Source organism: Siphateles boraxobius, unplaced genomic scaffold, assembly GCF_051911475.1.
Source record: "Siphateles boraxobius isolate OS27281-9 unplaced genomic scaffold, OSU_SipBor_1 46, whole genome shotgun sequence".
NCBI classification, from domain to species: Eukaryota; Metazoa; Chordata; class Actinopteri; order Cypriniformes; family Leuciscidae; genus Siphateles; species Siphateles boraxobius.
This window is the reverse complement of record NW_027509097.1, coordinates 11,057,869-11,179,764: the sequence shown is the minus strand read 5'-3', so window position 1 is coordinate 11,179,764 and position 121,896 is coordinate 11,057,869. Positions and strand designations below refer to the sequence as shown.

The window sequence follows — 121,896 nt, the reverse complement described above, 5'->3', positions numbered from 1 at the left end:
ACTCACATGTATATTTTGGTAATTAATAAAAGTTCAATGATTCACACAATTCACACAAAAGTTCAAATGATTCACACAATACCATATACTTACTGGACGTGGTGATAAAATGGTATCATAGCTGCGAGCAGGGGATGTGTGTACAAATGTGTGTTCTGGGGATATGGGGTGGGATGTTATGGCGCCTGCATGCTAGAGAAAGCACTAGGGGAGAGTTTGACGGATAGCAATGAGCAAGATGTGTTTTGAAGGTGTGGAAAGAGTTGGGTCATTCTGAAAATCAAGAGGGAGTAAAACAAATTGAATTTCTGAAAGGAGGTTTCTAATACCTGGAGAAATCTATCTGTCAGCATTCGCAGTGAAATCAATGGCAGTCGCTTGAATGGCACAGGACGCCACAGAAGTTTGGATGAAACAATAGAAAGCCTTCCTGTAGCTCAAACAGTAGAGCATGGCACTAACAATGGGTTTGTTTCCCAGGCAGGAAATGCTTGCTATAAAAATCACTTTGCATAAAATGTGTAAATTACCAATACACTCTAATGTAAAGATGCTTTTCCACCATAGGGCCAAACAGTTCTCTTTGCTTAAAATCCCCCTAGCCAATCGTTGTTATCCCTTTAAACTCACATGTAATCACCAAAATGACATATTTAGAGCTTTTTCCTTTAAAATAAAATAACTTCATGCCTTAAAAAATAGCTTGAATGTAACTCTACGCCCTTGTCTCATTTAGTATAAGAGGTTCTATGAATATGCAAATTAGCCCCGCCTCCCCACACTCACATCAGCTCAGAGGTGATCACACGTTGACGTGATTGGTTATAAGGTGACATCAGAAACACCAGCAATTTCAAACCACGTTTTTGAGACTGTCATTGGTTCACTTCAGTTTTAAGGAGAAAATGGTTTCACTTTATTTTGATGGTCCCTTTACACATTCTATTGACTATTAGTAATGCTGCACCTACATGTCTACTAACTCTCATAAGAGTGTTAGTAGAGTATTAGTAGACTAGTGAGGGTTAGAATATGTCGAAATACTTGCAAAGTTACTTATAGTCAGTAGAATGTCTGCTGGAGGAGCATCACAATAAAGAGTTAGCAGATATTAAGCAGACAGTCTACTAATGATCTAATGAGATTTAGTTGACAAGTATTTGCAAAGTTACTTATGGCGCTTTTCCACTACACAGTACCAGCTCGCCTCGGCTCGGCTCGACTCGACTCGACTCGACTCGCCTTTGTTTGGTTTTCCACTGTGTAAAAGTTGTACCTGTATCTGCTTTCGGGTACTTTTTTTCGTACCACCTCCGGCGAGGTTCTAAGCGAGCTGAGGCGGTACTATTTGTGGCGATACTTTCTGCAATGGAAAACGGAACGAAAAGCGAGCCGAGTCGAGGCGAGCCAAGGCGAGTCGAGTCGAGTCGAGCTGGTACTGGTAATGGAAAAGCGCCATTAGAGCCAAAAGAAAAAGAAGCTTAAGTGAACTCGTTTACTGAATTAACAGTTTTACTAGTAAAGAAACATTCAGTTCACAAGGCCTCAAAAGTTAAATAAATTATTATAAATTATTGAAGAATGAATGAAATCAATCAATCAATCAATCAATCAATCAGAGCAAGAAAAAACTAAACTTGATGTATATGAAAGAGTTCAGAAAAAGGAATAAATCCTCAGGATTATATCCCCAAAGACATTTTTGTTTGTGTCCTTCTGAAGTAGCTCTCTCTGTGATTAAACGGGAAGTACTTGAGGCCTTTCCAGAGAAAGAGAATCACACAAGAAGAGAAACAGAATCAAAAATGGCAATGTAGTGACTTGACCCACAAGAAGTGTCTCAGCTGAAATATCACACCTGACTAACACAATTTTGTAACACACCTTCTAACAGTTTGTACATGACTGAATAGAAAAAAAAAATCTATTTTATTAGCAATAGCGAGGCTTTTATGTTAGGACATGACAAAAAGAAATACATACTTTGGACAGAATCATGTATGAACTGAAGAGACATTTTGGGCTTTATGGGGTACCGGAAACAACAGTAATTATGTTTGTAGAATCGTAATTTCTTTTTAGATCATATAGTGACAAATACAATTTATTTTTAGGCAGGGTCAGTGTCATTAAGTATGATCTAAATTATTTGTTACGAAACTCACATTTGCCAGAGCTAAGCACAAAGTTTAGATTTGTTTAAATTAAACTTCATTACACAAGATGTCACAACCAAAACTTATTATGATTTATTTAGTTCACAATACTTTTTCTTTCTGCAGTAGTAGTTTAAACAATTTAAAATGCTTCCAGAAGTGATGTAACTATACAAATGTAATAGAAAGTGGGGATGAATTGAGCTTAACTGGCTTTTGATATGATATTCACAAAAAGCATGAGCCAATGTGTTATCCTCTTCTACACTTGACACCCCATGCACCCACCAAGGTAATTCACTCTTAAGACTGGCTGGGGAATTAGAACGCAGAAATAGAGCTTATGGAGACTAAAAGCAGGGCAATACAGATATCAATTTGAAAGATGGACAAACAAGATGAGTTAGGCTATGTGGGAGAGGGAGATATAGCAACATTAAAGAAGCAGATATCCACCAGTAAAAAGCATGAATGGAAAAGGAGCAGAAAGAGAGGAACACAGAGGAATTTCATCTATTTTATAAAACAAACTGTGATGTTCTGATTCTGGTAGAGGAGAAATCAGCGACTGTAAAAATATAGACGATCATAGTATTCGGCAACCTCCAGGATCCACTGTTCTGATTCAACCCCTTCGGCTAAACCCGAACCTATTCAACGCCGGGCTGGAGGCTGTCAGCATGATGGCTGCCGGCCAAACATGCTAACTGTGCAGCAAGAGATTGCAGAGCCTCCACTGTGCCAAACTGTGTTGAAATTAACCCAGTAATCAGAAACATTATGTTCTTGTGGGGAGAGCCCAGGCGACTGGCAGATGGCTAAGAGCATTACAGAGATACCTGCCAAACGTTAGACCGCTCTCTCCTCCTGGTGTGGAAGCCATTGTGATAAGGAGAGAAGGGCACCCCTGTGCATCTGCAGCATATGGTGGGGTAAATATTGACTGATATTATAATTATATACAGCATAATCTAATAATTAATCATGCACATGCTCAAATATTCAATACTCAAGCAGACACATACTGGAGGAGAGCCATTTGTACATTACACAAGCAGGGAGACTAACAGATGCCACAAGACCTGTAGCTGTCTATATTGACATGATGCTTTAATCTGCAATACCGATTGCTTTCGATCTGAAGATGCTGCGATGGACATGAGACAAGCAAATGTAAAGTCATCTGGGATTGGTGTTCCTAAATAGCTTTTCTGTACTTTTAAAGACACAATCTTGACAAACGATTTCATTTAAGCAACAGGTTAGTGATTCAAGAGTCTTAGATTTATACAAGAGCAACCAGTTTCATATGCAGTTTTAAAAGTAATATGTTACTTTCTAAAAAAGTAACTAATTGTTTTACTTTGTTACTTTTTATGGAAAGTAATGCATTAGAGTACTTTGGGCTTACTTTTTCTCACCTGGGATGGGCTTGTTTGCGTGTTTTTTTGTTTTTGTTTTGGCAATGTAAAGGCCCTTACACACCAAAAGTGAAACAAATAAGCCTCAGACTGAAGGAAAAGCATTCACGCCTGTACAGTAGAGTGCGCAGCTCAAACAAACCTTTCAGGTGTGCTGCCATTCTAGGAGGTAGGAGAAGAAAGTTCAAAGGTAAAAAGCAAAGACACTGGATAATAACACTTTTTAAATACATAAGGAATTTGTATTATTTAACATTTAATTATTGCAGGTTTGCGTGATACTGAGTTTGCATTTCACTGTTTGTCTTCAATTTGAGGAATACTGAATCTGGGTTTGTGAAAGTGAGATGAGTAAATTCCTCGTTTAGTCTAGAACTACAACAACCATCATGTTCACACAGCTCACACAATGCCTCTGCACCACCTCACTCACGATTTCTCTCAACATTAACGTTTTTTTTTAATTTTTTATAGTGTGACCATTAGCATAGCGAGTTGTTCTTAGAACATATTTTTCTTAGCAGGGCATATAGGGCCATAGCACAGTGATAAAAGTGGATCTGACTGGATTATGAACACTACACTCTTATTGTTGAGTAGCCTACTACAAAACCATTAAACTTTAAGTTTGGTCAACATTTGGCACCTAAACAAGTCGAGCTTGATAAGTCATGATAAGCAGAGCGTCTGCTCCATTAATTACGTTTCTCTCTCTACCTGTGAATATGTCTTTCTCCATGTTCGATGAATAAGAACGTCAACGTTTCAGTATGAACATAAACAGCCTGCGGACACACACAGAAAAACGCATTCATACATACATTGATGTGATCCATTTAAGACTTTTAGAGATCAATAGCTTACAAAAGTCAAGTGAGATACGCTTTAGTTCCCTCAATTTCTCAGACAGACAGAGAGAGAGAGAGAGAGAGAGAGAGAGAGAGAGAGAGAGAGAGACTGACTCAAGTCCTCTGATCATAGGCTATTCCAGCTGAGGGAAAGTCAGTCACTCTAAATAAACATATTTTTTTGTTCAATCATTTAAGACACATTCCTTGGCCTTACTGTTAATTGTAAAATAACAACATAATTGCATTTGGGTTCCATTATTCACACTTTTTGAAACCTCTCTTTCCTACTAATATAGCACATAGAGCTACGAGAGAAAGCCACTGCCAGCCTTAGAAAATTATAATCATTTGTACTACATCTCCCCCTGCTGGTCTTATGAGTTACACACACGTAAATGCATGTAATATTATGCCGCTGAAATCAACAGGTGAACTGAGCCATTAACAGGATATATTGGGTGATACATATTTTTCCATACGAGTGAAATTCAAATTTCAACATTTATCCATCACACCTTATGACTAATGTAGAAAAGATAAATATGCGAATTTGAAGTGTGAAATGCATTTTCTTTTCTCATTTTTTATTCTACTCTCCCAATCAGCTACTTTTTAGTTTATATTAGGAAACACACAAAATCCAAGGAAAATAAACACATTATAAAAGAGTTGCACCGTTATTTAGTAAGTCTGTAGTAGTTTTGCTAGATGTTGATTATATTTTTATTATTATTAATACAACAAAACAGTTATAGCCTACAAGCACAAGTCACACACAAACACACACACACACACACACACACACACACACACACACACACACACACACACACACACACACACACAATTCAAGTGCTTGTCAGCAACTAAATTATTCTTATGTGGTGTAATATATAGCCTAGGCTATATAGTAATAAAATAATTATTAACTATTTTTTGGCTAATAACAAAGTTTGAGGATAAAATTAATTTAACAAAAATCGAAAAGTCAACCCAAAACACTGCAATAAACACATTGATGACAAAAAGAACATTTGGGAGTCACTCATACAAGTCACCAGAGTGGACTTACAGCTATTAAAGCTATTTCATTTTCTTTCTAATGCATGGGTTTTGATGGCATCGATGCACATAAACCACTGGTAGCTACAAACCTTTGTTTGTGAAGCTCGACTACCATATGAATTGAAAACGCTCGCTCTGCTCCGTGCTGGTGTAGGCTACTTTACTCTTTACATTAAAAAATAATCTGATCACGTAATGCACGTACTTGTTTACCCCCAACACTGCTCATTTCAGATGAAATTTGAAAACACCCTGATCGAGTTTTTCCACAGTCTGAAAACATTAACAGATAATCATATATATATATGCAGGCTAGATAGGTTTTCTCAAATAGGAGAGCTATCAGCTGACATTAGGGAAAGCCTACTCTGTTAGACTGGAGGGAGCATGAGCGATTTCAACACTTTGGTATTAGAGATCTTTGATAGAATCACTCACGTCATGTTCTGATATCATAGACACGTGACATTCAACTTGTACGAAGTTATTCTCTGTCTGCTGATCGAACCTCTTTTTTTACAGTTTATGGATCGAACGGGAACCAACTTAGTTGCGTTTTAAAGCCTATATTTTTGTAGGCTAGCCTATATATTTTATAGTTTCAACATGATTTTATAGCATTTTATGTATTGATTTGTTAAATAAACACAGTCTCACTGTACTATGTATTATGTTTAATTTATCCAGTTAAAAACATAAACGCATACTGTCCACTTAATCTGAAAATCCCTTTGTAAATTGTGTAAATAAAAAAATATATATTTTTCATGCCCTAAGATCCTGACTGCGGTTATCATAATTCATGCATGAAATGGTTCCGGGTACGGTAAATACATTTAAAAATGAAACGAAACGAGTGCGAAAACGTCGGAGGAAATGACGTTGAAAGGTCCTCTCCTCAAGTGTGCACGGTACGATTCATAATTTCCCTCCGACAGACAACTAGCGTTCCCTGGACTACCACAACTATCCTTACCAGTTTCCATAGGTTAAAGTAACGGCTCTCAATATTTGGGCAGATAAAAAAAAATGCATACTGACTCTTAATATAGCTCGATAGACTCAGACCCCCTCATCACTCTGAATGTAAACATGTCCCGACAGTACGCATGCGCACCGAGTCAAACGCACTCGTAATGTTGGGACATTGTGCAGATTCAAGCCTGAAAATGGGGGACAAACGGCAATAAAAGTAAAGTAGAAAGCTTATTTAAGACGCGTTTCTTCTGATCGTTGAGGATTTACCCTGGGCAAACCCGTAACTATGTAAGAAATGCGGCATAGAGTGGATTCAGACTGAACTGTGCAGCGAAAACGACATAACCTCGTTTGCTAACAGCGGCTAGCTAGCAGTGAGGATCAAAATGGAGGCGCGCTTTTTTATTATTAGCTCAAGTTAAAATGGTTCATATCTCTTGAACAATATGCATCATAGCGTTTAGTAAGAAGATTTACGTGTATCTTTAGTATTGGTATAATAGACCTGTGTCTGTCTTTATTCAAGTCCAACCGGTATTGAGCTGCAGTGATATGTTGTTTATGACCAAGCAACTGATTTTAGCCTCTAAACAACTAATAACATACGAGATATTATGTGGATGGTTTTTGGTGTTTTTTTTTAGTCTTTGCTTACCCACTGGTTTTATTGTAACTTTAAAAAGAAGCATATGTAACATATATAGACAGGAATGAAATGCTTCTTCACATTTCCACTGCATTCACTGGGATCTTTAAATAATAATGTGCTATTTACATATTCTTCACTTTGCTATAAAATTGATTCTAATTGAATATTTTATGTTTTTTCAGGTACAGGTCTGCAGACAAGAGAATTGTTGATATCAACTCTATAGTAGCCATGGTTCAGAGGGTTGAGGTTTCTCTTCGCCATGAATATGCGACCTGATTGCTTTTCTAAAGTGGGATTGTACTCAAACAACTGTGACTTCAGCCCATCTCAAACAAGACACCCAGTTAGTGTCTGTAAAGAGCTCAGTGGTCCTCTTGGTGACACTTTAGACAGCACCAGACAACATCTGTTCTTGGACAAGACTTTGGGTGGGAAACCTGAACGGACTTCATTGCCTTTAAAGCTTGGCAGAGAGTTGGCTGTGGCTTCAGAGGCTGGCTCTGTGGGCACAGAAACACTGTCATTTCAAGCTAAACAAATGGGGGGTGAAGGCACCCCTGTAAAAAGTAAAACTCCTCTTGGACAGACCAACACCATTGATAACAAGCCAGAGTTTGTATCCATGAATTCACATAGTAATTCTAGAGATCCTGTGGGTGAGAAAAACGCCAAAGGGTTAGAGACCATGGGGGCGTCACATGAACACTCGGAGGGTAAAAAGACAAATTTGAGGAAGATCACGGGTCATCCTCACGCACAAGCCACCTGCCTTAAACAACTGCTTCTGCTTCAGCTGGACTTAATAGAGCAACAACAGCAACAGCTGCAGTCTAAGGACAAGGAAATAGATGAGCTCAAATCAGACAGAGACACGGTATATACACTGTCATTAGGGTCTGCAATATTTTATTATTCAGCAAGGATGCATTAAATTGATCAAAATACATTTATAATGTTACAACAGATTTCTATTTCAAATAAATTCTGTTCTTTTGAGCTGTCTATTCTATTCATAAAAGAATACTAGATAAACCTGTTTCACAGGTTCCACAATAATATTAAGCATAACAACTGTTTTCAACATTAATAATAACTACTTGAGCACCTACTTGTTACTTGAGCACCTAATCTTGTGGTATTGTGATACCGAAGACTGGAGTAAAATTTCAGCTTTGCCATCACAGGAATAAATTACTATATTAAAATAGAAAACCGTGATTTTAAATTGTAATGATATTTCACAATATTACTGTATTTTTTTATCAAATAAATGCAACCTTGGTGAGCATAAGAGACTTTTAAAAAAAAATGTACAAGACCTTAAAATTTTAAATAGAAGTGTGAGATTCATGGTTTGTGGGATAGTGATTTTTATTTGTTTCCTAATGTATTTGTCCTGCCTTGAAATAGTTGCTTGCCCGTATTGAGCGGATGGAGCGCCGTTTGCAGTTGTTAAGTAAGGAACCACGTGACAAGAAGCTCTTCCAGCCATTAGAGCGATGGGTCCCTGACACGGATGACTTTTGGGAATCAGATATGGGGGACAACCCTCAAACTCAGACATCTAAGTCAGGTGGAAAAGTGCAAAAGAGGTAAGAATGGGAAATTCCCCTATTAGTAGAACTGCACGATTTTGGATAAATTGAGAATCACGATTTTTTTTTGTTTCAAATAGAGTTCACAATGCTGAACAGACATGAGACAAATAAACAAAATCACCTGTAATTTACTATAGGTTCTGACAAAATGTTAATTGCTGCAGTCTATTTAAAATGTTTAATTAATTTGAATGAATTCTTATAAAAAATCAGTTTGAATGATCAATCAATGTACTCGCTCAATAATACTTGTTTCATTACTGGATGAATCAGTGTATTTGAATGAATTTTTTGAATGTGTGATTCAATTACGTACATTATTAAGTCACTTGTCGTCCCCTACTGCCATAACGATGTAATTGATACAATCTTTATTTGAAGCGTCAAACTACTTTCAAAAGGATTTTCTCTATTTTGATCGTTTCCTTAGACATCAGTATTTATATCCAAGCTATAAACTTTTATCCTAGTACTTCTGTGATAATATGAATATTTGTAACAGAAATAACGATACCGTGTGGTTGAAAAGACTGTTTGTGAAGCTGTTTCATTTAGGAATGAGATCGAATGAGTGTTTGAATCGAAATTGCGATCTTTTAACGATTAATCGTGCAGCTCTACCTGTTAGTCACTCTTTCCTTTATTTTTCACTTGTTCTTTCTTCTTCTGGCTTCTGCTTGGCTGATATAACCTGTAAATACTCTGTTTAGAAAGATGAACATGTTGGAAACAAAGATGCAGAGGTCAAGGGGTAAGGCCTCAAGAATGACCCCCCAAAAATCAGATACAGGAGAGACGTCGCCATGTCAGCATGACCTACGAAGCAAAGAGACTCCGGAGAAGACAAACGTGAAATCATCCGGACAGATGGACCTGAATCCAGAGGGAGACGACAGCAGGGAAACCGAAGAGCTTCCGTACATGACAACGACCGAGATGTACCTATGCTGTTGGCAGCAACCTCCAGCCTCTCCGTTACAGGAAGAGTGTCCAAAGATAGAAGAGGATGTTGCAAGTAAGTGCCTGGTTCAAATGCAAAATGGCCGTTTATAAACGTTGGTTTTCAAATTCTAATACAAGAAATATTTCCTTAGTCCCATCATGGAGGGAAAACATCATGGAACCCATCCAGGAGGAGGATGCTGTTGACATCCCCGAAGTAAGAGTCATCATTTGCATCATATTATACGAAGTCATAAGAACCTTAAGTATGAGGTCCATTGTCATGTATCCATCATTTGTTTCTGTAGAGTCTTGATGACAGTGTTTTTCTGAAACGGCACGCAAAGTTAGAACTGGATGAGAAGAGACGAAAACGGTGAGATTTATTTCTAGACGAGTGTTTTCCTAATCTGTGTTTGTGGCATCAACACATTTTTAACCCTTTTATTTTGTTTGTTTCATGTGGATGATAAAGTTCTACACTACCATTCAAACGTTAAGGGTTTCTAAGATTTTATAGTTCCTTTGAAAGAAATCTCTTATGCTGACTGTGACTCGGTTTATTTGATCAAAAATAAAATAAAAACTGTAGTGTTGAGAAATATTGTTGATTTAAACTAACTGGTTTCTATTTAAAAATATGTTGAAATGTAATTTGTTTCTGTGATGGCAGAGCTGAATTTTCAGTGTCACATGATCCTTCAGAAATCATTCTAAAATGCTGATTTGGTAATCAAGAAAAATGTATTTTTATTATCAGTGTTGAAAACAGATGTGCTGTTATTAGTATTCTTTATTAAATAGAAAGTTCAAAAGAACAGCATGTATTTGAAATCAAAGTATTTTGTAACAATGTAAAAGTCTTTACTGTACTTTGGATCAATTTGATGCATCCTTGCTGAAAGGAATTACTGACCCCAAATTTTTGAATGGTAGTTTGTCTTCAACACTGCATAAACTAAACAAGCACATATTGTTGGTTACAGACTGCTTAAAACAACACTTAACCATTTTAAGCTCTTAAAATTCTTGCTGTTTTTTTCCGTTAGATGGGACATTCAGAGAATACGTGAACAGCGTATGCTTCAAAGACTGCAGCAGCGCATGGAGAAGAAAAAAACAAATGTTCAGGAGAGCGAGCCAGAAGTGTCCTCGTTTCATCCTGATTTGGAGAATGGTATGAGCCTAAGAAAATGTAATTTGATAAAATATCAATTTTATAGTGTATTTTGAACAAACCAGCTGTTATCATATAATATACTATAATTTCACCAATTTTCCCTTGTACAGTGGAGGCCATCTTGGTCACACCCTTTCTGCCGGTAGTGGCGTTTGGTCGGCCTTTGCCCAATATACCTGCACAGTAAGAGCCTTTTTTCTGTTGGAAATATCTTCTGTGTAACGTGTTACTGCTTTTAACTACTGATTAGGCATAGTGAACATGTCGATCCACTTTTGTTGTCTGCTAGGAATTTTGAGTTGCCCTGGCTTGATGAAAGAAGTCGATGTCGCATTGAAAATCAGAAGAAACAAACTCCCCACAGGACCTGTCGGAAATAAGCCGCACTGATTCTGGGCACGTGTTCGAGTTGAATGCCACACAGAGGAATGCTACTTCATGTCCAGTGGCAAAAAAGGGGTTAAAGGAGGCAAAGCACTGTTTGGGCGAGAAGGAAATGGCAGCATTACAGCTGAGTTTTCATTTTATTGTGCCGTGATGATAAAGCAACAACTGCCCGGTTAACAGCTATTTTAGTTCCCTCACAATCAGTGTGTGGCCTTGATTTAATTCTTTACTCTCAGTCCTGTTCTGTGTACTATCACTGAGGCTAGTGATATTGATTATTGCAGGCTCCACTGCAAATACTGTTTTAATGTGCACTAAACTGTGGTTATGGAGTATTGCTGCACATTTGCATGTAGTTGTGTTCCGAAAGACTTTAAAGAGCTTGTTTTGTTTTTGAAAATGTAATTGTGCATGAATGTCTTGATAAATCCTCTGCCTCAATGTACATATTTTTGCATAGCATTTGCATAGCGTAGTCGTTTAGAGAGAAAAAATATTGGCAGGATTAGAGTGAGGATGCTAAATTGTTTAGATGAATGACCCTTCGTAAAGGAGTAGCAAGAATTTGTTTGTACGGCATTTTAGGGTTCTCTGAAGCTGTTCAGCATCCCATGCAGGTTTAAGGACAATGCCCTTAACGTTATTTTTGGATCGATTAGTTGGTCTGTTGATGGTTGTTTTTTGATCAACATTCTTATTGAAAATACATTTATTTTACACCACCATTTTCATTAAACCTCATCCATGTCCAAAAGTTTTGCTTGTCTTTATGAATTTTGCATTAATTCTGTCTCGTGGGATTCATTTCAGGGCCTTTGTAATGCATTTCCTAGAGATCCGTTCTAACTGAAAATTTATAATTTTCCTGAAAATATTTTTTTGTGTGTGTGTAAATGTGTTGATTTTGTGAACACCATACACGTCAAGGTTTTTTTTTCTCATTTTTTTTTTTGAATGTGTACAACTGGACCGATGTAAATAGCCTTGCTGACACATATTGGCTGTAAATAAGGAAAATGTTGCTGTTATTTTTTTATTTAATGTCAGAAATGTTGTATGTCCAGCATAGATATATTGATAGCATTATTTACAAAACAAGAATTTTTGTTTTTCAAAAAAATAAAAAGTAAATAAAACTCACTCTTGTGATTTCATAACTGATGCAGTTATTGATGTCTTGTGTCCATATTTGGTTTTACTGTAGTATTTCTTCCCAAATCACAAAGATGTGATATGCCGCAAGGGCAAGATAATGAAAATAGATCACATTTGTTCAAAGATGTATGATTTAAGTATTTTAACAATTTTGTTCATGTATTATATAAACACTTTAATACAATTTAATCTTGTGTTTTATGCAAAATTCAGTTTGGGATAAATTAATTCATTTTAATTTCACCATAAAATGAAGTCATTTGTTACTTTTTTTAAATCCACAGAACCTAGAGACGACTTTGTGAGAATTACCCATGCGTGCAACATTTTGATGGGCGGCCATTGTAATGCAAGTGTTACACCAAATACCACAAAACTCAAATGTGAAAAATGTTTATTGACCAAAAAAAAAAAAATTCCAAAATAAGATTTTTTTTTCTCTCCAAAATATACCACCTCTTTTGATTCACCATGAGATAAATACATTGATAACATTCTAATATTTCTTTAGATTATTCTGACACAAAAGAAGCTTTGGAAGATGAAAAGTTATTGTGAGACGTTGCCTTGCACAAACTTCAGAGTTCATGAAGGTTTATAGTTCACTGAACAGGCCTGGGACTAGAGGTCAATCGCTTTGAGAAACAAATATACCGTATATATACCACCACATTTATTATATCAAAGTATTTACCACTAAAAGGTCACAATAAAAATATTATTAGAAGATAATGATAGTATAATAGCACGGGTATTTCAAAGAGAATTCTCTGATTATACCCTTGGAGTGACTCCATTTTGCCAACACACATTATATATATATATATATATATATATATATATATATATATATATATATATATATATATAAAAGATTAGTATCACCATCTGTTTATTAGAATTAAGAGATGATGTGTGATAAGCCAAATTTTATAGCAATGAAGTAGTGTTAAGGCTTCCTCAAAAGGAAAAGTTGGAATCGCAGGGTAAGCAGATTCTTTGTTGATTTTATCACCTTTAAATGGATTTGTATTAACAGAAGGAGCAGTCTGATGCATTGCATCTTCATTTGGGTTACGTGTTTGGTAACATTTATATAGCACGTCATAAAAAGAGGACAGAAAAACAAAAGGGACGCATTAAAGCGTCAAATGTCGGAATAAAAGACAGCATTCACATCCTCTCTCTTTGCATCAGTCTACATTTCAGTGAAGCGAGCTTTGCACAAACATATCTGAATGTAAACCTTCACTGAAAGTCTTTCTCAGTCTCTCCTGAGGTTGTTCAGCCTCTCCTCTAAGTCAGCGTCAGCATCTGCCAGCGTAGGCTGCGGCTCAGCTTTCTTCCCAGCTGCAACCGAAAGGCTCCCTCCAGTAGAAGGCAGGCCTGTTTGAATGAAATAAAGTTAATATGAGAACGACTTTGGGTTAATATGAGAACGATAGAAAATTCTTTCTATCGTGTCTTTTTGGCTTACTTGAAAGTTCGTCAGACAGATTCAGACCCAGCTCATCCAGAACTTGAGAAACCACAGCATCACTGCATTTGAAGCAAAAAGAGTTCATGTCAGGAGAGCGTGAAGTCTGGTATAGAGACATCTCTGTTATGGAGCTACACTAGTACTGATTTTTTTTAATGTTTTTGAAAGAAAAATCTCCTTTGCTCACCAATGCTGCATTTATTTAATCAGTGTAAAATAGCTGTTTTCTACGCACATATATATTATACATATTTATTCATATGATGACAAAGCTGAATTTTCAGCATCATTACTCCAGTCTTTTTAGTGTTACATGATCCTTCAGAATTTATCCTAATAAGCTGATGGAATTCTCACCTCTCCTCTTCATCGTCTTCATCTCCCATTGCATCATCGATTGCATCATTCATCATCTCCTCCTTCATGTCCATGATTTCACTTTGGCGCTCAAACTCCATCATGATCTTCTGAATCTGTGGCAACTTCAACTGCATTGAGAGAAAAATAATTCACATCAAATAAATGCACATCAACCAGCTGCCTGTTGACAAGACAAATAAAAACTGAGAATGCTATTGCAGATATACCTGTCTGTTCATAGTGGCCATAGCTTTGGTGACTCCTTTCATGGCCTGCGCCATGCTGTTATTTGATTTGAGGGTTTGGATTTTAAGGCTGACAGCTTGAATATTGGCTCTCATCATTATGAATTTCTTAACGTATCGTCTTGTGCGGACCAAGTCCTTAGCCATAATCTTCACAGCATCCTGTCGGTATCGGTAAAAGAATATTACTTGCACTCAAGCGACACTTCATGTACATATCAGTAACAAAGACATATCAAATTAAAACTCTCCTAACCATCTGTCCTTGTTTGGCCATTTTCTTAATGTCAGCAATTATTTTCTTTTCTTGTTGCTCCAGTCTCTGGCGTTCTCTGTCTAGATCTCGCATGGCTCTATTTAGTGCTCTCTGATTCTGTCTGAGCATCTCCTCCGGAGTCTTTCTTTTTCCAAACAGGAACTCCATCTGACATGACCAAATACAAAAGAGAGAAAAAAAGAGACCAGATTGTTAGGCGTTTGAAGGAAAATTTAACGGATACATTTTAGAGGGATAGATCACCGAACACCGTCATTAATTACTCACTTTCATGTTGTTCCAAACGACACATAAACATCGATCAGCGAAAATGAACAGAAGCTCAACCGAACCTGCTTGAGGCGTGAGTACGGACCTCTTGCGGAAGCTCAAACGTGCTGCATAACACAAGAACGAACCTCATTGGTTCTCGCACATGAAGCGAACATGCTTGAGCTTGTTTACCACTGTACCACAACTAATGTGTGAGTTGATGAATGCTAATGCTTATATGTGAATAAAACCTAACGTTAAATTAAATCTGTTCAGCATATAAGTTTCTTCAGAAAATTTGGACTAAACCACTAGTTTCATATGGATTGGTTTTATGATCTCTTTATGGACTTGACTTTGACGCGTCAAATTGGTAGTTGCGTTGCTGTCAATGGAGAACCAAAAAGCTCTCCGATTTTATCAATAAGATCTTCATTTGTGTTCCGAAGATGAACAAAAGTCTTACAGGTTTGGAACGACATGAGTGTGAGTAATGAAAGAATTTACATTTTTTGGTTGAACTATCCCTTCAAGGGTTTCCACAATCAGATAAATTATTCAAAGAACAATACAGAAAGATAATTATGTCACAGATAGGAATTCATATTTCCATTTGTGATTTAATGACAGTGATTCTCAGGCACGTGATGCTATGTCATCATTCTTCCAGGAATGTCATAGGTGAACAAGTGGTTTCTATAGCTAGTCTCAAATTAAAATCACCCCAACTGTAATTGCTGTCATATTGTTCTCTTCTCAATTTAGGACAGAGAAAAAAATGAACACTCCATAATATTTAGCTTATACATGATACTGTTAATGACAATGAACAACGCCATATAGCACTATAACTTACACCCTGTGACTGACTCGAAAGGACACCGATAAACCAGACTCAAACTTTAAAAAATAACATATTAAAAGTATTATTCTTTTATAATTCACCAGGACTTTTCCCAAATAACATAAATAATAATGAGGTCAAAAGAAAGAAAAGCTGGAGGCCTTTATCGCTATCGTTTTTACCTTGCCTTTTCTTTATGTGGAAAACGTCCACCAGAGACAGAAGTATTCGAACAGGCCAAATATCACGCCGTCGTCTGTTTCTTTTATTCCTTATTCAAAGTTACAGTTCGTCGATCCACCCGATTGTTTTCCCCAGTGTAGCTCCTTCCGCATATGAATGTCAATACTTCCTTTGTAAAGATCTACGTCACAGGAAATGCGTCATACAATACTTTTCAACAAACAACAGGTAGCCTACATTTATGACTGACTAAACTTAAACTTGACTAAAATTACAAATTGTTCTGCAATTTTCTATTGCTATATGACCGTTATATTAGTTTTTTTGTAATTATACATTATTAATCTTGGATTATACTTGTTAAGTTTCATATTCATCTGTGCATATTCAGCAATCAGAAACCTCTTTTTTATCTGGTCCTGAAACAATTAGAAAATTACATAGTTACTATTATTGAGAGCACAAACATAAGTGCTGTGAAAACTGCCTCTTTATTTAATACATTTAAGATTTTGTGAAATAAAAATGCTTTAATTACTTTATTTATTATTTATTACCCTGTATTTATTTTTATTTTTGGTAGTTTTAAGCTATTTAAATATATTTAATTTATTTTAGATATTTTATATGTACAGCCTTGGCATTTTTGTTATGCAATTTCTGTTCAAGTATTCAAATAAAAAAGGGGCATTTATAACTTGTTTATTATAAAAGTGTACTGTTATTGTATTAATCAAATTCAAGATTATACTGATTATGTTCTTCTTACACGGAAATATGTTATTTTATCGTATGAAATCACAGATACATTTCTTGAAAATATTGGTAAAATCTTTAATTTGATAGATACATTTCATATTAATAATTCATATTTAATACATTTTAAAAAGTGATCAGTTGACTTAACTTAAACGAAGTGAGGAAACCCATTGCCTTAAAATTATGAAGTAAATAAACTTCATGTGTAATTAAAAAAATTAAGTTATGTGGAACTGTCAAGTTCACATAACTCAATTTTTTTCAATTACAAATTAAGTGTATTTATTTAATATTTTTAAGGCAATTATTATTAAAGTAAATAAGTGTAAATAAGTGTTACTTAATATTTTTAAGGCAACGAGTTTCCTCACTTTTTTATGTAAAATCAAATAATCACTTTTTAACGTAATAATAATAATTAAAAAAACATTTGTAATGCCACTTGTATGTTTTTAAATTCCCTATAACCTCTTACACTGCACATACCATTTATTTATTTTGGTCTGGATGTATTCTACAATGCAAATTTGATATATTCTGCACTGTTTAGTATGCATATGTTACTTAGGAAACACAAACAAATGCATACACAGTAATACAAAACATCATGTATAGTTGCATTAAAGAAAATCTCAACAAAAATAAAAAAAACTAATTTTAAAGTAAAATATCCAAGAAAAACATAAAATAACACGTTTAAGTTATTGATACATATATCAAATAGGATGGCAAATGGTAAAGTTTAAATGAAATAAATATCTGAATATCAACACTTAAAACACTTGGTTTGGATGATGAGAACAAATGTGTATTACTGCCAGGACCAGGACCTTTTCTGAACGTCTGAACCATAAGCAAATACGATAAGCAAATTTTGTAAATACAAGGCACTTACTATCGTTCATGACCTTCAATGACAGTAGATGGCAGTACTGTCGTCGCATTCAGTGCAGCCTGTCTTCAGTGAACCAATAGAGGAAGAAAACCCGACAGAAGCACACAATGCAGTTTGACTGCTACGGGTTATCCACCCAGGCTTCATGTATGTTTTAGCTTCCCAAATAAACTGAAGAAATCTATTTATTCCATTTTGACGATCGCAACGAAAAGCAAACTTTCATAGGTCCATTTTCACGATACACTTGAGAAAGAAAATAGCTCCTAATGCGGACACCGGCGAAATCTCCAGCTTGACCGCACACAGTGGATCACAGAGCGGGCCGCGGAAGGAGGAGCCCAGCCTGCGCTGACGGGGCTGCGCTCAACATCCCTGACGGAGCAACTCCAGACCGAGGCCTCGGGGCCTGTTGTATATTATTATCGTTTTAAATGGAGGCTCGGACGAAAGCAGAAGCCAGAGGAAAATGGCCCTCTGTACAGCGCGAGTGGTGGGTGTAATTGGAAATATTGTCGTTGTTTTGTTCGTGTCTGTGCCTTTGAGTATCGTTAGTAAAGCAAGACGGAGTCGGTTAGTTTCGAGCAAAAAGATGGGAAAAGGTTTTATAGTTCAGTTGAGATTCAAGCCCAATCGCACAGTGTCCTCTTTTCTCCTCTGCTCGTTAAAGAAAACTGAAGGGATAGTATGTTGTTTCAGCTGCCGGTTTTGTTTTTAAATCCGCAAATAAACAAGTGGCTAAGATCCGTGTTACATTCATCGGTTGCATTAATGTACTGAACTGAGTGATTCGTTTATTTTCCTTTTTAAATGTAAAGTGCAAGGTGGGGTGTCAACGAAGCACAGGCTAACGTTACATGGTTAGCTTGTTTAATTGGAGCCATATTAAATAGCCTTGGGTCCCCTCGACTGATGTTTTTGAAGAGATATAACGAGCTAGATAATTGTAAAACGAGTGATTGATCTTTTAAAATGACATTTGATATGTGGTAAGGTGGTTCACGTAACGCTGGCTGGTGTTTGCTCGCCTGGTTGTTTACACCGGATATATAATAATCGTTGAATAATTGGCAACATCTCAATCGCATAATTCTAATACTGTCATGTGTAGTACAATAAACTAAAATGTTACGAATTCGGTCGTTTAAAAGCGAGTGTTTAATCCACGATCCTAACCTGGTTAACGTTAGCTAACTAGCAAGCTAACATCGAGCGATTTAACTCGTCGCTTCATTAACCGATTTATCTGCTTCAGATTGAGAAAAAAAGACTTTGGCCAAAATATTTTAGTTTATAAGGATCTTTTTGCGCCACGGTTGGCATTTGTACAGATCATCTACCTTTTAATAAAGTTTACTAACGAAAACTCAGCCCTAACTTACAAGGTATCATATTTTTTAGGCAGATATTCTCATGTCATTAACATATTATAGTTATAGTTTGTAATTTTAGTAAAAAAAAATGTTTTTTTAGTCTTTTAGTGAATGTTCTATATAAAGAAAACCAGTTGTTTCCAACATATTTTCTTAGTTTTAAACAGCCATATTGGATCTTTAAAAGCCCGACTGCGCCACTCATGGGTAGTTTCTCCTTTTTTCCTTCCCCAGATGAAAGTGACAATGTCTTGACAGAAAGACAGTAAGTGGATTATCTAGAGGCTTTCATAATCGCTGTGTTATTGGATAAAACAGGCCCGGTGATGCCCAGACATGACTGAACTCAGACTGCAGTGTGCTCGCACCATACAGCTTCCACTGGACTCTATTAAATTATAAGACAGAAACCTTAAACCACAATTACATCTGAGATCCAGAGCACTGGTCCTGGAGGCGTTGGTTTTTATTCAGTAACAGTTGTAAAGTCTCCCAGGCCGGACCAGGGTGTGTTTTTAACAAGTGCCTTTGTACGGACATTGACATGGATGGTCCCAGTCGAAGCGGAGGCTTCAGGCAGAGCCGCCGCTCCCGCTCGCAGCGTGACCGAGAGCGGCGGCGGAGGAGAGCGGATCTCGCGGAGCACAGGGCCTCGTCGCCATCCTCGGCCTCGGACCAAGAACTCTGCAGAGGAGACTCCCTGCTTCGTGCCAACGGAGGAGAATGCAGACCCGGCTTCCCTGGGGCCAGACACCGGCCTCCGCGTCGGAGGAAGCGAGAATCGGTATCTTGCGAGGAGGATATCATCGATGGATTCGCCATAGCCAGCTTCATAAGCCTGGAGGCCTTGGAGGTTTGTGTGCTTATCCATATTTCACTACTCTATAGTAAATGTTGCATTACTGCATGGAGATTAAAAGTTGTGACATTTTTCATAATAAGTTTTGGACATAATATGCTTTAATTATACAGTATACTTAAAATAATAATACCCGATAGTGTAATTTGTGTCAAACAAATAAAAGCACAGTGGGTTGAATTAAAGCAGTCAAAGTACAGAGCTTGAAAATGTGCTGCTCTAACATGTTTTACTGTGTTACTTTGATAGATGGACTGTAACCTAAAGCCTCCAGAGCGATCTGGCTTGTTGATGGGTAGAGGAAGCAAAAGAAAGAGAGGTCTAGATGAAAACGGAGGGCCTCTGTCAGAGCCGGAGGAAGGACCTCCTGCTAGGTACACCAACAGTTGGGAGCAGCGCAGGAAGATCAAATCAAAACTGAAGAGAAATAGAGATGCTAAGGTTAGTACTGCAGTTTCAGCACACCTTAGTTGAGAAAAAAAAATCCAGTATCTGAAAACGCCCATTAAAATATCACTGCAATATTTATGGTGCAGCAAACATTTCTAGAATAGTCCTGTGTAGATGCGCTTCTGACCTGATAAACCAGTTGGGTATAATTAAAAAAAACGTTTTTAATATTTAGCAGTAATGAAATTAGACTCAGGAAATTAGACTCAGTGATTTGTCTAAACAAAATTTGCATCACATGTGCATATGCTTCTCGCTGTCCTAGTAGCTGTTAGAAGACTGCGGTACAGACTCTGTACAGATATCTGGAGAGTAGGGTAACCACTGGCCAGTGTGTGTACATGTGTCTATTTATGCTATTCAAAGGCAGCAAAAATTGGCAATGTGTCGATTTCAGAAATGATGCCAGGGGGAACTGCCACTTCTGTTAATCAAAGTGTACATGGTTATCAGCCATTGCAGTAATCTCATAATGGCCAAATATCGGCTGATTAGTTAGTCTGACCTATGTGTCAGCCTGTAACTAACTACTAGCAGCCGACCCTTTTAATGCAAGATAAAAATAAATATATTTATTTGCTACACTGTATTCTTTTCGCCATGGTTTGACTTTTCCAAATGTCGGTTTCAGATATCTGGGAATCACATGGAGACAGGATACATTGTAAGTTGTTTTTTCCCGTGTGTTGTGTTTTTCTTGCTGCCCATAAATGTGACTGAAATGTTTTCAGAATTTTAAAATACATATATTTTGCACATGCACTACCATTACCACTACCACATAAATTCATCCCCTTATAGTATTTATTATTCATACTATAAGCCGAAGGGCGCTCTCTCGTAGAAAGTCCAAAACAGACTCATACAAGTAATAACGGAGATGATCTTATTATTGGGAGATACAGGGTCCATGGCTCTACCATTGGAGAAAGCTGCCTTGATAAACAATCACATTACAGCCTTGATAACCAATCACATTACAGTACTGAGATCATTGAATTTTGTTCATAGTTGTGCGACAGTCAATGCATTGTTTGCGGATACCAAAAAATAGATCAAACGTGTTGAAGATTAGCCGGTGGGCTGTTGATTCATTTAATGTAGTTTTCCCACAAAAGCTGTTTATTCAACGTTGTGAAGCCTCTCCTCCATTGACATCCATTAAAAAAAAGGGCATCTGATCTCCTTCCCTGCGTACCACAGCGTTTGCAGGCATTACACTTTTTTTTGCTAACCTTGTAGGCATGCCTTCAAGTGGCTTTAAAAAATGCATCCAGATATTGCTGTAGCTGAATAAAAAACAGAAACTTTTAGACTGATGAAACATTAAGACCATAAACGATTGCGACAATACATGGTTTGTATGTTTTTCAAGCCATCTCGGGGTATTTTTAATATAGTAAAGTATATGAATAATGCAGTGCTGATTGACAAAGCCTTTACTACAGTATAGAAACTAAAATATATTTGTATTGTATATAATCCATAATGACTTACTGCACAAGTCTTTGTAGTACATACATGAATCATAAAATTGTCATAAGGAAATTATAGGAAATAAATATTATCGAATACAAATTAGTTGTTATTGTGTATTTGATTGCTTAGCCAACTAAAAGCAAACTTTTGTAGTGTACTGTAGTGTATGTTTTGGTTTGTTTGCATGTCATAAATTATATCATAAACACGGAAATGTATCATTGTACTGCTATCACTTAATTCTTTTTAACCCACAGTGCGATACAGAGAGTGAATCGGGAGATAAGGTAAAAACCTTTCTTTGTTTACCTGATTTTGCGTTTATGGATTGTTGTGTTTTTATTAGTGACATTTCTCTTGCTATTATTTAGGCTTCTGACAATCTGGAGCCAGCATTCATCGTCTGCACAAGAGAAGGTAAATATCTGCTGGGGGGGCAGGTTTTCATACTAGGAGTGGGAGAAAAAAATCGATTCTCTCTTTGACGATTTGAATTGATTCTGAGTTTCGTTTTTAACTGGAAATGCGTGATGATGGGACTGTGTGCGCTCTAGAAACAGCTGTATTCTGCTTGATTTCTATTCCACACACACAAAAACCCTCTAATCTTCCATAAAATAATCTTCTATAAAGTTTGAAAAGGTTGAAGCGAATTACAAGTGCAATCGCGGGCTTCATTGCACAGGATATGTACTTTGCTCGATGTTACGCTTACAATGTGCGGTCTCGCCCGCAAGTGTTTTAGCATTAATCATCTTATTGCATTGAATCGTGAGGTGCCTAGAGATTCCCACCCCTAATATATACTGTATGTTTTAAGGATTCGAATTGAGCAATGGTGTTCATCATGAATTAAAATGCATATGCAATTTAAATGACACATAGATATTTTTTCATGAAGAACAATGCTTTTGTGTATTCTTGCATAAAATTGTTGGATTATTTTGTTGTCATGCATGGAAAGCAGTATTACATGGATTACATTGTAGCTCTCTCTTTTTCCAAAGCAGTTAACTCCAACTCTGCAAGCGCTGCTGTGGGCAACGGTTGCCCTCTCTTGCCATCAAATAGCTCAATACCCCTTCTGTCAGTCACACCCCGGGTCTCTGGCCTGGAGAGAAGTCAGGAGAGGAGCATGGAGCAGCCTTACCCTGAGCCCATCTTTACCTCATCCTCTCTGCCTAGCCTTGCAGCCCATTCCACTGCTTCTGTCTCCAACTCACTTCCTGATCAGCGTAATGGAAATGGTGGTCCCCATCACCGCCATGATCCTAGCCCACCACAGCACAAACACAAGCCTTTCCTCCCTTTCCATGGAAAGTCACAATCGATCTACTCAATGGGAAGCAACAACAGGTCAGTGTAGTGAAACAGCATTTCTGTGTATTTTAACTTGAATGTGTTAAGCCTTCTAAAAATCAACCATGTTGTTGAAGCTAATAGTATAATCTCGGCACACCTACAGTCTGTTCACTTACTTCTAATCCAGTGGTTCTCTAACTTGTCCTAGGGACCCCTCACCACTGCACATTTTGTATGTCTCCCTCTTCAGACACACCTAATTCAAGTCTTGCAGTCTGTACTAATGAGCTGATAAGTTGAATCAGGTGTGTTAGGTGAGGGAGACATGCAAAATGTGCAGTGGCGAGGGGTCCCTAGGACAGGTTTGAGAACCACTGTTCTAATCCATATTGTACACAAAATATTTCAATGTGTTTGCCTGGCTCGACACAGCTTCCGTAAAGGGTACACGGGTGTTTTTTTCCAGTCCACCTGGAAACAAAGTAATGTTTACGAGATAATTATGTTGATACTGCACACTTTTATTATGAAGGCTGGATTAATGGCTGATGAAAATTCAGCTTTGGCATCAGAGCAGTAAATTACATTTTAAAATGTATTAAAGTCATTTTAAATTGTAATAATATTTTACAATATTACTTTTATTGCATGTTTTATCAAATATTTTGATTATTGCAGCCTTTGTGGGCATAAGAGATTTCTTTGAAAAACATAAACTTTTACCAACCCAACATTTGAAAAGTAGTGTAGGCCTACATCTTTTAAATCATTTGTACTTAATGCGTTTGGCATGGATAAGTACTTTTTAAAAATATTTTCAGTACTTCAGTGTCACATGATCCTTCAGGAAAAATAAAATATTAAGCAGCACAATTGTTTTCAGCATTGACAATAGAAATGTTTCTTGAGCAGCAAATCAACATATTTCCTGAAGGATCATGTGACACTGAAGACTGGAGTAATGACTGCTGAAAATTCAGCTTTGCCATCACAGGAATAAATTACATTTTAAAATGAATATATTAAAATAGAAAACCGGCATTTTAAATTATAATAATATTTCACAAATTACTGTTTTATTCTATTTTTGATCAAATAAATGCAGCTGTGGTGAGCGTAAGAGACTTCTTTCAAAAACATAAGAAAATATAACTGGCCCCAAATAAAATAAATAATTGATACTTATGCAGAATGATTGATACTGATAAATACTGATGTTTCAGGCATCAATCTATCACCCATCGAATTTATGGTGATTTTTTATTTATTTACATGCATTAGATGGTCCCTATCATATTGCACAGCTCTTGCAATCTGACTTAAGTTATTTTTCTGACTTAAGTTATTAATATAATAGACATTGTATTCCCTAAATATGTTATGTGACATTGGTTTTCCATCAGGAGCAGTACCTCAGGCAAGCCTCCATCTTCATCAGCCTCTTCTTCATCAATCAGACCCCCGACTCCTGCTACAAGTGTGTCCCTAGTTCGAGGCCCAGGGGGTGTGGGGACAGTAAGACCATCCTCTCGACCAAGTCCTGGTGCCGTCTTCACACCGTCCCCCAGCCTTCCCCCACCTCCTCCACTAATGCAGGTGTCACCCCACCCGTCATCAGGTAAAGTTTACTAACCGATACACTACAGATAGTTATAAAATGCTAACAGCTGTTATTTCACGTGTGTCGGTAAAATCTTCATAGAAACGAAGCGTGTATGTTCTTGTTAAGAACGATGAAGTTCTTTCTTTTCTATTCAATTAACAGATCAGGATTTAACACAATCAAATGTTGCCTCTGTAGCTGGAGGACCGTCTGTTTCAAGTTCGAGCTCTGGGACGGGTAGCAGATCCTCGCAGGCCCAGACGTCTATCCCACCAATGGCCTACCAGTTCCATCAGCACAATCACCAGCACCAGCACACTCATACTCACCAACACTTCTTACATCCCACAGCTGCACCACCACCAATGGTGAGGGGTCAACTATAGCCCATGGATGGCTAATTTCAGAAAGTGGTTGATTATGGCATTTCATACTTTGACATTTCTCTTGTGGTTGTTGTCTTTCAGTATGAGAAGTATCCAGGCAAAATAGACAGTCTCTTTCGACACCCAGTAAGTGTTGTATGTGGGGCAATTTTCAAACTTTCGGTGAATATAGCAGGGTTTAAGGCCTCTAGAAAACACACGTTATTTCTAGTTTGTGATTATTATTAATTTCTTTCCTCTCCTGCAAAGTTTTTTCCTCAGTACCCACCATCTGTGCCCGGAATACAGCCCGTTCTTCCGCCCACAGGACCTTTCAGTTCATTGCATGGAGCATTTCAGCCTAAGGTAAGAGTTGCTTGTCATTTGGTCCGTGTTTTGAATATTGATACCTTAAAGCTCTGTGTATAAATATTTAAAACAGGTGAAGAATGATTGTGTATTACCACAATATCCAGTGATCATGGAAAGCCAATAATGTTCTATCTGCCCACTGCAAAAAAAGTAGCATATTTTGCTTATAATGTACACTACTGTTCAAAAGACAAAATTAATACGTTAATTCAGCAAGGATGCATTACATTGGTCAAAAGTGACATACATTAAAGATATGTCACATTTTTTTAAAAACATTTTATTCATCAAAGAATCCCCAACAAATGTATTATATTAAGAAGTGCTGTTTTAAATATTGGTAAATTATAATGAAAAATGTTTCTTGAGCACCAAATATCAGAATGATTTCTGAAGGACCATGTGACACTGAAGACTGGAGTAATGACTGCTGAAAATTCAGCTTGGCCATCAAAGAAGTAAATTACATTTTAAAATATATTAAAATAGAAAACAGTTGTTTTAAATTGCAAAAATATTTCATAATATTATTTTTTTTACTGTACTTTTAATCAACTAATTGCAATCTTTGTTGAGCATAAGAGACGTCTTTCAAAAACATAGAAAAATCTTACTGACCCCAAACGTTTGAACAGTAATGTGCATGCATGGTTATTTCAGTTTGAGTGTGTTCCTTCACTGTTGCTACATATATTTAGCATGAAAGTTATTACACAAATGAACGGTTGACATCATAAATGGCTTTGTACCATAGTTCAAATATAGTATTTATGTCACACAAGTTCAGTGGTATTTAATGCATTTATAATTATCTTAAAATAAGGTTCATCAGTATTTAAAATATTAAATACAGTATTAAAGTCTCGTGATTTGTAACATAAAGGCATAAACATTCAAAATGTAGTTTTTAAAATACCATTTTCCACTCTTTCTTTAATTGGCCATTTTTAAACTGCATCTTTGAAAGGAATTTATTAATGACCCACCTGTGAAGTAGGGCTACGATATTGGAAAAAAACAATATTTAGTTTTTCTGCAATATATGGCGTGATTCAAACAATTTTGCCAGATGTAATTATCATTAAAAATAATTAATCATTCTAGAATGATTGGGGTGATTTTGTAGGGGAGTGCATCTGCATAAACAGATTGCAATCATAGATAAATACTAAATAGCAGGGCTATTCAATTACAAAATTCAGTTTGGCCAGATTTTCAAACCAAGAAGGTTAGCTGGGCCAGTCATTTCAGCGGCGAAATTTTAAAACCAACACAAACTAATTTATTGAAAAACATGTAAGGTTTATTCATTGTTTCTCTTTTAACTTTGGTCAGTTTGCACAGTTTATGCACAAAAGGTGCATAAAAAAAACAATAAAAGAGTTAACTGAACAGAATTGGAGTTTTGAGATCTATAGTCAAAATAGACATGACCCTCCCTTCGCCAGCAATACATTTTTCTATGACCCTCCAAAATGATTGTGAAAAAAGGCATGACCCTCCCCGTTAATTTATTGATAACTTATGAACTGGTCTGCGCTTGGCAAAGATGTTCCGATATCTCTATGCCTAGTAGACCTACACCAAACGTTCATTAAAAAGGGTCCTGTACAGGGCTGTACAGTGCGACATTTATCTACGAAAAGATTTGTCTGTGCGATGAATAAATGTAGGCTACCACTGCGTGCGATAGAGTTTTGTAAACTCCGTTACTTGTGTTTGTTTTCAGACATGATAACAGTCGTTTTATACTTGTGCTTATGCGATATCACGATTTTTGATCGTGGATGATTTAATGTCTCCACAATCTGCTTTTGAAAAAATATGGTAGTATCGTGCTACAGCGCACATTCTACCAGCTGCAGTTCTGGCGCCTTCTGGTTTATATTCACCCCGTTCGCACAAGCGCAAGGGCCCATTTCGCTTGGCTGTGTGCACGGCAGATTTTGTAACTGCGCGCGCGGCTACGCATCTGAAGATGCACGACTTCGAGCCAAATCTGGCCGAGGATGTACGTCTCATCACAGGCACAATTTGTGCGTCTAGTAGTTGCTTAAATTTACAAAATGAGCCTACAATAGCAGACATAAGCCCTTTTAATTATGGTCCATGTTTTATAAAAAAAATTCTCGAGACTAAATGAAAATGTTCAGTGAAATTAGAAAATATGTAAGTTATTGTTAATTTAGTTGTAAATTATGTTCTCAAATTCATTTATTTTGTTCTAATGTAACAAGTAATAATCTTGAGGTTTACTGCTTTACACAATGTAGTGTGGTTTTGGTGAAGTGTACTAAAATAAACATTCACCTGTGTACTTCTTCTCACCGCTGATTCCTGGATCGGCTAGATGGCAATTACTCAGTCGCCTATGGCAAGCCGTTTTAACTTTTGTTCATTTCCAGGATATGAATTGTTGATATCAACAATTCAATTGTTAATATCAACAATTACTTTTTTGATATCAGCAATTTAATTATTGATATCAACAATTACTTTTTTGAAATCAGCAATTTAATTATTGATATCAACAATAGAATTCTTGATATCAACAATCAAATTCTTGATATCTGTAATTGTATTTTCACTAGTGAAATGTCACCATAGGCTGCCATTCAAAATTAATTGTTGATATCAAGAATTGATTTCTTACTAGTAGAAATATAATTTTTTATATCAATAATTACATTGTTACTAGTAAAAATGAATTCCTGATATCAATAGTTCAATTGTCACTAGTTGAAATGTCTATTCTTGATATCAACAATTTAGTTGCTACTAGTAAAAATGTTAGTTTTTGATATCTGAAAATGTATTTCTGATATCAATATAATTTCAGATATCTAAAATGGCTTTCTTACTATTAACAATTACATTCATGATATCAGAAATTAACATTGTCAATAGTGAAAATGGAATTATTGATATCAAAAATGAACATTGTTACTAGTAGCAATTCAATTGTTGATATCAAGAATAGACATTTCAGCTAGTGACAATTGAATTCTTGATATCAAAAATAAAGGATTTTACTAGTAAGAATTGTATTTCTGATATGTGAAATTGGAATTTCAACTAGTAAGAAATCAATTCTTGATATCCACAATTGATTTTGAATGGCAGCCTATGGAGACTTTTCACTAGTGAAAATTCAGTTGCTGATATAAAGAATTATAATTTTAACTAGTGAAAATTTAATTGTGGATATCAAGAATTAGCATTGTTACTAGTGGAAATGTAATTTCTATCAAAAATTGCCATTGTTACTAGTAGAAATCTAATTCCTGATATTAATAACCATTATTTTAACTAGTGAAAATTGAATTGTTGATATCAAGAATTCATATCCTGAAAATGAATAAAAGTTAAAACGGCTTGCCATAATTCGCCTCCTGTCGTTTCAAAGAATAGTACAACGGCGAGCGTGTCAAGTATAAACGCCTCGTCCGTTTGGGGAGGAGCGCGTGCAGGTAGCGTAGGCTCGCGCTGCGGAGCCAGGCGAAAGTATACACAAAGCTTAAGTCCCGATACTGTAAAACTCGACGTACTGTTCACATCACATGTTAATGCAGCGGTAGAGTTACACTCACAGGACAATGCACTTATTCGCAATCACAAAAGTTAATTATTTGATCGTACTTTAAAGCTTTGGAGGGTAAACATTTCATTGGCGTTCTGTTCTGACATGGTGCCCGCGCGCACTTTCAAACAGCGCCAAACTGGACTTTATCTTTCCCATCTGCTAGTGACGGGGGGGCCGAGACTGAGAGAGCTAAATGGAGCTACATGGAAAAATATGCACCAAACGAGCCACTTTGAAATGTTGCTGTTTTCATGAATATAAAAGTTGGGTGACCCTCCCCCCAGAATAAAAAAAGTTGGATGAGCCTCCCCTCAACAAAGAATAAAAAGACATGACCCTCCCCTATTTTCCTCCGGTGGTCCATTCCATAAATACCGAACGGTCCCTTACAAAAGAAAAAAACACTGACCTAGGCACCTCTTGCTTAGGCCTACCTAGGTTACATATCGGACCTATCTGATCACAAAGAGCATAAAACAAAATAGTGCACAGTAGTAGGCTATTAGCAATAATATTAATTTTCGTTTTGAAACAAAATAAACATCTTGCTTAAATTTGACCCAGGAACATAAAAATGTATAAAAATAAAAAGCAACGAGAGTTGCTTTTTATGGAGTTCATGTGTGAAAAACTTGACTCACATGTGTATGTTGTTGATCCAAACATACTGAGCATGACGATCGCTACTTTCTTAATGTTATGGAACTGATGTACGCTGACATCAGTCAAAAACATTGCAGGCCCGTTAGTGCAAAGCTCCTGTGCCATGGTTACAGATGACTGCATGTCAACAAGTTTGAGTGTGAATTTCCCCTCGTCAATGGAAGGGACCACTTTCTTTGCTCTGGCGGATAAGTCCCCTTTTATTGCAACTGTGAACAAAAACAGCCACCTCTGTGGGCAGAACAAATCCATCCAATCGACCAGCAAAGTTCTTTTTCAACCTCACAATGAAATCTGTCATCACATCCGTGATTTGTGCGGGAGATGCAGCATTCGGCCTGTGCTCAAATCAGTTGCGAAAAGGTCCAGTTTAACTTGGAACTAACAGTTAGAATACAGATCATACAAAGTTTAAAACGTTTAAATATAAATATTAAGTAGTAATTAATTAATGCAAATGAATCTTAGTTGATTATTGGCTATTAGAGCTGGTTTGGTTGCTGAGACGGAGATGTGCAGAGACGGCAATTAACACGCTGTTTGATTTGTGACGGTGCTGTGCTTATTCCATTCATTCGAGTAGCCTATCATATTGTACAAGGCTTAAATCGTTTAAATATACATACAACAATTTACAATATCATATCGTAGAACATATATATGATGTAGTAGCCTATTTAAGTGTATATTACTCTTGCCAAGCTCTGCTTTCTTAGAGATGCACGCATAGATGGATTTGCACTCGTTTAATTTTTACTCACTCATTCACTTCACTCATTATTGCATAGAGATTTTAGAAAAGGTATTTGTCTTCGGGAACACCCCTAAATCTACTCCAGTAAAAGAAATCTGGAGGATGTCCCAACCACATTTTTTTTTGCTTCCGACGCCCATGGCAACGCTCGTTTTAATTTTATCGTCATTTATCACTTCATCTACGACAGCCAGCATACAGTCCTTCATGGTTTCAAAGTCTGTGAATGGCCTTTTCTTTTTTTGCCAGTATCTAGGAAACACGAAAGGATGCTGTGGTAGCTCTCTCTTGGGCTGTGAATGACCGCACCATGGTAGTACTACTCCAGTTGTAGGATACAATCAAACTCTGCACTTTTGCAGCCCTCTCTTGAGATCCCTTGGGAAAATTGGTGTGGAAAGTCTGGTGTTTCTCAACGTGGTGCCTCCGCACATTGTAATCTTTGAATACTGCAAACGCACTCATTACAAATTAAAAACACATCGGTTTGGCGATGGATGTGACGGTAAAATAAACAAGTATTTGTCAGCCCAGCAGGTAGGGTTAAACTGACGGTTTTCATTGGCAATTTTACGTTTCAGTGTTGAGGAAGACATATTGATAGTAATCTAGGCTACTACCGGCACACTGCATTGTTTGTGTGTTGCTAGGCTATGTGGTCTGTACTACTGTATGAATTTACGTAGGAATGTGCGTTTTTGGCAGGACCACAGGCTGGGCCACTCGGAGGTTGCCTCCGGGCCGCCAATTGCTATAGAGCAAAGATACAAATTAAATAGACTGTGCTTTGTTTTTCAGGTGAGCAAAAAAAACAAAAACAGGACTGAACCATGAAAATGTGCTAAATGAAATAAATACATAAATATGAATATATTAAGATGAGAAGTTCTACAGAAAATAATTTAAACAAAAATACTATTACAGGTCAAATGTGTTTCTCTTTAGCTATATAACCTAGAAACCTAAATGTAAATGTCATGGTTAACACTTTGCAAGTCCCAGTTGTTAACAAGGATGTATATTCGCTAGCTTACATGAACTAGTGTTTTTTGGGGGCAGTCATGGCCTAATGGTAACAGAGTTGGACTGGTGACCCAAAGGTTGCTGGATCGATTCCAGTACCGGCAGGAATATGACTGAGGTGTCCTTGAGCACATAACCCCCAATCGCTCCCCGACGCCACTCAAGGCTGCCCGCTGCAAACGTGTATCCACGTTTGCTGTGTGTGTTCACTACTCCCTACTCTGCTCCTAATGTGTGTGCACTTACTTGGATGGGTTAAATGCAGAGGTCAAATTCCAAGTATGGGTTACCCATACTTGGCCATCACGTGTCACTTTCACTTTCACAACATGTATTAATTTTTGAGCTATATAATTGTACCTTCATTCATGTTAGTTCATAGCGCATTAACTATGGTTAACAGATCAAATAAAAATTAACTTAATTTAAAAATGTATTAGTAAATGTTGAAATTAACAAACTAACAATGAACAATACTTGGACATCATTTATTAGCCTTATTTAATGTTACAAATAGAATCGTATTGTAAAGTGTTGCCATTTCATATAAATCCACCATGCTTAAAGATGGCCATCTTTAAATATCTACACAAAGGCCATAGCATTGAAATGACATAAATGAATATTACATCTATAGCCTCGCACTTAATCTGCTTCTATTTTAGAACACTTGATGATTATCTAATCAAAATAACAAACTATGTATTGCAGTGATGATAAAAAAAAACTGAAATCGAATGCGTTTCTGATTTTTTTTTCCTCCTTTTTTTTCTTCTGTCGGCTGCATGAACATATCAATTTGCTTTCTCACGTCAATAGATTTAAATAGCGATTTCACCGGCTAATAAATGCATAAAAGTGACCAGCCGGACAAACATTTGGGTCGGATTAGATTTATTTTTGTCACACTGTTTTAACCGCTAATAATACCGTACTACTAATGTTAGCGTCCTCTCAGCCTTGACGGCAAACAAACATACTGCTGTTCCTTCTCTGCTAATGCAGCATCTAGTCAGCAAATTAATTCCTTTATAATGACATTGCAGAATCTAGTGTTCTGTATTCATACCATTTCGCTGTCTGTCTTTTAAATGCGCTTCTGAAATGTCAGCGCTCTCTGCGTAATGTGCTGTCGGTGAAGCGCGCAGCCTCGCGTGTCAAAACAAACAACACGGGGCATCAGTGATTCTGCCTTTAGAATGACAGCGGACCCTTCTCAGCCGCTTCAGCAATGGCACCAATTCAGCCACTTTTTGCCCTGTTTTTATTGTGACTCCTTGAAGTGGGTTTGAATAGTGTGTTGTTATTGACAGCTTGTTGCCCTTCAGGGAGCTGCTCCAGAGATGACTTCTGGTTTGGGAGTTGTACCGCCCCATCTGCAACCTAAAGCAAGGGTAAAGATGTTGTATCATGTACATTTGTATCATACATCATTATCAAGAAACTTTAGTTTGAATAATGTATGGTGTTTGTGTTTCTGTCCACAGCTAACTGACCCATTTGCACCTCCACCAAAAGTCAGTAATGTAAGTTTTACTCTCTTTTGTTTTTTTACTTGATTTATTTTAGTTGTTGACCTCTAAATGAGTAGCGGGGAATTCCTTTCTAACTGGACATAGACGGTCTCTTTACAGAAACCTGGAAAATGGTGCGCTATGCATGTCCGTGTGGCTTGGATGATTCTAAGGCATCAAGAAAAAGTCAAGGTTTTTGCGTTCATCTGTGTTTTCATTTAAAAAAATGGGTTATCAACTGGTTGAAATATTTAATAGTATTTTATAAAAATGTATATTAATATAGAATCAAATTTTTGACAATGAAACATTTGATTTTATAAATGTTATTTAGACAGTGGTGTGACTCCTGTTGACCTTCTCTTTGTCACCATTTTCCTCAGCTTATGCACGCTGATCCACAAAAGCTTGACTTCCGTAATGACCCATTGCCTCGACTCCCTGGCCCTGGTATTGGTGGACTAGGAGGTCTAGGACCACTTGGTGGTCCCCTTACCCCAAATCATGATCTTACAAGGCCAGGAAGCCTATTTGCAGCAGCTGGTGGGTGATACTCCTTACACTTGCTCCAACCAATTCAGGAATTTTGCAGGTGACATAAGCCTGTGATTATTCTTAAGCTGTAGAAGTGAGTTGTTTCCACCTAAATAATAGTTTTCAGATACAATACACTTCGACAGCACTACTGAAGGATTTTTTGAGCACTACTGTGCTGTCATACAAAGGTTTTAAATTAGACTTAAGAAGTATATAAGGCACAAACTTGGCTAAATGTCAACACTCAATGGTAGTCCATTTATGGGTGTTTAAGCTTTTGTCTGAGTTGACCTATGTCTTCTCAGGTGGAGTCAATCCGTCCTCCACACCATTCATGTCTCCATCAACGTCCCACACTTTCCTCCCAGCAGCACATCTGGGTAAGAGACGGTCTCTGAGAAAGTAGGGGCATCAAAAGCCAATGTTACCCATGCTGCTCTTGTTGCTCTGTTCTTCAGGCTTGCTTCACTCGCTAGCTTTGTAGAGCATCATTTTCTCTTTTAGTAGAGCAATGATGTCTGATTTCATCATCACTAACAGCTACGTTTCTTGTTGCAGAACCATATGTTCGTTCACCTCCCTTCTCCTCTTTGGGAGCCCTGGGTTCTGGTGCCTTTGGAGGCCTAGGCAGCCCCACAATAGGTTTGTCTTGCTGTTTTTTTTTTTTATGAAGATATATTAATCAGTAGGATTGCTCTTAGCCCTGGAGTCAAAAATATTGAAAATCACTTTTTTGTGATTCATTTGATAAAGATTTGTAAAAAAAAAAAATAAGTTTGACTCACAATTGTTACTCAATAAAATATTATAGAGCTTGGCATTACTAGAAAATGGATTTTTATGGATATTAATTTATAAAATGCCCATAAAGTTAAGATTTCACCAGTTTACATGACATTTCCAGGTTGAGAAATTAGTTTTCAAATTAGGCTCCTTGATGTATTCCAAACATCAAGGAAATCCTGGTTCTCTAAAGAAAAAAAACAAACAGTTGTTGCGGGGTGAATCAAAATCTGATGTATCTTTATTTGTAGTGTTTTTAGATTTTGTGTCATTGTAATGCTAGTTTTGTCTCATTTTAAACCATTTTAAATCATCATAAGGCCCGCCTGGAAGTTTGCTGAGGCCCCCTGGTTGAGAACCACTGCTTTAACCTTAATGTGTTTTTATTACATTTCTTAAGCATTTTAATTAAAAGGTTTCTCAAATGTTAATTTAAGTACTGCTTTATCAGTCACATTCTTCTCTCAGCCAAAGACTAATCAAATTTGATACCTTTCCTTTTAGCGGCCAGTGTTTTTGGACACAAGACCGAGCCCTCAGCAAGTGCGGTTGGAGGATTAGGTAACCCCCATGATCCATGGAATCGTCTGCATGTTACCCCTGCCTCTTTCCCCTCTGGATCGTCATGGGCCAAGGGACCAGAGAAAAAAGATGATCGAGGAAAGGAAGTGGAGAAAAGAGAGCTGACTCATATAAAAGATGAAAAGGACAGGTATGACATTACAACAAAATACATTTATGTTCACTATAACTTTAAATGGTTTGTTGACATTAGAGGCTTTTAAGATCAAATGTGAATTATGTATTGTGTCTCTCAATTTGACACATACTTAAATGGTTTAATACTGTTTCACACAGAGACAATCTCATGTATGGACGCCCACCAGTGCGAATGTCACCTGGTGTCCCATCCCTCAGGCACCGCAGCAACACCCCCAGTTCACATTTGAATGGTTTGGGTCCACTGAGCATAGGTGGGGTCCCTTCAGATGGCCAAAGCAGAGAGCGTGAACGAGAAAGAGAGTCAGACAAGAGACAACATTCTGCATCCAGGACACCTGCGTCGGCTTCCTCCACAGCACCTGACAGACCTCGATCTTCAACAGCTTCTATTCTCACAACCTCTCCTTCTAATGTCCGCTTAGCTTCTTCTCCTCTGGATCTATTTCACCGACAGCCACCACACACACTCAGCACTGAATCAAGTCACTCTTCACAAAGAGAGAACAATGGTCCAGCCTCTTCCTCTTCTAGTTCGCTTCCAGTAAAGAAACCTGATCGGACCACAACTCCCGTATCCAAGCCTGTACTTGGTTTAACCTCTGGGCTGCTCCTCCCCCAAGTCAAGGTCAAAGAAGAGCGTAAAGAGGAGCCTGAGCCAGTGCCCATCTCCTTACCGCATCAAGCCATACCTCAACACAACTTTGAACGGCCCAGTAGTCGACAAACACACCATCCATCCACCCCTTCCTCAACTCTCTCATTGACACCTACACCTGGCATGTCTTTTCCTCCTACAACTCCACACCCTCCCCATCATCATCATCATCATCTGTCCCTTTTAGATCGTTCACGGGCCATTGATGCCTATCTTGGTGGTGCTGGAGGCTCAGCCGGACTGGTATTAGGTGCTGCAGCTGAACGTTTTCCACCCCATCCACATGGTCCTCCGCAAGGTCATTCCCAAGCCACTCACAGCTTTCCCTGGGACCCTTGGAGGGATCTGGCTGCCCAACAACAGCAGCAACGCAGGGAAGTATTGACTCTGAGGTCAGATCACCACCTTGCACTTCGCTCTGATCAACACTTGTCTAGACTTCTCCAGCATCAGCAGGTACAGCGATTTTTGGAGGCTGAGAGAGCTGCAGTAGCGGCAGCTGTGGCGAACAGCCCGCACCATCCACAAGTACCTACCTCTACGTCTTCTGCTTCAGCAGGCAGGTCAGAGTTTGGTTTGATGCCCAACCCGTTTGATGAGGAACAACGTGCTCAGATACTGCGGGAAGACTTTGAGAGAGCACGGTACTTTGGGATGCATCCACATCCGCATCTGTCTGGCCCTCACCTTCCTAGCCCGTCTCATGCTGCCCACCTTGAACAGCTTCACGCAGGGCTACTGTCTCACTCTCATCTCCATCCAGCTGGAGCACAAGCATCACATCACCCTGGCCTCTACTCTAGACTTGGACCTCTGCATTCACACTCTCATGTACCTAATGGCATTCTAACCAAGAATCCAGGTCTAGTTGGGGCATTGTCAGTTGGGGCTCCACCACCTCTCATTCCTTCTGTTAACAGATCTTCTACTCCTCCCCGTGGCTCCAGACTTGGCGGGGCTGGAGACTTGGCCCTTTTTACCACTCATAAAGATGGCGAGTCGAGATAGTACTAGGTAAAGCTTGAGGAGCGTCCAGAACTACTTTGCTGAAAAAAAACTGCTCCTCACATGGCAAGGTTCTGTAGGACACTCAAAAAGAGCTAAGCTTCAATGACCATACACAAGTGTTGAAACAACCTGGGGAGGGAACGGAGACACTTCCCAGGGCTGTTTGATACATTTATCCACTGTGGTTATGTTGGTGCAATCTAGGTACTCTCTTGCTGTGGCCTAATTTTTATGTAGGGGTTTCTTTAAAAAGAGGCCTGTGGATGCTCAAAGACAATTCATTGCTACTAATAATATGAAGACAAGTTATGTTGAAAAATTGCAATCCTGTTTGTCTTAGTGAACTCAAGGAAACCCTATTGTAGAGTTATTGTCCTCCGCTTTGCATTTGAAGAAAGAGAAATCAGACCCTGGGTGAAGTAATCAAGTACTTCTCATTGTCTGAATCAGCACTGTTGACAAATGTATGAATTAAAGAAACACTTGGTCCACACTCTGCTTTAAATATTCAAGTCATCCATCAGACAACTTCCATTAACATCAGAATGAACTTAAGATTTATTTTATTCTTTAAAAAAAAGTTATGAACTGTATGTACATCTTGTTGGAAAATATTTTAAAATTTAAAGGGAAAAAAACTGTCTCCCATTCATTAGTCTGACTCGGTACAAGAGCCGGGCCAGAGTATAGTAGAATAGTGATATTGCTTTTGTAATAATTATTGTTAACATTAATTACCTTCCATAATAAATATATTCACTGTTTATGTTATGTCATGTTTCAGGTCTTACCAAATGCACTCACTTGTTGAAATAAGTCAGAGATATGATTATTGTCCAGCAAAGCACTCCAGTGATATATTTTGCTCCAATATACTGGTTATGTTAAACTCAATGTACTGAGGATGTATCAAAGCCAGCCTATACAGTTCAGAGAATTGTATATCTTCATACTTTGGGAGAGGTGTGTGTGTGTGTGAGAGATGTCTATGTTTTCCACAGTTGAAGCCTTTGGAAGTCTCCAACAACCATCATCCAAACACACAGAGTGGCATGGGGCAACTGTTGACTGGACAAAAGGAGTGCACGTCTTGTACTTGCAGCTAAACTATAGGATTAGAAATACTCATAGAAATTCTGGATTAATTATTTGAGCAAAACAATTTTATACATTTTAAATATGTCCTTTACCCTCTTGAAAAGCAAAACAAAACATTTATTAATTATTAAACAAATGGTTGGTTATTTACATGTGTTATTGTATTGATTCATTGCGCAAGTATAAATGATGCATGGTATAATTACTGTCCTTTCTCAAGATTTCAGAGCCAAATTATGACTTAAACTTTGCATAATTATGTTCTTTTAATTAATATATGTGGCCCATGTGCACTAAACGTTAATTGTCACCATAAGTAAAATTCAGGAGATCTGAAAGTGTATCTCGAGTCATAATTGTTAGCATAATGTTTGTTAGTGTCTGGATAAAAACTTTCTTAAAATGAATCTAAAATTAGTGAATAGAATCATATCAATAACGTTTACCTTGTCAAACTGGTGCCAGTCAGGCAGTGAGAGATAATATTGTAAAAACTAGTTTGAAAAAAATATGTGTTATAAAGTTCCGTGTTAACAAGTCATGGGTTTGTTAGAAATAGAAAAACAAAGTGAACTTTTAGTAACGGCTGAGGTATCTGCAGTCTCAGAAGCCTGCAGTGAGTGAAGTGCGCGCTGAAGCACGTCTCGCGAGATGTCTACTCGCTCCGCAACTTGGTCAGCAGCAGTCGCTCGTTCCTCCATTTCGCTGCGTCGAAAGTCTCCTCCCCGCAACCGCTAGATTCAGCGATTCCGGACCCAGTCTCTCTCGGACCGTTCTTTAACTTGATCCTACGAACCTGCCAGTACCTCACTGGGTACCGAGAGACAGTTCGGAATAGTCTCAACACGGATTGAGTACGATTTGAAGCGGATGGCGACTCCTTCAGCGAGAATTTAGTAAAAGAAAAGTGCTCGGAAATTTCAGGTAGGTGGGAACTTAAGATGGCGGTGTTGAGAGGAGGGGGAATGCTGGGGAGGAAGTGATAGAAGAGGGCGGGGGGGGAGGGTAAGGGGGTCACTGGGGGGGATTTTGACATGGCGGGACAAGTTGACTTTCAAGCGGTCGGGTGCTTAAAGTATGGGTTGTGTAAGATTAGAGAAGAGTAAAGTACGGCCTTTATTGAACTGACTCGATTTGGATGAACTGCATATCTGTATCATTGGACTTACCTCCTTATAATCCAATTTAATTGCAAAATACAGAATTGTACCCAAATCCGTTGCAAGTCAGATGGGTTCCGGTTTCCTTTGTACCGCACACTTTTGAGGGGGCAAGCTGGAAACGAAACTGTCGTCTGTCACTGCGAGTGCAACAACAACCAAGTTGTTATTATGTGCGTTTTACTTTATCCTCCAGACTCCAGTACGTTTAAAGTGTCCGTATTTAAAGCAGTTATTCATATAAAATTTCATGTCAACCAATGCACTGCTATGAGTCATGAAGATAAAGTTAATCCAGTATATAGTAAGCATGACAGATTGTAGAATTATTAACTGTAGTGTGGAAACTCCAACTCATTTCTGCGAATCAGTTCTTTCGAGCAAAGAACCGGCTCAGGAACCGACTCTTTGTCATCCAATAGTCCCTTAAAAACTTTCCTAATAAAGCTAAGTTACATGTTGGCACATTTAGCTGTTTATTACCCTTTTCTTATTACCTTTGTAATTGCAAGTTATTTGGAACCTAAATATAATATTGCATACTTCAAATAGTTAGTAATGCTAGTAGTACTGAAATGCACTCACATCTTGTCAAATATTTTACAAATGTTAATCATATGCTAAAATGTTAGTTGCACTTTTTATTTTTAATAAATGTTTCGTATGCGTGTTGATCGAACTGTCAAACAATTAAGGGACCGGATACTTGTTATAAAACTCCAATACGATTACGTAACGTTTTTGTTTTTGTTTTTTTAAACAATCGGGTATGAAACTAACTTTCATTTCGAAAAGATCCGACTCAAAAGAACGACTTGTTCGCGAATCGGGCATCGCTAGTTGACTGGCATTTTTGTGTAGCGTGACCTCGCGCAGTGACGTCGTTCCTGTAATGGGTGTATAATAAATATCCAATAATATGTTTTTTTAGAAGTCTTCAAAAACCATCTATATGGATAATGATGAGATATAGTTTATTCTTGATCATTGCATAACTTATGGAAGCCGATGTATACACGCGCGCTCTTTGCCCGAGCAGTGTTTTCAGCGCGCGCGTGAGAGCTTGAGACGGTGTGTGTATTTATATATGAGTCAGATAATTAGATAATAACAGACACCCTCTCACACACTATTACACAAAACAGTCAAGGGATATATACGTTATCCCTGTCATTTAAACGCATATAATATAAATGAAACGTTATCGTGTCTGTCGGTTCCATTGCAACGTCTATAAGCGATTAGCATTGCTTGCTAGCCTGCTGAAGGCCCATGTGTGTGCGCCCGCCTCATGTATACAGAACTGCCGGCTGCATTCGTTATCTGTATTCTATATTACACGTTAACCGCCATACTACCATCTGAAGTTTACGAACAATCGTGGGAAAATAACGTCCGAACAATCTGTAACTCGTCGCTAAAGGCTAGCTGAACGTGAAGCACCCGCACTATTGTATTGAATGAGACTGTTTGTCCGGCAATATATGTCCGACTATACAACAGTTTTTCTTTTTAACTTTTAAGTGATTAGATGTGTTTTAAAAGCTCTGGGCAGTTAGTGTTCCTGTTCAAAACTACAATATTTTATTTCGTTTAGTATATGCTCGATAGAAGCCGGCAGTTTAAAATAATTAATATTAGCGAAATATACTTATGCATCTCCTATAGTTCTACGAGAGTACTACCAACAAACACCATTTACCCGAGTTTGCTTTAAATTATTTCTCTGCACTTGCATTTTAACTACCGACCACGTAGAATAGATATGGTTTTAAGGAGATTTTATAGTCCTTCTGCTAATTCATCTATAATTTTTATTCTAATAACACGTTTTTATCTCATGTGGCATTATGCACTTGCTGTATCTTAAGGACAATAGATTTTATGTTACATTCATGAAATTCACTCTAAATGTTTATATTTAGACCCTCAAATGCAGTGGTACCCTTGATCTCAGCATCCTGGAAGTGGAAATCACGGAAGAGACTTGTGCTTCATCACATAGAGGTATTTATTCATTTAATTCCTTTTTAGTTAGATGCAGGCCCATTCGGAATGTGCAGCTGTAGTAGAGTTACACACTTTCCACAAAATGAATGTCTGTCACCCATAAAATTCTTTAAATCTTCCACCCCTTGCTTTAGCTCTCTCAGCTTTAATAACACCATGTTTAAATACTGCTTGAAACAATTATCTTGAAACAAAACAGAAAATTTGACAAAAAAATGTCAGCAGATTTCACATAGGTGTTCTATTAGTTTAGATGTTTATTTCAACATTCATGTCATGTATTTTTGAGTTTTGTAAAGGGTAAGTTATGACGCGTCTCACTGTTCTTTCAGGTTCAGTGTGTAGCACTGCTGGTTCTGAAGCAGGGCAGTCTGTGGAAGAGGCGGTGCAGCAGCACACCTGTCCGGCAGTGGCTGTGCTGGGTGGCACCTCCGTGGCTGCGCAGAATGTGGCTGGGCCACCCCAGCATGCCCTGCAGCCAGTCGCAGCTGCCACTCTACCACCGTCATCGGTTAACATCAGCACTGGATCTCAGCAGCAGAAAGGAGACTCAAAGGCTGCATGTAAAGAACAGACCATCGCTCGCATTCAACGAAGCAGCGACATCAAGGAACCCGAGGAGATATTGGCGGTCCAAAGAGGACTGGTGTCAGCTACTGATAAAAACTCACAAAAGCTTGCAGACGCATTGGAGGGTCAGACTCCCTCAGACAAACTTTTTGAGAGCGGGGCTGATAGTATTGGGCAAAAACAGGATTTGCTTTACGGGTGTAACACAAAGAAATCAAGCCTTGCATACAGGGAAGCCGATATGGCGGAAGGATCCAGCACAGGCCACTGCCAAGATTGGAGCCAACACCCTGGAGATGCAGGGGGTGTCTCTGCCCCTATTGAGGCAGAAAAGGGACCCTTGCCTCCAGAGACAATCAAATTGGACTACAAGAACATGTGTGGAAAGCACACACTTGGAGAAAGCCCCTGTGACCCAAGAACAGAAGTTATACCACCAGTCTCGAGTGCAGTTAAGACAACAGACAGAGACATGGAGCAGCTTCAAGCAACTCCCCCTTTTCAGACAAATCAGACTGCCGCCTCATCTGCATTTGACGTCCTACAAGAACAAAATACGACAAATTCAGCGAAGCAGACTAGTAAACTTGACTCTAAGGAGGCTATGGAAGTTGTTACACAAGTTCTGCCCAAAACAAACAAAGACGGTGCCGTTAGTCCAGGTAGACAAAACTTGTCAGCTGAGGGAACAAAACAAGGTATTAGCGGAAATTCTCTTTGCTCAGGATATTCATCATCAAAACAAGGGGGGCAGCACATTACCCCTGAGAGTGGAAATAGCATGCAAAATTACTCCGATAAGGGCAGCTGTTATCCCTCAGAGGACTGCAGTAAAACACAAAGGGCTACACAAAAGACAAGCCCCCCTCATAAAACACCTGGTGTGCCCACACCGCCTGAGATTACAAAGTGTGTGCAAGAGCTAAGCTCTCAGTATGTACATGTAAGTGAAACCCCCAATTTTTTTTTGTTAGGTAAAGAGACTAGTGCAAGGGAGGGACAAGGCAATAAGAAAGTCCCTGTGGATGGAGATCTGTGTTGTAACGTGGCTGCTAAAGAAGTATTTCACAACATTTCTGTTGTTGAACCAAAGCTGTCTGGGCATATGACATGCACTGACAATGTACAGGTCCCCATTGTGAGTGAAAGGTCACAAGTTATGTTTTGCGGCTCTTCTGATGCGATTTTGAAGCAGAATGAAAGTGCCAATCCAATAGAAATATCTATGTCCTCAAATCACCAACAGGATAGGTGCATGCTGCTCGCTCACACAGAAAACTGTGTGACTTTAGAGGGTCAAGAATTAGATCAGCGAAATCTTTCTGACTCTATGGTCCAACAAGTAAAAGAGTCCATTCCAGCAGATCATAAACAAACACAAATTCAGATATGCCTGAATGACAACCCAGATTTCGTGACTTTGGAAGAAAGGCAGGAAGTTAGTGCAGAGGCTCTCAATGCTGTCAAGGTGAAAGATTTGATTGATGCAGGTATTTTAATGCAGCCAGATTTGGAGGATACATGGCTGGTTGTTAGTGAGATAGACGGGCACTCTGAGCATGCAGAGATGGAGGTCAGCGAGGAGTCTCTGGTGCAGTGCCCCGAATCCCAGTCAACTGTTGCTGTATATGAATGCACCGTGCCCTGCTTTACATCAGCTGCCATTCACAGTGAAGTTAAGCTCCTGTTAACTGACAAAGAAGAAGAGGAACCAATGGAAACACTGACTCAAGCCTCACAAGCCCGGAGAAATCTAGGGACTCATTCTGATGCACTCAAACCCACAGAAGATTTAAGGACCATACCTTCTATGCAAAAAGAAGGATTTATAATTGTCAAGCAACATGATGATTCAAGTCCCGCTGATCTTGCGAACACATTAACAGGGTTAACATCGACAGTGTTAGATGTCACTCTTAACTCTGTGCAAGAGCAGCAACAATCTGATGTAGTGGAAAACACGCAAGGTGTGTCATTAATTTCATTGTCTTGTGGCACGTTTGACCCAAAGCTATTGATCTTAAAGAAGGGTGACAACCTTGCCCTTAAGCAACCTTCTTCTCTGTCAGCTAGGATCTCAACCAATCAGAACTCCGTTGTCCAGGCTGGATCCCCCAGTGATGGATTAGATAAAGCTTCAGAGTGCCTTGCTAAAACTGATACAGCTGCATCTCCCACAGTAAAGGAAGATGTCACGTTACTTGCTGGCCACCCTGTCTCAAACACTTTCTCTTTGTCTTCTCAGACTGTTTCCACTTCTAATGTACTTTCACAGAACAGATCTGTAAAAGGAAACGTAAATAAATCAAATAGTTCTGGCAAGATGCTTCAAAATGAATCCTCTGCTAAAACTTTATCAGCTTCAGTACAACTCCATAACTCACAAAGCCACCTTACTCTATCTACTGGAGATGTGTGCGGTACCGTATCCAGTGTTGTCCCGGAGGGGAATCAGTGTAAACCATCATCAGCCGCTACACCATGCCAAGATTCAATGTCTTTGGGAGGTGAACTGGAGTTGGAGCAGCAGCAGTTACCAGACAAACTTTTTTCAACAATGCAAAATGTTCAACACACCATCCTGGAGCCACTTGATGCTTCTGTAGAAGAGAGCAGCGACGGAGAGGTTGACAGCTCTATGGAGGTCCAGAATGAGGATACCAATGCTATGTCCAGTCCAGCAGCGAACAAGGTAAAAGCAACCAAACTATTAACTGTTATGACTTGTACATCAAATACAACAAATTAGACTTGAGATCACTGCTGCATCATTGTTCATGTTTAGTCACAATGAAGGCAATCAGAGGTAGTCAGCAAAAGTGTTTTTATAATTCAGATAGCCCGTGTACACAGTCCATAACAGTTTCGAAGCCATAGTCTGATGCTAGTGCACTTCTTGGCTGTATATTAAGCCATGTGTGTTTTCCAGCATGGGCAGAGCAGGACAGACAGACAAGGCTTGTTATTGAAGGTAAGAGGTGTCAGGCATCCTTCAAATCTGATCGTTGCAAGCTGATGCGATGATCCTTCTTCTTCAAACTAGTGGTTGACCGATATAGGTTTCGGTATGTACTATGTAGGCTAATACAATTTATTCTTAACAAATATGCTGACATTAAAGTGAACATATATTTGACCAAGTATTTAAATTCACAAAAAGGGTGAGAGTAAAGGTGTGTTCAATCGGCCAAGCTGGTATGGTTTCTGACTGATGCCAAAACTCTCAAAATAGCCAGGTAATTGACCTGGAATATATATCGGTCCGTCACTGCTTCAACTCACTTTCTTACATTTATACCTTTTTTTTAAGTACAATCTGGAAAGAAAATAGAGCTGAGTGTATGTAACTGTTTTATCACCTAGAGTAGCATGTATTATTTAGAAATAAGGAGAAATCTTGTAAGATGTTTGCTCACCAAGATGTCCTTGTAGACTTTCCTGTTTTTATGAAGCTCTTTTTATCTCCTCTGGGTCACTCTATCTCTCCTTTGTACTCTACGCTGAATAATATTGTGCTGTCACAGTCAGATACACTGTTTTATTTGTCTGTCCCAAGGTTTGCCAGTGGATTGCAGGCAAGGTTACAGCAGCCTCTACTCCTTCCTCCTCCCCCGTTCCATGTCCATCTCCATCTCCCTCATCCGGTGACTGGATGCGTTCTCACACAGGCAGAGGCTCACCTGTACTCAACTCTCATGGCAAAAACATGCCCTCCACTTCCTCCCAGGGTTCTGGATGCTGTTCTCAGTCAGAGCAAACAACCACCCTGAAATCCACCCCGAAGCACACAGACATGGCAGAACTGGCAAAACACGTGAGAGAAGGACAAATTACATCATTTACTCTCTGAAACAGTGATTTACATTCATAAGTGGACTTTGTTCTTGTTTTTTTAATATATATATTTTTTTAACTTTAAACAGGAAGCAGAAATAGAACATCGAACCCTTGCACTGAAACGAGAAGGTTTCTGGTCCCTAAAACGTCTGTCTCGTATAACCGAACCAGTACGGCCAAAAGTTCATTGGGATTACCTCTGTGAGGAAATGCAGTGGCTCTCTGCAGACTTTGCACAAGAGAGGCGGTGGAAAAGAGGAGTGGCCCGAAAGGTAAATGTTACATTCAGGCTATCCTATTTGAAACATGCTGTTTGTATTTTGAAAATCTCACCAGTCTGAACTCATTTTCAGGTAGTACGGATGGTGATGCGCCACCATGAGGAGCTGAGGCAGAAGGAAGAGAGAGCGAAACGTGAGGAGCAGGCCAAACTGAGGAGAGTTGCTTCTTCTATTGCCAAGGAGGTCCGTGCCTTCTGGAGCAGCGTTGAGAAGGTGACTTTTGTTGTTGTTTTGATTTATTGTACTTAAAACTGTAAATGATTCACACTTGAACTGTTTCCCGCCCATTGCTGTACACAGGTGGTCCAGTATAAACAACAGTCCAGACTGGAGGAGAAGCGGAAGAAGGCCCTAGATCTCCAGCTGGATTTCATTGTGGGTCAGACAGAGCGTTATTCTGACTTGTTAAGTCAGTCCCTGCATGCCGCTCCTGAACACAGTTCAGACACTGTAGCTGTCTCAAAAGAACCACAGCTGAATGCTGTTGATGAGGATGGTGAGGACTGACTTTTGTTTTACTGTGTTGTTGTTGTTGTTCAGATTAAGTATCTTAGAAGTGAATTAACTAGGGATGCCCCCTAATAGGCGACTAAACTTTAGTCGTCACTTTTGGCTTAGTTGACCAAAATTTGTTTAGTGAATGTATGAGGTCAGTTCCACAGAGAGACTGATATGGTTTAAATGCAATATTCATTTTTAACAATATCTAATGTTACATTCAAAACCTAGCAAACAAGGTATTTCTTTATTATATTAAGCTTGTGCCATTTTGGTTTTATATTTTATGTAATGCAATGGTATTGTCTCAAAAAAAACATGGCTCAAGTGTCCAAATTTGTCCAAAATCTGTGGGGCCACTGTACACATAAAGATTGTGCTTTAATAATTTTAGTGCATTGAAAATCTTCTCTTGTGAGTGTTTTTGTGTGCAGTATGGTTTATGTTTTGACCACAATTAAGGAAAATATTATTTACACTTTAAGTTAATTCATAAATTGTCCTTTTTCTGCTGCAGATAGAGACTTTGAGCCACCTTGTGATGAAGAGGATGATGAAGAGACCATAGAGGTAGAGGAGCAGCAAGAGGGAAATGATGCTGAGACACAAAGGCGAGAGATAGAGTTACTGAGGGAGGAGGGAACCCTGCCTCTGGACCAGCTACTCAGTACTTTAACTCTCCCCCAGGTACAGCAATCTCCCAGGATCAACTCCAACACACATTGGTCACATGCACTCTAGTTAAAGGGTTAGTTTACCCAAAAATTAAAATTATCCCATAAATTACTCACCCTCAAGCAATCCTAGGTGTATATGATTTTATTCTTTCAGCCAAACACAATCTGAGTTATATTAAAAATATCCTGGCTCTTTCAAGCTTTATTATGGGAGTGAATGGTTCTTTAAATTTTGAAGCCCAAAAAAGCACATCCATCCATCATAAAAGTAATCCATACGGCTCCAGGGGGTTAATAAAGGCCTTCTGAAGCGAAGCGATGTGTTTTTGTATAAAAAAATAAAATCCATATTTATACCTTTATAACTCTCATAGGATTAGTTTTACGATATATGCATGGAAATTAATTGTTACAGGGTTCATACAAGGTGCTTAAAGTGCTTGAAGAACTTGAATTTGACTTTTTGAAATTGAAGTCCTGGAAAACCCTTGAAAACAGACATATTTTTTAAGAGGTACTTGAAAAGTGCTTGAATTATTACAAATAGGGATGCACCGATACCAAGCCCATGTACTCGTACAAATGCTCCAATACCAACAACCGATAGGCCTACCAGGCAGCGTGTGTACTGTATAGTAACACATAGCTGTGGTGCGTGAGCTAATCAGAGAAAACCGCACAGTGGATTGAGCGTGCAGCGGCACAGGCACGTGAGCTGGTCGAGCACATCCCTTTAAACAGACGTCAGTGGAAGGTTTGTAGTTCAGTCGGATGTCAATGGCAAAGAAAGTAAAACGAGGCATGTAGCTTATTATTAACGTTAACTGACGAGAGCGAGCGCAGTTCTGTTGAATGCTCTTGATTGCTGATCGTACACTCAACACGTATTATTTGGATGAAAACTAAATCGTATATATAAGTAAATTAAAACATGAACTGTTACCTGATTTATGTATAACGAGTGGTTCTCTACATTATTACTGGACGTTTACAGTCAAATAGTTCCATGAACGCAAACATCAGCGCGCGGCCCGCAAACCAGCGTCCCAGCGCGCGAATACTGAATTAAATTGTCTTTCACGTCTTGCGCTTGTACGGACGAATTCACACAAAATTATGTAAAAACGGCCATCTTGGTGAGTATCCTAGTAAACAAAGTCAGTTATATCTCAAGTGAAGTAGCCATGTTCAAATGCGGTCCGTGCGTTCGGTCTTAAAGGGGCAGCAGTTTAACAAACCCACTGCTGTTTTCATGTTAATCAAACAATGGACAAATAAATTACTCACTGCTCTTGACTAAATAGGCTACCCTTTTCAACTTCACAAAAAGATCCATCTATATTTAATTTGTCTAGTAATGAATTTGCAATTTTTTCACATTTGATTACTTTATTCAAAATTTCTGTACCTGTTAGATCTACCCGAAAAACTCTAAAAACACTGTTTATTTCATTTGTAGCCTTTCTTTGTTCTATTGTATTTATTTGTAAGTTGATTATTTTTTCGAACCCTGTTGTTACCTCAGATGTTATATGTAATGTTTATGGTCTTTTCTGAGAGGATAAGTGTGGGTGTGTCTACTGCACACTTCTGACACAGGTAACTGACCTAACACACAAAAATATATTTCTAGGAAGTAGGAAATATTAAACATGAACATGTCTGTTTACCATGCATCATCTTGGAAATAAAGCAGTCAGCATTATTTGTCTGGATAAGTTATGATGCGTGTATTTTATTTCCTGATTGAGTAACATCTGTTTCAGACACTTGAAGACAGCTCAAATTCTATGGCGTTTTACTAGAATTACAGTTTCCATACGAGTAAAGTGTTATGTAGGCTATATATTGTTTAAGTAATTATTAACTTAACCATCGTTTAAATCATTAACTGCTTCGAAATGCATGCTGTTCATTGTTGAAACATGCAGTATCATTTGCAGTCTTTATTACGATTTCAGATTTTGTAGTACACTACATATGCTGAGGTGTCTCATCCGCCCACCGAGCTGATGTTCACTATGTAATGGATATGAACATAACTTTTCAATAAGTAGGGGAAATTCACGAATTTAAACAAATAACCATTTACATGCTTAGGATGTTTGCGTTATCAGATATAAAAACGGTGTCTCGTTAGGGAATGTTTCTCAGTAAAATCATATAATTTCCTATTAATTCAATAAAACGCGTGAGCTTACTAGCGAATACTAATATGGCGGCGTGGTGGATTCTCTTTATATGATGTCATGAGCAATCCAGTTCTCTATATAAATCAGTGAATAATTTTCATTTTTGGGTGAACTAACCCATTAAATACTGTTTAATGGTGTGTTCATACTTGGCATGTTTGGTTAGATTAAAACAAACCCTAGTGAGATTGCTCTGTTAGTGCGGTTAATTTGAATAAGCATGAATGCCATCCGAACCGTTGTGCGCACCAAACAAGAGGAATGAGATCGCTGAAAATATATATTATTTTTTTGGTCCGGACCAAGCAAACCGAACTACAAGTGTGAACACACCCTAAATGCAGTTGTCACCTCCAAAACCTATTAGTGTTTACGTAGCCATTGACTCCTAGTCAGAATTCTCTGATTAATGTGGTCCATCACTGTTCACATCAAATGTTTCAGTATGGCATCATATATATAAATTTTTTTTAGTTCTCACATATTTAAATAGACTTATTTTTCCTTGCAAAGGTTGCTGAATCAGAAGAGGCTTCAGATGCTTCATCTTCTACAGTTGAAGAGGAAGACAAAGAATTCAGTGCCAATGAAGAAGATGGTTAGTAGAGTTTTATTTATATAGACAGACACTTAACATGGGTATCCTATTGATTTGGATAGAAAGATATAGCTTAAATTATTCCATGCTTTGCTTCAGCGAAAGATGAAGAAGACACTATTGCAGCCCAGGAAGTTATTGAAGGAGAGGGAGACCATGCAGAAGAACTGGATGACCTTGCTAAAGAGGGTAAATGAAATACTGAAATATATTTAAGTCTAGCACTATAATTTAAATACACATAACACACTGTTCAAAAGTTTGGGATCTCTACCAATTATTCTTTTTATTTTATTTTTGTCTCTTTTGCTCACCAATGCTGCGTTTATTTGATCAAAAATACAGTAATATTATGAAACAATTTAGAACTGTTTTCTCTTTTGATACATTTCAAAATGTGATTTATTCCAGTGATGGCAAAACAGAATTTTCAGGAGCCATTACTCCAGTCTTCCGTGTCACATGATGATCCTTCAGAAATCATTCTAATGTGCTGATTTGGTTAGCAGTGTTTAAAACAGCTGTGCTACTTAATATTTTTGTGGAAACCGTGGTACATTTATTTTTTTTCAGGATTCTTTGAATAGAAAGCTCAATCACATTTATTTGAAATAGAAAGCTTTTGAAACATCATAAGTTTTTACTGTCATTTTTTTCATCGGTTTCAATAACAGTATTCATTTCTTTTAAAAAATCATACTGAACTCCAAACCTTTGAATAATATTACAAAGTGTTTAATTATTACTTAAGCAGTAATTTCTTGAGGTCATATTGTTAGTTGTGGGTTCTTTTATTTCATAGGGGAGATGAGCATGGAAGAGCTCTTAGAGAAGTACAGAGGAGCGTATGCCTCTGATTTTGAGGAGCCCTCAGCATCACCAGATTCCTCAGAAGAATCAGAGGGAACTGAGGAGGAAGCAGAGGAAGAGACAGAAGGAGAGGACAGTGCTGATGATAGTGGCTCTTCCTCAGGTGAGCTGACATTTATGGTGATAGAACCACTGAATCTTATGAATTGTTGTATGAAGTGTCCAAATAAAGCACATCATCAGATTTTCCCACTGTGATCCACTCAATATTCAGGTTCCCAAGCGGCTGTAGACAGTGATGTAGAAGAGGTGGATGAGGACGTGCAGGAGGGTGAGGATGATGATGATGATGGAGGTGAGGGAATGGCGGTTCTGCTGAGAGAAGGAGACCATAGTCCCACTGTCACGACATCTCCCCGACCTAAGAAAGAAATCAGCCACATTGCTGCTACTGCTGAGAGCCTTCAACCTAAGGGATATACACTGGCAACAACAAAGGTAGCAACACAAACCCTCAGAAACAATGGCTGAAGAACACCGTTTCTGTTTATCATTAACTGCAGTTGTTTGTTTTCTTCTTAATATAAGGTCAAAACACCGATTCCATTTCTGCTTCATGGTACTTTGCGTGAGTACCAGCACATTGGACTGGACTGGTTAGTCACCATGAATGAGAAGAAACTCAATGGCATACTTGCAGATGAAATGGGGCTTGGCAAAACCATCCAAACCATCGCTCTGTTAGCTCATCTAGCTTGTGTAAAGGGTAAAAATAAATACATATTTCCCTATGATGTGTTTTGAAAATATAGTCGATATACATGCAGTTCGACAAACATTTTCTCTTTTTCTCTTAAAGGTAACTGGGGTCCACATTTGATCATTGTGCCCACCAGTGTAATGCTCAACTGGGAGATGGAGTTGAAGCGTTGGTGCCCAGGGTTCAAAATCCTCACCTACTATGGCAGCCAGAAGGAGCGCAAACTCAAGCGACAAGTAATTAATACAATAATGAGCATATTTATTACAATTTAAGATATTTTAAAAACACAAAAAATACCTAAATAGGGGGATGTAACGATAGACAAAACTGACGGTTGGGTTCTTCCCACGGTTTTGACGTCTCGGTTCGGTGGGGTGGGGTTTAGAAAGCTAAAATAGCTTTATTTGTTTTTTTTAAACAGTGGTTTAATGAATAAAGTGTGTCATTGTCTTTAAATGAATTCAATTACAATTAAACGTTTTGCAAGGATTAAAAAAAAAATCTGCTAATGCTGTAAACTATATAGGGAGCCCGCACATTACTATAACATTAAAGGTTAACAAAAGAGCATAGACTTTTAGCCTAAATTCAAATGCTATTTATTTTTTAGATATAATAATGAACACCCAACACATTGTTGGAAAACATGTAAACTGAACATAAGGCAGTTTTTGCATTAACATGTTTTTACTCTAATTCGTTATTGAAATATAACAATTTACACAAGTTTCTGTCATTTTAATATAAGATATTTTAAACATACATTAATCAAGATATCATTAGGTTAAGTAAAATATAATATATAGGCTAATATAGTGCATTTATTTAGTGCAAGAGTCCTTTTGGATGACTTGCCTTCCTGTAAATACAATCCTATGTGACAGACTAAGCTGTTTTATTGACGTCTTTCCGCTGCTGAAACACTGATTGAGCGATTACACAAGTTATGATGCCTTTCAGTAAGTATACTGTATCTTTCAACATACCTTCAGGTGTCCATTCATGTTTATTCAACTGAGGAAGAGATGATCGCGTTTACTCGTGCTGCCACTTGACATGAGGAGCCTAGTACAGTGATCTGTCACGCCACATCAAAGAGCTCCAAAACGCCATTTATTGTTTGAATTTCGTGATCAAATAGACAGAATTTGAAAGATTACACCTTGCTTATTATCGAAAGTAACAAAACACGGAGCTTGCTATTATATGGTGTTAATGGTGGTTAGGCAACAAAACCGAATTAGTTGTTTACACAAAAGACATGAGATCCGATGAGCCAGGGCTGGGCCGGGGTAGCAGGGGGCTGGCCCGTGTTCGGTACGCCATGAGAGTATCGCGATACGTATCGTGGGTTCCGTATCGCGTTTTTTTGGTTCGATTTGAATATCGTTACACCTCTAACTCTAAAGCAATTATTGTGTTCATTTAGCCTTTCAATCCTTGTGATTTTAGAATTGTTTTTTCTCTTTTTATCATTTCTCAGGGCTGGACCAAACCCAATGCTTTCCATGTTTGCATCACCTCGTATAAGCTAGTATTGCAAGATCATCAGGCTTTTAGACGCAAGTCTTGGAGGTACCTCATTCTGGATGAAGCCCAGAACATCAAGAACTTTAAGTCTCAGCGCTGGCAAAGCTTGCTCAACTTTAACAGGTACTTGTATACAGTCGTTTCTATGATGCACTTGATCATTTATCACTACAGGTCCCATTCTAACTTTAATTTCTTTATGTTTTATGTGTAAAGCCCATAATGTAGAGTGTAATGAGTTTATTTACAATTTTTCCTCTCAATTCTCTGTCTTCCATGCAGTCAAAGGCGATTGTTGCTCACAGGTACCCCTCTCCAGAACAGTCTAATGGAGCTTTGGTCTCTTATGCACTTCCTCATGCCTCACGTTTTCCAGTCCCACCGTGAGTTCAAGGAGTGGTTCTCAAACCCACTCACTGGCATGATTGAAGGGAGCCAGGAGTACAACGAGGGCTTGATCAAACGACTTCACAAGGTAGTACCAGTTTATGAAATATGTTGGACATTCTATTTGATCTATTCTATTTTTGGATGTAGCCCAAACACAGGCAAAGTTCATAAGAGAAACATGGGAACTGTGTTTATTTGTAATATTACAGGGAAGCATTTATGCATTTGGCTTTACATAGGCTTTCTTCATCTCCCTCTCTTTCTAGGTGCTACGACCCTTTCTGCTGCGAAGAATAAAAGCAGATGTGGAGAAACAAATGCCCAAAAAATATGAGCATGTTGTGCGCTGTCGACTCTCGAAAAGACAGCGTTTTCTCTATGATGATTTCATGGCCCAGGCCTCGTGAGTAACCGTGGCAAGCAGACATGGGTTGAGGAAGATACTTTGAAGCTCAGTGCCCGGTTGCATAAAGCACCTTAAGTGTAATTTACTTGCGCTTCATGAGCCACACATGCACACGGATGCAAGGTCTCACGCTCTCTACCTCTCTGCCGTGCAGGTTGTTAAAAAGAAGAACAATCCCGGAAAAACCGGGACGGGTGGCAACACTATCGGAAATACGGGACAAACCGCGTCCCGTATTGATTCAAAGCGGGTCGCGGTGTTTATTTCACAAATACAGGACGATTCCGTATTTTAAGGGACGGGTGGCAACCCTAGGGAGAATCCTTCCAATCTTAAAAGCGTAGTCTTGCTTAATCTTACCTGTTTTGTTGGCTTCTTTCTTATAAGCGCTCAGATCTTTTTTTGCGACCACAGAGATGTTTTCGTATTTTTTAAGTACTTCCTGAACCGTCCTCTTCCCATCAAGATTCCTTGCATTTGTTTTTTCCGTTATTTCTTCCCACTGTTTCTATTTCTTTGCAGCAGTTACATTGGGATTTAGTAAGCTTTTCAAAATTGTTTTTCTTTTATCATATTCGTCAAGAAGAACGCATTTCTCCTCCTCTGTCCAATTAGGCTTTCTTTTTTTGTTTTCTTTATCCATTCCGATATCCTAGCCTATTTTATTTGATGAAATTGCTAGTGTTAGTGTTTTGCAGATTTATACAACAGACTTTTATAACGTGAATCCAGGATCGCTGTCGTGAAACACTTAAATGTTTCCTTTACCTAAGATATCCGTTTAAGAGATTATGGGCAGCAGTGGCTCAGTGGTTCATGTAGGTTGTCTACAAACCGGAATGTTGGTGGTTCCATCCCCGGTTCCATCTGACCAAGTGTCGAGGTGTCCATGAGCAAGACACCTAACCCCAGCTGCTCCCGACGAGCTGGATGGCGCCTTGCATGGCTGACACCCCCGTCGGCATATGAATGAATGAGTGAGTGAATGGGTGAATGTGAGGCAAATATGTAAAGCGCTTTAGTGGCCATTGGGTCTGTGAAAGCGCTATATAAAATGCAGTCCATTATATGCAACACCCTTCAGTTATTCTCTTAGGTAAAGGCAAATCGCCCCTTAAATATCATACTTAATGGAAAAACTTAAGGTGCTTTATGCAACCGGGCACAGGCCTTGGATGATAATTAATTGGCTAACTTTTTTCATACTTCAGATGGTATGTTTTTTTTCTTTTACTTATTGTGTCTTTTTTTGTGCCCGTGTACACCCAGGACACGAGAGACTTTAGCCAGTGGTCATTTCATGTCTGTCATCAACATCCTGATGCAGCTGCGGAAAGTGTGTAATCACCCTAACCTGTTTGATCCAAGGCCCATACATTCTCCCTTCATCACAAAGGCCATCATCTATTCTACTGCTTCACTGGTTCAGCGGGCTCTTGAGACCTCACCATTTGAGGTAAATGGTAGAAGATCAGCAATTACTAAACTTTCACTATCCTCTAATTTTGCTTGTTTATCTATAATAGGTGTGTCCAGTCCTGCTTCTGGAGGGCCAATGTCTTGCTGAATTTAGCTCCAACCTGCCCCAACACATTTGCATCGAAGTTTATAGTAATCCTGAAGACAGTGGCTGTATTTGAAATCACACTCTATACCCTAATGTAGTGCACTATTTGAAGGGACAGCCATTTGTAGTGCAGTCCAAAACTATGATTAATCCCACAATGCACCTCAATAACGAGTGTATAACCGACGTACCTTCAATGGCTAGCCGCTACAAAATACCCATGCTCTGTGAGTGTTGCACATTAAAGATGCATTCACACCATATTGTAATTACTGCAATTATGTGATTTCAACTTGAAAAAGCATTCATATCCTCGTAGAGCTCGTAATTACAGTTTGTAAAATGGGAATTGTCTGAGAGCTCCCGCTTGTATCATGTGACTGCAGTACCACCTGACCGCTGCAGATTAATTTAGGCATTGATAGTGCTGCCATAGAAACGCATAATTTACAGTCCGAGCACGTGAACAGCTCCGAATATAACGTCACATGTCATCTTGAGACTTGAGACTACGGTTATTACGACATGGTGTGAACGCAGCATAATTTCCCATGTCTTGCCAGGTGATGCCACCCATTGCATTTTTGGTTCACAGTGTCACTTTCATTTACTCATTCAGTGGACTGTATTAGTAGAATAATTTAGCGAATAGTGAATCAGGGAATATGGGGCTTTTTTGGATACAGCCTTGATTAGTTGGTTCAGGTGTGTTTAATTAGCCTGACGTCGTCATACTCAGATTCTAGTCAGAATGTGAGTCTGATACTGCTCCATTGGGCTCTGATTATGGGGTGTGTTTCAACCGAACCAAGAAAGAAAACGCCTCTGCACTCAATTGGATCGACAAATGCCTTGATCGCGGTTCTCTGTTCCTCTTTTAAAAATGAATGCGCTGTCTACATCTTCTATAGCAGACGCGATGGCTGAAACTACACATCTAAATTATCCAGCGGCAGCCATTCTATGTTGTAAATTAATTCAACCCAAACGCTCTTTGGTGATGTAGATAATTACGTTACTGTTGATCATCTGTCCATCATCATATAAAACCCGCCCTGACAATTTAATTGGTCCGAACAGCTTTAATTCGGGCATACTTGCTTCTCAACGATCAAGTCCAGACCGAGCTTCCCATCCTCAAATGTTGTGGGCGGGGTTAAGTTCGGCTGGCATCCAGGATCGTGTTTAATTGGGATTAGAGCTAAACTCCAAAGGTGTCCTTTTCCACCTTACAGCGATCTGATTCTGACCCCTTGATTATTTTCTTCTGTCTTCAGACAGGGGTGGGCAGTATTCCCAAAAATACATTGTGTTGTGAAAAGCACTACAAAAATAAATGTTTTTTAATTTTTTTTATCTTGACTTTATTTGGGAGTCTTCAAGCTCTGTATTTTCACATTCTTCCATGTTTTTTTTCCCCATCATTCTCATATGTAGATAACAATAATGTAGCCCTGTCCATTGATCACATTAATGTATAGCTAAGGGGGTATGAATGGTAAAATTTTATTGGTTTCTACACATTTCTGTGTTCAGACATTTTTTTAAAGTCATATTTGTTTCTTTTTTCTTTTCCGAACCCTCAGTGAAGGTTAATTAAAAAATTATATTCTTTTCAAAGCGCTGTGACTTGTCCATATTTGACCTGGTTGGCCTGGAGCAGCGCGTGTCTCGATACCAGGCAGATGTTTTCCTGCCTCAGAGGAAAGTGACTCATCAGCTTATTCAGGAAATCATGGAGTCCCCTGACCCTCCTCCCAGACCGAAGCCTGTTCGCATGAAGGTCAACAGGTATGTTGTTTAAAATGGTTAAGCACACAAATCTGATGTATAATATATTCACTTAAATAAATGGTAAAAAAACAAACAAACTTGTTTTGTGATTTTGTTTGTATCTTTTAATAAAGTTTCGGCATGTGCTTGCTTCTCTGCAGGATGCTCCAGCCTCTTCCTAAGTCTGATGGGCGTTCAGCAGTGAACAGCCCTCGGTCAGCGTGTCCTACCACAACCACAGTTCAGTCTCCAAAGCCTCTAATCACAGAGGTTATCCCTTCACAAGCTCCCTCCCAGTTAGCACCTCAAGGTCAGCTCAAGGGTCCAAGCCTCACATCCTGATCAGCAAGTGTCTTTCATGTAATGATGTAATTGGGAAGAGAATAACATTTTACTCTTATTTTAGTTTGTCCTGTTACTCCTGTCACTACATTAAGAGCTCCAGTGGCTTCTAGTAGCGTCCCTTCTGCACCTGCAGTCAGGCCACCAGCCCCCCAGCCAGTGACTGTGCGTCCCTCAGCACCCTCCAGCATCACAACTGTGTCCGCTCCCCCTCAACCACCAAGCAACATTATGACTCAAAGGGTCCTGCTCAGTCCAGATATGCAGGCTCGTTTGCCATGTAAGTTAATTGCATCACACTTGTTTACCTTCATTGTTTATCGCCATGAAACAATAGTTGCACATAGTGAAATAATTTTCATTTATATCCCACGTGTACAGCCGGTGAAGTTGTAAGTATCGCTCAGCTGGCCTCCCTGGCTGGCCGACCTGTGTCGTCTTCTCAAGGCAGTAAACCAGTAACCTTCCAGCTACAGGGCAACAAGCTCACACTCTCTGGGACTCCGCTGCACCAGGTCCCTGTTCCACAGCCACGACCCATCCAAGGTATCCACTGTCTTCCACATAAATAGAAGAAAAAAAATCTGCTTGTGGAAATAATCCACTGCCTGCTTTGGATAGGTTTCGCTTTTCCTGCACACCTTCAGTCTTTCTGTGAGTGTATGGTGTAGCCTAACACTTTCTTCTGTGGTTGTGCCCTTTAGGAAATGTAATGCATCTGGTTTCCAGTAGTGGGCAGCACCACCTTATTAGTCAGCCAGCTCAGGTGGCAGTTCTTCATACAGTTAGTCAGACAGGTAGCAGCTCAGCAAATCCTTACCCAGCCAGCACAACCCCAACCTGCTCTGGACTAGCATTACCTTTCACCGCTACTCAAGGTATTGGTGCTGTCCTTGAGTTCCTTTTTGTTTGGGTACAGCCTGTATCCTGGGTACCAAACTACCTGTTACTCAGCAGAGCATGTGCACGGGTATTCTGGCACTGGTTCTTTTTTTCTAACTGCATGTGACAACTTTTTTGGATGGTTTGTTGGCTACTTAATAGGTCCGGTTGAATTAAGTATTTTAAATCTAAAAAAGATAAATGCAAACCACACTGCAAATATTAATTCAAATGTTGTAGAGGGTACATGAGGTTTGAAATGGTTTGGTTTGTTTTGCTTTTTTTTTTTTTGGTCATTATTTTATGTAGTTAGTGGATGAAATTGTTCTCATTTCGGAATTTTTCTTTATTTCTCATTTTTTGTAATATTCTGTTCCTTTAGGTCTAATGTATGCAGGTTAAATTTATGAAGTTTTAATTGTCCATTCTTCTATAGAGTTAAAAGACTAAAGAATTTAACTACCATTCAGTTTGTGGTCAGAATAGTTTTTTTCTTTTGGGAGAAATTAATATTTTATTCAGCAAGGATGCATTAAATGTATAAAGTGACAGTAAAGACATTTAATAATGTTACAAAGGATTTTTATTTCAAATAAATCTTTTCTGTTTTCTATTCATCTTCTTTCTACTTTCTATTCATCAAAAATCCTGAAAGAAATGCATAAGTGTTTCCAGACATATTAAGAAGCATTTTTAATAATAAGAAATATTTCTTGAGCACCATATTGAGCATATTAGAGGATCATGACACTGAAGTCTGTTGTAATAATTTTTCACAAATAAACTGTTTTACTGCATTTTTTTAAATTAAATAAATGCAGCTTTAAGCATAGGTAATTTTTTTTCAAAAAAACTTAATATAATATATAAAATATAAAATCGTACTTACCCCTAAACTTTTGAGCAGTGGTGTATGTGATAAATGCAAGACGTTGTATTGATAGCTCTGCTACTGTAATCAATAGTCTGGTGCCCAGTCTAACTGAACTTTCTTTCCAGGCGAAATACTTGTGTAGTTAGTAAACTCTTTCGCTCTCTTTTTTTAATTCCAGTCCCAACATCCATGGTAAGTGGACCCGGAATTGTAAAGATTGTTGTACGACAGGCACCAAGTAAAGAAGGAGGGTCAATCCCTACTCTGGCCGTGCCTCCTTCTCCTCGTCCTGCTCCTCCTCAGTCGGTCACCCTTCATCCACATGGCACTCCAAGCCCTGTTCTAAGAGCGTCCGCTGCTTCACAGCCTCCACACCGGCCTCCGGTTTATGCTGCTCCACCCCGAACTGTTGCTTCCTCCCAGACTCCACCCACTCGTCCTGTGCTGAGAGTAGTACAGGGTCCACCCCCACCACCACCACCAGCCCCAGAACCACCAGGTAAGTTGAGCCCATATGTGGTTTTGAGAATTTACTTGACAGAAGTTTAATCAGTATATTAAGGAAAAAAGAATATTAAGTAGAATAATTATGCATTCAATACTCTGTACTTTTCAGTTACGAAGGCAAATTCATCCTCAGTACTGGAGGACCGTAATAATGATGTGATAACTTTGCACATGAGCACTCCTAAGCCTACATCCTCATCTCAGAGTAGTGGGTCAACATCTCAGCGTCCCCGCATTCAGCCGCCGCCACCACCACGTTCCCCCTTTTACGTGGTAAGAAATGGAATGTTAATCTCACATCGATGAATTCTTTAACTCAAAAGGGAGCATAACGCTTTTTTTTCTTTAAATCTCAGTTTAATGACAATCCACATCTGAGTGTGTAATATGTTGCAAATATAGATGCTTCTTAATGCAAGCATCAGTAACTACATCATAATTAGGGGTGTAACGATATTCGAACCGAACCGAAGAACCGTGATACAGAAACCACGATTCGAATCGGGATACTCTCATGGCGTACCGGACACGCCCCGCCCTGGCCCCGCCCAGCCTGGCTCATTGAACCTGGAATGTGTACACAACGAATTCAGTTTTGTAGCCTAACCACCATTAACACCAAATAACAAGCTCCGTGTTTTATTACTTTCGATAATAAGCAAGGTGTAATCTTCAAATTCTGACTATTTGATCACAAAAATCAAACAATAAATGCCGTTTTGGCGCTCTTTGATGTGGCGTGACAGATCACTGTACTAGCTCCTCATTCCAAGTGGGAGCGCGGAGCGCGAGTAAACGCGATCATCTCTTCCTCAGTTACAGAATAAACATGAATGGACACCTCAAGGTATGTTAAAAAATACAGTATACTTACTGAAAGGCATCATAACTCGTGTAATTGCTCAATCAGTGTTTCAGCAGCGTAAAGACGTCAATAAAACTGCATAGCTTGTCACTAGAATTATATTTACCTCAGCAGGCAAGTGATTCAGTGTCCACAACTTGTTGGTTCCTAGAGAAATTAACTCTTGCACTAAATAAATGCACTATATTTTCCTATATATTTATTTTACTTAACCTGTTAATTATATCTTGATTATTTAATGTACGTTTAAAATATCTTTCATGAAAATGACAGCAACTGTCTAAATTATTATATTTCAATAACAAATTAGAGTAAAGTTAATGCAAAAACTGCCTTATGTTCAGTTTACATGTTTTCATACAATGTGTTGGGTGTTGATTATTATATCTAAAAAATAAATTGCATCTGAATTTAGGCTCTGTTGTTAACCTTTAATGTTATAGTAATGTGCAGCTCCCTATATAGTTTACAGCATTAGCAGATTTTTAATCAAAATGCAAAATGTTTAATTGTAATTGAATTCATTTAAAGACAAACACACCATTTTTCATTAAACCACTGTTTACAATTTTTTTTTAGCTTTCTAAATCAAACCAAACCGAGACGTCAAAACCGTGGGAAAACCGAACCGTCAGTTTTGTGTATCGTTACACCCCTAATCATAATGCATTTAGGTACATTTTCTGTGACCTTTTAGTTGTTTGTCTTTTTCTGTAGCTCTTACTTATTTGTTACTTTGGTTCTGACAGTCATGGCTTGCAGACAGGCGAAAGGCTCAGCGAGACGACAGAATCTCTCAAATCATGCGCATCAATGAGCTGCACTGCAGTGCTAAGCCTGTGTATGGCCGTGAGGTGCTGGACTTTCTAACCTTCCTCCCAGGCCATTTTCCATCTCCGCCACGTCCAGTTGTAAACAACTGGAGTTACTCGGGTTATAGCTCCTGCCTTACTGCTCAGTCACACGATATCAGTAGTATTTTGGAAAAGAGCAAAGTCCTGAAGGAAGCCATCAACAACTCAGAGGACAAGCTTGAACTTCTCTCTGAGGTCATAGAGAGGTATAGCTCACAAACATACATAAAGCACTAAACTTTTATTTGATTTAGAAATGAAGTATAAAAACTGCATCTGAAAATAATAGTGTCACACTGCGTTTAAATGTGTGCCCTGATTCCACAGGTTCACTTTTGTCATTCCTCCAGTAGAGGCAAAGCCCATCACCATGCACAGCTGCCACCCACCTCCCTCCCTCAGACACCAGCAATCTCTTTTCTCCTCTGTTTTATCTTCCCGTCTCTCCCCGCTTACACACACGCTCCATCGCATCCAGTGTAACATGAGGACACATTTCCCTGACTTGAGGCTTATTCAGTATGACTGTGGTAAGTACTGGGACCCCAGAGTGTGCATTTTAGTATTTCATTGTACTTAAGTTTACCACGTTTATACGTAATAAACATAAAATGTATGTTGTACCAACAATACAAAAATAAATGGACAAGAAATATTTTGTGGCTGTTTATCTGTGTTTAGGTAAGCTGCAGACACTCCACCTCCTACTTAGAAAGTTGAAGGCAGGGGGGCACAGAGTCCTCATCTTCACTCAGATGACACGTATGTTAGATATACTTGAGCAGTTCCTCAACTACCATGGGCACATCTACCTGCGTTTGGATGGAAGTACACGTGTTGAACAGAGACAGGTGAAGTACTCGAATTGTGATTTTCAAAAGAATGTGTTTTGTCTCTCAGCTGTGACATTATTGGAATATTGTTCTACCTTTCAGGCTCTAATGGAGCGCTTCAATGCAGACCGTCGCATATTCTGCTTCATCCTGTCCACCCGCAGTGGAGGTGTGGGTGTTAACCTGACAGGGGCAGATACAGTGGTGTTCTATGACAGTGATTGGAACCCAACCATGGATGCCCAAGCTCAGGACCGGTGCCACAGAATTGGACAGACAAGAGATGTCCACATCTATAGGTAACGGCAAAACCTTTCCTTTTTTTTTTTTTTTTTTTTTTTTAACATACAGGACCAATTTTTGTTCATTTTTAAATAAATAAGTGATTAACATTGTACAAGCACGTTTGACATTTTAAAATGTAATTTGTTTAGGCTAATCAGTGAACGCACAGTTGAAGAAAATATTCTGAAAAAAGCCAATCAAAAAAGGATGTTGGGAGATATGGCCATTGAAGGGGGAAACTTTACCACTGCCTTTTTTAAGGAGGTATGCTTTAATTTTAATGTAGTTTTCACAGTGAAATCCTAGATTGGAATAAGATTTAGAAGGATTGATTGCCCAACTCTCTTTCCCACAGCAAACTATCAGAGAGTTGTTTGATGTGTCAGAGGGAGAGAAGAAAATGGCTGAACTGAGTGTGCCTCAGACAGATGATGATGAATCCATCAATAAACAACACACCACCATTTTGGAACAGGTAATTTTAAATATATCCATTTTGTGAATTTCATGTATTTGTTTGTTTCTTAGAAATTTATTCCATTTGTTACAAACCATTGTACATTTACAGTATATGTGTTCTTTATACTAGGCCCTGTGTCGTGCTGAGGATGAAGAGGATATTGTGGCTGCATCTCAAGCCAAGGCTGAGCAAGTGGCTGAGCTTGCAGAGTTTAACGAGAACATCCCTCTGGATGATGGTGACAGCCGAGACCAGGAAGAGGAGGAGCTTTCCAAAGCTGAGCAGGAAATCAATGCCCTGGTTGAACAGGTAGTCATGCTATTTATGTTTTTCTTTATAGAATGTGAATTTACCTGTTTTATCTTGTTTTCCACTAAATTTCAATTGTCCCTGTTCTTAACAGCTCACTCCCATAGAACGATATGCCATGAATTTCCTTGAGGCTTCCCTTGAAGATATTTGCAAAGAGGAGCTGAAGCAGGCAGAGGTAACAATTAAAACAATAACCAAGCTTTGATTACTTTCTTGTTGAATAAACTTTTAGCAGTCATACCCACAAGATTGATCTTTACTTTACAGGAGCAAGTTGAGGCTGCAAGGAAAGGGTTGGATCAGGCAAAGGAAGAAGGTTTGAAACTGCATCAGTCATCTGACAGTGATGAAGAGGATTCCATACCTCCCAGTTCCGAGGACCCTACTCCAACCCGTCGCCCTCGCAAGCATAAAGAGAAAGGTGCTCCTTCTACAAGGGTCAGTGGCAGGCTCAGAGGTACACCTGCTGATGACATACCCCTAACCCGGCTGTCTCCAGAAAGAGGCAGGAGGGGGGCATGGATGAACTCTGAGCGCAGTATAAGCCAAACCCCTGGGTCCACACAAAAGTCGCCCCAATACAGAGAAGTGCCTGAGAAGATTCGCAGTGGTCCGCGCGGCCGAGGGACAACAAAAGAATCTGAATCGCACATGTCATCAGAAAACCAGACAGTCCAAACCAACCAGCAGCTCTCAGATTCAACAACCTTGTCCCCTGCTATGCAGGGCTCAGTCCAAAATATTAGAAATGTGCCATCCCCCCACCTGCAGCCCATCTCGCCATCAAGCTCTGTGCCTTCAGCTGCTGTATCTCCTGCAATAGACAGAAACAATTGTGGCCATCAGTCCTCCACTTCTGCTGCATGCAGAGAGGACAGTGAAGAGCAGGGGGGAGAGGCAGTGTCTGAAACTGTACAGTGTAGCAGGAGAGATAGGAGAGCATCTGCATCATCAGACTCCATCTGTTCTCCTGAGCATCATTCTGAACAGGATGGTCAGCTCTCCCTTTCTCCTACTCTTGCATCACCTAACTCTCGTTCACCACGAAAGCGGCAGTCTGCTGAAAGTGAAATTCTCAAGGGACTTCCAGAAGATTCTCCATCAGCCAAAGTCCTTCGAAAGCTTCCAGGTCGTCTAATCACGGTGGTGGAAGAGAAAGAGCCCAAAAGGAGACGAAGGGGAATGAGTGGAAGTGGAGGAGCGCACAACGAGGGTTCATCAGAGGACTCTGAACAGGTAGAACCAGTTCAAGAACCAGCCACTCACTCATCTGATGGAGCAAGTCAAACTCTTAAATACTCTTCTCCTATATCAGTCCCGACATTCTTAGCTTCTTCGTCACCAACACCACCACCACCACGAGAGCAGGAACAGGCCTCCTCTCCATTACAGTATAGTCCAGGGAAAGGGCACCACCCCTGTTCCCCAACACACTATTCATCAGATATGCCTGTCCTACGGAACTTACCAGTGCGCCGAAGGCTTGAGAAAGAGTCTAGAATGGCTGCACAGTTAGGAGAGCAATTTGTAGGACGAGGTAGAGCGGTGGATCGGAGATCTGCTTTGTCACCAAAGAAACCAGAAACTAATTCAGACAAGGACAGTGCTGCTCAAAGTGACTCAAATGTCACCAATCTTATATCAGTGAAGCGCAAGAGAGGCAGGCCACCTAAAACACCCCCAAGGGCACCAGAGTTGCCAGAAGACAAGAAACCAGTAACCCAGAAAACCAGTCCTGAGCGGAGTCCCCCTCACTCACCAAAACGGAAAAGGGGTCGTCCACGTAAAGATTCCACCACAACTACAAGCTCACCACCATCTTCTCCTTCTACAGTTGCTCCTTCCTCCCAAGAGCCTAATTTGTCAACGTCCAATGTTATGCCCGTGACTTTGCCTGCTGTAAGTAAAACTTCACCAATAAGCTCTCCAACACTCAACCCCACTTCACCCTCAAATGCTGCTGAATTGTCGTCTTCTAAACCTGATTCAGAAACAAATCAATCCACTACGTCTGTTTTACTGTCCTCTATGCATAGAGACTCTCAAAATATGTCCTCGTCTACATCAGAACATGGTGTAGACTCACAAGGTGATACTCACACCAGTCCAAACCCTGTAATTGCATGCATTGACTCTGACACCAACACACTTCAAACTTCACAACACAAGATTTCTACTGCAGAGGTCTCTCAGACTTGTACTGCTTCTTCCCCTACACTACAGCTTCCAAGTCCCCTCAGAGAGCCTCCCACTTGTACCCACTTGTCCCTCATCCATGCAGAGGAACTTACCCAAATGCCTGTACTTTCTAAGACCAGTGAAATCACAGCATTTTCCGAACCTTCAGCCTCAGTGACTGCTGTAGAGGCTGAGGAAAATTCACTTACAACTAACCAACAAATAGATAATTTGCAGTGCTCAAATACATCAACTCATGTCACTTCACAGCCTTTACACAGAAGCAGTACAACTGCAGAATCTTCACAAACCTTTGTAGAACCCATGTGCAATATAGCTGCATCTCCTATTGCCACTCATCAGTCATCGACCCAACCTTTTCCACCTGCTTTGACTTCTGGGATTGAGCCAGAATCATCTTCATCTAAATCAGAGGCACCAGAGGCTTCGGTTACAATGACTCTATCAACAGTCCAACAGTCAACACCTAAGTATGATCAAACTTCTGTTCCTACCTCACAACTTCAAATTACAGCCATTGAAGCAGCAGCAGATTCAGCACCTGTATCAAACAAAATGTCTTCAACATCTTTACAATCTCCATCTACAGCTACTCAGACAAAATCAGATTCTCTTTCAACATTAATTTATACAGATGCACATTCTTCTCCACCCCAAAACATGCCAGTGGCTGATAATCATGAAGGCCAACATTCATCCAAGGATGAGGTTGTAACTGAGCAGGAAGAGGAGGTTGTAACTGAGGAGACAGAGAAAATGGAAGTAGACCATGTTGCTGAGGATAATGCAGTAGACCATGTTGCTGAGGATAATGCAGGAGGAAATGATGGTGTTTTATCTCAGCCAAAAAGAAAGAAATTGGATAGTTTGCCAAAGGAACAGACACCCAGTGCCTCTGAAATTGCCTCATCAAATTCGGATATTGAGACTCATGATGCTCCCAAGAGTGATGGACCTGTTAAGCCATCAGAAGAGGAGAAAAGAGAGGACAGAGAGACCAGAACTTCTGCCAAAAAACGAAGTATTAGTAGACAAAGCAGCCAGGAGTCAGTTCGTTCCTCTTCCCCATCTTCTGTATCCTCCAGTGGTACAAGATCATCACAGTCCAAAAAGGTTAGAGATAGTAGGAGGCCTTCAAAAAGGAAACGGGATGATATCAAGTCTGAAAAGGGGAAAACTGAAGAAGGGTCTGACAGAAAGCACCAGTCCAACTCTTCCTCTTCAGACTCTGAGGACTCTAATAGTATAAAAAGATGTCTGACAAGATCAGCTCAAAAGAAGTTGGAGAAAGATGGCACAATTGCTAAAAATGACGAGAGCAGTAATAAACAAAGGGGGAGGTCAGACAAGAAGGCTCAAACCACCAATACCACAGAAGGGGAGTCCAGTGGTGAAACGTGTTCAAGAGCAACCCGGAAATCTGCTGGCCCACAATCCAATACTTTAGCTTCCCCTGAACCTGAGGTACTGGGAAAACGCTGCTCAGCCCTAAATGCTGCAGCCAAGCTCTTTGCAATGAGGGGAAGAGGACCAGACACACCCAGTCCTAGCCCCAAAAATAAGACTGCTGTACAGCAAAGCAGAGCACTGTCCTCTGAAAGAAGCAGTAAACCCAAGGGGAAAACAGGACAGGACTCTCCTAAGATGTCTAACAGTAAAGCAGAGTGTGATAGGCAAACCCCCAATCAGACAACTGAATCACCACAGTCCTCCTCTTCTGCTCGATCCACTCGGCAGCGACCGGGCAGCCTTGTTCCCCCCTTGGAAACAGAAAGGTTTAAGAAAGAAGAAAAGAAAAAAGCATCTGATCAGAAGGAAGGTGAATATGAAAATAGAGAGACCAGGTCTTCAAGAGGTCATAGTGCCTGCAGTAGTATAAGCAGTGAAAGAGGAGCAGGCAGCAGTAGAAGTCGGAGTAGCAGCAACAGCAGTCAGCGCACCCACAGTCTAAGCTCACAGAGTACAGAGCCTACCCGCTCCCGTTCCAGAGCAGCCTCCTCTGGTAGTGATACAGAGAGAGGCAAAAGTATTCGGCGGAAGAGCAATGGAGGCAGAGACAGGGAGAGCAGGAAAGAGAAGAGGTCCCAGAAGCATGACAAACCTGAACTGAGTGCCGGGTCCAGTGATGGGACTCCGGACAGGGTTCTCAGGAGTGTAGCTGCACTGGCAGCCGCTCAGGCACGTACTCCAGCTAGCAACACTCGCTCTTCATCCACCCAACACCGGCACTCCAAGACGTGATATGGAGTGGAGAAATCATCTCTAGGTTTAAACAAGGAGTTAGATGACAATTTCAGCAAGGAGATAATGCAGATTTTATGGAGGAATGGGGATCAATTTTATTTAAGGCCATGGTTTAGCTGTGAGAGAAGACGGGGGGGGGGGGGGGGGGATCTGTTGCACATTGTAATTAGATCTGACCTCGACTTTGCCACTCAGCTATCTTATGTCAAGCCATTTACTGTGTGTAAAGGGTCTGTAGATGCAGGACAATTATGAAGATCAGTTGGTCACCTATTTAAAATGTGTCCTAATAATTTGAGTTAAAACCAGAGAATATTTTACCCTGGCACAAAGACTTTGGAACTTCAAAGTAGCTGGGCAAGAGGCAAGATTTATTATTTGTTCACACTATGTACTGTAATCATAAAGACTGGAAATACTATGTGAAGTATATGTTATAAGATTGGTTGCATAGATTGTACACTTTTTACAGACTTTACTAGTGCTACAAATGGTATTGATGAGGAAGAAATTCATTAATGCTACATTGAAATGATTAGTGGGGATTGTACAATTGTAAAGTTTGTAGACCGTTGCCTTCTAACTAATGTTTGTCAGCTGTTTTGACTATTGTTTAAGTCAGTTGATGAATTACAAAAAATATCTTCTATATCTTCCAGGGTATGAAGAAGTGGGCAGGTCTAAAAAATTAGATTCCCCCCCCCCCCTGCACTATGCTGGAGTTACAATTTGCTTAGATCCACCTGTCTTTTGTAATGTTTCAGTCCATTACTTTTAAATTCTGCTGCTGCCTGCTTTCCCCCGTTGGCACATCTAAAATGTCTCAGACATTGGAGTTGTCCATTGTGATTTAGGTGTTTTTCTTTTTTCTTTTCAGAACATCAACTTGTCAGTACATCTTTACTGGTACCTCACTGCATTTTGTAAGCTCTAAAGTATGTGTATCTCTTGAGCTTGTGATGAATCTTGAAATTTACTTGTCATTTGCTTTATAGCAGTACAGAAGTGGGAGACAACATCTTGCTATTTTCCTTATCTCTTTCCCAAAGTGTTTTTCGTCATGATCATCTTTACACATACAAATGTATTCTCAAACACAGAATCTAAATGAGTTTGATAAAATGAGAGTGCCTGTTGATCCATACAAGGATCCATGTTAACGTATAGACATTTGGTCATCTGTAGTGCTTTAAGTGTAATAAGCTCTTCCACTCTTCATCGTAACAACGCCATTTCTGTTTGTGCAACCAAAACTGAAATCAGTTCTCCTCCAGTGAAAATTGCTACGGTCAGCTATTTTTACTTCTGGAGTATTGGTCCTTTTTATGAAGGGACTGATGCTGGGTTGGTAGGAAACACCTGAAATAACTTCATAAGAGGAATATCTTCTTTTTTTTGCTGAACATTGGCAGGCAAGTGAATTGTAAGATAGCTTTTCTTTGCCCTTTTTGGACAGAAAGATGTTTGGGGGGTATTTAGTAGAATATGGTGATGGTCTTATTTTCATTTCGATTTGTCTATTCTAATTTGTTACATTCCTTATGTTCCCTTGTAATTCCACATTGTTTTACTTGAAAGATTGAAACAAAAATGTAAGTTGAATAAAAAGACCAAAAAATACACTAATTGTTGATGTCATCTTAAATTCTTATTCAAATTGTAAATCATTGTAATCATTATTTTCCTGTTATGATTTCAACAAGGAGACTTTGGAATTAGGTCATTTACAATGGATGTAAAGGCTGTGATTTGTAAAAGTGCACAATTACCTCAGTAGATTTGAGTTAATATCCCTCAAGCCAATTAACCCCGTCTAGTTTAATCTGCTAGTTATTTTCAAGGCTTTTTTTTTGTATGTTTTTTTTTTAATGCCGTTTAAATGGTAACCGTTAATACGGTTTTGATCAATCATCTAAAAAAAATAGTTTAGCATTACCAGAGTGAGAACCAATCAGAGATCAAGTATTTGCAAACGTGAATTGAGATTGGACATCTCTGTTCCCTTGACCTCGTGCTCTCATTAATTTCGTTTAGAGAGCACTTGGCAACATTGTAAGCATGAGAAAATCCAGTGGCATTTCCTTTTGAACAGCCAATAAATTCCGCGATACCACTGGCCCCCTCTGAAACCACTGCGCATTTCTGACGAAAACAACAACAGGTACGTGCTTTAATTCCACCGGACCCATTGAGTTTAATCCCTGTATTTATTTAAGAATATTAGCCAGCTAGCTGGTTAACCTGCTTTTGAAACGCGTTCTGTTGCCATGGCAATTGTACAGGGAAAGTCGTGCGCAGAGCAGACTTGCAAAGGGAATCAAGTAACTTACGCCATTGTTTTGGTTTAGCCTTGCTTGTGAAAAGGTAGTTTAATAATATTCTTGTGTTATGATTAGTTAGATATAATGACCTAACGTAGTTTAGATCGTTTAAATCTGAAGTCTTTATTTACTCTAGTCTATGGTTACAATTTGAGTGTTAAATGTCAGAGTAACGTTAACGTTAATTTAGGGTGAACTGGAAAAAGGAAAGATTGTGATTATTGCTTTCTGCTTCTTGAATTTTAACCAACCTTACAGCAGCTGTTCTTCATGTGAAAATTCACACTTTTTAAAATCTTATTTCTTACAACGGAGCAATTTGATTTATTTAAGAAACTCCATAATACTTATGCGTTTAAATTGATGTCCTTATTACATAAACTTGCCATCTTATTTCAAAGAATTTATTGTTGCAAATCCCAGTATAGTGTAACCAACCGCTTCTTTTTACATGTGTAATATTTGTACCAGGAACCAAGCACTTATCTCATCACATTTGACAAGTAGGGATTGTCTTTCTTCTCTGATTCTTGCTCGCCTCCTGGCCTTCATTTTCATGTTCATGTATCGGGTTTAGGTCTCCTGTGTTTCTAGTTGGTCACTTGATCTTAAGGTTTCAGTGTGTCAGTATGTAAGTAAATCCAAGTTGAGCCACCCATCACAGAAGAGGTGAATTTGTTCCTTTTTGTTAGGAATTACGTGCCAGTACCCACTCCCAGAGAACAGCTTGAAGCGGGGATGATGATAGCCTTCTACTGGACTGCTAAAGCCAAGTGGTGTGTCTGTGGACAGGAGACTTGTGAGAATTAGAGGCCTGTGAGCTGAAGAGATCACAGGTTGGTGTAAGTGTTGAATCGGATATAAAAAATGTGTTGATTTAATTGGATAAATTGGTAGTTTCACATGTTATTTGATTGATAGTTTCAAAATGCCATTGTTTTCCTTCTACCTATTTTCTTGTAGTCCTTTGATGGATAATGGTGAAATGTTTCTCCTTTAAAAAAAAGTTCTCACTGAATAAATATTATCTGTCTAATAAGTTCGTAGGCCATTTCATTTGAGCTCAGGGCCAAGAGGTCATGGTCAGGATAAATTCTCTAGTTCAGAATACAGTTACCTCAGTAGTCTGACCTTCTTTCCCTCTGCTGACTGACACTTGCATACAGAAGCACCTTTAACTTCAGTTGGACCGCAGTGATGTCGCTTTGTGCATGCTGTGTGGCTATATATATTTTTTTTTTTTAAAGTCACCATGAAATCAATTGCCAATTCTTGTTTCTTGTGGAATATTTCAGTGTTTATTTTAAATGATTTATCCTTGCACATCATCATTTTTTTAATTCATGTGCTCTTATAATCTTAAATCAAAATCATTTACCCTCCCTTATGCAGCGACTCTTCTCTGATGATGAGTTACTGGCGTGAGGGTGGGAAGACCTGTCACTCACATGAGATCATAGCAATACATGAATATCAGTCACATGACCTCTTACGTCATCCGCTCTTTTTCCAGTTGACTGCCGCCATCTTGAGTACCTGCCGGGTACTGTCTACAATACTGACGGCATTAGCTAGGAAGCAGATTTTCTCTGCTTGTTTCACTTTATACATAACCAACTTTTTTTATGTAAACCCTGTGTGTATTTGACAGTATTCGCGCAATAAGACTAGAAAAATAACTTCGTTCAGTAACCTGTCGCTGTTGTTACAGGCTTAGTGCGCGTGCGCTTCTGGTGTACGCGCTCAGAAAAGCGCTCGTTAGAACCGCGCATCAACACGTGAATGACTTGTTAGCACATGCAAATAATGAACTTATGTGAACTGCATTGTCCCGTTCCTTTGCGTTAACATTTGATGTGAATATACGTCGCGTTGTAGCCTATGCTGAGACGGAGGCGCCAGAACTGCAACTGATAGAATGCACGATACTACGACATTTCTTCAAAAGCAGATGGTGGATATATTTTAATCCACGATCATAAATCGTGATATCGCACAGCCCTAAACTAGCATAAACTCATTATCATTTACATCCACTCACCACAGACAACATGAACACTGCACAGAGAGTTTGCACACACAAACCACTGTTATAACATAAAAGCAAGCAGCTGCGACGCTGCGTGCATGGTTGGGCGTGATATGATTGAAGGATTTTGACTGAATGCGCGCAAAGTGCGCTCCCTTAATAATTCCTAAAAAGCTGACATCAGTTAATCGCGATCGGACATCTCTGTTAATATCAATTAAGCTGACTGCACAATGAATCTTTCATAATATATACAATTTGTTTGTTACAATTAGAGGATGTGTCAGCATACAGAGCTTTGAACAAAAAGTCAGTTTTGACCATAGAGGTTTTGAGCAGTGAGGGGAGTATATCTTGAATGCTTCTGATTGGCCTTTGCGTTTAAGAAATCAACACGTATAAGCTGTTTTTGGCTACATTGCTCAACGCTGCAAACTTGTTTTAAAAGGAAACTCTGGCCTGTAAATCGTTTCTATTTTGTTTTAGTTCTTGTTGCTTTTCTGCAAGATGTATTAGTTTTTATATGTTTTATTCATAGATATTTCTAGTTTGCGGGAGTCCCGCAAATCGTTTTATTCTCCCTGCAACGCGCACACACAGAGAGTGCATTGCCGCTCGCACTCGCCATCAAATCTAGTCCCGCGCCGCACTCTTTTGCATTGGGAGTGCACATCTCTAGATCAAGGGCCCGGCCCGAGGATAGTGACGGGAAATATCGGCCCGCAAGTTCGGGCTCGGCCAGAGAATAAGCTCTACTTCCTTTGCGACTGACGTATCGATCTTGCCGAATCAGGCACTCAAGATGGCGGAAGACAAGTTTTAGAATTGAGTGACGTCAGTGAGGAGACGTTGGTGACATCATCTGATATTCATGTATAGGCAAAGTTGGGTTCCGGAAGTAAAAACTCCATTTATTTTCTCCATATGGTCCGGAAGCTGTCAACCCACATTATTTCAGGTTATTTTTAAAATAATGTTGATTAACAGTGGAATTACTGGTGAAAAACTACACCAATCGATCATGATGATGTACAGAAAATTACACCAATCAGAGAGTAAGAAAAAGAAACATGCTCCAAAATAGCTCTTTAGCTCAGCCCACTCCCATGAAGCACTGTAAATGACGTAATGGAGTCGATCTCTCTACGCTCTCGAAATACTGAAATGTTTGTATATATGCATATTATGCAATAAACTTAAAATATAATATTTTTATACATATAATCAATTCTAAATGAGTAGTTTTATATTCCTCCATCATTTTTAATTTGATTATGCTGTCCGCAGTGCTTCATGGGATTGTAGTTCTTTCCCTAACTAAAACCGTTAGGTGCACAGTCTTGTAACTTTGTCTTTTGTATCTTTTTTTACTTCAGATTGCTTTAAAGTTTGCAGTGTTGTGATTCACCTTATAGCTGCTTGGCTTTTTAAATCCAAAGACTATTTAAAATCCCTACAGAAAAAAAGAATTTAAAAAAAAGACACCGGCGGTACAGAGGGTACGGGCACTGTTGCACTTCTAGAGCAAACGACAACAAACCAATAAATTCCCAATGGATAAAGTCCAGTGCCCAGGCCCACCCTATATTTTTTCTTGTTCATTAATAATTTGGATTGTCACAATAAGGAAAATACTTTTGCAACTTCCGTTTCATGCCGACTTTAATATTAATTATATAAATTTATTGGACCCATTGAAATGGTTAAATACTGAAAATATGGTTCAGTTTAAATATTAAGTGACCTCAATCCTCAATCATGTTGTTGACGGGTGAGGTACTCAACTATGGAGAGAAATGGGGACTGAAACATGATGCTAAGCCTTAGCATTTTGCCCTTTACAAGCACACTACCGATATGGTTGATTAAGTTTCACATTGGGGATGTGACATCACGCAGCAATATTAGATCTTTCAGCTCATAAGTTCTTAAATAGGTGTTTCACTAAATCTCTCAGCCCTCGCTCAGTCTTCATCAAAGTTGTATGTGTGTTCTTAGAATGGGGACACCAGCGGAGCACTCAGTGAGTGAAGTGTGCAGGCGTGAGTCTGATCCAGGGGTGGAGGGAGAAGGCTGGGGAAGTGACACTCAAGCAGAGCCCTGTAACACACCAATCCCTCTGCCTGCAGCGAACAAGAAGAAAAAAAAGAAGAAGTAAGCCTTTCTATGTTATAGTATTTATATATACCTCCGATCAAAAGGTTGGGGTCTGTAAAGTTTTGTAATTTAAAAAAAAGTCTAATGCTCACCAAGGCTACATTATTTCATGAAATATACAGTAAAACAGTTTATAAAATACATATTGTAAAAAAGTATTTCAAGTTAAATGTTATCTATTTTAATATCTTTTAAAATGTAATTTATTCCTGTGGTGGCAAAGCATTTTCTGCAGTCATTACTCCAGACTTCAGTGTCACATTCTAATTTGCTGATACTCTTATTCTTTTTTTTTTAGAAAGTGTGATACTTTTTACTGTCACTCTTTACTGTCACTTTTGATTCAATTTAATGCATTCTTGTTGAATAAAGTTGTGAATTTCTTTAAAAACAATCTTACAGACTTGAAAACGTTTGAACGATAGTGTACATAAGAACATTAGTTAATGCATTTGGTAACACAAACTACTGAACAATACTTGTACATAATTTATTAATCTAGGTTAATGTTAATTTCAGCATATTCATTCTTAACAATTCAAGTTGTATAAATTAACATTAGAAAATGTATAATGTATAAGTGGCAAGAAAATCAAGAAATGAATTAATTAATAATGTATAACGAGAAAACATGAATTAACAATGAATGAACTATAGATTTTTTTTATTATTAATAAATACAGTAAAAATGTTGATCATCACTTAGTTCTTGATATCAATTTGATTACCCAGTGTTAAATGGAAATTTAGTTATAATTATTACCTTAAATTATCAATAACTATAAGCAATATTTGTAGGTAATGGGACCTTTGAACAAGATTATTTTAATTAAACGTGTAAAAACTTGTGTAAAAGTTAAAAAGGGAGCTTTTCAATTGCTGAACAATGCACAGGTCTGTCTCTTTGTCCTCTTCCTCTTTTTCAGATGACTGTGGATAAATCTCACCAACTGCAAATATGAAAGTGGTGGGTTTTTTCACATCAAACATTTGTCGATATAGTCTCAAAATGAACGGTATTATTAAATGCTTGAGTATACGTTTGTTTATCCAATGGGTTTTTTTTTTTTTAAGTGCGTCGTGCTGCTCGCAGATATGGGCTACGAGAGGCTGCAGAAGGAGAAGACTGGACCCTGTTTTGGACCGACTGCTCTGTCTCACTAGACAGGGTCATGGATATGAAGCGTTACCAGGTGTTTGCTGTCAAACATCATTCTTCTCTTGTTTATTGTCCTGTTCGTTGTAAACCTGTGGTTAACAAGATTCTTAAATATCCCCCTCACAGAAAATCAACCATTTTCCTGGCATGAATGAAATCTGCAGGAAGGATTTACTTGCACGTAATATGAACCGTATGCTGAAACTCTTCCCGAAGGAGTACAACATCTTTCCTCGCACATGGTGCCTCCCTGCAGAGTGAGTCGATTCGAGTTCAATCATACATTTGAGTTGCTATACAGATCTTTTAATGAGCATAAAGTGGAAGTTTTAATCTTTTCCCTTTCCCCACTCTCTCGATGTCCTTCAGTTATAGTGACTTCCAAGCCTACACCAGAGCCAAAAAGCACAAAACGTATATCTGCAAGCCAGACTCAGGTTGCCAAGGTCGTGGTATCTATCTTACCAAATCCAACAAGGATATACGGCCAGGTGAACACATGATTTGCCAGGTGTATATATCCAAGGTAACAAAATGTAAAGTCATAGTTACAGTAAGAGGCCCCTCTGCATAATACTAATATCCAATTAGATTCAAAACAAAGTTGCACCTTATTTTACAGTATGTGTACTTGCAGTGTACTTACCTAAGAAAGTACTGAGTAAAATAAGGTAACTACGTAGGTTAAGGTTAGGTTTAGGGGTTGGTTCAGAGTTAGTACTAGTTATTACCCAGTTATTGCAATTACTATAATAAGTACATAGTATGTACATAGGGAACAGGACTGTAAAATAAAGTGCTTCCCCAAATAAATAAAATATCATTATAAATAGGCACTGATAAAATGTCTTTCATTTATTTTATTTTTATTATTTTATTAATCTTTGTTTCAACAGCCGTTCATCGTTGATGGGTTCAAGTTTGACCTGCGCATTTATGTGCTAGTGACCAGCTGTGACCCCTTCGGCGTCTTCATGTACAACGAGGGACTAGTCCGTTTCTGCACCACTGAATATAATGAGCCCACTGGCAGCAATTTGGTGAGGGGCTTTAAAGACAGTAAATAAACTTGAAACAGATTCATGCATTTTAGTAGTAATTATTGCTTAAAGCAAACTGGTTCATAGAAGATAGATGAAAATTGCTTGTAATGAAATGCTGACTTCAAACCAGTGGTTAATGGTGGTTACGCGAAGCAAACTTCCGTATTCTGTAAAACGGGTTGCGTTGCTTCAGGTTCAGGTCTTTTGTATGCGATTCGTTGAGTATAGCGCCGTTTTACTCAAATAGCTTCGAAGAAGAGAGCAAAGATGAGCATAACCAATGTCTATCGCATATGCAGATTGATATCTAAAAGTTTTTAAATTTTCCTTTCACTAACATTTAGTTATTTAAATAGAATAAAACGATTAAATCGTAAATAAAAAAATAAAAAGAACTAGCTTGGTTAGCTGATTACCTTAAAAAGTCCATAGATCTAAAGTGCTTGAAGTACTTGAATTTGACCCTAACCCTAACCTGGAAAACCCTTGAAAACAGCCATATTTATGAATTATTGAAATGCAATATTAAATTTTTTTTATTTTATTCATTATAAGGTGGATTTTCAAAGTTAAAATCATTTCCATGTTTACAACCTTGCTTTATTCCAGAATGAATCAGCGTTTTTTTAATGAACTGTCGACTAACTCACTCTTAAAGGGATAGTTCATGCAAAAATGAAAATTCTGTCATTAATTACTCAGCCTCATGTCGTTACAAACCCATAAGACTTTCGTTCATCTTCAGAACACAAATGAAGATCTTTTTGATGAAATCTGAGAGCTTTCTGTGCCTCCATAGACAGCTATGCAACTACTACTTTGACGCTTCAAAAAGTTCATAAAGAGATTGTAAAACTAATCCATTTGAATTGAGTGGTTTAGTCCAAATGGGGTTATAGGATGAACAGATTGAAGTGCTAATTTAGCCCTTGAAAACCAAAAAAAGCTTGAAAAGTCCTTGAAAGCCATGGAATTTCATTTTACAGAATCTGTATGAACCCTGTAGCTCTGTAGATATCGCCGTCAGTACATACTACCGTCTACCGTTAACACTCTCCGACAAGCGGATGCAATGAGACCTGTCTTCCTGTTTGTTCATGTGACCGTTGGCACAAAGCCTATTAGATGTTTTTATTTGCTTTTCTTTATGCAACTCTACAGGAGGATGTTTGCATGCACTTAACTAACTATGCCATCAATAAGCATAGTGAAAACTTTGTACGTGACGAAGATACCGGCAGCAAACGGTAACCTAAATGTTCTCACAGATTTTCATCTGTTTTTCTTTAAACCTGTATAGACAACCCTTTTTCCATTTTACATCTTCATAGGAAACTCTCCAGCTTCAAGAAGCACTTGGAAGCCATGAGCTACGATACTGAGAAGATGTGGACAGACATTGAGGACGTCATCATCAAGACACTAATATCTGCCCACCCCATTCTCAAACACAATTACCACACCTGCTTCCCCAATCATGCATCTGGCAGTGCCTGTTTTGAGATCCTGGGATTTGATGTGTTACTAGACCGTCGACTTAAACCTTGGCTTCTTGAGGTTTTGGCTCCTTTTGAGGCTTATTTTGTATTTGAAGTAGTTTATACCATTTTTAACCTGTGATTTCATGATGTAACAAAATCTATGTGAATTGCTTTCATTCTAGCTGTATGCAATCTTTGAACCTGTGTGTTTAGGTCAATCATTCCCCTAGCTTCACCACAGACTCCCGTTTAGATCGGGAGGTGAAGGATGGTCTGTTGTATGATACTTTGGTGCTGATTAACCTGGGAGCCTGTGACCGCAGGAAGATCACAGAAGAGGAGAAGCGCCGGGTAAAAGAGAGACTCCAGCAGAACCGCTCTAGAGAGACCAGGTACAACAAAGACCACAGCTGCACTTAAACACAGCACTAGTTAATGGAAGCCCGTTTCCACAATGGAATAATATTTTAAAAAAGGTAGGCCTAATTGCTACTTTATCTCACAATTATGACTTTATATCTTGCAATTTTGACTTAATCTAGCAATTTCTCAGAATTGCAAGTGCAGAAGGCACAATTCTGACTTTATATCTTGCCATTTTGACTTAATCTAGCAATTTCTCAGAATTGAGAGTGCAGAACGCACAATTCTGACTTTCTTTCTCTCAATTCCAAGTTTATGAATCACAATATAGAGTGCAACAGTCAGGTTCCGGAGGTAAAAACATTAATTTTTTTCATAGGGAAATTGATTTTTAATGATAACGCTAAACCTTTAAAGACAGATCTACTGTGAGCTATGAGGTTGTTAATCCATATGTGCTTCTGTTGAAGCCATTACCCCACATTATTTCAGCTTATTTATAAAATAATCGTATTTAACAGCAGAATTCCTGGTGAAAAACTTCATTACCCATGATTCTGTACAAAAAATAACACCAATCAAGAGTCAAAATCTCTCTTTAGCTCTGTCCAGTCCAATGAAGAACTGCGAATAAACTTAAAATATAATGTTTTTATACATACATATATAAATGCTTCATGGGATTGTAATTTCATAGTTTATATTTGTTGAGGGGTGTTTAAATTCATGTCGAAAAGGTTCTGTCTGTATCAGGAAATCCGTTAAAAAAAAATTCAGAATTCCAGAGAAAACATTTATGATTCGCGAGATGTCAAGATCTCAAAATTGTGAGAAATAGTCACAATTGTGATATAAAATTGTTAGATAAATAATTATGGATCTTCCCTAGAATTAAAGACACAGAGAGTGACACTGATTTCAGGGACCAAGGATGATGCAGACACAGAAGTGTAGTTCACTCAAAGTCAAATCTTTATTGAAAGCCTTCAGCTTATATGCTACGTATGTGCGTAAGAGAAAAGGTGTGAATGAACCACAACCTTGATAAAAATGAGGTGTGTTAAAAACAAATGTACAGAAGAAACAAAAACATCTCCATATATGGCAGATCATGCGATGCACAATGGAAAAACACAGAGTACAGTATGTGCAAAAACTTATTTTCTTTTAACAAAAATTGTTCTTTGCCGATTAAAAATCTCCATTGTCTATTAAGTGCCAAGTGTGTTGTCTCAAAAGGAATGAGGAGATTCGTCAGTCTCAGGCTGCTAGTATGGAGCAGATGCAGAAATATGAGGCAAAAAACATGGGTGGATTCCGGCGGATCTTCCCTCGGGAAGGAGGGGAGCAATACGAAAAGTATTTTCAACACAGCAGCTCTCTCTTCCAGGAAACTGCAGCCTCCAAAGCCAGAGAGGAGTGTGCCAGGTGTGCACATACCGAGCACATGCTGTACAAACGTGTTGTTTTGCAGGAATACATCAAACTAAATTTAGGCAGAAAAATGTTAGTTCAAAATGTGTATACATGTAGGCAGCAGCTGCAGGAGTTGCGTCTGAAGCAGGAGCAGAAAGAACGGGAAAAGAAAGGATCACGTAAGCAGGATCTTCAAGGTGAATCTGCTGGAGAAAGAGCAAAACCAAGAAGAATTCTGCCTCCTCACCAAAACCCCAATGCAGTAAGTCATTCTCTTGTGTTTATATGTGTACTTTGATCATTTGTTTATTACAAGTTTCTTTGGTTTACTAAATATAGGGTCCTTTGATCCACCACTAGAGGGACCCTGCTGTCTATTTTTGATTAGCCCAAATAACTCATGAATAACTAATGAATTCCTTTTGGTCTTATCAATTTCTTTAGCTACCAACTATTTTAGATCAGACCACATTGAGGGGAGAGACACCTGTTGCTCTTGACGTAATAGAGGAAGAGGAGGCAGAGAGAGTCAGTGAACTTCACAAACGTGAAACTCTTCTGCTGAACATGGGTGTGGTTAACCAGGTGCACCAGCTACTTCAAAGTGCCAATCATCTTACTGAACTTATCAAACACTCACATGAACAAGCCAGCCTTTCCCCACACTGCAGACATGAACACAAGGTATGTGAACAAAAAAAGCCCAAGGGATAGGTCAACCAAAAATGAAAATACTGTTATCACACTCATGTCATTTGAAACCTGTATGTTCTTCTTCTTTGGAACTCAGAAGAAGATATTTTGAAAAATTTTGTGAAATAACACTGGCAATGGACCCCATTGACTTTTATTTTAGTATTATTTACATTACTGTTGTAGTATTTATTCATATTTTGAATTAGGTTTATTTTTATATTTTCAATTTTCATTTTAGCTTCGGTTTTAGACATTTTGTTGTATTTTTTTTTTAGTTTTTATTTATTTCTATTTAGCGTTTACTTTTTTCATAATTATATTTTAGTTTATTTAGTTTCGTTTTAGTTAACAGTAACAACTCATCCAATGTTGTTTTGGACCCCAATGTCTTTCATTAAATGGACAAAAACAGTTACAACACTCTCCAAAATATCTTCTTTTGTGTTTCCACAGAAGAAACAAAGTCATACAGCTTAGTTTCTCCTCTCTGACTAGACAATATTTTAAACCACTATATTTTTTTTGTCAGTTCTCCTGATAAATTACTCTTTCTATCCAGTTGGACTCCATTGCAGAGATCTCTTGGAGACAGAAGAACATCTGCTCAATAATGCAGCAGGTGTCTACAAAAGCCAAGCCCTGTCTGCAGTGTGTGCATTCCCAACCGCTGCAAAACCGAAAGCCGTGGCCCTCTCTGGAACATGGTCTGCTCCAGCCAGTCCAGACTAAACCGGGAGGTTTGGCGCACTGTGGTGCAGAAGAGATGGCGGCGTCAAATGCAGAGCGACAAGCATCTGCTTGTCTAATGAAAGCTGCTAGTGCTCAGCGGATACCTTTCACAAGTGATTAACTTTACGAATAGTTCTCTGGCTCTTACTCCCATATCATAACACTAATAAGGGATTGTTCACAGAAAATACACCTGTCTTCTTTCTCTGCTTCACAGTAGGTGGGTCTTTCTCTTGGCGTCAGAGCAGTCTGAGTTCCTCTTCGGCCGAGTCAAGAGCGAGCGCGTCAATGTTAGGAGTGCCTCCCCTCGTTCCAAGGCGACCACAGGGTGCCGGGATGCTCCGTGACCCCAAGTCTCTCTTCGTCATTTCCATCCCTGCTCCTCTTGTCCCAAGGCCACACCTCTCTCACGCCATTCGAAAGGCCCCTCGCAGAGTCCCCCCACGTGAGCACAGCCACTGACGCAGGATGTGTACAAGTAACCTAGTAAATCAATACAATAAGTATAGACTAAGGAAACTGTTCAGTGAGAAGTCAGTATGAGTCAGGAGTACAAGGTGCATGAGAAGGTGTGCATTCACTATCTGTATTCCATACTGGAATTGTGAAATTTCGTTCTCTTTGCTATTTTCGATATAAAGCAATTTCTCAGGTTTGTCAACTTTTTTCTGTAGTTCGGTTAGTTAGTCAGGAAACTTGATTTTGGACAATGCAGTGGGCTGGTGCCTGCTGTAGCCTTTTTAATGTTTTTAGCATACATTAGTTTGAAACAAGCCATAAGTGAATGATTTTAATATAAAATAATGTGAATATACTTTTATACATTCTTTGATTTAACAGCCTTTGTAAGCTATTTTCATGACTTCATGTCATACTGAGCCAATATGAATAAACATTTCAATATAACGTTTTACAGTATTTTGTTTATTAGTTCTAGCATGCAAATCCTCACTCTTAAAGGAATAGATTACCCAAAAATTTTAATTCTGGCATCATTTACTCACTTCTTGTTCTTCCAAACCTGGAAACTTTGTATTTTTGTGAAACACAAAGAAAGATTTTTGTCCATAATGGAAGTCAATGGGGTGGGGTTCAGTGTTGTTTGGACACCAACATTCTTCAAAATGCTTTATTCTTCAGAAGAAAGTAAGTCATACAGGTTTGGAACACCATGAAGTTGAGTAACAATTTTCATTTTGGGGTTAACTATTCCTTTAAGTTTAATTCTGTGCTGCAAAGCAGATTTGATATATTTTGTTGTAAGCCTATATCAGACATTCTAAATAAAAGAATTGGCTAAAGTTGAGCAGGTAAATTATCCACTACATATTTACCAAAAACGTAATTAAAAAGGTTTGCTTAGTATAGGGAAAAAAAATCAGAAATTTTTTTTTTTAAATATATGTGGTCATAAGTGAAAAAGACACTTAAGGAAGGCAATCATACAAAATTACAGGTAATGTAACAAAACACCCCTTTGACCACGAGTCAGATGCTATAGAATAAGCCTTACACTTAATACATTAATTTATATTTTAAAAAAGCCTTTATATGATTTAATTATTTTTATTTCAGCCTTAGTTATAATTTAACAAAAAGTAAAATAAATAAAAAATATATGAATATGTGAAAAATATGTGAATCTGAATTCCTTTATCGAACATAAAAGCAAACTGCTTGCCGAAATCATCCGCATTTCATCTCATTGCTGAATACTTATAGTTTTGCATCATCCTACTTTAGAGTTAGTTTGGATAATTATTTTAAATTAGATTGATTTTTTTTTATCCTGTTTGCCGTAAGCAATGAGTTCAGATATGAACAGCTTCTTTATTCCTTTATTAAATGCATTTGGCTTCAACGATCCATTAGTTCGCATTTTAGATCTATTATCCCTTATGAAAGACTAATAATAATGAAATATAATATTAAAAACGCTCAATAATAATTTACTTTTGCAAATGAATGTATTATTAAATAATAAGAATATATTAAATAATGTTATTTTACAGATAAAAACGGATAATAATAATACGGGGTTGTTTTACAGCGAAATGCGAGTTAAATGCAGAAGCAGAGGTCTTGATACAGAATAGGCCTAGGCCTATACGCTTAATTTCGCGTGGCTTGATCTAATAGTGCATAAAATGAATGCAGTAAAAATCTAATTAGATGCTCCTCTGGTCGTAAAGTAACTGCAGAAAATGAAAGCAACTGTGGTATGAAAATATCGTGCAGCTGTTCAGCTCCGCGTTGTTTGCTTTCTCATTTTCTCCACATAATTACTCTATTCTCATTTCCCTCTCATGGTGCAAACAGAGAGAGAGAGAGAGAGAGAGAGAGAGAGAGAGAGAGAGAGAGAGAGAGAGAGAGAGAGAGAGAGAGAGAGAGAGAGAGAGAGAGAGAGAGAGAGAGAGAGAGAGAGAGAGAGAGAGAGAGAGAGAGAGAGAGAGAGAGAGAGAGAGAGAGAGAGAGAGAGAGAGAGAACAACCAAAATAGCATACCCTCAAAAACATTTTTTGTTTTCGATAGTCCAAGAAAAAATTACAGTTAAAAGCAAACAATGTTATTAGTTGAATGTTTTTGTGCGCATGGATTCGATAAAATTATTCCGTAATCTCCCATTGTAGACCAAACGGATTCTTTGTCATCCTTGAATAAATTCGAACGAATTTACAATGTTCACCACACGATGGCAGTGTTACACTAAAACCAGACACGACAACTCACCTAAATTCCCAGTCTAACCTGAAGAGAGATCCTCACGCTTTACTATTTTTACACAAAAAAAATATTAACTTAACTTTTTTCTCTTTTTTACCGTTAATTCTCAAATATAGTAAATAAAAAGCTTGTGAAACAATTACATAAATTCCCAAATATTAAACGTAACCCCTCTCACTTTCTCTGATGTGAGATGCAAGCTTGATAGGCCTAAACATGGGTGGTCTTTTCTTCTCTGAGTTGAGTTGACCGATAAAAGTCATTCCACCTTGAAACTACTCTGCACTTCATGACGTTTCCTAAGTACGGGAAGTATCCATATGTCAGTAGCCTATTCCATTAGATTGACGGACACAAAAAGAATAGCCTTAATCTTAATCATCAAAACAAACATGAACGTAATAACAAATGTGGTATATTTTTCATCATACGATGGACCTGAATAAATCTAGTTTTGTTATCCCACTGGAAAAATTTCGTTTGTCGTGTGCATGTGCTCTGGCACTGAAATGGTTTACCAATAACAGCCGTACTCCGCCTTTCCCTCTACCTCCCCAGGAACTCCCTCTCTTCCCTTTTTCATCTCCCCTTTTCAGTCTCTCCAGCTCTTCCTATCACAAGATCGCGCTTTGTCTGTTTGGAGATGGTGAGTCCATCCAATGATACAAGGAATCAATAACTGACGCTCATATGAAATGCAACTCACTATCAAAGAAAGTAAAGAAGGAAAACTATTTATTGCTCGGGGACCGTTACTAAGGAGTCATGTGGGTGCAGCTACGGATACATTTGTTTAAATGAATATTTACGACATTTTACGCATATAATTTCCACCTGGATGTATTCACTTTTCTTGTAATAACAGGCCTTCATTTGCTCAAAAACACTATTCATCTATTGACTGCTTGATCTCAATACAGTTGTCAAAGTTGATCGGGGACTTGATCTTACAAGCAATGAGTTCTTACTTCGTCAATTCCCTCTTCACTAAATTTAAAGGAGGCGATTCTCTGCGCTCCAACTGCTATGATTGCTCAGGGTACGCGCCGGATCTCGGAAGCAGACCATCTGTGCTGTACGGTCACAACACAGGATCTGCGTTTCAGCACGCGGCTCAGTTCCAGGAATTCTACCACCACGGTACATCATCGTTCCCCCACGCTTCTTACCAACAGAACCCGTGCGCAGTCGCTTACTCTGGAGATGCCACGGGAAACATCTTGGGCCAGGACACTTTACAGAGACAGTCGTTCTTCAGCGCTCCAGACGCGGATTTTACGCAATTTGGGGATTTAAAGGTCAACAGTATCAGGGATGATTTGGAAAGTGCAGAACCGTGCGCAGCGCAGCTCTTCCCATGGATGAGACCACAAGGTGAGATGAGCGAAGAGAAACACCTAGTCTGTTACAGTCCCATATAAAACACTGCAGACAATGGTAGGCCTACTTATTACCCCCAATTAAACGCTTTATGGCACCTATAGATTAGTGAGGAATTAACACCCCTTAAGAAAATCCGGATTGCTCCGTACACATTATTTAGTGGCAATGAATAGACACTTTGAGACGTTTTAAGACGTTGTTGTTTTATTTCGTTTACAGAGCTAGATATATGATCAATCAAACACTGTTTAGCCGGAAATAACGCTTCTTTTCCCCCAATAGCTACCGGTCGGAGAAGGGGCAGGCAGACCTACAGCCGCTATCAGACGCTGGAACTGGAGAAAGAGTTCCTGTTCAACCCTTACCTGACCCGCAAGCGCCGCATCGAAGTGTCTCACGCACTGGCCCTCACCGAGAGGCAGGTCAAGATTTGGTTTCAGAACAGGCGCATGAAGTGGAAAAAAGAACACAACAAAGACAAGTTTCCCTGCAGCAAAACGGAACAAGAGGAAATTGAGAGACAGGGGCAAGAGGGGAGCCAGGTATCAGAAAAACACACATCAGGAGAAGATGACTCGGAGACTTCCAGTAATTCTAAATAGGCTGTCGACTGTAAAATATATGTTTGAGGTTCAAAATAACGTCTGTCGACAAGCAAAGGCTATCAAATACAAAGCCAATCATGTATTCCGTTCATAGAGGCATTTCTGTTTTCCAACAGTGATTATTTCCGCTTTTTATGGTTTGATGATGTATCAATCTGAGTTTTGTAAGGTTCCACTGTTTGTCCTCGAGTAGATTACTCTTGAGGTTACTGTTGCAGTGAGGGCATATGAGGAGAAGGATATGGTCTGCATGGCGTCTATTTCCTATCTTCAAATCTTCCACAATCCAAGAAATTTTCTTTTCAGTAACTTTGCTACAGCATATATAACATGGGTGATGAATCAGCATTAGTAAGTGCATTACTGTATCTCTTACTGTAAGAAAATGCACTTTTTGTGATTGTTAATTACTGTTCGAAAAAGGATTATTAAAGTTTACAAATCTACAACCGAACTACCTAATATATGGGTCATTGCGTCAATCATTATGCCAGTGTATCCATGCGTTATGCTTTCCTGGGAGGGGATGGTTCAGACGCACAATGTTATTCTTAAAATGCTGTGTAAATATTTCGTGGAAGCACTGTTCTATTGTATTTTCTATTGTCTTTAACTGGAAGTGGTTCCTGAAAGAAGCCACAATAAAATATGAGAAAAGAATCCCTTTGTCGTCTTTGTTCTTTTTCCTCTTCCACTGGATTGCCTATAATGAAAGGTTTTCTTTTTCTTCTTCAGAACACAAACACCCAAATTGTTGTCTCAATTATTGTCTCACTTCACATCATGAATAAACAAATATAAAAGCCTCGACTGTACGAATAGCCATGATGTATTTAAATTTTTAAATCAATCTCATAACATTTAAATTGAGTAAACTGTAAATCAATATAAAAAATAAAATTAAACGGTAAACCAATAATCGCATAAAAATCAATTTACCCCTGTAAACAAAATTTGCTGCCTTAAATTAAGTTCAATTGACTTGGTTGTTTAAGTCATTTTAACTCAAATTAAACTGACTAAAAAAATGAAGAAAAAAAGTTGAAAATTGCTTAACTTATTTAGATGAGTTAAGCAATGTAAAAACATATGTTGTCATAACTTAGCCTTTTGATTCGAATTTTTTTACATGTGAGATGGATTGCAATAAACATGGGTGGCCAAAAGTTGTCTTGGTAAAATGTTTCAAAGGTGTTTAAAGGACCCTGGATCCGAGGATATTTTAGAGTAACTAAAGGATATGGTGAGTGACTCTTAAAGCCATAACAATAAGCAAGCAATAATATTAATGAACAAATATAAGCATATACCCTGTATACTTTTTTCTTATTCACATATTGCCTATATATTGACAACAAAGTGTCGACCACCGAAACCATTTGACCCCAAGCCAAAAGTTCAATATGAGCACTTGCAGGCAGTTTACAGGCTTTTATTACTCTGGTTGGATTCCCGAGCAGTCTGGTCTCAATCTCTGTCTCGTCCTTTATGAACAGCAAGTGCCAGATGCCTCTTAATTGTGCTATACCTTGTTTTCAGAGCTTTTGGCTGCCTTCAATCTAGGACATTCATTGCCTGAGATTAAATATTTGAAGATACTGAGCTCTTCTCTGTGTACACCCTGGTCTATTAATGTGGTGTGTAATTTACTCTGGTATAGTGTGATTTGAAATGTATTTACATATTCCTTGAATGAGTTTAAATAAATAGATCAACTAGTGGTTGTTTCCTTTTCGTCCTAAAATGGACCTAAAAGTATTGTCATTATCATTGATCTATCATTTCAAACCAAAGATAACTATGACAACGTAAAAATACAAAGTTGTAGAGTCCTCTAAATTATAATTAAAGTCGTATTTAATCTGATAATATCACCCCAATGTACAGAATAACAAGAATGGTTTGATAGCAGTTTAATGCTTTTTTTCTCCCTAAATTTAATTCAAGAAATTAAATGATTTTGGTCTAGTTAAACGTAATGTAAGCCTAAATGTGTGTTTTTTTTAAATAATATTTTAGGCATATTATATTGGTATGGTCGTTTTACTGAAGAATGCATATTAAATATAAATTGACGAATTTCGATGTAGGCCTATATTTTTACAGGTAGCCTGCACCAATTCCGTTATTTTGGCAAAATGTGATCTGCATTTGTATTCATGTATAAAATGAGCCGGCCACTGGGAAGAGCACGACCAACCAAAAGATCTTGAAAATTCCAGAAAAAAAGAGACTATGACCTAAATGTTCAAAGAGAAATCGAAATAATGGGAATATGAATGTTGCGCAATATTATTTTGCCAAAACAACAAAAGTAAGGTAAAATGTAGGCCTACATGGCATAAGATTTTGCATTATTTTAAAAAAAAAACTATGTATGCAACGGGTATAGGAAACACAGGAACTGATTTGAAGTTTATCTGCTGAAGACTAAATGGTATTGAGCTGTATATTCAATTAAAGCTTACAGATATACTTTCCAAAGAAAGATAAAAAATCTAATAACCAGCCACTCAGATGGTTCTTAATATAAGGAAACCAATGCTGCAAGCCTGCCATTTTTTGTGTGTGTGTGTCCACAAAATATGAAACCTATAGTTTTGATGTTGACAAGGCTCTACGTCGGCAACAAGCACTCTTTATAAATATAAAGATATTTATGTATTTTTATAATGGTTTAAATTGGATTAAATTGTATTTCGTTATTTTTTCTATGAGCAAGGCAAGAAGACATCATGAAATCAAAATTTTTAAAAGCCCATATTTTTAAAGAAAGAGATTAAACGAATTTTGAGGCCTGGACAGAAGAAAATGTTAGCGTTTTCTTTAGGCTGGGCGTACAGGCTTAGGGAGGCCTATACAGAGGTGTTACAGATTGTTTATATATTTTATAAGGCCTACCATTATTATTGTTATTATTATTATTATATCAGATTTTTACTGAAGTTTTCATTATGAAAAGCTGCCTATTTTCACGTTTCTGAGAATATCAAGATCACAATCTAAAAAATCTCACGGGAGCAACTAAATATATTTTTTTCAGCTGTAATGTAATCCTAAATTAATAAAAAACTAAATATATTATGTCACACTTCGTAGGGCCTTTCATCTGATCTCATGTGGGCAAACTTTATATTATCTGAATACTATTATTGACGAGAACACGTTTGAAGGAATATATAATGTAAAAAGACTTATGTTTGTGTAAATGTATTAAACGTGTGTATTGCATTGTCTACTCTTCTCAGAAAACTGTGGCATATACATATATATTATTCACCACCGTTTTCTGTGGGCTCAAATCCATAACGTGTTGCCTATTAGTAGAATCATGCATTAAAATGTCCTTTTAATCAATAAATACATTTATAATAATTTTTAAAATAAAACAGTTTAAAACAAGTTATTTAAAGTATAAGCCTAGTTAACGAATTCAAGTACATTTAGAATCGTTTATAAGCCTAAAGAAATACGTAGGCCTAATTTAATTATATTACATCTGATTTTCTCTTTCTTAAGCTAAATTTCAATAGAAATTACTAAACTCAAAATACAACCTAATAGATGGAAACGCTTATACTTTGAGGATGAAATTATTATTTTGTTTATTTTAAGTTTTAAGAATACAATAACGAAAAACACTGAAATGCATATCGTCTGTAAAGATAAATGAGTAAGAATTTGATTCTATGTTTTATTTAGCAGCCTATTAAACAAAAATGTAGCTTACCCTACAAATTCAAATACATGCTTGTTGAGTTAATACATTTAAACGAATATAGAGTGGATACACTGTATTATATTTGAAATGAATATAATTCTGAATGTATACCTCGTATGCTGCTTTTGGGGCCTTTTTTGGACAGCACGCGCTGCTGATCTTCAAGAGCATTGCCTTCTCGAGGTATAACCTACAGACCATGCTCGGTCACTTTTGGGTTATACTGTTTTATGACCCCAATAAATGTCGGAAATAAGTGTTTGTTCGTAGATACAGGAAGCAATTCTTTCCTCCACGCATGTTTAGTGCTGTAAAATGCTTTCACGTTCCATTTGTCTATTCTTCTCTTAAAGTCACCTGACAAAAGAACGCACACTACTGAGGAAGAGGGAATGGTGCTCTTTAATTTTTTAGTGTAATTGGTCCATTTTAGTTTAGCCACAACTGGTCAAAAGAGCCTCTAGCCTATGTCTATCCTAAATGGAAATCATTTTTTCGCTCTACATTTCGTTACATTTTCGTTGTGTTTAGTTATAAACATGGCACAACCTTTGTGTTGGTCTACGAACCATCTATAAAACTGAAATGCTAGCCTAATATAGCCTACTTAATTCTTTATCTTCAAAAAAAGAATGCAAATAGCCAATATCTTTGGCTGTTAATGAAGTGAAGTCGTGCTGTTTTCCTCTCTTTTAACGAATAAAGATGGCGGCGACCGAGTTGCTGCTGAAGCAAAGCAATAAACTCACAGCTGTTTATGAAAATTTACAACTTTATGATAGAACTTTATGTGTGGATCTGCCAGTGGATTGGCTGACAGGGGTCACGTGAGCAGCTCTCTGTGAACATGAACTTTTTATGATTTCCCAAGTGGCTATAATGCAGCATTCTTTTGGTCAGGGCGCAGTCAGTAGCACCTCTGTCCTTTATGTTTTTTACGTTTTGTTAAAGCAGACGGAAAGACAAATTTTCCTGAGCCTGGGCGAATTGTGTGCGTTAATATGGATGGAAAGCTCGACGTCACGCTAGTACGAAGCGTCTTTAGATTTTCACATCAGCTAAGAGTGCAAGGGTCAAAATTCACTGAGGACCTTAGTTTATTCTTCTCTAATTTGTCAAGTTTTAGCTCTGTCGGTCTTACCCGTAGGCTACATCCAAAAAATACGGCACGATATCCTGGTTAACCGACGAATCTGCGAGATTGTTTTGGATCATTCCACTGAAGCGGTGATGAACGGGAAAAGAAAAGGTAGGACTGGACCTATAGGCTTCTGTACTCCACTTATTCCAGCGATGTCATGATGCAAAAACAAATTTCCTTACACAATATCATTTTCTTGAGCATGTCTTTTGTATAACAACACAAACAGATTACAGATAGATCAGATCATTGAAGTAGATAAGAACTAGTATGAGCATTCAGTAAGACTTCAGACGTCGTAAGACGGTTTAAAACGATCGACATGATGCGTGTCGCAAATAGACCTATTTGTATCAATGTTTTTAAATGCTAACTTTTTTTATTTGGCTAAAAATATTTGCTTAAAAAGAAGTATTATTTACAGAGTTACAAGATGGCCGCTGCATTCAAATGATTATTATGAGATTTACATTAACTTTGAGTTTACAAATCAGCATTACTGAGTCTCTTAATAGCAAGGCAATGCCCCATAATAACAGTAATCTGCAAAGTCCTTTTACGATTTATTTTTAAATGAAGGGCTGTAAAGTTGGCTGTAAAACTTTGATGTTTTCAGCCATTGTACTTTCTGCTGTTTATAGTTTAATGTTTCACGGAATTTGCTCAAACCCATGACATCTCTCCGTCATTCATTCATTTTTCTGAGGACATTTGTGAGGGATTATGTCTTAAAGCATCAACAGCTTTCTAATTGATGTTTTTTGTTGTTGTTGTGGTTGGGGGGAATGCAGTAGCCTACTTGCTGCTTTATTTTTGTATGGGCTAGATCATTTTGTCATTCTGAATCTGAATAACCAAAATAATGTTTGATTTTGAATTACAATCACTATAAAAAAATTCTGGCGTGTCCCTGAAGAAGCACACCTTTTCTCAGTTCTTGCTCTGTGATGTCATCTAGTGACGAGATGTGGTAACTGTGGTGAAATTCAGTGACTGTGTTTGGGTCTTCTCTGCATGTGATCTGACTGACTCAAGACGTCTATTGTTACCTAATATGTTTAACCAAAGTGTGCCTACAATGAGCAAGTAATCGACAAATGCAGTTTGGGAATGGTTTATGCATTAGGTCTAATTTTTAATGGTCTTTGCTATACTCTAGCTCTATACGATATTTTTTATTTCTCTGCTCTTAGAAATTCACCTGGCACTGAAATTGTGTAACGGCCTCGTTAAAACTTCTTTCTTTCTTTCTTTCTTTCTTTCTTTCTTTCTTTCTTTCTTTCTGTGAGTGGGTCAATCGTGGGGTTAAGGCTACTAATAATAGTCTACAATACTATATAATATTAAAAAATAAAGTTTTGTATCCTGTCAGAGGGTTAGGAAAAACTTAAATCATATATACCATTTACTTAATCAGACACCTAATTAATCTAATTATAACGACAAAAGAATCGCTGCAGTCTAAAGAATATACGAGAATGTCCCATCCTCCTTCCAAGGGATAAACTCACAACGATAACGTCATCAAGTACTTACAGCAGCCTATCGATATTCAATAATACATCTAAAGATCAATTTTTATTAATTTACAAACCAGAATAGTGATTAATGGTTAGCTTTTCTGAGAGGTTTCCTTTCGCATTAATTAAAGGCTTAAGCCACTTTAATTATTTCAGTATTACAGTTCAAACAATGTTTAACTTATTAATTAGTTGTTAATATATTTTTATACTTCAAGGACACTATAGACATTACAATTTTCAAATAAAATGTAAACCGGTCCTGTAATTGTGTTATAGGCTGTAACTCTGACGTTGTCTATTTTAAACAAGACGACAACAAAGAACGACATGGGCTGGATTGAATTTAAAATGGAAGTGTTAGGTGTAGCCTATTTTTTAAACGTGGATTGTTGAGTTTGTATTTTCTTCTATTTACCATTGATGCATGGTTTTTATTGATAAAGGAAATTTGCTTGGTTGTATTTCCGCTGTGGTTACATAATGTATTGCTGAAGCAGGTTTTTATGTTGAGTTCACTAAATATGTTGCACATCTGCATGGAGAAAATTACACAATTTTTTGATATACAACGTGAAAGCCATTCTGTACCGTAAAGTAGATAGATAGATATTAATAGTTTGGAATGATTTGGAAGGCCTATATTGAAAATGTGCCCTTTCTAAAACGAGCATAATCACTCTTCATAAATTAGCGTATTGAAGTCAAGTTGTTGTGCTGTGTAACAAAGACACAAAGCTGTGTCTAATCTATGCTGGGTTGTTTTTTTGTTTTGTTTTGTTTTTATAGCAAGAGGGCGCGCTGTATGTGTAAACAGTAATGCCGTATTATTAGGCTAAAGAGGGTAAAGGTCAGTACAAGTTCGTGTTGGAGAGTGAGAGTCCGTCTGTACGTCTCTGAAATTCTCTCGTGCACCTGAATTAAGCCATGATGTCTGCTTGATTTTCTAAATTTTGAGCATTGGACATTTTTTAATCAAGACAGTCGAAATGAAAATGACGTGCAGTTGCACACATATTTGAGGGGTGCTGAATATTTCGTTAAAAAAAAGAAAATGTGGCGGGGAAATTAATTATTAACCACATCCTCCTATAAAGTAATTGTTTATTGATATTATCGCATTTTAGATTTCATTTTTCGTTCTTTATTTTTTGCGGTAAACGGAGAAAAACACTTGCGTCTGAGTGTTTAGATATGCCCTGGGGATTCCATTCTGTGCAACAAGAGGGCCCCCACCACACGTTATCCTGTTGTCAGAAGTGCTCAGGATTGGTCAGGCACTGATCAGCTGGTCCGTTTCCCCGCGGTCTCAGATTGGCACCTCGCCACCCCCCTTCGGCTAAAACCAAATCTCAGATAAAGTAATGGCAAAAACCACTTGGACTATAAAACACAACAAATCATAACACTCGGACAATAACACTAGCCACCCCATGAGTTCCTATTTCGTCAACTCAACTTTTCCCGTGTCCCTACCCGGAGGACAGGAGTCTTTCTTGGGTCAGATACCGTTATATTCATCTGGATATACAGATCCTTTAAGACATTATCCAAGCGCTACGTTCGGAGCTACCAATGTCCAGGACAAGGTTTACACCTCCTCGTATTACCAGCAAGCTGGGGGCGTTTTTGGACGAAGCGGGTCCACCAGTGCTTGTGACTACACAACGCCGAACATATACCGAACCGCTGACCGCTCGTGCGCAATCGGAGGTCTGGAAGACCCGCTGGTCCTAACTCAGGACCAGTGCAAGACGGACTGCTCTGAACAGGCTACGGAGAGATATTTTAACAGTGAAGACAAACCGTGTACCCCGGTTTACCCGTGGATGCAGAGGATGAACTCGTGTAATGGTAAGACACGTTTGCATGTCAGAGAATGCCACACTACTTTCCACTACGACTCTGTCAACATATAAAAGAAGCGATACACAGTCTGCAATCTTTAGAGAAAGTTATACCCAGGTAAAATAAATTGCTTACGGATGCAGTAAGCTGCATCCTGCATAGCCTATTGCGCATTTTAGTAACCGTGAAGTATTAGCGCGTAAAGTCTTCCACATTTTATTAGGCTATCTATTAAGAGTAAGATACATTCAACTGAACGACTTTTAATATATTTGTTTAACCTATAGGCTAGATAAAATGCAGATGTCAAATCTGATGTCGCTGCAGTAATAACAGTCTTCGTAATAATGATAAAGGTGACGATTGTAACAGTGTTCTTTTATTATTGTCCTGTTTGTATGTTTTCTGGATGTTGATCTAGCATGTCTTTCGTTCACCTTTTTGACAGGAATGCCTGGAAGCACTGGCCGCAGGGGTCGTCAAACCTACACTCGGTTTCAGACTCTTGAACTGGAAAAGGAGTTCCACTTTAACAGATATTTGACCAGAAGGAGAAGAATTGAAATATCGCACGCGCTCTGTTTGACGGAACGTCAGATAAAGATATGGTTCCAAAACCGTAGAATGAAATGGAAAAAGGAGAATAAAGTGATGAACTCCGCAAAGGGCAGCGAAGAGGAGGATGGTGGAAAGGCGGGGTAAATGTTAAAAGCAGCTTATGACGAAGCCCTGGAAGCATTGTACATAACATGTAGCCTGTAGTTTGAACTAATAAGTACTGGTCTGTCCAACAAGAAAAAAACTACCTAATAAGTTTTATGTTGCCCTAATAAGCTTCAAGAGAGACTTTCTTTTTTTAATTAAAAAACATGCTTCTAAATCACCTCTGTACAGACGGTAAAAGATAAGGGAGGTGCTTTTACCACTATAATATATTTTGCGGTATTTGGCCTACATAAGACAAATGTTTTCTCGCTGTTTGAACATTCTAATGGCTATAATTTGAAAGAAATCATAATTTCATGTTTAAAACATCGGGATTAATGGTCTTACATTGAATGTGTGGTTCAATGTTGTGTGGTAGAAAAAGAAGAAAATGGGACATTTTGATGCTTAATTTATTGGGTTGTCACTTTTGTGTATGTGTATGTGAATGCACTAAGAATAACACGTTATCATACTTTGTTATCAATGTCATTTTGTCAATAAAATTATTGTTTAACAATTACTGTGGTTTATCCTTTATTTGTATGGGCTAATGAGCCAGAGGCATTTTATTATCAGCTTTATCCGTTATAAAATATTTGATCTGATAGACATCTGATAGGTCTATATATATATATATATATATCATTATTAGGCAATATAGCCTATATGTAGTTTAATTCCCAACTCTTTATTGCCTCGTGAAGCAGTGCTGGTCAAACGGGCCAGTTTGAAATAAGAATCTGGCCTATTTGTTATTTTATTTATTTATTTATTTATTTATTTTGTAGATCTAGGCTATGTCTTAGTTTGACGATCAAAAACTAGGTTGACCAACCTATGTTAAGAAGCCACCTATGCGGTTTGGTAGCCTGTGGAATCACTGAATAAAGTCGGTGAAACAGCCAAGATTGCTTTGAGAGTCTAAAACTAAAAAAAGAAAAGGAAAAATTACGAGAAATATTCACTCTCTGCCTTAATTTAGCTTACATCTATTTATAAATACGACTTGGTGTTAGTGTTCCAATAGCAACAGTGTTACAAAATTATGCAGCAAAAAGGCTTTCCGAAATGGGCAGGTGTTTGGTTATGTTACAGTTCTTCCAGTAGGTGACGCCCTCCGCTAACGTGGGATGTGGCGCTCGACGGGGAGGCACCATTGAGTTGAACCTAACGATCATCATTTCGTCATCATTTGTAACCATAGAGCATGAATTACCTCTTGAAGTCATCAGAGAGAATTTACGACTGGTCAACAAAGGCACGTGATGCCCTAACGCTCTCCCATATTTGGCCGCATACATGGCAAAAACGAAGTACAGTGCATTGCTATAATTCATTATTACATCATAAATTGTGCGGCGCTGGATTTTAACGACCAAGATCTACAAATCAAGACATTTTAAAACATCCAAATGAGCTCTTATTTTCTAAACTCGTTCTCAGGGCGCTATCCAAATGGGTCTGACTATCAGTTACTAAATTATGGTACTAACGGCGCTATGAACGCTTCTTACAGGGACTCCACCAGCATGCATTCCGGGTCTTTCGGTTACAACTACAATGGAATAGACCTTAGTGTAAATCGTCCCAACAATGGCCATTTCGGGGAAGTTGGAGATAATTCTCGCTCTTTCCAAAATCCGGGTCAGGAGACCCGGTACAGACAGTCGAGCTGCTCGCTCTCGTCTCCAGATCCCCTGTCTTGTGCCACCAGCGAGACTCTGGAACTGAAGGGTTCATCTCCTCCATCTGATCAGAGCACACCAACCGGCAACAGCAGACTCACCAACAGCAACAATCTCACCAGCAGCAATAGCACACATTTTGCGGACACAGACGAGACCAATGTCTCATCCGAGACCGAGGAAGGAGCACAGACCACCAGCACCACACGTACGCAGAAGCAAGAATCTGTGGCGACCTCGACTACAACACCCAACGACGGTCAAACTCCACAGATATTCCCATGGATGAGGAAGCTACACATTAACCATGGTATACACATCTCCTTTTTTATTTAGGCATTATAGAATTAAAATTGGAAAGCCTTATTTGGACGATAACAGCTTATTAAAGAAGTTGAATTATACGTGGATTATATGCATGTTTTTTTTTTATTCGTTTAGAACTAATGTTTGTCTTAAAAAAAAAACAATAATCCTTTGACGAACCATTGATTTCACCTAAGTATAGGTTAAATAGAGAATAACCACTCTAACTGGGAGGTGATTGCATGTAAAATGATTGCATGTGTGCAGCAATAAAGCCATAAAATGTAATGGTAGGCTACTAAACTACACGTCGCCTTGAATACACTCTAATCAGCCAGCAGTCCAACATCCAAAATGTAACGGGCATTTAGCCTAAGTCCATTTCCGTTTGATGGTTGGTGATGTTTGCTTATTATCTCTTTGCCCTTGCTTATGCCAGATATGACTGGACCTGATGGGAAACGGGCTCGAACAGCTTACACTCGCTACCAGACGCTCGAGCTGGAGAAAGAGTTCCATTTCAATAGATATCTAACACGCAGGAGGAGAATAGAGATAGCTCACGCTCTCTGCCTCTCAGAGAGGCAAATCAAAATCTGGTTCCAAAATCGCAGGATGAAATGGAAGAAGGACAATAAACTGAAAAGCATGAGTCTGGCTACGGCGGGGAGCGCATTTCAAAATTGAGCAAATCACGTCACATTCATTGGAAAATTCGACTACTGTTACAGCGCTGCACCTTTCAGCTTGTTGGTATCACCTGACGACGTGTGATTTCCCCTGTGCAACTCAAAAATTGTCAGCTCTTGAATATTGTTATCACATATGCTAAACTAGTTACAATTGCCATAAAATGAGTGTGAATGTAAGGTTTGTTAAGTTTATACATTCGTGGAGGAAAGCATGTTCCATGTGAGCTATTCGTGCAACGTATTCTAGACCTGTTACAAGAATTATGTACAGTACAACTCGCACTACCTAACTATCTTAAGTGATAGTGTAAAAAAAAAGATTAACTTTTGTTGTATCCTTGAACTTGTATTGAAACGTCATGTATTATTCACGCAACATGCTATATTCTTGTTATGTGCCGGGCTTTTTGATTTCTCGTATAGATGATACCTGCATCGCGAGACAAATAATCTTTTCGCACTTATGTACTTAGCTGCAGCACAAGATTACTTTGGGCTCGTAAGATGTCCATGAAGAATGTCTTTATACAGTAGTGACCAATGTTATTTGTAGTGCACAACGTGAGTTATGAACGTTCTGTGTTAAAAGTTGAGGAATTTTTTTTGTTGTTATTGACATGTTGATGGTATCTCTGCCATTTTTTTTGTATTTGTGTCTGAACTGAAAATAACTTGATCCAAAAAGAAAAATAAAGTTTTCTCTCAGTCATACATGAAAGTCTCTTTTTGTCTAGGCCTGTTTGGTTAGTGATCCCAACGTTGGACAATTCATTACATGGGACACTATTTCACCCACCAGATCATCAGCTGATATTTTGCACTTTAAATATTATGTTTCTCTTAAATGAAATCATCATTGTACGTGTATAGGCTATCTTAAGTTAATGTGTTCTGTTGCATATAAAACAATATTCAATTCAGTTTTTGCTGCGCTCTGCGAGCAAACTAGATATCGGTAAAGAATAGGCCTATGGCTTATAAAATGGCAATACTCAAACTCAGCACTTATCTGTCACAGCACAACACCTCAACCCCTTTACTTATTAACGATATTCTAACAATCTGCATTATTGGGTTGGAAACACAGCAGACAAATCATCAACCTGACTATTTTCTTCTGAAGTACAGTCCATAACACCAACATGTAGCTCTAAAAAAGTCACGTGAGGTCCATAAAGTTAGTTTTATGGTTTTAGGGGGGTTGACAATGTGCTACATAATTCACATTCTTGAATGTAACTGACTGTTTAACTGCTTCAGCGGGATTCTAAAGGTTGTGGGCAGCATGCGGAGTCTTCTCAAACTGGACAGTCCTTATATCCCATGCTGACTAGGCTGTCAACAATGATTTTCATAATATTTCTGCTGGATGTAAAACGATAAGATGTCTTCTCGGTAGTTCTCAAGTAAGTCTCTTTCTTGGCAACAGATGTTCATTCTTTTAATCAATTGTTTTTAAAGGATCACGAATTTTAGCCAATTTACAATTTAGTTTAAAGCTTTATAAATGTCAAAGAATGCAGACTTGTTTGGTTTACATATTATTTAATGATAAAATACATTTGTAAAACACGGTTGATTTTGACTCGATCAAAAAAAAAAGTAAATAACCTTATATTGGTGGCTGAATGCATAATAAGTTAAAAATTGTATTTGCGAAGCTGTTTATTTTGCGTGGATTATGGAATATATTTTATCCTTATATTTTCAGTAATACTTGAAGAAATAAATAAAAATATTATTTCACTTTACAACATTTAAAAAATCTACTTCACAACAGATGTCCAAAAATTTGGAATAGTGACATTTTATCATGGTTAAACATATACAGAGAAAGTTCACATGGTAGCCTACATTTTTTTTGTTGGTATTCTATTCCATTGTAAATTGTGTGATTAATCAGGCAAAGATCAATCTGAAAAAAAAAATTATATATATATATTTTTACCCTCTTTGTGTATTGCACGTTCTTTTTTGTCTGGACTTTTGAAATAGGTGCAACATTTTGGAGGTGAGGTTTGAAGCGTATGTGTGTGTGTGTTTTTTTAAATATACAAGGATGGATGTAAGGATGTAACTATTTTCTCGTGATAGAAACGGTTCTTCGATTCATAACTATTAAAGTCCCATTTTACCCCTATAATGTGTTTTGCATATTGATAGGGGTAATCTGGGCGCTGTTCTCATCAATTATTCATTGGGAAGGGATCACTCCGAGGTCAGGAGACAAGAGTGGCACACATGCCTTATACGAGAGAAGCACAAGGTCCATGCCAAACTGACTAGATGGTAATCCTTCGCAGTTTTGGAATACATTTTCACTCAACAGTCAGTTCGGTCTAATTCTCTTAAAGGGATTTTTGTACTGAAACGACATTGTTGAGAGGGACAGACTTTGTAGGAGAGATGTAGGCTACGAGCAAGTAAATTGATTAGAAGACTAAAGGTGATTAGCCGACGATGGAACTAGTCGACTCTAAACAGATTAAATTATTTTGAAAGTTTTGTTATTATGAATTTTGTTCTGCTTGATTAATAAATAAAAGCAATTTCTCTGAACGTTAATTTTGTTGCTATTTAGATTGATGTAATGTTGCTCCATCACCAGCAGGGCCCGCCTCACACCGAGGTCCTGATCGGTTTTTACTCATTCTGCATAGCGGGACAATTGCTTTCAATTTTTTCTTCTACATGAAAACAAAATTAGGGCTATGTTTAGGGACTAAAATTTAAAAAACACGTAAACCGGGGAAATGGAAAGCTTTTTCAATGTGGCAACTTCAATTTTTCTTTTGTTGGTTTTTGGTGTGGGACCCGTCTAAACAATATCGTTAAAATAGTTCATTAAATAAACTATGAGGAAGGGTGTAATCATAAAGTAATAGGACCTAGTGAGAAAAAAAATCAAACGCTTTCTGGTAGAAATATTAAATGTGGAAATTTCCAAATATCATAGCTAGATAGCATAGAATATAATTTAAAAAAGAAAGAAAACACTGTGCGAGGCATGTTGAAGGATCAGAGTTCATGCTGAGGTCACTCATCCAGCTTATGTTCTGTGATGGCACCATTCTCAGCTTTTGTGGTATTGGCAAAAACATAAATAGAAATTGAGAGCAGTAACTAATATAAAACTCTAAAAAAAAAAGGCTATGATTTAGGCCTAAGGTAGCCTGCTATTTTATTTAGCAATTTTTTCGAAATAATTGAAATAACTTTATAAATAACCTTACTGCTAGTTGTCTAGTCATTTAAAACATATATTTTATATGTGTATTTATAAAAGTTGAATTCAATCAAAATAAGAATTCTTGGTAAATATTTAATCAGCAGTCTGTTTGTAGCCTACTCGGTAGTACGATAACACGTTCAGGAAAGCACTAAGCGAAAGTGTGCAGCAGCAGGATTGCCTAATGAAGTTGATAAACGATATTTCGCTTAAGGTTATCTTGAATTTTTCATCTCTAATCGATCGTTATGCGCCCAAAAGGTTCTGCGATGTCTTCAATGAATCGGTTGGAAGGCTAGTCCTGCAGAGACACACGAAATGAAAGTCCGAGAGAAAAAAAAATATATGCTTAATACGTAAAATTGTACAAATGGATTTACAATGTGAAATGTACTGGAGGCAAAGAAAATGTAGAGACATCAAGAAACAACATGGGGACCACCGTTTGTGCAAAAGAGTGAGGCACATAGTAAGTTTACTTATCTCTTTATGATATCAGGATTTCATCCAACTAAGCAATGAATCAGATTTGCGTGATAGCCTTGCTTTTATTTTTTTGGCAAGCTGTTATATTAATATAGCCTAACTAAGATAGTATGTTTGATTAGTATTTGATTAGAATAATTGAGGTATAAGGGAAAGTAAATAGAAAGTAACTAAAAATAACTAATAATGCACATGATAAAATGGGTGCAAATCTGAAATCTGTGCTCAAGTGTTGTTGTTGTTGTTTTCTACAATTTCACAATAAAGGGTTAACATTTGGCCTGGCAGAAAAGTTAAACAAATTCCGATGATGTCTGTCATCTATATATACCCTGTTGATCCGAATTTGTGTGAATAGAAAGTCGCAAATTCGTGTCTTGGGGAATATGTAGTTGACATAAACACGACGCCATAGTGGAATTGTGAATAGCCTACACCTTTTTGGTCCCCTGCATACTGCTTATTTTTTATTTATTACTGTGTGTGTGTGTGTGTGTGTATGTGTGTGTGTGTGTGTGTGTGTGTGTGTGTGTGTGTGTGTGTGTGTGTGTGTGTGTGTGTGTGTGTGTGTGTGTGTGTGTGTGTGTGTGTGTGTGTGTGTGTGTGTGTCATTATTAGAGACATGCTTAAAAAAATCCTAAACATGATGCGAAGGTTTTGAAAGTTAGACACCTGATGGCGCTACATCATTTGTCATATGGAGACAAATGCTGGCCTGCGAGAACGTGAGGAATTTTCCAGCATTTAGCCATATTCCTTTTTTAAAAAACCTGCAGGATCATGCTTGTGGTTTTGGTCACCACTTTGTTTTTAACCCTCTAAAACCCTCTAAAATGTATTTTTCCATGTTCTCCGAGACAGACAATGCTATTTTTCAGATATCAAGCAAAGAAGCTGAATCCATCAACGCACAGACGCTCATAACATTTAGGCTATAAAACAATTATAAAGCCTAGCAATTTACATAAGAATAATACAATGATCGAAATTGTAAAATAGACTTCAGGATATTACAAACGGTGTTATTCAATGTCTCACTATGCTAATTAAACCTGATTTTCCTTTCCTTTATTTTTCTAGCAACATGTGTATTCCAATGAGGCTGAGTGTGACCCTGGACACGTTTTCCATGCTATTCATCAAATGGACAGTCTGCAGACAATTGAGTAGAAGGAACATGTCAAGAAACAGGTAGCCTAATTTTTACACCAGGAAATACTGCCAGATATCAACTGGATGTATCTTTGCTTTAAGATTACATAGGCTAATGCGTGAATAATGAGGAAGTATAAGAGCCTATCCGTAGTGGTTATTTCTAGAATAAAATAGACTTCTGTCTCTCGTTGATTCAAAGATTCACAGTGAAGAGTAAAGCGGTGGATTAAGTAAAAGTGAAAAGATACTGGTTCCACTTCCCTTATTTGCCAGTCACGTGATTCATTAAATTATTAATGAAGAGGCTGCAGAGGAGAAAGGCAACGCAGTCCATTCGTCAAGACTGGCTTTTCGCCGAGCTACTTGAGTGAGTTTGGGAGATTTTTTGGGGGGCTTTTCACTCACAAGAAGCTATCCTCATTGCTGTGAACAGTCGAGGGATAATGTAGGATCAACCGCACAGCATAAGCACCACACATTGTGAGTAAGCCTTTAGATCTAAAGCTAATAGATGCTATATACTACTGTAGTTCCGAAGACTTGAAGAGAACATGTAAAGGCCAATACTAAGATGCATATTTTTTTCTACTGCTCTTGGAAAAATTCATAATCCATTAATTTAAATATAATTGTATGTAAACACTACCCTGTTCAATTACAAATGCAAGTAGGCTACATCGTATTTGTTTACTAGCGAACAATTTATTACGAAATAAATTGTTATAGGCTAACATTTTCTTCTTTAAACGCAAACGTTTATTCTTGAAATGTATGTAGGCATATGTGTGTGAATTATTATTTTTTCCCCTGGATTTCCTGGAGCAGGTTTTTGTACAGCCTTATGAAATATATGAGTAGCTATATAAACAATTGTAGATACGTCCATATAGGCCTATATTTTGCCTACAAGTTAGTCTATTTCGATGATTAATGTAATGAATTGGCCGATATTTAAAGTGTTGAAGGCTGGGTTAAGGACTGGTAATATCAATAACATAGTTAAGGTTGGATTGTTAAGGCCTAGATTGGTTCGTCTGATGACTATATCAGTTTAGCCGTCTATGACGAATCCACTATACAATGACATGAGCAAAGCAATGGAACACTAGAGATCAACTTGAGAGATCAAAGGCCCTCGGACCTTTGGGGAATTGATCGCAGAACAATCCCAAGACAGCGGCACTCTCTCATCTTCAACATCACTAATTACAATATCATGCACGAATAATTCGAAACAGATGTTCCCTTTACAAGCGTTTACAACCATTTTATGGTAAAGACGTTAGCTGACATATTGGAGAAACTAAAAAAATATTTTTTTTTTGATGGTGCACTCGTCTACCAGAGTTATTTGTGTGTTTTCAGAAATATGACTCGTTATCCTATTGCAGAGAAAACATATTTTCAGTTTTCGTCGTCATAACCAATGATATGCAGTATTTGTATTCTGTAATTTAGCTGCTGAAAAACTTATACATGTGCTAATTTCCCCAGACATTTAATTAATTTTAACTGGCTCCTCAATAAATGCCTTAAATGTTTGTTTATCTCTAACCTACACGAGCCACTATCAGCTTATTTAATTGAAAAATAGCACACATCTCTTCATTGGTTTGTGTTCTTGATCGTTTGGTATGTACACTACGTCAATACTGCTTCAGAGCAACATCCTGATCTTGCTTAATTTTTGTTTGTTTCGCAGTTCAATTTATATCGATTGCTAACTCTAAGAGACATTCTTCTTTGCCTCCATCAGCTTTTACATTCAAGGCATTTGTAATCCTCTCAGAAGAGGACAATTTCCTTTCAGGAGCCTGATGTCGCATTAGACAGCATATGGATAATTTAACGTAATTTAACGTATTTTTGTTTGGTTATGATGATTTCTTTTCTAAATGTGTCTGATTAGTGTTGGGTCATTACGCAAAATCTACCCGGGTCTTTTGCTCACCCATAGATTTGATACACTCGATCCTTTGGCTTTTATCATTTAGGCTATAGGTAAGCATTTATTGCATTTCTATCGTCATATCATGGAGAGGAACATTTGTATTTATATTATACACATAAATAAGACATGACTCATTCAGTGACACTTACAGCACTTCGGAGTCTGCCTGAAAACAGTATTGTTTTTAACAAGGATTTAATATAAATATATAAATCTATTTAATATTTCTATGATTTGTGACTCTCTGCGAAATCAAGCTGCTGAAGAATAAGCTCACAGTTTGTGAATGGCGGAGGATCTGTCTGGGTGATTAATAGCCCTAGTATTTTGGCAGAGGTTCAAGACGAGTTCACTGGGCTTTGTGCGTTGTTTTTAGACCACTGCACAGAACCCCTTCCCATTGTTTTTTCCCGACTAGTCTCTTTCTTCGTTATTTAGTTATGTTTTTATCATCCCAGTCACGATTAAGAATAAATATATTTTGTCATTTCAAAGAGCCACCATCTATTTTACATGCTTCAGCTTTTATTTTCCACAACCATAGATGTCACCAGAACCATTTGATTTAAGTGATTTTCAATTGAGATCTTGTTGTAGCCTACTTACATTCGAGATAATTAATTCAAGAGCATTATTATTTTGATGCTCATGATTAACGATTTTCCAAACGTTGTTTTTCTGGTTGAATTACCGTCCTTGTTCTCATAGAAAAAGACAGACGATATTACACACCAGCAATACAAAGTTCAGATGTCTCTATAACTTATTGGCTAATGGGTCGTAGAATTATTTGGACACCGTGATTTTTCCTCGGTATACATGTAAAAAAAGCAATTAAAAGGAAAATAATTTCTCAAATATTTTTAAACGCATTTTTTAGCACATACAGGCTTAATATTTTTAATGCAATTATTCGTTGGCTACATGTATTTAGCCCATTTCTTTGGCACAGTGTTAGCTAAACATTATTTTAAAATAAATTATATATTAGGCTATATTTAATTTATTCTGAGTTTGTGATTTGTTCATATTGCACAACAAGGCGCATTTTTAACTAAAGCAGCTATATGAAGAAAAAAAAATTGTTTATTGTACACTATGTGTTTTTGTCAGCAGCACAGTGATAGTCTAGTTTCTGGCAGTGCATGCTCCGCGAAATAAACACTATTCATATCTTTTTGTCCTTTTAGTTGCGATGATGGATTCATGTTCCCTGACTCACACCGTGTTGCTCTGACCCTGCAGGTCATCTTCCAGCGGGCCTCCGGAATCATACTGTCACATGACACGAGAGGCCAGAGTTTTTCTAAACCCCCAGAAAGGACCTTAACTGATGAAAGCCGTCCAGAAAATGCAGATAACGAACAACAATAACGTCTGTCTCACAACGTCGCGGAATTATTTGCAACAATGTCGTTGTGCATTTGAACGTATGACTAAATTCATCACAACACCAAACACATTGAGTAAGAGACCGCTAAAGACGAACTTGTACAGTGAGATGGAATACAGAACAAGCTAAAGAGAGGACGTTAAAACGAGAGAGAGAGAGAGAGAGAGAACAAAGATGTTGTAATTACACCATCCTCAATCAAGACAGTAACACGTTAGTGTTCCTTCCTGCAAACTACCGGAGATAACTTTAGGAATCAACAAGTTCTAGCTGTAGCCTATAGTCTACTCATATTTTCTTGGATGACAGGATTCAAGCAAACGACAAAGAGGAGCGCGGCATTTGGTGGTGAGTAAATATTCCCACAGTTCAGATATCTAAATTAAATTAGGCCTATTTTTTTTTTTACCAGTAACACAAATAATGAGGCAATATTAGAATTAGTAGCCTAATAAATGTTAAGCCTATTTCACAGACAATGTGGGAAATCTGTGTTCGCTGTTGTTAATTAAAATATTGTTAGTGCGCGTTTTATCCAAATAATTGGTTCAAAGCCAATGAATATGAATTATATCCCCTTTAACAGCTCAGGAGCGACAAGAAAACACCACTGGGATTCATTGCCTCAAAAAGAGAACGTAGCCTACAATACAAGTGACCAGCTGTAGAGCCTGAGAAGTTCCTCTTCAACCCATATTTGTGCTGGCGGAGACGTGTGGAAATGCCCAGTTTACTCAAACCTGTAATGAGAGAAAAATAATAGTCTGGTTTCAAAACCGAGTATGAGGCAAAAAAAAGAGGGTTGGTTGAAAAGAATGTCTCTCGTTGCTATAGCTGGACCATCAACAGCCGATATCCACCGTCTTGAGTGAAACATGCGAGAGATTTATTTATTCATGGCATCTACAGTGCCTCAGGTAAAGGTCCTTACGCAAGTGTGGCTGGGTATGCTTATCCAGTATACATTAATGGGTACCATTCTCTGGACAACCACAAAACTGTCATGTTCCCTAGAGGGTATAGCCTAATGTCCCCCTTCAAATGATTAAATTGCAGTTTGATGTAATATTTCCAAAAAATAATTTTTAATGGCAAATAAGTATTATAGTAATGTACTTGGTTGATTTAATAACGTCATTGGGGTAATAATTCAAATTGTGTGAAAATAAAAAGCTCTGTGAATTTGACATTTTAGTGTGTGTTATTTATAATGTATTTTGGCCTATTGCTTCTTATGGGCTCAATTCAAGGTTCTCGCGATGTTCATTTGAAATCAAGATAATCATCAGAGTTTATCTGGGAACATTAGGCTACAACTCTTAGCCTATTAATAATTTTCTCTATTCGGATGGAAATTGTTTGTCACTTGCACACAAAAATTATGTTTTAGGTTTCACTTATCGAAATAGCATAGCCCATAAGATCTTATCTTTTGCTTTTAATCCTATAAACCAAGGGCACATTTCATGATCTCCCTCTGCTTAAATAGGAGCAAAATATTCTAGCATCTTATAAAACCTTTATTTAATGGAAGATTATATCTAAGCATTATTTTAAATAGTAGGGTGGCTCACTATATCGAGAGACAGAGGGAGAGAGCGCCAATCTCTGGCTATTACTGCAGGCTTCATTCAATCCAGTAAAATTAGGAATTCTGATTTGAAATTAGCACAAGAAACTCCTTAGGGAAAAACACACACAAAGGCAGACTACTTCAAGTCAATGGTCTACGTAAGCTATGGGTATGATGAATTTTTAGGGCCTATTTATTTGTAGGTTTCAACACCCCTTCAGTGGTCCTCGCCGTCACGAATACAATAATTTCACTGTTATAATCGCTATAGCCTACTCGCTTTAATTCACATTAGATCTACATTGGCAGTTTATCAGATTGATGGGTGCATTCGATTGATGTGTTTGTCATGTAAATACGAATCGTTTGATGGACACCTGCAACGCCCAGAGTGCTACCGCAGGTCGCACACCATTGGTGCAAAATTAGTCACATGATCTGTCACTTAACTGATATGAGCTCGGATAGAACTTTGTGTGGTTTGACGTACTGCTACGAGGTTGTAGGGGCACTGTGACCACACATCGGCGTATATTGACCCTACTTAATCAATTTTGCTTGGTCAGTCAACAATGAATTCCTACTTAGATTATACGATTTATAACCGTGGTGCTAACACTTACAGTTCGAAAGTTGGATGTTTTTCTATGGAACAAGAGTACATGCCAAGTGCTTGTGCAAGTAGTACAAATAGTTACATTCCCGAGGGACGGCCAGTCGGAGGAAACACTTTTACACCAGCAACTCATGAAACTCATGGCGCAGCTTATGCACAGCAGCCATACCACATCAATATGGATATGGGGAAAACTGGACACACCAATTTCTGCAAGCAAACCCGACCTCCTCTCTCGGACTATGGACATCAGCACGTTCTCACTCAAACAGATGACCACATGCGCCTTCAGTCCCCAGCTTTTTCTGTCGTGAATATGGGATCCAACATTGGAACTTACAGTGACTCGAACTGCAGGCCTGGCTCGGTCTCTGCAAGCCATTATCAGTCATTTCCTTACGGAGAACACGAACCACACGGCTATGGCTCGCTCAGTAAGTACCAGGTCTCCCCTGACAGTGACAGCGACTCCAAGACGAACATCACACAAGCGCCAACGTTTGACTGGATGAAAGTCAAGAGGAACCCCCCTAAAACAGGTGAGTTTAGGGTACAGTGGCCACTACATTAATGAAGGCTCTGTCATATTAAAATATTGTCAAATGATGTTTCTAATCTTATCTTTTTTTATTCATAATTTTGTCTCAAGTCGCCGAATATGGGATCCACGGCCAGCAGAACATAATACGCACCAATTTTACCACCAAGCAGCTCACCGAACTTGAGAAGGAGTTTCACTTCAACAAGTACCTGACCAGGGCTCGCAGAGTGGAGGTGGCCGCAACCCTCGAACTGAACGAAACGCAGGTTAAAATTTGGTTTCAGAATCGCAGAATGAAACAAAAGAAGCGCGAGAAGGAAGGGACTGTCCCAATAATTAAACGAGCGACTCTTTGCTCTTCTGGTCAAAGCGCAGACAACTCAAACAGCTCATCCCCGGGTGCTTCGCCTACCTCAGACACTTCCACTACTATTTGATTCTTACGTGCATTTGTGGCAAACGAACTTCTGTTTCATCACTGTGCTGTGGAGAACTACCTAACTTATTCTGTTGTCCTAGACAAAGCATTGTGCTAGTGTGTTTTAAAGTAATCAATTTTGCTGCATTAGAGCTACTGAATTCATGGTTTAACAGGGTATATGCTTAATTTTCAAAAGCAAGACTTTTAAATGTTTTTTTTTCTGCCATCGGTTGATACCTTATTTTGCACTACAGATTCATTCCTCTGTTGAAAGAGAGAAAAAAAACTGTTGATAAGACTGACATGTTCATGTATTTAGAAAACAACCTGGCCTGTGACATTGTGATAAATAAATATTTTATTTTTCTGAAATATGTTTGATTTATAATTACATCCGATTTAAATCAATTTATTGATTTTCTTTTAATTGAAAGGCTTTTCGTAATGTTGGTAAGATTGTGTCCTTTGTCTGAGGATGTTGCAATACAATGGGACCTGATTTAAATTAGTGTTGCTCTAGTCTGTATAGTTTGAGAAGAGGAATGTTGCATTACACACCGGGTGGCTTCCTATGACCTTTTCACCTTTTTGTGCCTCCAAGCTCTCTAAACATGTAAACACTCCTTGGTGCTCAGAATAACACTCACTGTCTAGATTTGAGGTTTCAGTACTTGTGCAACAATATGGCAGGTAAAGAAATAGGACTTGTAGCTGAGTATAAGACCCTTTCTAACTCCAAGTCCATATGATAATTCATAAGGTCCTTTTCATCATATTTGAACATTCTTCAACAAGGCCAGACAGAAGAGTGATGGCCTGGTTTCACAGACAGGGCTTAGATTAAGTCAGGATAGGGCCTTAGTTCAATTTCATTTAAGTAGCTTTTATAAACATGCCTTTGAGAAAAACATTACTGGTGTGCATCTCTAGGCAAAACAATGGCACTAACATTTTAAGATATCTCTGCAAATCATCTCAAGCATGCATTTTAATCTGTTTCTTTATTTCATTTGATGTTTATTTTTGGAACATCAGATTCAGAATGTAAGCAAAGATGTCAGCTTTTACAGAGATGGGGCAAAACTGTTTAACCCTAGATACTATCTCCATTAGCCTCAATTCTTCTAGAAAGTTTGCAAAGACTTGACAACCCTGTTTCATTCCCCTGATCTTCTGATGGACTGCTCCAATATTTACTCAGGGTGTTGGGTTTGCACAGTATTTGCCCCAGCAGCCACGCACTGTCAGCACCATTTCCACTGACCAGGTTCACTTGGAGTTCAGGCCTAAATTAATTCACAAAAGCCACGGGCCTGTCCAGCAGGGGATGAGAAGGGTGTCTTCCCAAAGGTCAATCACAGTGTTATCTCTCTCCAAAACAAATGATCCACCATAAACTGAAAATCGAATTGAATCTCTAATATAAATATAGACAATAAAATGCATTTTAAATAAATGAATAAAACAAAAGCTGCTATTGAGGGTTTTGATTGTGTTCAATGAGCAATTCCACATCAATTCAAAAGGTGAAACCCTAACAAAATGGCGAAGTTAAATCCGTTCCAAGTCAGTCCATCTAACTCAAATGACAAAAACTGTTAAGGACATGATGCTGATTATTTCATTTCATTTAAAATAGTGCATAAATATGCCATAATGGCACGAATGAAACTAGCATGTGGAAAAAGGATAAACAAAAAATACTAGTCGGTCAGCTACAAGGAAGAAAACAGCAACAATGCAATGTGTACTTAAAGAGTTATGTGGTGTTTGTTGCTTGCCCTTTTGGGTTGTGTGGCTCTGGGCTCCTACTGGGTCTCCCATCTGTGGGCTTCAGTGGAAGAGCTACAGTGCTGCGAGACAGATGTTCAGGCAGCCCGGAGGAGAAGGAGGAGGCTGTTTTTCACCAGGTTGTCAGCATGCAGAAAAGGCTCACACTGCAGAATGTGGGGCAAGAGAAGGAATTAGAGGAAGATAAAAGTAGCATCCTCAAACAATAATAATGCGTAGGGAAGAAATAGGCTATGTTTGGAAAGACATTGAGAGAGAGAGAATAGATGTGTAGCTGGGAAAGAGGCAGTCAGCAGTAGTCATCAAAAAGTCAGTCATTCTGTGTAAAAAAAGAGAAGGGATATTCGTTTATGATTACATCAGGTAAGATTGGCTAATATTTCAAAGAAAGACACACTCTACATACTGATAAATGATGGCACATTGCATATCACTTTGCTGGCAAAATTGTATCCTTCTATGAAAAAATATATGGATGTTTAAACCACCTCACAAAGAATGTATTCGTATATAAACTACTTCACTTCATAAACTACTGTTCAAAACTTGGGGGTTGGTAAGATATTTTTTTTAAAAGACATTTATATATTTTTGGCAAGGATGCATTAAATTGCTTAAAAATAACAGTAAAGGCATTTATAATGTTACAAAAAATTATTTCAAGCTTTCTATTCATCATTAAAATTATTTTAAACAAATCTATCACAGTTTCCACTAAACTATTAACGCAACTGTTTTCAACATTGAAAAAATAAGCATTTTTCTGGAGTATCAAATCAGCATTAAAATGATTTCTGAAGGATTATGTGACACTGAAGACTGGAACAATGGCAGCTTTCACGTGAATATGTTATATTAAAAAAAATATTTAAATATTAAAAAATGACCTCTGATACTTAATAAAATGCAATGTGGGGGGGGGGGGGGGGGGCAGTGATATAAGACATTAAAAATTCAATGACAAAAAATCATATTGACAGGTACACCGCCTTTGCTGTCAGGTCACTATTAAGGTGATGTTTACGGCAGATCTGAAGCTTGCAATGTGTATACTCTCCCTGCTGGGTGTGCTTGTCAGAAGGTCTTTTACAAATCAAATGCCTGGCTTGACTTCCTGAGTCTTGTTCAAGTCCCTCTGAAGCATGTCACTCTGCTGGGATGCGTGACCTCAAAGAGATAAAAAGAATACTGTATACACTATTCATGGGCTTGAAACAGGGGTCAGGGGGTCATTTTATATGTCTTCTTGTCTTTCACGGACATACAGTCAACAGCTAAAACAGTGGCCACATGCAGATAGCCTCCTCCTCTCGGTGAAAACAGGAAGAACAACAGGAAGTCTTCCTCTTGCTTTCTCCACATAGAACCATATGACCATCCCCCTCTCGCTCAATCGTATCCATGTCCTCACGAGGCGATTTAATCATTCCACCGCCTTATTAGCTGAGTAACTGAGAGGGACACGCTTCCAAGACCCTGTAACACACAGCCTGGGTTCTTGCCAGTGAGCAACCAACAGATATTGGTTTAGGCAGTGTAAAAACAAACGTGCACGATTTTTTATTGTATAACACTGATTAGATTGTGAGGTCGAGAGATGTGAAGTTATTGTACCTGCTTAGAAAGGGCGATTTGGAAAGTTGCCAGTTACTCTCAAAACCAACACTATGGTGTTTTTGTCATAATTGAATTGACACATTTCCTGCATGTGGTTTTGTTTGTAGGGATCATAGAGCTCGGCAAAGTGTAACCGGTGCTCTGTCACTCATATGATTTAGAGAGGAAAGTAGTGCGCGCCAGAGGGAGACAAATGAAAGCTGACAGTTCATTTTATCAGTGACAGATCGTTGATCTCATGGACTGCCTCCCTAGTCTCTCTTAGAAGGCGGCGAAGGTTGAATATTAGTGGATACTGATACAACCAACCACCCCATTCTGAATCCCAAAGGCTTTATACTCCACCCAGCTGAATATGAGCTACAGCACAACACATAGAAGCTACGAAACCAAAGTAGTATCAGATATTAGTAATAAAATTAACATGATATTATTTTAGGATTAATAGGTTCCCTTTCCACAATTCGATCTCATAGAAAACTTTGTATTTAACAGGAAAAATGACTAGCAAAATCAGTCAACTTTTAGTTTATAGCTTCATGATGGAAATATTGACAGACAACGCATTCTCACCCCAAGGCGTCACTAAAATGACAATTTTGACCATGCTTCAATATTCGACGCTTTAGGCACCCTTTAGCGTCAGTTACTTGACGCGATCCTAGGGCGTCATCTTACTGACGCTTTACCTAAGCGTCAGTTAGATGACGCGGGTAGGTTTAGGTCTGGGGTAGGGTTAGGAGTAGATAGCGTCATCTAACTGACGTTAAAGGTAAAGCGTCAGTAAGATGACGCCCTAGGATCGCGTCATGTAACTGACGCTAAAGGGTGCCTAAAGCGTCGAATATTGAAGCATGGTCAAAATGATTCCCAAGGCGTCAGTTTCATGACGCCTAGGGATGAGAATGGGCTGTGACAGATGATGTTTAAAGGGATAGTTCACCCAAAAAAATACTGTCATCATTCACTTATCTTCATGCTGTTCCATACCCTGTATGACTTTATTAAAAGAAAATATTTTGTATAACGTTTTAACAGTTTTTGTGAAAGTCAATGGGGTCCAAAACATCAACAATTTTGTTTTGTTTCATAGAAAAAAAATACATACAGGTTTGGAATGACACAAGGATTAATATTATTATTTTATTTTGTTTGGATGAACTATGCCTTTAGGCATATGCACATTAGCCACTGGTTTCCCAGACAAGGCTTAGTCCCAGACTAAAATTTGAACTGGTTTAAAATATCTCAAAATATGTCACTAACATTGTTTTGTCTCAAGATGCACATGTTTTTTTCAAAGGCATGTTCATAACAGCTACTTAAATGTCCTAATTGAACAAAGACCTATCTTGGCTTTATCTCCGCCAGTGAAACCAGGCCTATAGATGTTTTTCTTTTTTCTGAGATGTTACCTACAAAATTAGAATTTTTCAGAGCTATTAATTTCAACAGTAAACTTTCAAATGGTCCTAAACAATTTACCCATTTGTTTATGAGAAAACAGAGAACTTAATTCATTCTGCTAAAGAACTGTAGTGAAAACGTTCCTCTAAGCTCACCATGATTCATATGTGGGCGTTGACATTATAAGCCGATACCTGGGAAAATCCTTTTGACAAACTATCATACTTTCCCCCATCTTCTTTGAAAATATTTACCTCACAGGTCCTTAAACACCCACACAAACATCTTCTAAGTGCTGCCTTCAAGTGCCTGAAGTGTCTTGTGCATGTGTGGGGAGGTTAATTAGCAGCAATGAGCTGAAACTGAGTTCAAAGGGTCAAACCAGTGACAGAGATGAGCCCAAGGCTTTGAACGGGCAAAAATGTTTTCATACCATTTAACAAGAAACGCATTATAAACCGGTTGATAGTAATTGAATCTCATGATGGAATATACGACAAACTCTGAAACTGTTCCAGTGCCTTCATATTGACCCCTGTGTCTCTCGAGGGGTGTGTGACCATATTGGAGTGTGATTTCTGTCAGGTCGGGGCGGTTGGGGGCTCTCAGATGACAGAGTTCTGCCCTCCCCCTGAAACGCAAATGAAAAGGAATGCAGAGATAAAAAAAGCCTGTGTTCCCAGATAAGGGTACAGAAGAAAGGAGTAGGCGAATGCTAAAAGAGCTCTCTTGGGGAGATGAGAGGCGCTGATGTCAGTGTTGGTGGTAGGAGATCATAGCAGGTTCCTCTCATCAGCCCAGGCCTGTGTTTGATACTGGGTCTTTGTCGCTCTTTCAGCTGTGTATTGTTGGGAGGTGTAATCCCGGGCGGATTACAAAGGCAAGATCCTTTCATATGGCTGTGCCCAGCAGGCAGCAGGCAGTGCTCATGCTGGAGTGGAGGGCCACGCTCATTCCTCTATCTACCTTCACAAGGGGCCATATAGCTGCAGGGACAGTGACGAAGGGGTCATTCGGTCATGTCCTCTCCTTGGAATTCTGCTCCCCCTTCTCCATTCAGATGTTTTTCTTTCATGATCTGCCTCCAGCCTGTACCTGTGCACAACGCCTTACACCCAATAAACTGGCAAATACCATTAAATAATGAATATGAGCTCTGATATTTAACTTGAGTTAAATTTTCCACAATGAACAACTGTGTTGAGGTAAACCAATATTAGGAACAACCAATATAGGAAAATTAATATTTCCACCTGGAGGATGATAAAATGTGTGTGAAAATCTCAGACTTATACTGAAGGATGACCTCAAACCATAGTGGGACTAGAAAATCACGAAAGAGGGCTCTTTTAAACTGGCCAGGTGACCATCAAGCAATGCCACAGCAACCACACAGCAACGCTCTTGAAACAACCCACAACACCCTACCATTGTGGCAAGGACTTTTGCATATAGGCAATCTTCATTTACATTTTCTTCAGAAAATCTAAAAACCTAGTAGGCTTTTACAATTTGTCTGCAAGGTAAGGTTTATGCACAATGTATAAAGGTTCCTGTGGTAAAAAGGTTAATTTGGAAAAAAAACCACCAGCACTTTCCTAAACACCAATTTGTCAATTTGTCAATATGCACTGAAAGTATTTACCATAAAATCATCATGTCTAATGATGATTTTGATTAAATTAGATCTAACATGTAATAATGCTTTTGATCATTGCATAACTAGTAGATGAAAATCTCTGAAATTATCATATGAAACAAAAATAAAAAAGACTGGACTAAAAATTAAACCAAATACCCTTTTATGTCGCAACCAAAACATTGAAACACCACTAAAAATACATCATACCTGAATTATTTTTCATCGTTGGGAGGGAACAGATATGTAAAATGGATCGCACTACCTTCACCAATTAAAATGGAGATTAATTAGTAAAAAACATTTTTATATTGGAGCTCAAATATATTCTTTGAACTGGACTAAAGGCAAAAACAAAGTTCTTATAAAACATTTAAATGGTTATGAAATGTTAAAATATACTGGTACAAGTACAATTGTCTGGAGTGGCATTGTCTTTAAGCACTTCATTGCCCAATACCCCTTTGTAACTGTGCAAATAATAAATTGCACAACTTGACATGACTAAGTAAGTTGTTAATATGTTACTCAAAAATATTTTGTCTAAAACATTTGAATATGATGAGATTTTTGTGTGTGTGCCATATCACTTCCCCAGAGGCGTTTTGCCCCAGGTTGAAGGGGTGTGGTGCTTTTACTCCACGTGTGGTAAAAAAGAATGAAAGAAAAAAGCCCCTCTAGCTTAAATTTTTTAACAAACTTTTTTTTCTTTTAGAATTTATTCTTACACATATTATGTTGGTCAATAAATATATGTAGTAGCCTAAAAACAAACCAAATAAATTGGCCTTGTTCTGATTAAAATTCTGTTATTAATGTAATAACTTTGAAAACAGAAAAGATTGTACCGCCCCAATGTGATGCATTGCATTAGGTGCCAGCTCAGCATCAAACAGTTGCTAACAATTGTGAAAGGCAAGCAAAAGCTTTTGTGATATGATGCAAATGGATCAGATAGACTACATGCACGAAGTAATTCCACTGAGAAAATGTCATTAGTTTAACCAATAAAAAAGAGCTACAGGGGTAAGTCATGTTCATCACACATCTTGTCCTGTCTCTGCATAAAATATAATTACCGGTATGAGGAAAATGTCTAATTTTATTTGGTTTAAAATTATTATTTATTTATTTAGGCAATTCATTATTATTATCTTTTACATTTTTTAATTAAAAACGTTAACATAGCCTAAAATGAGGGCAAGAGGTAGATACGGCAGAAGGCTTAGTAGGCTAATTATTTCTAACAAGTATAAAAAAAATAATAGGCTAATAACATTAAACACAACAAGAATTAATAAATGTAGGAACATCTGATAATAACAATAAATTAATGGTACATTTAAAATGTAGGCTACATGTTTTCTATCCAGCTTTGACAATAATTTAGGCAATTCCGGGTGAGTAATAGATTTATAAACTAGGCTACTTTAATCACACAAATATTTAAACTTCCGGTCTCCATGAGGTACTTTTGCTATAAGATGGCCTCGAGCTTTTATAAACAGTGTGGAGCGTAAAACATTGCATAAAATAATAGTAATAGACGCACCTGACTCGACCTATATAACGATATGGAAACTTCATTTAAACAAACAAACAAACAAACAAACAGCCTGGAGGCCTAGTACCCTTTATAAACATTTCGAGTCTTTCAATGTGGAGAAAGAACATGGCCACTACTTACACATTAGACCGCTGATGGTAGCCTATGCTATAGTCACGATCGATGGTCATGTAGGCTATGAGATACAGGTTGGGGAAAACAATGATATCAAAAAAGAGGTGCAGTGGTTTTGAACGGGTCCCGTTGCTGTCAATTCGTAGCAAACGAATAAAAACACTTCAGAGTTTGACAACAAATTCAAAACGGTGTAGCCTTCTCAATTGTATTGTTAACTGTGTGGATGGTCTAAAAATTAATATATGGTAGAAAAGGCAAATTCAAATGTAATATCTTTTAATTAGTTTGACTTTCATTTGAGACTCATGTCACAAAGTATTCGCCTACATCTCTTCAGGTACTGTTTCATTTTCACAACAATGTGCTTTGCACTTCCTCTTCTCCTTTCCTCCGCGAGCCGGTTCGTGTGCTATGATACTATCTCTCGATTATTTTTTATTTCACACTGCGAACTCATTATATGGGATGACAAGTGACCAACAAATTTACTCAGAATTTTTCTGACCTTCAATCGTTTATATTAGCATATTTTATTAGCTTTTATTTCTGTTTGGAGTCTCACTCAGAGATGGGGACGGTGCTTGATGACATCAGACAACTATTAAGAGGTAGGCTAGGCATTGTTTCAATGTTAATGTGTTAAAATAATATATTTTTTGCCTATATACGTATGCTACCAATTCTACCTAGTTGTTTGTTGTGTTATTTTATCTGTTTGTTTTTTATTAAGTTTTTTTAGAGCATTTGATAAATGTCAACTTTTGACTTTAAAGAAATGCTTCTTACATAGCATAGCCTACTAAACGTAGATTTAATGAGAATTCAGGAAGAAATCACAGGACTTAAAGCACATGTTTAGGCTACATCTTAAAGTTAGTTTTCAAATTCATTGTAAACGTCATAATTATAGAAGTTGTGGTTTGTGTTATTAAACCTACATAATTATGATTTCATTAGTTTTATTTAATATAATTATTCTGCTTTGCTGTGTTTACTCTAGAGGAAAACATTTTGTACAAAATGGTACTTCATGAATGATGCCATCATGAGATTGTTATCGTCCTTCTGACACGCAGACAGGATGACTATTGTCATTTACACATTCTGGCATCCATGACATTTGCATGAATAGAACAATCCTTTTATGATTTGCATCTTTCAAAACATTGAATAGAAATATCACATGACATAAAGGTCACGTTTTTCTTTTTCCACATGTTGAAATTCAACATAAAGTTTTTTTTTTCATTGTGTCATTGTGTTTTGCTCATGTTAGTGTCTTGTAAACAGACTCTAACATAGCATGAGTAGTTTACTGAGGTTTTCTCTCTCTCTCTCTCTCTCTCTCTCTCTCTCTCTCTCTCTCTCTCTCTCTCTCTCTCTCTCTCAGACTGTGAGCTGTTTGTTTTTGAAATACTCCAGGATGAGAATCTCAGTAATGTCGCTCTAGAGTCCAGGGAAATTCTTCTACGAAATTTTCATGTCATCCAGAAGAGGTGAGGGATGTCACAGTATGTTTTATTCATGTGCAAGTATTAGAGATGACACATACTTGCTCCCCTTTGTTTGTATTGCACAATGAAGACCACAAAAAGTAAATTTATAGAAGCAAATTATTGGCCGCATGAGAATCTGTGCTCCCAGTCGAGCTACAAATGAAACACAACAGTTAAACAGACAGGAAGCAAATTACTCAGTTTTTCTATTGTTGTCTTTTTAGAAGAAAGGAGTACAATTACAGCGCTGGAGTGGTTTTGTGGTTTGCTGTGCTGAAAGTGTTTGCAAAGAGAACAAGCATACTTAGATTTTTTTCTCCTCAGCACATGAATAGTTTGCTGCCAATGCATCGTTTGCAAACGCTGCAATGCACAGGTTTTTTTACAGATGCATTTGTTTATACTGATACTCAACCTGCCATCAATCAAACACCTCTTCAGTTCTTTTTTAATTTGTAGTAGGCTACAGCTTTCATTGTAGAGCTGAAATGTTTATCTAGACAAAGAAAGATAGTGGAACAATGCAAACATTACATGCACTTGATTAGAAACATTATAAAGTGATCCATTTTAATAAAAACTTTGAGCATTGCAAAGTCCATTTGTTTAGAAGGTTATTTTATCCTTTATAAAACATACTTCTCTAAAAGCATTTCTAAATCTTCTCTTTTCAGACACCCACAAGAATTTCCCCACAGATGTAAGTGAACAGCTGCTTCATAATTCTAATTAATTGCTCACCGAGATTTCCGTTCAGATTCTGTCTTTCCCGGAACAATGGGTTCTTTAGAAAACAAGACGGTTTGACAAAAATGATTAGATTCTCCTCCCACAGCATTTTCATTTTATGTATATCTGTTGAACTCACTCAACAAAGTTTCTACTTATGTGAAGCTCTTTTTATTTTTTCTCCTAGATGAATCCAATCTTGAGGATAGCTCAGATGACAACCGCAGCTCCAGTCTGGGACGCTCTGCCCCCTCAGATGATATGTCAGTGGCCTCTGACTACCAGGAGGAAGGTGCCAGTGAGCGTGAGTTCAAGCCACTGTGTGCATATGAGTGTGTTTACTTGTATGTCTAATGCATGTAAGCTGCGATAAGTCAAGACAGGAAACTTGTCTAAAGCATCTTTATCACAATTCTTATTGTGGGGGTTTCACTGCTAATGATGAAATACCCCAGCGGAGGTGTTTGGTAACAGATCACCCTCTAGTGGATTCCCACAGCTCTGCTGCTGGCATTGAGGAGTGTGTGGAAGGGGAATGGGAGAGTGGTCATTTACCTCCATTGAAAAGGGATGAAGAGCTCCCTCTAGTGGCAGGCGGGGCGGATGTTTGGGCATGTGTGCTGCTGCTGCTGGTGAGGCATGCTGGGTTCTTGGGGTTAAACTGTGGCATGTTTGCCTGCTTTTAACAATGGTGTCTAAATGTTAGCTTTCTTGTGCTTCTGACACAAAGTAAATCTACTTGTGTGTATAGCCTACTAGAATTTGAAAAACGTTAACTGGAGTGAAATTCAACGTTTAAAACAGGATTGTACTGCAGATTGAAAATGGCCCACCAAAATCTGTTTTGTGTTTGGTGATTGTTTTTTTTTGACCAATATGGGCAGTTTGCTGCTGCTGCTTCGGGCCAAATCTTTGACTGATCATCTCTGGCTCTGTAAGCAGCTGGTCTTGAAACTCAACACTGTACCTGAGGGGCGTTTAATCCATTTTCTCTTCTTTATCACTCATCATACAAATGACAATTTTCTCAGAGGCATCAAAAGCCTGCAGCTTTGCAGAAAAAAAAAAAAACAAGAAAAAAAACAAGAAGAAGAAGAAAGAATTAAGGGACATTCAATTCAATATCATTGATCACTAGTGACCTGCTCTGGGTGCTACTGCAATCCACTAAAAGTCAAAGACAATCCAGATTCTCTCTCTCTCTCTTTGCCGGATTTTACTTCATAGACATATTTTCTTCTTTTAACAGTTTTCCAGATTGAACAGAAAAAAAAATGTCAGGCTACACAATTGTTAATTGTGAAAACCATAAATTATTGTTTTTATCTCGAATACGTCTTGTTCACTGACACGATACTTCTCACCACCCTGGTAAAAATGAATAGCTACTCCACTATCCCATTCATTTTATGTTGTTTGCAATTTAGCAACAAAAGGGGGTCAAACCTGGATGTGCTCCTTTGATTCGCTCCTTTGCCGGAAAAGGCATATAAGTCAAAGAGGAGTAACTCGAAGAAGATTCGCATCATGTCGCTCTTTCAATAAAGATAATGACCAGCAAGGGCAAGTGCAGTTCAGGGTTCATGTTTAGTTCACCAGTTGGGAATCTCACATCACACCCTGCGATAGGACATTTGGAATTTGAGCGGGAGAGAGTGTATGAAATTAGAGAGAGGAATATAATCATGAAGATTAAGGTTCAAATGTGCACCTTTTTCAGCAATTCAGATTTAGTTTTCACATTTGCCTTTGATTTAATAAAGACGCTCCATGCTGTGAGCCCTTCTGATTTTGTTTTTGCGCTTAGCTCGAGTGAATGAAAAACAAAATGCATATGTGATATGAATGAGCTGGTGTCCTTGCATGCTGATATTTTCAAATTTGCCCTATTGTATTGGAGGGTAAATATAGTTCAGGCATTCAATTCCTGCACCGCTACTCACTCCGTGATGTCACATGCTCGCCTGTGTGAGGAAGGGAAATTGACTGTGTCTGCTTGTGCTCTAACCTGACTGGAGGAGAGGCAGCAGTTGACTCGTCAGTGGGAGGAGTCAGTTTTATTTCATTTAGCCAGCTCTGCCTCCCTGTCTCCAGAGGGAGGTTTGACAGTAGATTTGTTATAGCTGACAGGAACAGATGGGCGCTCTATTGTCAGGGCCCCTGTCTGTATGGTAATGTGAACTGAGTTTCACCCGCAGACCGCACGGTTGACCCCACCGTGCCTGCAGCCTCGTCTGGATGACAGCAGCCCTGCAGCCGAGGATGGGAAGCCCAGGGCAGGAGGAGCCTCACAGTGGGGTGGATGTTTTGCCAGGTCAAGTTTAGGAAATGCAAAAGTAGTAGAATAAAAAAACATTCTTATCTCTTTGAATGGCCCGAGTCGTCGATATTTGCCTGGGATTATCACTAGTAATGATAAAAAAAAGGCAATTTTACATTGCATACAAGACGTCAGTTCCACCAATCATTTCAGTCATAACAAATACAGCAGAAAAAGGTGTATGGTTTGTCAGCCTGACAGGAGTTTGTGTGTTTAAGAGGCTAATATCAATGCATGTCCTATCAAAGGCTGCACATGCTCTGGGCTCTTTGTGTGCACTGACTTGATTTATGTCCAGAAACAAAAGCCCCTCTCGTTCATGTTATCTTACCCCACCACGGCTCTACAGGCAAAGCTGGAGAAGCCAATCAGAGAGAGGCAGAGGAGTCAGAGTTGTGTTGTTTCTTCATCGCAAATTAGATCATCAAGATGTAAATTTGATTTTTTTAAAGATCTTAAAGCTTCTTAATTAATGGTTGTGTTGGTTAAGGAATTGATTGTGGTAATGAATCTCTGGAGAGTCCAAAAAGAGCTTGCATCAATGAAAAAGACATTTTAGCCTGGCAATTAAGCGATCC

The 121,896-nt window shown here is 38.3% G+C and overlaps 9 protein-coding genes across 29 annotated transcripts in view; 8 read left to right on the top strand and 1 right to left on the bottom strand.

Annotated features, from left to right (window-relative positions):
- The first annotated feature begins 6,351 nt into the window (after window positions 1-6,351).
- msl1b (MSL complex subunit 1b) lies at window positions 6,352-12,384 on the top strand. Of its 4 annotated transcripts, none has more exons than XM_077200772.1 (9): window positions 6,352-6,404; window positions 7,303-7,997; window positions 8,534-8,715; window positions 9,432-9,736; window positions 9,816-9,880; window positions 9,972-10,039; window positions 10,713-10,840; window positions 10,954-11,026; window positions 11,133-12,384. In XM_077200772.1, the coding sequence occupies exons 2-9, from the start codon at window positions 7,383-7,385 to the stop codon at window positions 11,221-11,223; spliced, it is 1,527 nt and encodes a 508-aa protein (XP_077056887.1). In that variant the 5' UTR covers window positions 6,352-6,404; window positions 7,303-7,382; the 3' UTR covers window positions 11,224-12,384. The 4 variants fall into 4 exon arrangements, with proteins under 4 accessions (XP_077056887.1, XP_077056886.1, XP_077056884.1 ...); XM_077200771.1 differs by lacking the exon at window positions 6,352-6,404 and adding an exon at window positions 6,430-6,759; XM_077200769.1 differs by lacking the exon at window positions 6,352-6,404 and adding an exon at window positions 6,596-6,685.
- Window positions 12,385-12,762: 378 nt separating this feature from the next.
- Window positions 12,763-16,180, bottom strand: chmp2a (charged multivesicular body protein 2A). Its single transcript, XM_077200773.1, has 6 exons — window positions 16,026-16,180; window positions 14,727-14,894; window positions 14,453-14,632; window positions 14,223-14,353; window positions 13,863-13,924; window positions 12,763-13,771 (listed from the first exon to the last, which is right to left on the bottom strand). Exons 2-6 carry the CDS (start codon window positions 14,892-14,894, stop codon window positions 13,650-13,652), a joined length of 663 nt encoding a protein of 220 aa, XP_077056888.1. The 5' UTR covers window positions 16,026-16,180; the 3' UTR covers window positions 12,763-13,649.
- A 1,561-nt stretch (window positions 16,181-17,741) lies between these two features.
- fbrs (fibrosin) lies at window positions 17,742-37,974 on the top strand. Of its 16 annotated transcripts, none has more exons than XM_077200756.1 (19): window positions 17,751-18,173; window positions 19,288-19,906; window positions 20,162-20,353; window positions 20,994-21,026; window positions 22,099-22,128; window positions 22,213-22,258; window positions 22,849-23,197; window positions 24,547-24,761; window positions 24,909-25,114; window positions 25,214-25,258; window positions 25,382-25,477; window positions 32,835-32,900; window positions 32,994-33,032; window positions 33,141-33,212; window positions 33,404-33,563; window positions 33,863-33,937; window positions 34,116-34,199; window positions 34,845-35,052; window positions 35,199-37,974. In XM_077200756.1, the coding sequence occupies exons 2-19, from the start codon at window positions 19,598-19,600 to the stop codon at window positions 36,724-36,726; spliced, it is 3,753 nt and encodes a 1,250-aa protein (XP_077056871.1). In that variant the 5' UTR covers window positions 17,751-18,173; window positions 19,288-19,597; the 3' UTR covers window positions 36,727-37,974. The 16 variants fall into 16 exon arrangements, with proteins under 16 accessions (XP_077056877.1, XP_077056871.1, XP_077056878.1 ...); XM_077200763.1 differs by having other exon boundaries at window positions 17,759-18,173; window positions 24,945-25,114; XM_077200759.1 differs by having other exon boundaries at window positions 17,759-18,173; window positions 24,945-25,114; window positions 32,820-32,900.
- Window positions 37,975-38,623: 649 nt separating this feature from the next.
- On the top strand, window positions 38,624-67,671 carry srcap (Snf2-related CREBBP activator protein). Its single transcript, XM_077200752.1, has 35 exons — window positions 38,624-38,748; window positions 40,910-40,991; window positions 41,327-44,256; window positions 44,494-44,535; window positions 45,121-45,378; window positions 45,488-45,673; window positions 45,755-45,895; window positions 45,983-46,178; window positions 46,698-46,867; window positions 49,563-49,647; window positions 49,747-49,836; window positions 50,450-50,620; window positions 50,732-50,955; window positions 51,046-51,223; window positions 51,317-51,453; window positions 52,704-52,873; window positions 53,033-53,225; window positions 53,407-53,543; window positions 54,816-55,002; window positions 56,735-56,904; window positions 57,048-57,196; window positions 57,293-57,508; window positions 57,610-57,774; window positions 57,933-58,106; window positions 59,163-59,483; window positions 59,601-59,764; window positions 61,106-61,416; window positions 61,538-61,740; window positions 61,892-62,061; window positions 62,146-62,342; window positions 62,478-62,592; window positions 62,684-62,803; window positions 62,918-63,097; window positions 63,192-63,275; window positions 63,368-67,671. The coding sequence occupies exons 3-35, from the start codon at window positions 41,806-41,808 to the stop codon at window positions 67,538-67,540; spliced, it is 11,928 nt and encodes a 3,975-aa protein (XP_077056867.1). The 5' UTR covers window positions 38,624-38,748; window positions 40,910-40,991; window positions 41,327-41,805; the 3' UTR covers window positions 67,541-67,671.
- Window positions 67,672-69,392: 1,721 nt separating this feature from the next.
- Window positions 69,393-81,838, top strand: ttll6 (tubulin tyrosine ligase-like family, member 6). The gene is made up of 16 exons (XM_077200751.1): window positions 69,393-69,704; window positions 70,557-70,700; window positions 73,892-74,047; window positions 74,977-75,017; window positions 75,125-75,243; window positions 75,336-75,466; window positions 75,579-75,735; window positions 76,106-76,249; window positions 77,414-77,499; window positions 77,584-77,809; window positions 77,947-78,125; window positions 79,336-79,524; window positions 79,630-79,774; window positions 79,957-80,196; window positions 80,768-81,050; window positions 81,155-81,838. The coding sequence occupies exons 5-16, from the start codon at window positions 75,223-75,225 to the stop codon at window positions 81,397-81,399; spliced, it is 2,046 nt and encodes a 681-aa protein (XP_077056866.1). The 5' UTR covers window positions 69,393-69,704; window positions 70,557-70,700; window positions 73,892-74,047; window positions 74,977-75,017; window positions 75,125-75,222; the 3' UTR covers window positions 81,400-81,838.
- Window positions 81,839-84,617: 2,779 nt separating this feature from the next.
- Window positions 84,618-85,700, top strand: hoxb8b (homeobox B8b). Its single transcript, XM_077201261.1, has 2 exons — window positions 84,618-85,035; window positions 85,327-85,700. Exons 1-2 carry the CDS (start codon window positions 84,618-84,620, stop codon window positions 85,644-85,646), a joined length of 738 nt encoding a protein of 245 aa, XP_077057376.1. The 3' UTR covers window positions 85,647-85,700.
- A 4,520-nt stretch (window positions 85,701-90,220) lies between these two features.
- Window positions 90,221-109,007, top strand: LOC143709951 (homeobox protein Hox-B5b). 3 transcript variants are annotated; one of them, XM_077200749.1, is made up of 5 exons: window positions 90,276-90,619; window positions 102,066-102,176; window positions 105,337-105,832; window positions 106,071-108,212; window positions 108,323-109,007. In XM_077200749.1, the coding sequence occupies exons 4-5, from the start codon at window positions 107,630-107,632 to the stop codon at window positions 108,649-108,651; spliced, it is 912 nt and encodes a 303-aa protein (XP_077056864.1). In that variant the 5' UTR covers window positions 90,276-90,619; window positions 102,066-102,176; window positions 105,337-105,832; window positions 106,071-107,629; the 3' UTR covers window positions 108,652-109,007. The 3 variants fall into 3 exon arrangements, with proteins under 3 accessions (XP_077056863.1, XP_077056864.1, XP_077056862.1); XM_077200748.1 differs by lacking the exons at window positions 102,066-102,176; window positions 105,337-105,832; window positions 106,071-108,212; window positions 108,323-109,007 and adding exons at window positions 96,104-96,582; window positions 97,018-97,981 and having other exon boundaries at window positions 90,221-90,619; XM_077200747.1 differs by lacking the exons at window positions 90,276-90,619; window positions 102,066-102,176; window positions 105,337-105,832; window positions 106,071-108,212; window positions 108,323-109,007 and adding exons at window positions 96,000-96,582; window positions 97,018-97,981.
- On the top strand, window positions 93,266-94,973 carry hoxb6b (homeobox B6b). The gene is made up of 2 exons (XM_077200750.1): window positions 93,266-93,885; window positions 94,328-94,973. The coding sequence occupies exons 1-2, from the start codon at window positions 93,465-93,467 to the stop codon at window positions 94,579-94,581; spliced, it is 675 nt and encodes a 224-aa protein (XP_077056865.1). The 5' UTR covers window positions 93,266-93,464; the 3' UTR covers window positions 94,582-94,973.
- Window positions 109,008-117,199: 8,192 nt separating the features above from the next.
- skap1 (src kinase associated phosphoprotein 1) overlaps window positions 117,200-121,896 on the top strand; it is a 31,188-nt gene continuing 26,491 nt past the window's right edge. Inside the window, exons 1-4 of the mRNA XM_077200746.1 lie at window positions 117,200-117,381; window positions 118,164-118,269; window positions 118,944-118,969; window positions 119,186-119,302. Coding sequence (XP_077056861.1) covers window positions 117,342-117,381; window positions 118,164-118,269; window positions 118,944-118,969; window positions 119,186-119,302 — 289 coding nt within the window. The 5' untranslated portion in view covers window positions 117,200-117,341. The remainder of the gene's footprint in view (window positions 117,382-118,163; window positions 118,270-118,943; window positions 118,970-119,185; window positions 119,303-121,896) is intronic.

What these genes read in the sequence shown, in the direction of transcription:
- msl1b (XM_077200772.1), top strand. Translation starts at nt 7,383, where the DNA reads ATGAATATGCGACCTGATTGCTTTTCTAAAGTGGGATTGTACTCAAAC. An exon ending in GATGAGAAGAGACGAAAACG is followed by an intron (nt 10,040 to 10,712) that starts GTGAGATTTATT and finishes TTTTTCCGTTAG; the next exon opens with ATGGGACATTCAGAGAATAC. An exon ending in TCATCCTGATTTGGAGAATG is followed by an intron (nt 10,841 to 10,953) that starts GTATGAGCCTAA and finishes TCCCTTGTACAG; the next exon opens with TGGAGGCCATCTTGGTCACA.
- ttll6 (XM_077200751.1), top strand. Translation starts at nt 75,223, where the DNA reads ATGGATATGAAGCGTTACCAG. An exon ending in AACCGCTCTAGAGAGACCAG is followed by an intron (nt 78,126 to 79,335) that starts GTACAACAAAGA and finishes TTGTCTCAAAAG; the next exon opens with GAATGAGGAGATTCGTCAGT. An exon ending in GCCAGAGAGGAGTGTGCCAG is followed by an intron (nt 79,525 to 79,629) that starts GTGTGCACATAC and finishes GTATACATGTAG; the next exon opens with GCAGCAGCTGCAGGAGTTGC.
- LOC143709951 (XM_077200749.1), top strand. Translation starts at nt 107,630, where the DNA reads ATGAATTCCTACTTAGATTATACGATTTATAACCGTGGTGCTAACACT. An exon ending in GAGGAACCCCCCTAAAACAG is followed by an intron (nt 108,213 to 108,322) that starts GTGAGTTTAGGG and finishes TTTTGTCTCAAG; the next exon opens with TCGCCGAATATGGGATCCAC.
- hoxb6b (XM_077200750.1), top strand. Translation starts at nt 93,465, where the DNA reads ATGAGTTCCTATTTCGTCAACTCAACTTTTCCCGTGTCCCTACCCGGA. An exon ending in GAGGATGAACTCGTGTAATG is followed by an intron (nt 93,886 to 94,327) that starts GTAAGACACGTT and finishes CCTTTTTGACAG; the next exon opens with GAATGCCTGGAAGCACTGGC.
- fbrs (XM_077200753.1), top strand. Translation starts at nt 19,598, where the DNA reads ATGGATGGTCCCAGTCGAAGCGGAGGCTTCAGGCAGAGCCGCCGCTCC. An exon ending in CATCGTCTGCACAAGAGAAG is followed by an intron (nt 22,259 to 22,848) that starts GTAAATATCTGC and finishes CTTTTTCCAAAG; the next exon opens with CAGTTAACTCCAACTCTGCA. An exon ending in CCTAGGCAGCCCCACAATAG is followed by an intron (nt 34,200 to 34,844) that starts GTTTGTCTTGCT and finishes CTTTCCTTTTAG; the next exon opens with CGGCCAGTGTTTTTGGACAC.
- hoxb8b (XM_077201261.1), top strand. Translation starts at nt 84,618, where the DNA reads ATGAGTTCTTACTTCGTCAATTCCCTCTTCACTAAATTTAAAGGAGGC. An exon ending in CCCATGGATGAGACCACAAG is followed by an intron (nt 85,036 to 85,326) that starts GTGAGATGAGCG and finishes TTCCCCCAATAG; the next exon opens with CTACCGGTCGGAGAAGGGGC.
- chmp2a (XM_077200773.1), bottom strand. Translation starts at nt 14,894, where the DNA reads ATGGAGTTCCTGTTTGGAAAAAGAAAGACTCCGGAGGAGATGCTCAGA. An exon ending in GAAGACGATGAAGAGGAGAG is followed by an intron (nt 13,925 to 14,222) that starts GTGAGAATTCCA and finishes CTTCAAATGCAG; the next exon opens with TGATGCTGTGGTTTCTCAAG. An exon ending in TCTGTCTGACGAACTTTCAA is followed by an intron (nt 13,772 to 13,862) that starts GTAAGCCAAAAA and finishes TCATTCAAACAG; the next exon opens with GCCTGCCTTCTACTGGAGGG.
- srcap (XM_077200752.1), top strand. Translation starts at nt 41,806, where the DNA reads ATGGCGGAAGGATCCAGCACAGGCCACTGCCAAGATTGGAGCCAACAC. An exon ending in GTACTTTAACTCTCCCCCAG is followed by an intron (nt 46,868 to 49,562) that starts GTACAGCAATCT and finishes TTCCTTGCAAAG; the next exon opens with GTTGCTGAATCAGAAGAGGC. An exon ending in AGCTTGCTCAACTTTAACAG is followed by an intron (nt 52,874 to 53,032) that starts GTACTTGTATAC and finishes TCTTCCATGCAG; the next exon opens with TCAAAGGCGATTGTTGCTCA.